The sequence below is a fragment of the Neltuma alba genome, unplaced genomic scaffold (genome assembly GCF_004799145.2).
Source record: "Neltuma alba isolate B1F8T4 unplaced genomic scaffold, ASM479914v2 tig00011927_pilon, whole genome shotgun sequence".
Taxonomy (NCBI): Eukaryota; Viridiplantae; Streptophyta; class Magnoliopsida; order Fabales; family Fabaceae; genus Neltuma; species Neltuma alba.
Window position 1 is genome coordinate 704891 of NW_021636517.1, and position 120621 is coordinate 825511.

Consider the following 120621-nt stretch of genomic DNA (forward strand, 5'->3'; position numbering starts at 1 on the left):
AACAGTTAAACTTAATCACAAACAATGATTTAGGACAAACATGCTATGAAATAAAACTTTCAGAACATATAAGAATAAAAAAAAATTTAGGTATTGAATACTCCTTCGTGTATACTTCTGATGTATTTAAGTACTTTATCTGTTCATTTATTATGAAAGAAAAAGTCTTATGCATCAATCTATTTTATTCTGTAAATCTTATAAAACCGTATTTTTTTTATAGGATCAAAGTTCCTGTTCTATTTTTTTTTTCCAATTCCAATAAAAGAATTGTTTTTATAATTAATTATTAATTAATTAAATCTCATTATTGAAATCTTGTAATTATTAATTAATTAAATCTTATTATTGAAATCTTGTAATACTCTATTAGTTTATAAATAAAAAATTAAATCCAAACAATAAAAAAAATTCAAATAGAAATGATGCATCAAGGTTTAGGAAGTTACTGATTTTAAATCTGTTAATTAACTTTCACATGTAAATAATAGTACTACATGAGATAAACTAGGATTTTAGTCAACCTATAATCTATTCTCTGGGAAAAAAAAATTAGTTATAATCTGCACTGTGTAAATATACATCCCCAACTATTAATAAGGATGCAAGTTAGAGTTATTTATCAGAACATCAAGCTTAAATTGATTAGGTATTACTCATGGAACGCAATGTTTCTTATTTTCATCGTTCTCACTTCTCATTTCCCAGAAGATGCATCTGCATCAACACAATAAATAAATAAGTCCCCAGCTGCGGCACCGTTGCTTTCCGAATTACCATAGTATTCTAGGTTTTGTACTATGAATTTATTTTATACCCATAAATTTGTGGCAAAATTGTTATGAGGTTTCAATAAATAAATAAAATCGTCAAAATATATGTTATAGTTAATTAATATTATGTTTTATTAGTGATTTAATCATCTAGAATTATATTAAGATATTATCCAGGACTATGTCCATAGTAATCACAAAGAGTTTACTGGCATAAAATGACAAATTTCACTGTGGTAAATATGTTGTTTCTTACTTGTCATTGAGTTTTTTTTTTTTTCCTTAAAGAATTCACAGTAATTATTGATAAGCATATGTAATACATGAGCACATGAATCATTGTGTTTTATCCAGTTTAGATAGGTGTACTTAATCCCTAAAAGAAATGGTCTCAATCACACTTCTCAAAAAGATTCATGGATGAACTAGTTGTTCTAATGACTTCGATTCCATGAACTATGAATTTTATCTTCTTTTGATAGTTCACAACTCACGGCTGTGGTTCTTTGACTTCTTTCAAGCTACAACTCAAAGTAATCGGAAAAGCACCAGAGGCATCTTAATGGAAATAAATTGATTATTTTTTTTCCCCTCTCTGTTTTGAATTATTCTTTTAAACTAGGGATAAGGTGCGCCCAGCACCCCGAAGTATTTTCCCAGGTGCGTCCAGTGTCCTAAACTAATTTTCGGTGCATCTAGTGTCGCAAACTAATTAAAACGGTGCGTCCATATCCCAGGCTAATAGAAATGTTATCTTTGACCGTTAGCCTGCTGACTCAGCAAAAATTTGACCGAGATATCCTACCTGGCAGACATGTGGCAGACATGTGTCATCTGATGTGTATTATTATTATGTCTGAAAAATTATTTATTTTCCCTTCCAGCAACGCTATCATCCGCCCGTTTTAACACTTCAGCTTGAAAAACAAAGAAAGAACACCATCCAGAGCAATCCTCGCAGCGAAGTTAGGGTTCAATCCTCACTCCCATTTGTCGCCGGTGGCTGAGCTAATCGATTGAGGTGAGCTAAGATTATACCTCGCTAGCTAGCGAACGAACCTGGAGCGTTCGATCGATTCTAAGTAAGAGAGGAAAAAAGGGAGCGTTGAAACATAAGACCCCATTCGTCGGTGGCGAGGAACCTGGAGGTTCCGATTAAGAACAAGAAAGGGAAAAAAGTTAGAGTTTAAACTTGTTACCCAACTGTCGCTGGCGAAGCTGGATGTCTCAACCAATTCAGAGTAGGAGAGGAAAAAGGTGAGCATTGAAACCTTCTACCCCCTATCGCTGGCGAACCTGGTTTTATATTCCTGTTCTATTCTCCTTTGTCGGTGGCCTCATCGTCCTTAAAGCATTCTCCAATGGGTGAATCAAATTGTGATTCAACGGTGGCGACAAGCAGGAGAAGGATTTCTTTGGTCAGGCAAGTTAAAGTGGAGACAGAGTATGAAGGGCCGAAAAGGTTTTGTCACTGTGGTGCATTGGCTCCTAGATGGACGGCTTGGAGCAAGAAGAACCCTGGTAGAAGATTTTATGGGTGCCGAAAATACAACCAGGTAAGTTAAGCTGAATCCGTTAGCCATTTTTTGAGAGAAATGTTGTTCTCATATTTGTTTAGTTCATATCGTTGAAGCTTGTTGGGGTCATATCATTGCTGCTATAGTGCTATTAATAATCATATTTGTTTAGTTCATATTGAGAATGTAGTGATTTATCCGAAATAAATTGATTCTGTGTATATTCAGCTAGATGACTTGTTGAACCTGTCAAGGAGGAGGATGCGGTTATTTCAGCTGGCATGATAATGAAATGGGTCAGAGATCAACTGAAGTGATCTCTGAGTTATTAAGTCAGATAGACTCATTGTATGATGAGAATTTGAGGCTAAAAAGAAGACTTGAGGGTGATGGGCTTGGTGCAGAGATGTGCCGGATATACCAAGAATTGAACAAGATGGAGAGAAGGCATGCCAAGTTTGTAGCTACAGCTGAAAGTGGGAGAAAGAAGATGAAAATATTAGAACTTTCTTTGTTGTTGTCTTGGTTTTGTTTTATTTATTTTTTCCTTTGAAGGTAGTTATGATGGGAATGTAAATTTGTGTTCTGTGATGGAACAAGCACTGAACCATGATATTGTCCTAAAGTGTTTAAATGGAACAAATGCTTCATTGTGTTTGGTTTATTATTGCTTTATATGGTAGCTGAATAAGGTCCTATGTTCGAATACTGAATGATGTGGGAAAGCTTGTCCTTGACAAGTCTTGTTCTTCTTGCTAAAGAGATAATTCAAGAGATGATACAAAACGAGATGTCATTATTTTGTGAACTGATGATTTTGAGTTCGATTTGATCACTTAAATACGAGGCTTTGAGTTTGATTTGTATGAGAATGTTAAAAACATCCTAAGAAGACGAGGCATTTCTAGTTGGGCTAGAGATTGACTTGAAGATGCAACCATGGTGAATACTTTACGTGGAGGCTCGGATTGGTTGGAACAAACTTCTCTGTCATCATTTTTAGTTTATTCTGTCTTCTTTTAATTCTTAGGAAAATCTTGTAATATAAGTCATTGCCCATTGCGCATACACACACGTTACATTGTGAGAATTGTTTTGCATATAATGGATGAAAAAAACAGAGTGAGAGATGAAATAAGATTTACGGGGACAATAGGGAATTATATACACCTTTCTCTTTGTCATGTAATGGTTGGAACTTGGAAGATTCCTGAAAAGAATACTAAAAATTATTTTTATTCTCATAGGCACAGACCACATTGTTCTAAGTAGAAACAATGTTCTTCTAAGTAGAAACAAAATTTGAAGAAGCATTCACAATCCACTTGGCTATGCCCTCTATTAACTAAATAACTATCATACTTCATACTTCATAGAACTATACTAAAAACCATATCATTAAATTAAGCAAAAGACTTATATATTAATACAAAATGAAGAGGTTGTGATAATGCCATAATCATTTACAAAGGTGAGGACGTTTGGCAACAAAATATGCAAGTATTGGAAACAAAATATTTTGATTTACATGTAGTATTAGCCTTCAAAACAAAATAGTACACAAAAGGTGTACATGATATCATTGTTTCTTTGCCTTCAACTCAGCTATCTTTTTCCTTCGCTGTGCTTCAAGTTGTGATGTAGTGAGGCTTGGTTGGCCCACCCATCTCAGACCCGGTGGTTTGAACGGAAGGTTAGTCGGACTTGAGACAGTGGCCCCATCACCAATGAATAAAATTCTCCTCTCTTCACCATTTAAACTTTGAAGATTGCACATTCTCATGTCCCTTTCATTCGGGATAAGAAACCGTATGACAGGATCAACATCATGCTCTATGTCGTCTCCAGCATTCCCTTCTTCAATGACAACTTCACCTTGCATTCCAGGCTGTTATACGAATAGCCAGAGAACAAAACAAAACAAGCAAGTTAGCAGAAATGTATATATGGTATTGAATGTCATTAACCCAAGGAGGAATGTAAAGACAAGTTACAAGGAAACAAACCATAGTCTTTAAGTCTAAGTAACTTACATTGTACACAACCCTTCCAGTTTCTACATCCAATGAAATTCCCATGCCACAGTCAACTCTCTTCTTGTTGGCACTCCTCCTTTGTGGAAGTTTTTGTCTTTGTGGTTGACAGTGTGCCTCTTGAGTCAATTGACTTTGTTGACTACTGTTTGTTGTATTCTTCTTGGGTCTTCCTCTTTTCTTTTGTGCCACATTTGTGCTTGTGGATGGAGGACGCTACATGAAACATATAAGAAAATTACATTAGTCACAAACATTATTTGTAAGATGAATTTTTCATAGAAATGTGAGAACACAATATGTTTAAGAAAATTACATCCTTGCATGTGGACTTGTTGTGGCCCTCTTGTCTACATATGCTGCATCTATTACATGGACCCGACCTACTCAACTTCTCAATTGTTGGGGCAGGCAACACAGTATGCTCTTGTCTAGCATTTTGTTGGGCAATCCCTATCTTTCTTCTCCGTGTTGCTTCCTCAATTCTTCTTCTTTTCACACTTGGTCTTCCAGGCAACTTGCACACTTGTGGGGGGTCCATAGGTTGGAAATTTCCTATGTCCCAAAATTTTTTTCCCCTAACGGGTTGAAACTTTGTCTCGTACGTAGCCAGGAATGTCATCTTGTGATAATACTGTGAGATGTGACTACTGGGTTCCCTTTTCTCATGATAGATTGCGCAAATCGCATGTTGACAGGGAATCCTAGTCAACTCCCACGCTCTACAAGTGCATAATCTCCTCCTCAAAAACACAGTATGTCTATCTGAGCCCTCAGTAATTTCATACCCATCATCCCCATTAAACACAACTTTGCAACCCGCAGCTAACTTTCTATTTGTCTCATATAAATCAACACACTTCAGGCTAAACTCATTCTTCCATAAGCTAGCAACTTTCTCACTATTAGCCCATTTTTGCATCATTTTCTCCCTTATCCCTTTCGAACATATGTATAACGGGAAGAAACCGATACTCATAAATCCAAGCATTCAAGCTTTCACTACAATTATTGTCCACAATCCACAACTTACACTTGGTAGAAAAATATGCTCTTACCCACTGTGTCGGATTATAAGACAGAACTGATTGTGCTGCTTCTTTGCTCAACGCTTCCATTTCTTTCAAGTTATCCACAAACTGCTCTTCGTATGTACTCCAAGACAAGAAAAGAATTTCTTCTGTAGTTCACGTCCCCTCCAACGTTTCGACCAATTTGCATAGATATGTCTGGCACATAGTCTATGCTCACACTTAGGCAATATCTCTTGTACTGCTACATGTAACCCTTGCACATCATTAAACAATAATTAAACATTGACGAAGGCAATAAAATGTAAAGTAGATTCCTAAAAATAGGACAAAGCAACACGGTGAGATTTAAAAAATTTATGGATACATATAGGACAAAAAGAGTTGGAATCGGACAAAGCAACACGGTGAGATTTAAAACCAAAAAAAAAAAATGTTGACTCACGTGTGTGTGTACTAGTGACAGTAGGAGTAGCTAGTGGTCCCTCACAAACAAACAAAAAGAACTGTGTTGCTTTATATTTCAATGGGTCTGTCGCTGATTTAACCAAGTTGTATATCCCACTAAACCACTAAGCTTATTATAATTGAGTTGGTTCATCAACAACAAGAACCATCACGTGCGTGTATATCCCACTAAAGAATAAAAGCTTATATGCTTGCCCAGGTTACTGCATGCATTTGACCGAGCTGCTTATTTGTTTACAACAAACCAAAAAATTATATTGCATTCACAACAAACAAATACAAGGCTGAAAAATTATATTGCAATAATAAAAAAAAAGCACTACCTTTTGCATATATGACATTAGTGTAAATTTCTCTCCATCCTCAAGATCAAGTGATCGCCTCAACCATTGTAAAAACCACCTCCAATTGCATTTATTTTCTTGTTGGGTCAATCCAAATGCTAGGGGATACAAACAGTCATTTGCATCAATGCTGGTTGCAGTGAGCAAGATCCCTTTGGCTTTACCTTTTAAAAAAGTGCCATCTAGCCCAATAAACGGCCTACAACCTGCCTTCCACCCAACCTTCATATTAAATGACAAAACACAAATATTATAACATGAGCAATTGAATTGAAAAATCAACAAATACAAGCTGCAAAATATTGTGACACCTTACCTTACAAGCATTGAAGCATACATACATCCTCCTAAACTCTCTTCTCCCGTTTTCCAGAGCTTCTTTGCTCACCTCAACACTAATATCTGAACCTGGGTTTGAAGTTCTCAACTCTTTACAATAAGCTTCTAAATTCTGAAATTCATCCTTATAGCTTCCTTCCATTTCATCCATTATCAATCTCTTTGCTCTCTTGCATTTATGGATGCTAACATGTACCTTGAACTCAATTTCAACATCCTTTTTCATCTCGCTAGCTTTATATTGTGGCATTTCTTGAATTTTCTTCTTGAAGTGATTAGCTAACCACTTTGCACTGGCTCTTTTGTTTTTAAAAAGCCTCAGGCATCTGTGCTCATAACATAGGGTCTTCACCTTCAATCCTGGCCTCGACTGCTCTTTTGAAGCGTACACAACAAAAGGACAGTCCTTTTGACATACAGCTTTGATTCTTGATGAGTCACTCTTTATCAATTTCATATTAACTCCTTCTGCTATTGCATATTGGTTAATAGCACTCTTAATTTCTTCAGCATTGCCAAATGTCATACCGACGCTGAAGAATGGTGCTTTCTGTGATTCAGATTGCCCAAATTCTTGTTCCATCGACACATCCTCCTCCCCTTCAGATTCAGTGTCTTCTTCCATGGACTCATCCTCCTCCCCTTCAGACTCATAGTCTTCTTCTTCGTACTCTTCCTCCTCCCCTTCATATTCATACTCAAATGAAGCATCTATTTCAGTATAAATTATAACCATATTTCAAAATCATAAATCTGTTTCTGCTAAACCAATTCATATAATAAACACTAATACTTCATGGGTTTAGGGTATTACTCAATGCACGGACGAATGGGTTCAAGTTACAAACAAGAGATTGAAACATTTATACGTGTGTCTGCAGAAAAATGACACTACAATAAACACATTACAGTTACAGGACTTACTCGTTTCACCATATCGGTTCTGCTTCGACTCTCGTCCACCCTCTGCGTCGAGCTCTGAATCGACCTCCAACTCATCTGAGTCGACCTCCGACTTGTTCGACCAGATGGCCACATCATCTCTGTCGAGTTCCACGTCATCCAACTCCTCTTCCACGTCGACAGCCTTCTCGCCCTCTATGTCAGCCGGACCCACCGCCAGATCATTCCCACCATGGTCCACATCGACTCCAACATTCTCATCTTCTCCCATTGTCCTCTACCTCACCTCAATCGATTAGCTCAGCCACCGGCGACAAATGGGAGTGAGGATTGAACCCTAACTTCGCTGCGAGGATTGCTCTGGATGGTGTTCTTTCTTTGTTTTTCAAGCTAAGTGTTAAAACGGGCGGATGATAGCGTTGCTGGAAGGGAAAATAAATAATTTTTCAGACATAATAATAATACACATCAGATGACACATGTCTGCCACATGTCTGCCAGGTAGGATATCTCGGTCAAATTTTTGCTGAGTCAGCAGGCTAACGGTCAAAGATAACATTTCTATTAGCCTGGGATATGGACGCACCGTTTTAATTAGTTTGCGACACTAGATGCACCGAAAATTAGTTTAGGACACTGGACGCACCTGGGAAAATACTTCGGGGTGCTGGGTGCACCTTATCCCTTTAAACTAATAACAAAATTCAATCAGTCAAAGGAAAATAACCACACACAAAAAGTTTGAGAATATCAAAAGAAAAAAGAAAGAAAGAAGGAACACCTAAAATGGGGTTTTTAAAATGAAGGCATTGTTTGGTTGGAAGGTTTTCGGAGGAAGGGAAGGGGAGGAGATGGGAAGGGAGGAAAGATTGTGTTTGGTTCAAAAAAAAAGAGGGGGGGAGAGGAAAATTTTTTGTCATTTAGTGCTCTCCTTCCCTCTTTTTGCTTCCTTCCAAAATTGAGATTTTCTGGAGGGAAGAGAAATATTATATTTCATCTTGACTAAATTACTCATGTTAGTTTTTTAATATTTCAAGTTTATCTTTTTCAGTAAAAACTTTTTTTTAACTCTTTGCTTTTTTTTTACTCTTTTTTCTTTTCAGCCCCTACTATTCTTCTACTGATTTTTTTACTCCTCAGAGGTTCTTTTTTTCCTGCATGTTTTCTTTTCCTGATTTCATCATTTCTCATGTTCTTGCTATTAATCTTCCATATCTTTTCATCTTGTCTAATCCTTCATCTCATTCATTTCAATTTTATTTTTTTACACAAAACTCTGTGTATTATCTAATTAAGTATGTAAGGTTGCACATATTATGTAATTAAAGATGGAATAGTTCACAACTTGTATCATAAATTTATTTATAATTTATATAATATGCTAAAGATTATAATTTTTTATTGACATTTATTTTGATATATGATTATTTATAATCTATTTGTTATGTCTCAAAGTATCTGGTTTTTTTATATTCACAAATTAGAAAACAATAATTATGATATAAATATCATAATAAAATAATAAAGAAATCTAAATAAAGAGGTAAGGATATATTTGTCGACTTATAATTAGCTTCCCTCCCTTCTCTTCTTAAACTAAACAAGAAAGCTCTCATCCGCTCTCTTTCCCTCCAACCAAACAAAACTCACACCCTCTCCCCTCACCTCCCCTCCCTCCCTTTCATTGAACCAAACAAAGCCTAATGTTCCGTTTGGATGGAAAGAAAAGTTGGGAGGAAAGAAAACAAAGAGAAGAGAAAACTGGAGAAAAAAATGTTCTTTTCCTTTCTGTTTGGGCGGACGAGAGAAAACAGAAAGAAAGGAAAATGAGCAAATATATAAATGACTAAAATATTCTTATTCTTATTTGAAAATATATCATGTTATAAATTAAATTAAATACCATAATAACCATGTGATTATATTGTAAAAACCAAATAATTTAGTAAAAAAATTCTTTTTAAAGGTGAAAATAAAAAATGGATAATTTTTTTAAATCAAACATAATAAAATGATATAAATAAATTACGTATTATTTAAGATTATTAATAAATAGTAAAAATTCAATACAACATAAAAGTTGAAAGAGATGAAGAAATTATATACATATATATATATATATATATATTAATTTATGCGAATTTCATGCATTGTATATTGAGTGTGAAAGAATAGAATTCATGTGAAGCTTTTGATTTTGCCACAATATAATGAGACAATTTTGTTGAATTATAAGGTAGTCATAAGTAAAATTAAAAAGAAAAACTTGTATCAGAGGTGAAATGTGATATTATTGAATTATATTTGAAGAGGGCATATGGAGAATATGAGTTTTCTTCTCGTTTTTTCTCCATATGTAAAGCGAAAAGTTGGAGAGAAAATAAAGTAGTTCATATATCCTATTTTTTCTCTTACTTTTCTCTCCTTTCACTTTTTTCCCTTCATCCAAATAGAGAAAAACTCATTTCTTCTCTTATTTTTCTCTTTTATTTTCTTTCCTCCCTCATTTTCTCCCCATTCAAACAGGGGTAAAGCATATTAACAAATACGTGATATTAATAGATGTTTTTTTTTTAGAATCAGGAGTGAAGACAAGTCCAAATAGAATGGGAGAGATACAAAGTATTGGTTAAAGTATACATTTAATTTTTTGATTTTGAAGAGAGTTTCAATTTCATCTTTTAATTGTAAAAAATATATTTTTAGTTTTTTAATCCTAATATTATTAACAAAAAAATGATACCATTGAGATATTGAATGTTAATAAATTATTTTCAAATATTAACATGTTAAATTTAATTTTTATAATAATCATGATTATTAAAAAAAATTATTATTTAAGAAGAATATGTCCCCAAAAAAAAATCATCTTTGAGCTTGATTTGATCTTCGAATTCATTGTTGCGGAGTCGGGTCTTTTTTCTGGCTTAAGCGCTGGTTCTCCATCCCTCCCCCCCCGGTTGCGCTGTCAGTGTTGATCAATGGCTACCATCAATCTTTCTCCTACACACAGTGTCTCTTACCTTCGTTTATTCTCTTCGCTTCCTCAGAATACCTCTGCTTTGTCACTCTATTCGCCGGTCAAAGCCAAACCTTCATTATCTCTTCGCTATATTTCTCTGAAACCCTATAATACAGATACAGATAAACCTCGGGCGCGGCTGGTAGCTTCAGCTGTCAAGAATCTCGGGGAGACGGATCCAATAGTCCTCCTGGCGGAAAATGAGGCCGCTGCCTCCGAGCTGCCGTCTGGGACCGGCGTATACGCCATTTACGATAAAAATGATGAGCTTCAGTTCATTGGCTTATCTCGTAATATTGCTGCAAGCGTTTCTGCTCACCGGAAATCAGTTCCAGAGCTCGTTGGCGCCGTGAAGGTAAGGGTAAATATTTGATATATTGATGAAAAGGATTAATTTGCTAGCATCAATTGGTTATTAAATATCTTATACATAGGTGTTGTATGATTAAAATTAGAATATATCTTTGTATCATGGCAAAGGAAATAAGTATCAGCTTATCGTAGTACGATAGTGGAGGTAAAATTAAGGGAAAGAAAGTGACGGGTTTTGGAATGAAGAGGCCAATAAAGGAGAAAAGAAGTTGAAACTTAACGAGTGCTTAGGCAAAACAAGAATAGGAATGCATAAATAGTTGCTCTGCTCTCGTTTCTTGCTTCATTACAATAAAAGGAATAAAATGATAGCAGCGTATAACACACTTGAACTCCTTGTTTCATTCGTATGTTTTTCCACCTTTCTTATGATACGCGGTTAGCTTCACCCCTTCAATGTCATTTCTTACCCTTTCCATTTATATGAAAGCCTAGGACTTTATGGTTTTTGCTTATATAGATTGGTGTACATTGCACAATGATAGTTTCATCACTGAATCTGGTGTCTACATCATGAATTATAGATGGGCTGTCTGAAGTTTACCAAGCACCATACTTGAATAGATGAATTTTTGTTGAAAAGTTTCAACCTTTTTTGGGCTTTCCCCTGCTTCCGAAAAAGTAAAAACATTGAAATACAGTAAAAGCACAGATGCTCACAATGAGCAATAGAGTTGAGATGATTGATGAAGGAGTTTTACCTTCCTTCTTTGCTTTATGAAGATGCTGCAATTAAGGTCTCATTCTCCTTTTAATGATGCCTTCCTTGCAATGAATTCATTGTAACATTGCCTGCTGTAGGTTGGGGTAGTAGATGAACCTGACAGAGAAACTCTAACTCAAGCATGGAAATCATGGATGGAGGAACACATAAAAGCCAATGGAAAAGTTCCACCTGGTAATGAATCAGGAAATGCCACATGGATGAGGCAGCCACCAAAGAAGAAGGCGGATCTTCGGCTGACCCCTGGTCGCAATGTCCAGTTAACTGTCCCCCTTGAGGAACTCATTGACAAGTTGGTAAAGGAAAACAAGGTGGTTGCATTTATCAAGGGCTCTAGAAGTGCACCATTATGTGGATTCTCCCAGAGGGTGATTGGCATTCTTGAAAGTGAAGGAGTGGATTATGAGAGTGTTGATGTCCTGGATGAAGAGCATAACTGTGGATTGCGAGAGACGCTTAAGAAGTATAGCAATTGGCCTACGTTCCCGCAGATCTTTTTGAATGGTGAATTGGTTGGAGGTTGTGATATACTGACCTCCATGTATGAGAAGGGTGAAGTGGCTAGTTCATTCAAAAAGTAATTATGCAAGTTTCTCAGCATTGAGGCACTCTTTTAAATTGGTGCAACCAGTTCCAGGATTAGGTAGGCATGGAGGACACTGAGGCCATGTATGGGGAGCTTAGAGGTAAATAAAGGCCTCTTGCTCAGTTGTACTAATATGTTATATACTAGTATGTTATCTTTCAGTAAAAGATTAATTATTCTTGCAGTCCTGGTTTCATGGTGAAAAATTGAAAATGTTAGCTCTCTCGCACCTCTCTGGACTAACTTTGGCTCCGATCCTACTCACAGCCTCTATGTAATACTTGTTGAGCCTAGCTGATGATCGTCGACTGCAAGTCTTGGTAGTAACGGTTAAGAGGAGGAAAAAAATGAATGTAAAACAATTAGCTAATAAATGTTTAGCAGCTCCATTTCCCCCACCACCTGAAGGAATTGATGTGTTGGTCCTTGAAGAAAGGCATGCCATCTCAATATGATCCCACGAAAATTAACCATTTCATTCTCATATTTCTTAGAGATGACTGATATCGTCTAGTACAAAACATGTTCTTGTAGCTACCTGACCGTTTTATGAATAAGCATAAATAGTATGGTTATTTCAAGTAATGTAGAATTATGTTGCGACATTTTTGGATGCGATAATGACTGTATCACCTATATCCAACAAGAAGAGCTATCCATCAACGGTCTTAGCGTGATAAAACAGAAAATAATAATAATAATAATAATAACAACAACCACTCCATATAATAGATCGGCATATAAAAATATACTCCTACGGTATCATATTGAGGACCGGATCTAGGATTGGAGTACTTAATTTTTAAATTCCATTCAATACATTAAGGGTGGAAAAGGAATGCGGCTATGTGTTTTTCTCTTAATTTTTGACGTGAGAATGTTAAGTGGTGTTTGGAAACCATGTGAAAAATATTTTTATGTAGAATAAAATTTTTCTTGCATATTTATTCTATATAGCATAAAATGAAAATACCTAAATAAACTAATTTAACACCGTTTTAAGCATTAACAAAATGAAAGTGTTAACAAACGAAGCTGCATTGCATGTATAAGTTCTATTTGAAATAATTTATAAGTAGCTTTTCAATCGTGATTTACAGAATACGAGATAAATATAGAGCCAGCGGGCTAAACACTCCAAAAAGAGGCAGGTTGGGTGGATAAAAATTGAGACCGTTTTAAAATGAATCTTTTGAGTCCGAAACTACCAAGACCAAACCCGCAATGGGCTAACCCGTAGGGTGGGTGAGCCAGCCCGTTTTACCTTTTTTCCTCCCTTTGAAATGCAACGTCTCTCCCCCCCTCTCTCTCTTTTTAATTTTCCGCTTCAAAAGGCAGCAATTCCCTCCTCATTCTTCAGTCATCTGTGATTCGCGCAAGCTCTCAGCCTCTGAGTCTATGCCCTCTCAACTCTCATCTTTTTTACTTTGTATTATAAATTTTATTTGTGGCAGAGTTAGCTGAGCAAAGAGATGGTGGTTTTACTTCTCAAACTCAACCAAATAATTTTACATTTTTATATCATGCTTCCAACTTTATCAATATTGAGTGATGGCTCATGATTGAGCATTTGACAATGATTTATGTAGTGATACATTATGTTTGTGACTTTGTGTTATTGTTGGTTTGGATTTATGTTTTAATTTGAGATGTTTGTTAAATCATTTAAGATGTACCACGTATGTTTAATATTTTGAGATATTTAAAACTTTGGATTTTATGTTTTATTTATGATAATTTTTATTTGTATGTGTTCATTTTAGGTATTTAGGAATTTGAGTAAATTTTATTAAAAAAAATAAAAAGAAAAAAAAAGCTTACAAAAATTGGCGGGTTACATCGGTCTGGCAAGTTAGGTTGGAAAAATTCCAGCCTGTTGAGGTCGGTCCTAAAAAGACCAACCCGTCAGGCCTCAGTTCGGTCACAGGCCAGCCCGTAACCTGCTAGCTGACTTGTATTACAAGCTCTAGATAAGTATATGAGAAGAGTTTTGTTTCGGTTTACATAAGATATGTTTATAAGTGATTTTGAATACTATCCCAAACAGACTCAATCAACTGAACTAGCACTTTTTTTTGGGTGTGTTTAATCTTGAATAAACTAAACTGCTTGTGTACATTAGTAAATGAAAGCGATTAGGGACCTATTTAGCATAGTGATAAAAAAAATACTTATAAGCACGTTTTATGTAAGTTGAGGCAAAATTTTTCTTATATACTTATTTTGTATTATGTAAATCACTATTAAAAAGTTACATGTAAGCTATTCTAAACAAGTTTTAAATTAACAACTACAAAACTCCGCAGGGTTCGATCAATTTATCTTTGATATTTTTCTTGGGCAAGCATTTATCTTGATCCGATTATTGTCTTTCTCCGTGATCACGTGTGAATTTAGTTGACGAAGATTTTGTCCGTTTTTGAGCTTGAGGAATAGTTTCATAATGTCAGATCAAAAAAGGAGAAAAAATTATGTAATGACAGTCAGTACTCTTTATTTATGACCATTTCGGCATTTCCCTCTAATTTTCTCTCGCATATCATCTGCACAAGAGTTGCTAAAGATTTAATCTTTTATTCATTTTCAGACACATCAGTTTTGATTCATGATCTTTCGTTTCCTTTTTATTTATTCGGGGTCGATGACCGGTTGTTGTTTATCTTCGTCTGACTTCCTTTCATTTCCTTGTCCCTCTACGTATCATTAAGGAGAAAATATACATCAAAGTCTTGAACTTCAATGTTGTCCTGTCAAATCATCTGAGATCCTTCTCGTTTCGAGTCCTTAAAGAATGGAGATTGAAGAAGAGTCTGCGAGTTCGAGTGAAAGATTCAAGCTTCATGACCAGTTGGAATTGCTTGAATTCCAGGACAAATTCGTGATTAAGTCTCCCGAGTCTCCCGATCAAGGATTCTGGATCAGCCGCCATGACGGGACCATCAATCTGATTGATGGTAATGTGTTTTTTCTGTTGCTCAACTTTGTTGTTTCAAGTAATGAATGATGCCCGAGAAAAAGCTGGAAATGCTCTTCTAAATTAGTTGATTTTATTTGTGAAGTGGGTTTCCACTTTCCACCCATACTTGTACCTATTTATCATGGACGGTGTTTTTACCTTTTCTTGTGATGAGTTATTCGTATCATTTGGCTTTGAGACATACTTCACTGGTGAGTCCTAAGAGTGTCATGCTTTTTAGCTCATGGTGGGTGTTGGTTGGTCCTTATTTGGGAACCAAAGTATGGTCACTTGGAATTTTGCTTCATTATACATTACATGTTGAGGTTTATTGCAGTCCCACCTATGTATGATTGGGAATAACAGAAACCCATTTAAATTCATAATTTTATCTTCTTCATTGCCTTCTAAACTTTTTTCTTTTCTTTTTAAATATAAATCTGCAGATGAGGCAAACCTTGAAGGTTCACGCAGGACTTCTACGATTTATGGTTTGGTGGGAACTATACGATTACTTGTAGGTAGATGCTTGCATGCTTTTTCTTGGGTTATTTGTATTCATCCTTTTTCTACATTCTACTTTGACCTAATTCATTGCCAAAACAGGACACTAGCTAGCATAGCTGGGCTAGCTAAAAACGTGATATGAACTAGATTTTTCTCTTTATTTCTCTTTTTATTCCTTTCCGCAAAGGTAACCACTTCTTCAAGAACCATGGCTACCTTCTCAGTACTCAGTGATGTACCTTCCTGGTACAGGAACTTATGTCCTTGTTATAACTTCTCGGAAAGAAGTAGGGAGCTTTCTTGGTTTTCCTTTATATCGCTTGATGTCTATGAGACTTCTGGCCTGCAATGAGGCTTTGAGGTTTTCAACTGCTCAAGAAGTAAGGCTTCATTTCATGTAGTCGGCAGGTATTCAGGCATCACTTAAATGGTATATATCAGTTGCAGTTTAATCCTTTTCTTTGTACTATCTTACTGCAGAAAAAAGATGAGGCTTATTTCAGGACTCTTTTGAAAATAGTAGAGTCAATGCCTGGACTGTATTATTCATATGATACAGATATTACATTAAAGTAAGAGTCGCAGCCTTCAGATAGTCTGATTGTTATTATTGTAGGGTAATTAGATTGATATTGATTCCATGGTTGATTTTCCTAATATGTAATTTATCATGTTCATCAGTTTGCAGCGAAGATGCAAGTTAGTGGAAGGTTGGATGAGTAAGCCAATTTGGAAGCAGGTTAGTTGGCACTTGGCGCAAAGCTTGCCTTATCCTCTGGAATCAGAATTTTTGGATGCATTAATTATCAAAGCTGAAATCTACTTCTTCATGTCTCCAGTGAAAGTGAAGCATTATAGCTGTGACTTTTTGATCGCATGCAACTGAACTTTGTTATGTTAGTTTAAGCACATGCAGTGATCAATTGTTTCTTTGAAAACCTATACTGATTGATAATGCTATCAAAGCTTTAGCTGTGCCTGCATCCAACTACAGTTCCATGGTAGTCTGTATTATATGTCCGTGTATTTTTGTCTTGTATCAATGAAAGGGGCGGGGGGACACTTCATGTTGCTAAAACTGGTGAAAATATGATGAAAAATTCCTTGGTTTGGAGATCTGTTTCTCTTCTAAGAGTCTTTTGATTATCACTTTCACTGAAAGCCTCTTGAAAACTTCTCTTTTCCATTTTATTTCCAGGCTGACCCTCGATTTGTCTGGAACAAACATCTCTTGGAGGACCTTATTGAGTATAAGGTTAGACAATTTGTTATTACTTCCTTTTTTTTTTACTGTAAAAATCTTTGGTATTCTGTAAGAGAAGGAACCGTTTCCTAAGATTTAATGGATTTCGTCTGATCAATTTGAGTATGATCTTGAGGTTTTAATATTTGTCTTCTTGATGGCAGCTTGACAGATTCGTTATTCCCATTGTACAAGGAAATATCCTGAAGTTTAAAGTTCTTGTATGTCCCACCCCACCCCCTTGTGCATGTGCATAGGCTGTCTATATGATGTCAGTGGGAAAAAATAACTTTCACTTTGAGAATTTGTTTCCCTTAACTGAGGTTTAAGCTTCCAAACAGCAGAGCTGAAGCTAAAGGCTTTACGTGCTACAATAATGTTATTTTCACGAAAGTGCACTCGGCGTCTAGGTACAATTCCCAGAGATGACTCCTTATGATAATTAGTATTAACATAATTAAAAACTGAGAATTTATTTCAATCTGGGAATTTGGTGACATAGGAACACGAATGTGGAGAAGAGGAGCTAACCTTGAAGGTGACACTGCCAATTTCATTGAAACTGAACAGTTGCTTGAGACTGGAGAATTTATGTCCTCATTGTTACAGGTATTATTTAGCAATGATGTATCAACATGCACTTATAAATTGATACCCTCTCACTTGGTGTGCTATTATCTATGAGGCATGCTCTGTTAAACTTGCTGCAGGGTCTCTGATAGAGTGAGGGAGAGGGCAAAAGATTGATGAAGTTTGGATAGTCAAAGGATAGCTCGAAACTAGTGTTACCTAAACGAATGAAAATAAAACTTCATGTTAAGTTAGGGGACAAACACAATATTTTGGCATTTTTTCTAAAATTTGATAGCATTATCTTATAGTTAGTATTCCAAGTGGAGGAATATACACCAGCCATTTTATTATATGCTTATTGTTATTTTAAGTTTTATTTTAAATTTGTTCAGGATGATTAAAATGACAATTATTTATGATGAATTTGGATGGATTAAAATTATTTCGAACGAGAAGTTTTGTGGTGGTATACGTCTGGTCTTGCCACGTTGTTAATATATTTGAACCTATTTGTCTCTCTTGCTCTTAGACACGGTAAATTTTATATATTTGTTTTAATGATAACTGAGCTTACCTGAAAGGCTAAAAAGAACTCATTAAAATAATGGTATTTCATCACAATTAGAGTGGTTAGGTGTCTCTGACAGGCCAAAATACTTAAGATTAACACTTGCTAGAACTCATTATTCTGAAGGCTCTATATCATCTGGTGATTATAATAGCTGGGAGGATGAAATCTGCTCTGTAGTTTTCTGAGTCTTAATCGTCTTTCAGGTTTGGGGGTTAGTACTTGGTGATCTGGTAATTAATGTGTTAGTATTAATCCCCTATTTTCCTTAAAACTCATATTGCTTGGCCGTTTTTCCTAACTTGCTTAGCCACTCTCTAGTGTCTCTTACTCATTTTTTGTAGGATTTGTTACCCAGAGGTATTTACTATCATGGACTCCAAGTTAATCATCTTTTCACTTCAATTTGCATGCATATATAGCTGTAGAGCACCTTTTATTCGGAAATAGAAAATTTTTTCCCCTTTTATCCCTGCACTTGATTAGTAATCCGTATTATTGTTTTGCAGGTTCGAGGTTCAATTCCTCTGCTCTGGGAGCAGATTGTTGATCTGAGCTACAAACCACACCTTAGGATAATTAGTCATGAACAAACGGTGCCCTTCTTTTTCAAAATTATGCTCGTACTTTTAATGATTTAAACATGAGGACAAAATTATGCAAGCCTGGAAGAAAATACATTTACTTATTTTTTGTTTCTCCTGTTTCAGCCAGCTGTTGTACAGCACCATTTCCGTGATCTATTTCAGAGATATGGAGATAATGTAGCAGTTGATCTAACTGATAAAGTATGGTTCTTTATCCTCCTTCTTTCTACTCTAAGCCATCAATCTGTTATAAGTATCTTGTCCTGAGCTCTTAATAAATCTAATGACTTTAAGATATTGTCAATGCATGAAGGTAGGATTGTCATGATTGACGATGGAGTGAAAATGTGCTTTGGTGGTTGTTTTTCACCCAGAACTTAGTAGTTCTTTTTCACTACTGTTTATCCATCCTCCAAAATTTTAAGTTCTTGTTACTTTGGGTTTGGGTGTATTTTTTTGAGCAAATTATTGTTTATGTTACTGATGTAGATTGGTGATGAAGGTCAATTAAGTGCAGCCTATGCTGCTGAAATGCAAAATCTGCAAAATGTGAGGTAGCAGTTGAGACTTATTTTATTAATTTTTTTTCTCTCTTGATCACTTGAATTTTCTTTTAACTGTAGTGATCAAAGTTGTACAACTGTATGCTTGATGTGATCTGTATCTTTATATTTTAATTTTCTTTTGTTTAACTTATTTTTGTGGTTAATGGATTATGACAGATATGTATCTTTTGATTTCCATCACCACTGTGGCAGTTCAAACTTTGATAATCTAGAAGTCCTCTATGATCAAATCTCAGAAGATTTTGAAAGGCAAAGGTAGTATGAAACTCATCAAGTACTACTGATTGCCATGATCTTGATATAATCCAGACTTAAAACATTGCTATTTGAGGTGAGCAGATATTTCTTGATAGATGGAAAAGGGAATGTCCTAGAGGAACAGAGAGGGATTATCAGAGCTAACTGCATTGATTGCCTTGATCGAACAAATGTTACCCAGGTTTGCAGATAAATGATCAGTTAATTGCTAGGTCTAATTCTGTTCTTATTATTTATCCACATGGAAAGTTTCTTAGGTATTATGTAGTGTTTGTGCATGCAACATTTAAAATTTAATTGTAAGAATTTTGCATTTCCCTCATACGTGCAAAATGATCCCCAGCCATTGAATTCCCTTCCCCATATTTTACCTAAAAATTTCTCTTCCTCCTGTCTGAAAGACATTTAGAATGAGGAATCCATGGCATTTGATAGACAATTACACTTTTCAACTATCTTAGCTATATTTGTAGTGTTATCTGGCCCAGAAGTCACTAAATCAACAGTTGCAAAGGATTGGAATTTTTACGCCCTCTGATTGCATTTCTATGTTTGGAGAAGAATTTGTAAAGTTCAGAACAAGTATGAAATTTCTGGACTATACCTTCAACTTTTTTTTTCCTCGGTGAATTGTTTCCCTTCTTATTTGAACTAAAAAATTTTCTGCGTAGTGTGGGCTGAGCAAGGTGATGAGATTAGCCTCGAGTATGCTGGGACTCATGCCCTCAAAGGGGACTTGGTTAGGTAAAATAAATTATACTGTATTGCAATCCCAAGTCCAAATGTTCTTTTTTTTTTTTTTTTTACACATTTTGAGATAATTGATGCAGGTACGGAAAACAAACAATAGGTGGAATAATCAAAGATGGCATGAGTGCACTTGCACGATATTACCAAAATAATTTTCATGATGGGATTCGGCAGGCAAGTTTATCAATATCTTCAATTATTTTCCTGAGTTAATTGAAGACCACTCAACCCCACTAAGTTTCTGGTCTTCCGCAGGATGCTCTGGATCTGATAAGTGGACGCTATACTGTCAGTAGAAACAATCCTTCTCCCTTCCAGCTGAATGGCTTTGAGTCCATCTCTGTAAGTAACACGTGGTCTGTAGCTTTGGGGCAAATTCTAAGGTGCATCATATACCTAGTACGATGCCTTGTTGGTAGGTTCATCAACTGTCATAAGCAAAATCCAGCGATCAATAGGCCTGCCATTAAGGCGAGGTACTCAAGCACTTAAAGCACAGTAGACTTCACCTTATGTGGCTGTTTTCTATTGTCCTTGTCCTGAAAATGACAAGTAATGAGAAACTACCTGTTATCGGGTGATTTATGCACTAATAGATCTTGTCATTTCCTTGAGACAACCTTGTATAGTAAAATGTCCTAATAGAATAATGTGAGAGGTGCCCACTTGGCCAAGGAACCAGTTCTATTTTGATGAAATTAAGAAAGTCGATCCGTTGTGCATCTAGCATAATTTTTGCCTTGGAGATATTGGGAGCAAGCATGGCATGCCTAAATTCAACCATGTGAGAAAAGAATTTCCAAATGGGCAAGACTTACAAGATCTATACGAACTTCATTAGCTGTTTATTACAAGGTTTTCTAATAAAAATATAGCATGTGAACCTCTTTCTTTCTTTTCAACTATCATGTTGACTGCTTGAAGAAAACTTCTCCACGCGTCATAAACTCAGAAAACCTGGTGGCTAACTCCTAAAACTAATCCTACGTGTATGATTAGTTGGTTATGGGTGTGGACAAAGATAACTATTACACCTCATCTTTTAAGATTACTTGTAGAGCGAATTATCATTGGTATTGACATGTTCTGTGGCCAACTAAAACACGCAGTATCTCCCAGTGGCATCAGCTTTATTACTAGGGGGTTTGACGATAACAACCTTCACAGTTCAACAAGGTATGCAGTTCTTTGTCAAATTCAATATTATTAGGTCAAATTCAAACATTATCAGAGCCAATTGGGCACATTACTCCCAACGTGATTGGCTTGGTCTAACTACTGTTGGTATCTAGCTAAATATTTTGAAACTTGTCTCTCTTTTACCTCACTACCTTGGCTTTGGCACTACTATTAGGGCACGGGATGATGTTAGACACTGAGAAAATCCCGCGAATCTTCTTTGGAAGTATATAATTAAGCTTAATACTATCTCTTGACTAAAATTATATGGCATTAGGTTTATGAAATTTTTTCCACTCATATACTCTTCCTTCATCTTAATTTTATTTATTGTGAGATTTTCCCTTACTATTTTTCTCACACTTGATCCCAATAATTTTAGCACTCCCATGGGTAAGAAGGGCCAGAAAACAGTTGAATGATGACTAAACTACAAACTATGCAAAGCTTAGATGGCACGCTCTGAACTACAAGGAATTAATTGTAATGAACCATTTTGTTGCCAAAGGCCTTGCAGTCTAATGGCATGAATGCTTTTCTATAAGTGAGAGGTCCTAGCTTATAGGTTTGATCACACTTATAACCTTAGACTGTTAGTGTTAGTGTCTGCTCTTTTGATCCAAAAAAAACAAACCCTTGTGTTTATTGTATTATTATGCTTTATAATTTTACCATATAAACTACTACTTACGGTCTTAAATATAAAAGCTAGTTGACTAATTTGAGTAGATTAAGAAAAAAAGTTAAATTAGTTAATAAATAGATATTGTCTTTTCTAAAGTATCCTTACTAATCAAGTTTATTGGTTAGAACTACCATTATTAGAAGGACTATCTTGGAAAAAAAATAGATAAATATGAGAGACAAAATGGATCGGGGTCTTATATTTATGACTAAAAGAAAAGTCAAAGGAGGTGTTATATTAAAGACCAAAGGTAGTAAATGTGTTGATATTTCTTATTTGTTTTGTAGCTGGCCGAAATATGCAGCATTATTGGTCTTCTATACTGTGTGCTGGAGTTACAGCAGGAGTTATGGCCGTTATCAAAGCCAATGGCAGACAGTTCTGTTCAAGGCCCCGTTTGTGTGGTCTCCTGTGATAATATTTATTTGTTTAAGGAATCACCAGCCATTTGTATTAACTCTGCTCTGGATCATCCTAGAGCTTGTATATAGAATTCATGTGTTTACAAATGCTGAAAGTTAATTAAAATTTGTTAGGTAGGCTGTTGTCTAAATTAAATCAATCTTATAAAAATTTGTCACAGGTGAGTCATATTAATATCATACTCATATAATCATTTATGACTAAACTGATTGGAGTTATGGATTTCATGTTGGCTGAGATCAACAAGACTTTTTATCTGATACTTTCTATTTTTGAGAACGAACAGAAAATTAAACCACATAGTTTAATATATGTAAGACTCATTGTATACTCATTATTATTCAATGGTAATTTTTTATTTGAGGTATAAAGTACATTTCATAATTACAGACATATTAATATTTTGTTTTATTCTATTATACGTACTAAACAAATCTTAAAATTATTTAATGACCAAAATTAATCAAGAACATTTTATAGGGTGATGTCATAAGAGACGATTTTTTTTTAAACTAAAAGAATCATGCATACATTATATTTTTATTTAAAATTTTATGTAAAATTTGGTTCCATGGTTAAGAAATGAGTCCAAGTGGTTGCTGGAGTTTTAATTTCAACTCTTGCATGTGTAGTAAATTTAATAGAGAGGAGCCTATTCTATGTTCACAACCTAAGGAAGATTAGCCTCTATTGTTAGAATAAAATATTTCTAATTTTACTTAAAATAAGATAATACTCCTTTTGTCTATTTATAAGGTATTTCAATATATTTCACATAGGCTAAGAAAAACTTAAATTGTATTAACTCTCTGTTAAAATATAATAACTTTCCAGTTTATCCTTATTTAATATATAGACTTTTTTAAAAAAATAACCGTTTACATTATAATAAATAAAGGATAAAACAGTACATTCATGAAAACTTTAATGAAATGACTTATAAATAGGATAAAAAAAATTCTCTCTTTACCCTATAAATAGAACCAGAGGAGTACTTATTATGTCAATTTTTTTTGATCATGCATATGTGTGATTAAAGAACTTGAGATAATGGCTTATGGTCTTTTTCTTTCCTTTTTTTTTGGGAAGTTCTGTTATATCAAAAAATAAAAAATCGACATGATAAATATAAAAAAATAAATATTTAAGCTTATATATTTATTGTGCATTTTTCTGATCAAAATGAGCATTGGATTTTCGACCCATTAATTATCTTTGTAACTAACTCTTATTATTAATAATTTTAATATAATATTGAGTTTAAAATCCACTTATTTTGACATAATTAAAAATAAGAGAAATCGCAAAAAAATCCTAAAATTTGAAAAATGTAAATAAAGACCTGTGACAACTTCACTATGGGTTTTAATAACTTTATGATATATTATTATTGTCAAAAGCTATAAAAAAGTTATCAAGGATCTCTATCTGTATTTTTCAAATTCTAGGATCTTTAATTGCAATTTTCTCTTAAAAATAAGTATAATAAATATATAATTTTAGCTACACAAGCTTTTTGTTTTTTTTAAAAAACTTAACAGGGGCAGTTGCGTTATTTTTTAAGCTTGCATGAAGTAGGTAAGGAGTCTAACACCAAGTACAGGCACCACGTTGTGAAGAGCCAATCTATTATATGTATTGATATGGACAAAATGACTAGGCATTGGATTGAAATAGTCATCTCATCTCATTCTTTCTTCACAAAACATTCAAACAAAATAAAAGAAAACCAACTAACTTATTGTGCTTTGTATGTATTCAACCAAGAATTGGTACAATTTTAGCTTAGATTCTCTTCAAATCCACTACTAGACAGAATTAGATCAAACCTCGTCAAAGTTGACTCACTAAATAAATTAAAATATTATTCCAATTTCTTTTAGGACAATATTGAGGTTAAGTTAGTTATATTTATTATATTAAGTTTTCCAATTACATATTATGTGTCTTGTTTTTTAAATATTATCATTAAAATATAAATTCATATAAAAAAAAGGACACATGATTATATGTAATCAAAAAATTTGATATAATAAACATAAAAAACTTGACACAAGTATAGTACTTTTTTTAAAATTTCACTAAATCATATTGAATATTTTTTTTAAAAAAAGTATACCTAATAAACCTTGATGTATTTTCCACCCATAAAATTATTTTACACATATCTGAGAGGGAGGATTTTGTAACAGAGTATTTAGCAAAATTTAATGATAGCCAACAATTATAGTATGAGAGGATTTTTCATATAACTAAAAAAATGAAAAAGCTGCCATGTGTTAATATAATATCACCATAATGTTTAGGCACCTTTAGGTGAAAATCTGAGAGGAGTGGTTTGCCAATTAATATAGGCTCTTGGTGATTAGTAATTTTAAGATTTTTTAACATGAAAAGTTAAGTATGTTAAATTTTTTAACAAATTACTACTCTAATTTTTAATAAAAGAATTAGTTGACTAATTTAAATAGATTAATAATATTTATTAATTTAATTATATATAATAAATATGTATTGTTTTTTTAAAAAATATTCTTGTCAAAATTTTCTGTAATTTTAACCAAGACAGTACTTTATTTCTTGGTACCAGCAAGCGGGATTGCCAACGAATCCAAACTGAACTCTAGATACAAACAATCGTGGCCAGCCGGAAACATAATATTGAAGATTCTCAACTCTCAAATAGCAATTCCATTGACTTTACTTTCTTCCAAAGAGAAAAAGATAAAAGAAGATTACATTCCGATGAAGCAAACAAGCATTGGAATGATCACTTCCTCTTTGTAAATTCTGAAATCATCAAAAGAATTTCAAACTTCTGAAGCTCAGCCATCGTCATGTTTGCTAAGCGTCTCTTGCAGAAGGCCGTGCACCATTCTCATGTATAGACTCTAATTGCTTCCGACCATTTTGCTCACCACCCCCCCCCCCCAAAAAAAAAAAGAGTCTAACTTTATTTCTTCCAAATCAGCTAGGGCTGGAGTTTGATGTGAACCATATTTTTGGTCATCCTTTGATTGGATATATGCCTTGCTGGGCTTACTTTCCTATTTTGATTGTTTTAAGCTGAAGATTGTGATTGACTATGTGCACATTTTGATTTCTGATTGTTCAGCATGACTTGCAAAACGGGAGTCTGAAGTCTAGTGACTTGGATCCTGCAATTGTTATTCATTATGGAATTCCTTCCACAGCTTCGGTTCTGGCTTTTGACCCCGTTCAGCGACTTCTGGGTATCGGGACACTGTAAGTATATTGGCTGTTAAATTTTGGGTGAACCTGTTAAGATGCAAGGTAAATTTCCTGACTTTTAAAATTGAAAGTCGAATCTCCGTTATTAGTAATTGCATGGAAAATGAAGTTATTCATGGACATTGTAGTGTTAGAAGGTTGAGAAATGATCGTTAATCTGGGGCTTTTGTGTTTGCACATGGTGAAATGCCCATCGTGAGTGTTGAGTCTCCTAAGACTTCTGAATATGTTTCTTTTTTTTCTTTTTTTTTGAAGTTTTTATATAGGTGTTGTTGTTGATAAACTACAACGACGTTGTACGATATTTGTGGTCAACCTCACTTAGTGGGATAAGAATTGTTGTAGTTGTTATATTTGTAGTGTTCGAGCTGGGGTCCTTTTTTTCTTTTTTCTTCGCCCTGGTTGATACCTGATGTACAAGTATCTATCATCATTCTTATGGTTTTAGTCAAGAAATGGTCATGTGACATTCGGTTTCTGGCCCAAAAGAAAAAGAAATGGTCATTTCGTGATTATAAGGCAACATCTGTTTCTTGATAGTATATTTATAAAAAGTTTGACTGAGCATAATATTTGTGCATTAGTGAATGGGTGAAGTCCTTTGCTAATTTTCTATAATGTAAGACATAATTGTAAGTTATTGTGCTCATGTATGCAATTGCAAAGTAACAGTTTGAGGTCTTGGTGCAACGTTAATGTTGGACCTTTATTTTGCTTTGCTTAATGACAGGGATGGAAGACTTAAGGTAATTGGAGGTGACAACATTGAAGGACTTCTTGTATCTCTTAAGCAAGTGCCTTATAAACACTTGGAGGTAGGTGCCTGGAATTGATACACTGTTGGCTCGAGATTGCTTATATGATTTCCTTTTGGAAAAGTCGGGCTTTAATGTGCTATAACAATAATGCTATCATACATCAGTGGAATTCATTGCTTCTTTTTAAAATCCCAAGACCAAGAGCACTGTCTTCTCTTTTCATTGCTTTTTCCTTCCAACAAAATTTGAAAGATCTGACTCCAATTAATTGTTCTTAAAGAAGACGTAACATATTGCACTCTTCATTCGCTCTTCTTATCTCCTAGATCTCCATTTTGTTTCCTCAGTGTACTGCAAATTAGAGAAGTTCAATAACCCTGCATGAATTGTTGGGTATCATGCTCCTGGTTTTTCTCTACTAAGGTTCATCTATAGGTTCTGTTAGCCTTGAAAAGAAATATCTTACTACCCCAAAAAAAGTGGGGGAAGGTAATATGTTATAGAATGAAGTGTGGGTATTATGCTCTGCCCCAAAAAAAATGTGGGTATTATGATCTACCCCCCCCCCCAAAAAAAAGTGTGGGTATTATGAAGGGAAATTTTGAATTAATGTATAGTGCTTTATTCTTTCACTGTTACCTATCTGATCTTTTGATGATTTCTCCTACATTACCAGCTGATTGATGCTTGGATTTTATTTGGCACCTGCAGTTTCTACAAAACTTGGGCTTTCTAGTCAGTGTATCCAATGATAATGATATCCAGGTCAAGTTTCTTTGCCCAGAATTTAATTTCTCTACATATTAGTACAACCTTATTGAAAAGGCTCTATTCAGCAATAAAAGATATTCGAAATTGTAACATCTGTTGCCTCTTCTATTCTCTTTCTATCCCACTAGATATTACTTTTGCATTTTTTCTGGAGCCAATTACACTCAGATATATCTTTTGATATAACTGAGTCGAGTGGATGATTGCTTTTTAATTTATTGATGATGAATTTTGAAATAATTTGTATGCATGAGTAGTGTTATGAGAGAATTTAGTATATTTGCTTGTCCTTGATGATTGATGCGATGGTCAGCTGATTGATTTTGATTTCCTTTCTCATAATTAATACTATTGTTCAGAGTGTTTGCTAAATTCCATACATAGATAACAGCTTGTCCTTAACCAGTCAAGCTAAACAACTCCTAAACGGTGCTGATTTATTTTGTTAAGAGACCACTGCTGATTTATTCTAGAAGGAGGACGTGTCAGAAAATAAAATAAAATTTTCTTTTAGGATTTTATTGAATTTGTTTGAATTGGAGTTGTTGCTGAGTCAAATTTAGAGAGAAAAATAAGGAACATCAAGGCTATTAGATGCATTCAGTTTCAGATTTTCTGGGGATTTTTCCAGACCTTGTTTAATTATTTCATTGTTTTTCTGACTCTATAAATTGGGTGGCAGCCTCTGAAGCTAGTCATTGAGAAATAAAAGTTCAGCTTTCCCCATTTTGGATATTCTCCTACAGTTTTTGGCTATTAAGAACTCTTAATAGATTTATCTTTCTTTTATTTAGCTAAGTGTGTACTCCCCATATTTTCTGAACCAATGATTCTGCAAAATCACTGATGAAGTATATCTGATTAGTTTCCTTCAATTGCGGCAGGTTTGGAGTCTTGAGAGCAGGAGTCTTGTTTGTTCTTTACAATGGGAGTCCAATATTACTGCTTTCTCTGTTATCAGTGGCTCACATTTTATGTATGTTGTTGGTATAATAAAATAAACATGGCATAATTTCCCTCTTTACATGGTCCTTGATTTATGTCATCAGTAATGCATTCCCATGTCCAGTTATGTTGGTGATGAGCATGGTTTGGTCTCTCTGGTAAAGTTTGAAGCTGAGGAAGGAGAAATCTCAAGGTCACCATATCATGTGTCTGCAAAATCTCTTAGGGGTAATCTATTGCTGCCCTTCGTTTTGATCACTGATAACCAATGCATTTGCAAATTGTTTCTGCAAAGCTGTTCAAACTATGTGGCAGTGCTTCTTTTCAAATTGTTTGTTGTGAACTCTGAAATAATATTTTTGTTTTCTTCATCCAAATTATTTTAAGTTTATGGAAAAAGAATGAGGTGTGTGGGAGTAGCATAATTAGTAAACATAAGTTGGGCGTTCCTATTTTATCAGCCTCCCTCCTGAAAGGGGGAAAATTCGAGTTTAGGACTCGAAGCATCTCTCTTTTTGGTTATCAACCAGTTTTTTCTCAAACCAACGTGCTTTCATGTGATTGTACGTTTCCCTGTTGTCGCCTCTTAAATTCATTGTGGCCTCACTCCACTTCAGCAACTCGTATTGCTCATTGTATTGCTCTCCTCTTTGATGCAATTTTTGGTCTTCTGTTCATCTTTCAAACTTATCAGTGGATTCGGGTTGGAATTAAACTAGGGAATTGATGATATTAGTAAAGGCAGATTGAATGGAATTGTTTTAGGCATCTAGGAACTGTGAAATCTGATCCTGAATTTGAATTATATTTTGTATGATGATGGAAAGAACTGGTAAACAGGTAGACATTTTAAATACTTCATTCTTGTTTTTATAATGCTTATGGATACTTACTTTTGCTTTCGCCTGAGCATGAACTGGACCTTTTCCAATACTTACAATGTGGACCTTGAATGGACCTGAACCTAGACCAAATAGTTTTACAAGAACCGACTAATCAGTGTCACCATCCTATTCATATTGTTGTGGAAATTCTAGTTGTCTTTTTGAGAGCTGAAAATCAAATAGGTCTTAAATACTCTTGTATACTAAAAAATATATTATGGTTTTTCTTGGACTTTATTCCAGGTGTAGGTCTTGAAATTTGACGCTGTTGACTGTCAATGTAATGCTTCCATATAATTGAACAAAATGTGTTAGGTGGAAAAATAAATTAGTTTGATGTGACTAAGCTTTATCAAAGAGTCCCTTGCAAATGTTTACATGATATTTCAACTAACACAAGCATCACAGAGCACCGCATGATGCCTAGAACTCATATTCTCAGTTAAAAAGTGATGAATGCAATCAGTGGGCCGTTAATAAGTCCCACTCTGTAAAATCATTTGAAGTACATGCATAGAATGCTATAATGTTTCCCTAAATGCCTCGGAGGACTCTTATACATCTTTGCTGGTTGTCAGAAGAGTAATTAGTGCTGTTTACGAAACTGCATTCTTCGATGATATGCTCAGAAAAAATTGTGCTTTCTAACTTCTGATATTTCATACAGTAATCACCATAACAATGTTGTTTCCAAATTTCTTATTTTGGATGATCTTTTTCTCCATTATTCACCATCTAAGTAAAATTATTTTTCTTCCCTTTGGAAGTTTCTCATTGCCGCTGTTTTCCTTTTTGTCAGAAACTAATGGGTCTTCATATCCCAACGACCAGCCTATTGTTGGAGTTCTTTCCCAACCTTCTTCTAATGGTAACAGGCAAGATACAAGTAATATTTACCAGCTACTGTGCATAACTCTTTTGCTTCTAAGGCATAATAAAAGTTGACATTTTTGTCCTGTTGGCTAAGTGGCAATTCATTTGTATTTACCCAACCAATGCGATTAAAATTTATTTTGAAAAATTAGCTACTCAATTGTGACTTACTAGCCTGGTTTCTTGGCCAGACTTGTGGTTCACTAGTTTAACATTTTCATATTTGTAATTTTTTTTTTTTTTATTATTCGCATTTTGAATTCTTTATTAGGTTTTCAAAATAACCAGAAGAGCATTTAGATGAAATTGTAGAGCCTCCACCCAAAGAAAGCATATTATTATCAGGCCCATATTGTCTTCTCGTAAAACAGCCTTGGTACAGAGGAAAGGAGCGAGAGAAGAAAAGAGAGAGAGAATTCAAGTACTGTCTTATTTACTTCTGCAAGTGTACACGAGTGGGTATTAATAAACAACCCTCCTCACATCTGTTAACTGACAGCTAAGCGTGAGCCTACGCGGCACGTGATTACTAACTGATTCTGTTCACGTGATTACTAACTAATTTCTGTTAGCTAATTTCCCTCCCACATATCAATATGCCCCCCCATTAAAAAACATCCTTGTCCGCAAGGATAGTGCGAGAAGGTGGTACTGTTGTCGGAAAAGAAGGAAATTGAGACTGAATAAAGGAAAGGTCCTCCCAGGTTGCGTCCTCGGGTCGGGAGTGACGCCATTGAATCAGAACTTGTGTAATGGGGAGGTTTCCTCGCTTAACGATCCGCCTGTTCAAAATCGCAGTGGGTTCGACACGAAACTGACCATCATCATCGACTAATGGCAGAGTCGAGGAAACAGGGGCACCAGCGCGAGGTGAGCGTTTGAGCAGTGAGACATGGAAAACAGGGTGTATCCGAGAGCCCTCTGGTAACTTCAACTCATAAGCAACCTGCCCTACACGTTTCAGCACCTCGAAGGGACCAAAGTATCATGCGGCGAGCTTGTGCAAGGAAGAATTATTGATTAGATTTTTCCGAAAAGGGTGAAGCTTGAGTAAGACCATGTCCCCGACTTCGAAGGTGCGTTCGGTCCTGTGCTTATTAGCCTGGTGAACCATACGATGCTGGGCCTTCATCAAATTCGCTTTGAGCAGTTGAATCGTAAGTTCACGGGATAAGCAAACCCGGTCAACCATGTCGTTGTTGGAGTCCCCAGGCAAATAAGGCAAATGAAGTGGAGGTTCAACACCGTAAACAGCTTGAAATGGGGTCATACCAATGGCCGAGTGATAGTTGGTGTTATACCAGAGCTCTGCTAGAGACAACCAACGGGCCCACTGCTTGGGAAAATCCCCTGTCATACACCGAAGGTAGCATTCAAGGCATCTGTTCAGGACTTCGGTTTGTCCATCGGATTGTGGATGGTAAGCAGAAGAGTACTGCAATTTGACGCCATAGAGCCTAAACAGCTCCTGCCAAAACTTGCCACAAAAAATAGGGTCCCGATCACTCACGATGGATTTCGGGAATCCGTGAAGCTTGACGACATTGTCCATGAAGAGTTGAGCAACATCAACGGCAAGTAAATGGGTGCTTCAAGGCGATAAAATGGGCAGCCTTGCTCAAACGATCTACCACAACAAGAATGGTAGTTTTGCCGTATGACTTAGGTAACCCACCTATAAAGTCCATCGATAGCTCTGTCCAGATATGCTCCGGAATAGGCAACGGTTGAAGAAGACCCGGAGTAGCAACGGTTTCATACTTAAAACGCTGGCAGGTGTCACAATTTCGTACGAACTCGCGGACGTCCTTCTCTCTAAGCCACGCCAATAGAAAACAGAGGCAAGCCGTCGATACGTAGGGGTAACTCCTGAGTGACCTCCCACAGAATCACCATGAAAATAAGACAGGAGCTCGTCCCTGAGACGGCGATCGGCTCCTACCACGAGACGGCCCTTATGTTTGAGCACGTTGTTGGACCACGAATAGTAGCGATGTAGAGTAGGGTCACGCTCCAATTCGAGAATAATGGTTTGGAGGGCAGAGTCCGTGGTCCACGATTGGTAAACTCTACCATAGAGATCCGTGAGGGGGGCAGTAATGGCCGACACAGATGCCTCATATTGTCGGGAAAGAGCATCGGCTGCAACGTTTTCCTTACCCTTTCGATATTCGATTTCATATGAAAGCCCCCACAGCTTATTAAGCCATTTGAGTTGATCAGGGGAAACTGTTTTCTGCTCCAAGAGGTGCTTCAAGGGAAGATGATCGGTACGTATGGTAAATGTACGGCCAACTAGGTAGGATCTCCACTGCTTGACGGCGAAGATAATAGCCATTAGTTCACGTTCGTATGCCGACAGTGTGCGCTTCCTACTGCTGAGGGTCTTGCTCATAAAGGCTAGGGGATGTCCATTTTGAACTAAGACGGCGCCCATACCAAAACCGGATGCGTCAGCCTCCACGATAAATTTGTCATTGAAATTAGGCAATGCCAAAACCGGGGCCGAGGTAAGAGCTTGTTTAAGTACTGAGAAGGCATGGTCAGCCTCGGAAGTCCATTCAAGTCTGGTGTCCTTGTGTAATAACGCTGTCAGGGGCTGGCAAATGGTGCCAAAATGCCGTACAAACCGTCGATAATACCCTGCCAACCCGAGGAATGCTCGTAAGGCCTTTAGCGTTGTCGGAACCGGCCAAGAGGAAATGGCGTCAATTTTCTTGGGGTCAGCTTCAACCCCCCTTGCTGAAATAATATGGCCCAGATAATGCACTTGATTAGTTCCAAAGACACACTTACTGGCGTTTGCATACAGTTGATGGTGACGCAAAACAGAGAGAGTTTGAGTCAGATGTTGCATATGGTCATCCCATGATTTGCTGTATACCAATATATCGTCGAAAAAAACGAGGATGAACCTACGTAGATAGTCCTTAAAGACCGAATTCATTAGGCCTTGGAACGTTGCCGGGGCGTTACTGAGGCCGAAGGGCATAACTAAGAACTCGTATAAACCTTCGTGGGTACGGAAGGCTGTCTTATGAACATCGTTTGGGTGCATTCGAATTTGATGGTATCCTGCGCGTAAATCCAGCTTTGAAAAATAAGAGGCCCCTTGCAGTTCATTCAACAAATCTTCAATGAGAGGGATTGGAAATTTGTCCTTGACAGTCTCTTCATTCAAGCGCCGGTAATCAACGCAAAAACGCCACGTGCCGTCCTTTTTGTGAACCAGTACTACCGGAGCAGCAAACGGGCTATGGCTCTGGCGAATAACTCCAGTGCGCAACATTTGCTGTACTTGTCGCTCAATCTCATCCTTTTGTACAGGGCCGTATCGATAAGGACGACAACTAATAGGACGCGACTGTTTGAGATGTATCTGGTGGTCAAAGGGGCGTGATGGTGGTAAGGCTTGGGGTTCAGCGAACACATCTGCAAAGGAGTCTAGCAACTGTGATAAACACTGCTGCTGATCAGCAGGAAGAGGCCCGGCGTTCAAACTGAAGGCACAAGGTTCAGACAGGGAAACCCAGAGAAGAAATACATGTTGGGCCTTGCGAATATCATTATCGGCAATAGTTACCTCAGACAACCCACTTGAGATGACCCAATTCCGTGTAATTCGTGATATTGACCCTGAAGAGAGAAGGCCATAAACTGTTGGTCCATGTCCAGTATTATGCGGCCCAGCTTACGAAGCCACTGTGCTCCAAGAATTACATCGAATGCCCCTATATCCATCACCAAGAAGTCATCAGAGAATGTTGATCCCGCCATAATCCATTGAAGGTTTTTGCAGTATCGGTCAATAACCATGGTCCCGCCGCCAGCAACTCCCACCCTGAGGCCGTCACCATGCTGAACGGGTAATCGTAGTCGCTTCGCCAGTGATGAATGCACCACATTGTGAGTGCTTCCCGTATCAATCAAGATCAACAGTCTCTGCTTCTTAATGCCTCCCCTAATTTTAACGTCGAGTAACCCGTCACCCCTTCCAGTGCATTAATCGTGGCCTGAGGTGTGGGTGAAAGGTCGAGCGAATCCAGCGTCTCTACTGCATCAACAAAATCATCATCATCAGTATTCTGAACAATAAGCATCATTACCCGAGACTCCTTGCATTTATGAGAACTGCTGTATTTATCGTTGCACCAGTAGCAGAGTCCCTTTCGACGTTTGTCTTCCATCTCTTTTTTTGAGAGGGACAGAGTAGGACGCTTGTTGTTTTGCACTGATGAAGAGCCCACTATACTCTGGGCAGTAGATCCTGCGGCCTTCGAACCGTGAGACGCAGAGTTTCGGCCTGAGAAGCAGTGGATGAATAAGTCGATGAAGGCGAAGAACGATAATACGGTTGAGGTACATTCTCATAGAGAGCTCGTAAGGAACGCTCCTGTATGCGCGCCATCTTCATCATTCTTGCTAGGCTCGTTGGCTTAAAGGCATCTACGGACGATTGAATGTCCGGTCATAACCCACCGAGGAAGCAATCCATCGCGACTTCTTCGGGAATATCAGTTTCAGTCAATAAATCATCGAAGGTTTCAATGTATTCGTCAACAGTGGACGATAGCTGTTGCAGTTGCTTGATTTGCACCATCGGATTGATGTGCTTGATCTCAGAAAAACGAGCTTGCATCTCTTTAAAATATTGATCCCATGAGATCTCCTCCTCGCTGCGCTTCCTCATGAAATTAAGGTGCCATTTCAATGCCTTGCCCTCAAGGTTGATACTCAAGAGGCGAATTCGCTGTTCCACTGGTGTTTCATCGACAGAGAAAAATTGGTGGCAGCGGTAGGCCCAACCTCGAAAATCTTCACCATCGAAACGAGGAAATTCGACTCGCGTATGCCTCATAGGTGCCGAGTAAGAGTGTGTCGTGTTGTTGAATGTGCCGAACTGAACATTACGGTTCCGCTGGAAGTTACTGGTTGATCCACCAGCCTGTTCGCTCTGACCGTGATGTAATAAGCTAGAGATTGCATTGGTTAACTCTTGGAGGTTCGCATCAATTCGACCCACCACTTGTTTCAGTTCGCCGATATCAGATGAATGGGCTCCCAACAGGGCCGTTGTGACCTCCAAACGTTGCTCTAGTTCCCCAATCCGTTCGGACGATCGTGTCTCCGGCGGTGCCATGGCTGGAGAGAGAGAGGCTCTGATACCAGAATTGGTACAGAGGAAAGGAGCGAGAGAAGAAAAGAGAGAGAGAATTCAAGTACTGTCTTATTTACTTCTGCAAGTGTACACGAGTGGGTATTAATAAACAACCCTCCTCACATCTGTTAACTGACAGCTAAGCGTGAGCCTACGCGGCACGTGATTACTAACTGATTCTGTTCACGTGATTACTAACTAATTTCTGTTAGCTAATTTCCCTCCCACATATCAAGCCTTATATTATTGGATTAGCGGCATGTATTTTTCTGTCATATTGGTAGCCAAGTATTGGGGCTTCTGGTAAAGAGAGGATGAAAATATATCAATTTTGTGAAGAGTGTTTCTGGAATTATGCCAGACGCTAGGACAATATCTGACTTTTTTTCGTTGTTTTTCAAGAGTCAAGACTGGAAGAATATATGGTCGTTGCACGGAAATTATGTAACATAAAGGGATGGCACTTGAGATATTCCCTCCGGTTCAAAATATTAGCTTCAAATAATTAAATCATGCAAATTCAAAAAGTTTGTTAAAATTAGTTAAAAATAATAGATATGTAAAAAAAATGCAACTTATTTTCCTAAAACACCCTTACTTATGGAGATGATGAGTGGAAAAAAGATATGAGACAGACATGTAATTAATTAGGGGTAAAAATGGAAAAAATACATTAGCTGATCAAACAAATCCAAACTAAAGCTTATAAAAAAAACCAGACCCCTTCAAAGATTTGAAACTTATATTTTGAGCCGAAGGGAGTACCACTCTAAACTTTTTCTTTTCCCAATTTAAATATCAGATGGCGACTTAAGATGTTATTCATAAAACTAGAGTTTTCCTTGTTTAATGTGCATGATAAATAATAACTTGATGCAAATTTTTTGACGGAAGAATTTATTGATTTGAACAAACCTTTGGGCAAGAAATTCAAAATTCACTCCAGTAGTCAAAAACATTAGAGAAGAGACAGAAACAACAATGCAAACAAGAGAACAAAGAGAGGCATCGAACACAATGTGAGCCACACTGTTTATGTGGCTTGTGAATAATAAATTATCAAGAGAAATTGCACTGTTCAGAACTTATGAACACTGCAATAATTGCACTGTTCAGAAGTCATGAATAATGCAATATGTTGGATTTTTATATTTTAAGTTGATGATATGACTTTGGCTCTAGTGATGACTCTGCTGAAACTTCTACCTTGTCATTTTTTCACATCTACTATTTTAATAACATGCTAGATGTACTCATCTGATTTGCGAAAGTTGAGAGGCATGAAATGTATTTGTCGTTTTCAATTCAATGAATTATGGCTTCTGATTTTTTTTTAATTTTTTATTTTTCGCAGATTGTTAATTGCATTTCAGGATGGGCTGCTTATTCTTTGGGATATTTCAGAGGCTCGAATCCTGTTTCTTGGTGGTGGCAAGGATCTCCAACTGAAGGATGAAAGTAGTAATTCTTCTACTGATATGGACGCCAAACTTCCAGCTAATACTGCAGAACAAGAAATGGGAGATAAAGAGATAAGTGCTCTCTGCTGGGCGTCTACCAGGGGGTCCATTCTTGCAGTGGGATACATAGATGGAGATATCCTTTTCTGGAACTTGTCATCTGCAGCCTCTCCAAAAGCCCAGCAGACTGTATCGTCAAAAAATGTCGTTAAGTTACAACTTTCATCTGCAGAAAGACGACTCCCAGTCATTGTCTTAAAATGGTCTAACAGCCATAAGTCTCACAGTGATTGCGCTGGACAGCTTTTTGTCTATGGTGGTGATGAAATTGGATCTGAAGAAGTTTTGACCGTGAGTTGTTTGTTTCTGACCATTTAGAACACTGTTTCAGATTAACTTGTATTGCTTCTATTGATTTTTATATTTTGGGAATTTAGTGTGTGGTTGCTTTGGTATTTGGATATCATATTATTAGTGGGATTGATATCTTCCTACTTTGAAATTGGATTTGACTACATGTCTTAGTTGAATTAAGGTTGTTTGAGTCTCCGATAGATGCATATTATCTTAGGAACCTGACTTTTTATAATTGAATATGGACGAGATTATCAAGTGCTTTTGAGATTGTTCGTTGGTGCATTGACTCTGTTATGGGATTGTTAGTCCCTTGTCATGGCCATTGACTGGGGGACGCTCCTATGGAAGTGTCTTTTCACATTGTTTGTAGCAGTTCCTAAACTCTGAAGCAACTCCTCACTGCAGGTTTTAACTCTTGAATGGTCATCTGGGATGGAGACTGTAAAATGTATTGGCCGTGCAGATCTTACACTTAATGGCTCCTTTGCAGACATGATTTTACTGCCAAATCCTGGAGGAATGGGGCTTAACAGTAAAGATGATCTTTTCGTTCTGACAAACCCTGGGCAACTGCATTTTTATGATAATGATAGTCTCTCTGCTTTAATATCACAGCAGAAGATGGCATCATCTGTATCTGCTCTGGAATTTCCAGTTGTAATACCTACAGTTGATCCTTCTATGACTGTTGCAAAGCTAATAAGGTTGCCCACTGGGTTAAATTCTTCAAAACTTCTGTTAGAGGTATTTTGGTTCTATATGCTAGTATTTCATTATTGTCAAGCCTGGAAGCTGAACTCTGTCCTTTTCTGTCCTTTTCTTTTTATTCTACTATTATGGTTTGTCTTAGGTAGCTGCAAGTATGAAAACTGGCTCAACGCCTGATTCAGCTACTCGTTCTAAATGGCCCATCACTGGGGGTGTTCCCAGCCAGTTGTCTAGGGCTAAAAATACTGGGGTTGAGAGAGTTTATTTAGCAGGCTATTCTGATGGATCAGTCTGGATGTGTGATGCCACGCATCCAATCTTATCATATATATGTTACGTAGAGGGAGAGGTAAGAACTGCACAATATTTATCTTGGAAAAAGAGAAGTTACCTATATTATCCTTTTGTTGCTACTCAAATCAAATAGGGTCTATATCTGATTGTACTCACAAGTCTCCTCTCTATAGGTGCCTGGTATAAAAGTGGCTGGCTCAAGTGCACCAGTGACAAAGTTGGACTTCTGCTCTGTTTCCTTACGATTGGCTGTTGGCAATGAATGTGGTCTTGTCAGAAATCTTTCTTTCCTGAATACTCTACTTGGAGATATGTGATATTGCTGTATGCTTAATTCCTTTGCTTTTATAATTTGTGTAGGTCCGAGTTTACTGCCTCAAAGGCCTTTCTGATGGGACAAAGTTCCATTTTGTCACAGAAACAAAATGTGAAGGTGATTTATAGATTTCTGTCACCATCAAACTGCTCTCTTCCTTTGGCTTTTTACAGAAATGTAAATGAGCTAGGCCATAGATATTGGCCTTTTCTTAACTTGAAATTGGCTTTTTTTTAATGCCCAGACGTATGTGGGTGGGTGGGGGTGAAGGCAAAAAAATGATTAGTAACATTATTGAAGAGCTAGATGGATGATGGAAGCTCTGTTAGCTTGAGAACATATGCAGACCATATATTTGAGCTCCGTGCACTCCTACAGACAGTGTTGTTTTTCCTTGCTTTTCTTAAAAATTATTGTTTTGAAATCCGTCAGGATTCCAAGTAAATTGTTATTAGTGAGTTGCGGTTATTCAGGTTTTGCAGAACATTAGTTTTTGAATCGCCGTCAGCTTCTAGATTTATATTGTTGAATTTTATTCACAGTCCACGACTTACCCCAAGGGAAAGGGCCTCAAGCTATGGCTGCTTTTAGTCTTCTCAGTTCCCCAGTACAGGCGTTATCATTTGCAAACTCTGGAACCAAGCTTGCCGTTGGATATTTTGGTGGTCATGTGGGTATCATCGGACAACTTGTTGATCATATATCCTTTTTTGTTGCTTAGTTTGTAGTAGTTAGAACTGTCCGATTTCTCAGTAAATCCTGGATCATTTGCCTTGCCAGGTTGCCGTCTGTGATATGACTTCACTGGCGGTTTTGTTCTTAATTGATGGTGTTCCTTCCTCTAGCTCTCCAATTATTTCAATAGCTTGGAAAGATCATTCATTTATTCATACTGCCGTGAATAGTCCAAAGCAACCAAATACAGCTACAGGCAATTCTCTAGAAGAAATAATATATGTCATGTCCCAGAATGGAAAGGTTAATGTAATTGACAGTGTTACTGGTAAAATGATCTGTAATCGGCCATTACACGTAAAGGAATCAACAGCAATTTCAATGTATGTTATAGGCAAGTACAAGTTTCATCAACAACACTTTTATATTATCTCTTTTGTTGCTGTTAGCATTGTATCAATGGAAAGCCTGAAAGATTTTTGTGCTCCAGATGATAGCCATTCAAGCCCTGACGTGCCAGATGACAAGCAGCTGGAGGAGCCCTTGAAGGATACTGCTAATACCAATGAGCCTGCGCCAGACAGTAATCTAACCAGGGTAAATCCAGCTGAGGTTGAAGTTTCTTTAACGGAAACCACATGCTCAGATTCTTTGATGGATCCATTACTTCTGCTCTGCTGTGAGAATTCGTTGCGTTTATTCTCTGAGAAATCTTTGATCCAGGTCCTTCACCCATTTTCCATACCCATCTATTACTAAGTTGCAATTCTTTAGGAAAGCTACTTTGATATTTAATTATCTGTAATATATTCCTACAGGGAAATAAGAAACCTACTCGTAAAGTGAAACTTTCTAAGCCTTGCTGTTGGGCTACAACTTTAAAGAAAGATGACAAAATTTGTGGGCTGCTATTGTTGCTTCAGACCGGAGCATTTGAAATCAGGTGGAATCACGATATTTATTTATTTTTCTTTAAGATAGCTTTTAGGAGGATTATTAAATTGATTATGCTTATTGTCTCTTGGACAGGTCGTTTCCAAACTTGGAATTGGTAGAGGAAAGCTCCTTATTGTCCATTTTAAGATGGAATTATAAAGTTAATATGGACAGAACTATGTGTTCTGATGATATTGGAAATATTGCACTGGTATAGTTGAGTTTAGAACTTGCAGATTGTCTAGGATCCTTTTTTTCCAGCGCAAATTAATGATTTAGTGATCCTTAAAAATTGATTCCCTCGCAGTGAGTTTCTCCAGAAGTAAAGCCTCTCAATTTATTTCTGTGAAGTTTTTTAGCCCTTACTCAAACAACAAGCAAGGATCACCTGTAGAAGTTAACAGTGTAGCATAAACAAGCACGCATATAGTCATTAATTGGTGATATGAACTTTCCCAGATGTATTACATCCCAAAACAAATTTGGCTGCTTTTACAAAAGCCATCTAACCCTCTTGATGCCTTTTTGGTTTATAGAAGTAGCCGAAAAAGATGTCAATTAGGGATATAGGAACCCTGGGCCAAGTTTATATAATCAATTAATTGCCGTGTCAGGTCCCATCAGTGGCAAGCTTGGTGTGTGGCTGTGGCTTTGCTTAATAGAGAGGTCACCTTGATTGGGAGAAAAGGACTAAAACATTAATTTGCTTTTTCCCCCTTCAACCACTTCAGATAAGATAGGGCATTTCAGATTTTTGTCAAATAGATATTTACTTGGGCATCTCATGTTGACAACTTGCAGGCAAACGGTTCTGAGTTGACCTTCATCTCATTATTAGATGGTGAAAATGAATTCAGGTATCTTGGTTATTCTGTGATGAAGAGACAAAAGTGTAGACTTCTGATTCAAAGTAGAATGAGCAATACTCTTGTTTTATAGGAGTCTGGAGAATCTGCCTTGTCTTCATGATAAAGTTCTTGCAGCTGCAGCAGATGCTGCCTTCAGATTCTCTTCAAATCAGAAGAAAAAGCAGGTTTCAGTTGTTCGGCCCTTTTCCCCATTTTCTGGAAATATTTGCCATTATCATAATTCCTAAGCTACTTCTCTGTGTGTGTGTGTTTTTTTTTTTTTTGGGGTAAATTTCCTGAGGTGCTGTTGTTACAATATTAAGGAAGCTTATTTATGTTGGCACAGGGCATCGCACCAGGGATTCTAGGTGGTATTGTCAAAGGATTTAAAGGAGGAAAAAACACCCAAACAGATTCTACTGCACTTTCAACCCTCAATTTTGCACGTTTGGAGAGCTTATTTTTGAAGCTGCCATCTTCGGATTCACCGAATACTGTCTCAGATAACGAAGTGGAGCTTAATATAGGTCTCCTGCCAAATCGCCTCTGCACAATGTTCATTCGTCTTTTTAAAATACTTCAACACCTTAGTTGTGGCCAAAAAAGAACGAAATTTCACATGATGTTCTGTTTTGGCAGATGACATTGAGATAGATGAGCCCCTGACTGAGGGCTCCACTTCATCAATTGATGTTAGAAGCAAACAGAAAGGTATATCAATTGTGTCTTGCTTTTATGAATTGTACCAAGATCATTGACTGTTTTGTCTTTTTGCCTGCAGATAATTTGACAGATAGGGATAAGTTATTACAAGGAGGGACTAATGATGATGTAAAGCCGAGAATGAGAACACCAGAAGAAATTAGAGCTACTTATAGAAAAGCCGGGGTAATGAATAACGATGACAAGCTATCTAACCTCTCTCCTCTGTCATGATAAATCATTTTCAGCAAATTAAATTTTGATATATTTCATTTTTTAATAGAAGAAAATATATGTTTCATTTGTTGACTAATTTCAGGATGCTTCTTCTGCTGCTTCCCAAGCAAGAAACAAGCTTATGGAGAGGCAGGAAAAATTGGAGGTACAGATTTATCTGCATTTTGAGCTTCGTGGCTTGCTGATGAGCACATTTTGCTTTCACTTAAACATGTCATGGTATCGACTTGACAGCAAAACCCAGAAACTTATCTTTGATCTATCATGTCACCTTAGCATCATTTTTCAAACGAGTTATATTTCAGTGCGCTTTCTTTTTCAATACAAACGTTTAAAACAAGAATGAAGAGAATATGATTAGTTCTAGGCAAGAGTTGTGTACAATCTTGGAATTTTCAGGGAAGGCACCCTTTGGATTTCTGACATTTATGATCTCAAAGTAGTATTATCGTTGCTTCAGAAATGGAAGAAATTATGAACTAAGCTTTTGCTGGTGTATCTAATTCAGAGAATGAGCCAACGAACTGCAGAACTAGAAAGTGGAGCTGAGAACTTTGCATCATTGGCAAATGAGCTTGTGAAGACAATGGAAAGGCGAAAATGGTGGCAAATTTGAACTTTGATCGTCTCCCCAAAGCATTGCATATATATATATATATGTATATGTATATATATTGTTCTGTACATTATTATATATGTACGCATATCATAACATTTCAGTTTTTTACTAGCAATAGCCAAAGATGAAGTAAAGCAGCATGTAATTTCCCTGTATGACGTGACAAATGAGCGGGTGGTTATTGTTTTTAGAGATTTGACATGTTGAAGGGAGAAGTGTTATTGCAAGATATACTACTTTGAGATTTGAAATTGTTTTTATGGCAAGTGTTATTTCGATTTTTGACAATGCAAGATGCTTTTGGCAAGTACGTGTTGGTTTCAATCTTCTAACTGTTACATAATCATTGTCTTTCGGCCCAAAATATGGGGTCACAAAACTAGTAAAAATTAGTTCCTCGTTAAAATGGTCTTAAAAATAAATAATATTTTTATTTTTACTCCTGATTAATATTACCTCTTGATCTTAATATAAGACCTTGTTTGACTTTTATTTTAGTCCTAAATATGAGATCTCAATTCATTTTGTCTTTTATATTTATGCATTCTTTTCTAAGGTAGTCTTTTTAATAATAATATTTCTAGCCAATACACTTAATTAGCAAAGATATTTTAAGAAAAACAATACATATTTATTATAAATAACTAACTTAATTTTTTTCTTTAATCTACTTAAATTAGTCAACTAGTTCTTATATTCAGGATCAAAGTTAGTATTACCAATAAAAAAATTATCCTCTTTGGTGGTGATATTTTTTTTTTTAGATTAAAGAAACAGCAAGGAATATTCAATGGTCTATATTTCTTATTCAGAATGTTCCTATGAGATATATTTACGAAGAAAACTCTAAATATTTACCATGATACCTCTAAAATATACAAGAAATGTTTCTAACGAATTATCTAGATTCAACTGGTGTTACCTTCAAAGTTTTGAAGATGTCTCAAGTCTTTAAGAATTCTCTTTAATATTCCTAGGGCTTCTATAAAATATTTAACCTTCAATGATCTTTAGGTCCTTGATTGCCATTTTTTACGTCCAATCATCAAAAGTTGACTTTTTTTAAATAGTTATTTTTGTAAAAGTTAATTGAAGATTTAATTTGGCCCTAAACATGAAACATTAATTTACTTTGTCTCTAATATTTAACTTTTTTTTTTTATTAAGTATCCCTACAGTGATTGTGCATGTTAAAAAGTTACGATTAAGAGATAATGCAAATATGCATATTAATAAGGACATTTTAGGAATCATAATATCTATTTATTATAAATAACTAACTTAATTAATTTTTTTATATTTATAAATTAGTTATATAGCTCTTGTATTAAGGACCGGATGTAGTATTATCATGTTTAAATACATGGGAATCATAGATTATCCTTTATATAACATGTGACCGATTTTAATCAACAAGTGCCCGTTTAAGGTAAAAATATAATGCGAGACAATTCACATCTATAAATTTATATATTATTAATCCTTTTAAGAGAAAAACTTTCAATAAGAAAATATTATCAATTTACAAATCTTAAGATTTCTATACTCAATTATATTTATTTTGTACATGTTGAAAACAACAATCATATCAGGCCAAAAAATAACAATCACATGTTTAAAAAAAAAAAAAAGGAATGCATTGCCCCGTTGGTTCAAGGTCCTCCCATTATACTCTCCTAAATATAATTAAAAAAAAATATAGACATGTGAAGTGGAAAAAGAAACTTCAATTTCAATTAAAGAAGAGAGTATAAAGCAATCGAACTGCCATTGATTAAAAAAAATAATTTTTAATTGGTGGATAATGTTTCTAATAGTTATAGTAAATTAGTAAGTCGATAGGTTATAACTGATAAGAAAATGTGAAAAATGAGGAATATCAAAATAAATACCCAGACACGTGGGACACGTTTCCGACCACACATAATTTACCTAACCAGGGGCCCTCATATGTACGGCATATCCTTATGTTTTTTAATTATTAATTTATTGCATCAATTTAATCCTTTGATGTCCATTTTATTTATTGATTCAATCTTCCATATTACTAGTTCCACTTCTTAATATAAGAGCAAATTTAATTTTTAATCTGATCCTAAATATAAGACTCATGATCTAATTTTTCTCTCATATTCATCCTTTTTTTTATAACCGTTGTAGTAATTGTACATGTTAAAAATTCTATTAAATGATAGTTCTAACTAATACACATAATTTATAATGATATTTTAAAAAATACAACACCTATTTATTACAAATAATTAACTTAATAAACTTTCTCAGTTTACTCAAATTACCAAGGTTACCATAATGATGTGCATGAAACGCACATGCAACTCGTCCAAACCATTTAATAGTTTAACTATATTAGAAATTTATTGCAATATTCATTTCTAAAATCAATAAATTTACTAATAAATACTCCCCTATCTTATATATAAGCTTCACTTTTAGAAAATAGTCTGGTCCAAAATATAAGCTTTATTTTTGAGTTTATCTGAGCAATTGTTACCTTTTTTTTTCTTATTTTGTTCTTAATTGACTATATTTAATATTTCATCTCTCTCATTATTTTTACTCCATATATTTTTTTATTATTATTTTTCATTTATTGCCTCTCTCATTTACTCTATTAATAAAAAAGGGTAAGTTTTAAAAAAAATACATTTCTAACATAATTATTATTTTAAACTAATTTTAAATACTAATTTGTTAAATGTGATTTGGTTATTTAAAGCTTATAGATAAGACATTAAAAGAAAACTCATTTATGTGTCGCCAACGGGGGTGTAACTACTAAAAATTTTCATAAAAATTTTCATAAGAAGTGAATATGAAGTTCCAATGTGCAAAAAATGACAAAATAACAACAAGAATTATTCTACTCACTTATTATTGAGATTTCTTGTTGATTATATTCTTTTCTCAAGATCTAGTAAAAATTTTCTCATAAAAGCATGACATGTATTGGTTTTTGCCAAATTTTTTTAACATGTTGAAGATGATTCTACTATGTAAGAATTGAGATGGGGATGGAGGGCTATCAGGCTTGGATGCATTATTCTTGCAAAAGAATTGATTCATCTACTTGCAATTTCAAACAAGTTGTCTTACTTTACGAGGAGGTTTCTTTATTTTGTTTTTAATTTAGTAATTTATTTAATTTAAAAAGAATCTCATAAAAAGAAGTTTGAAATTACAAAATCTCAAATAAAATTTTTTTATAAAAATATATTATAATTTACATGTCTAGTATTATCAAAATATATTAAAATATTGTTACTAAATCTGACTTGAGATTTAGTAATTTTAAATTTTTTTTGTAATATTCTCCCTTTATTTTATTTATTTTATTTTATGGTGTATGAGGGTATCGATGAATTTTTGTGTATTGTATTTGAAATGTCAAAATGAATGAGCTGGCAACAGTACGGAATGTGTAGATTGAGAAGGACCTCCCTCTAGGCTTTTTTTGGGGCCTGAACGTCTCTTCAGCTGGCAACTTACAATAACATCGCATTTGTGTCTCTTTCTATCTTTTCAGTTTTTGTTTGCCGTTTGAAATTTTGCAAACTGAGAAAAGCCGCAGGCTCCACCTTTTCTCAAATTTTTCATAATCCACTTTAAAAAGTGTTTAGTCATATAATCCGGAAAAATTAAGTCATATAATCTCTTCTAGCTTGATCTTCACTGTACTATCTAATAAATTTAATTTAGAATCAGATATTTCAAAATCTAAAAGTAGAAATTTCTTATATCAAAATTTAAAAAAATTATTTCAAAATCACTTTAAATCTCTAATAACTTATATATAGAGAGAAAAAAATTAAAATAATCACATAGTTGGGTCTGGGAGACATAATTTATAGTTTATATCATAACACTTAAGCCTTTCATTAAAAAAAAAAGTGTAAAATTAGTCTCGAGTCTAAAATAACTTAAAAATACTGAGTTATCAACAAAAAAAAAAAACAAGAACTCTCTTTTATAGTGAAGCCAGAAGCCATAATTTATAGTTTATATTGTAACACTTAAGTTTTCAGCTAAAAGAACACTAAGATTAGTTTCGGGCTCAAAATAACTTAATTATTTTTAAAAAAATAAAAGCAGACCAGAATAGTGAAGTACTTCCTGTAATGCTCAAAATGATTATTGAACAACTCGAACTATCTCAATCAAACTAGGATGTTTGAATAAGATCAAAACTATGGTTTCAGAAATGTTTTTACGGTATATAAAATAAATATATGGATAAGTTTATCTCGATTTACGAAAAAATACTTTTGAAAAGTGTTTATTGAATTACCCAAAACTAAAACATTTTTTTTGAAATAAAATTGGATGAGTCATGATATTGTACTTATAAATAATGTATCTTGCTCTATGTTGGTGTAAGAGCACTCTATAGCAAAAGAAACATATGAAAAGCGCATTAAATTCCTTAACACTCGCAGGATGGGAAGTCAAGTAACAGTCTTGGTATAAAATAATTGTCACCTTAGCTTTCCAAGATACAGCACAATAATTTTTTTTAAAACAATTTTATTATTCAATATTTTATTAGTAGAATGATGATTTGGCGTGTTACGTATGCTTCTTTCTTTATTATTCTCTTCCAATTATACCAATGGTTTGTTTCTTTTCAAATGTAGTCCAAAGTTGACTAGTAGAGATTCATCGTTTTCAAATGAATTTCAATTTCACCCAAATTCAAATTAACCCAAGATAGTAAATATTAAATTATTCTTTCTAATATATTAAATGATTCTTACTCAAAAATATCACCATCTTTTCATTAAAATAATTAATTCCAAGAGTTGAGTCATCAGAATCCAGAAAAATTGAGAACTCTTCTAATTAAGAAAACGAACAAACAATATTTATCATTACCAGAAAAACTGAAGAATTGCACCAAACCAGTTTTGTTTGTTATTTTTAGGCTAAATTTTAAAGATAGATAATTAATTCATAAACATTAAAAAAATTAATTAATTTAATTATTTGTAAGGAAAATTTTGAGTAGATTTTTCTAAAAAATTTTAATTAATCATTTGTATTAAAATTACTCATTTGATGAAAAACCATGTAAATTTCTGGCTAAAAAAAACCACGTAAATATGTGTGATCAATAAAAAAAAAGTTTTGAATATATATTTGAGGGTAAAGCGGAGTGGAATGAGGCCTCTACTCACATTATTTTTAGATTAGAGGGAGTAATAATTATTTATTTTTATTTCATATATTAAACGAACTATGTTGTGTAAATTTAAATTCTTCTTAAATCACGAGGTAAAAATGATAATTGAGACAGAAACATTTGTTTTAATTCATTTATTAAATGACCCTAGAACTAGAAGGATATACTTCATGAAAAATCATGATTGTGGAAACTTTTTTAATATCTGGAAAACTATTTGCCAACTTTTTAAATAAGATCAAAGTACCGTTGCAGAAACTTCCTAAATTTAATTCAATAAGACTTGTAAATTCATCATCAAATTGGGTACCGAAGGAAAGTAATGATAATAAATTATATTTAAATTTAAAGAATAAAAATATTAATTAAGAGCACAATAATCAACTCCCAGAGCATCCAATAAATTAAGAAGTTTTCATTTTTCAATTTATTCCATCCATCCATGATTAATTTATATTAAGTGTCAGTTAAATAAAGAATTAAGAGAAACACATTGAAACGTTACTCCTCACCATTGATTTCTAATTGTTACAGTGTGACTCTCAATATCATTTTCTTAGAAAAAGACAGGTTTTGAAAGAGAGAAAAAAAGCATTTATTATTTACCTTTAATTAATTCAACAAATTTAAATGATCGCAATGAAGAAAATAAAATTTAGATCACACTGTGCTCGTAAAAAAAAAAAAAAGATCATTTCCCACTTTGTGGTGGCCAAGGAAAATCTACAACCACACTGCCTTTTCTATCCCATTTAATTCATGCTATAATTAAAATTTCAAATATGTCAGTCACTATTACAAGCAAACAAGTTCTCAGCTGCCATTTTTTCTCTATGTTTTAATAAATGTTACTGTAAATAAAAAGTTTGAACAATTTCAACCATCTCATTTTTCTTCAAAATTACGTGTTAAGAACCAACCACAATTCGGTGGCATATTGCTTGCTTGGTAGATATTACTATTAGTGGCTTTTACAAAATAGAAATTTGGATTGGAAAACTAATAAACTTCCATAGAAGGTTTATCCCCTATTTGTGAATATGTACATCTTTTGATTAAGTACATCCATCGGGAATAAATGGCTTTACTTACTTAAAAAAATTAATTGCGTAATAAAATAAAATATGTAACTTTTAAATATTTTATTAAATATGCACTTAATATGTATGGATGAAATTGGCTTCATTTTTTTTTAATTTTTTACTCTATACATGTCTGTTTCAAAAAAAAAATTTATGTTTTGGACCAAATGAAAATCATTTTGTTGTTGTACGATGAAATATAAATTAACTTGATTCAAAGCTCAGATTAGCTTGATTGCATATGTGTTATCACACCAAGATTAAAATCATAATCTCATACTGCAAAACTGACTTTTATTCCAATTACATTTTGCAAATTGAAATTAGAGTAAAAACTAATTAACATAATATCATTTATGTTTGAATACGTTTATGTGAATAAAGACTCAATTTAAGAAGCAAAATTTTATTTGGATGATATAATCAAATATGAAAAATTATCAAAAAGCTGCTAATTGATATGGTAAGCTGTCTCATCCTCGTAAGGAGGAGAATGCAGGTTCGAATATTGGGAAATGTATTTGTTAAGAAGGTTTTAACCTTAATACTCTTGGCCCAATAAAAATTAATTTCAAGTCTAAAGTGATTTGATGATACTTTGAGTTATATAAAATATATATAATTGATATCCTTTCTATTTTGCATAAGATAATTTGTCGTCTACATGTATAAAATACTCACATGTAGTTAACCAATTTTTATGCTATAGGGCTGCTAAAAGCTAGGGGTAAACATAGATTGGATCTGGCTAGTAGTTCATGTTCCCATCTCCTAATATACTTTTCCGATCATTAATATAAAACCTATTTAATTAATTTAATTAGATTAAGAAAGTGAGGTAACTTAGTTAATTATAAGAAATATAAAAAATATGACATATTTTTCTCAAAACATCATAATCATTTTTCTTAATATCTTTCCTCTTTCTTCTACTTGATTATAGTTGAGAGAGTATCCATAAGGCTAATTTAAAAAAAAATTGATAAATGTGAGAAATAGATCTCATATTTATGACCAAAATCAACTCAACAATTATGTCCTATATTAAGGATCGGAGGAGTATTTAACAAGGCTTAATATTGTTTTTAACACCTAAAATTTGGGTCCATTTTAGTTTTGATCCTTTAAATTTCAAACATGTGATTTTAGTTCATAAAATGTAATCTGTCTCAAAGCATTAATTTCTAAACATGCAACAGTGTCAAGAGATGTTGAAGTGTCATGAATGACATTAAAAGTAGTGGTGATATGAACTCATCAAATAACATCTAATTGTATATTGTATGGATGAAAAAAGGATTAAGATATAATTTTGACTCTGATATTATTTTTCATATATAATTTTGCCCTTAATCTTCAGTGGTGCAATTTTGCCCCTAATCTTATTTTTAGGATAATTTTGCCCCCAAGGTCAAAATTGCATCCAAAAAAGGATTTAGAGTAAAAAATGAACCATTAAGAAGATCAAAAGCAAAATTACACCTGAAAAATAAGATTAGGATTAAAATTACATCTTAACCCTTAAAAAAAAACAGGTCGTCAAAATGCAACATAGATAACAATTATATAGATGGGTTGAGTTCTTAAAATACAGTATAGCAAGCAGCTCCTACAAACAAACAACGAGGAAGAAAAACCAAAGTGATAAAAAACCGCATTTTGAAAATCTGTTCTTTTTTTCTCCTTCCGTTATTCACATAAAATCTAACTAGGTGCTATTTGTTGAGTTCAAATCACCATCCTAACACTGTTCATCATACTTTAGCATATTCAAACATCATTATACCTCTAGAAACTAACGTTTAAAATGGATTAAATTTTAAGGACTAAAATCATGAGCTTAAAATTGAGGACCAAAACTAAAATAGACTCAAATTTCAAGACAAAAAAAAATTATATTAACCCATTAAACAATGTAATATTATAATTATACTAGAGGATATTATATTTATAACTAATGGTAGTATGTAGGAATCTAAATTTTTAAAAACTAACAGGAATATTTTAGTTAATAATAAGTTATCTCAATCACAGCAGCACTTGTCACATTTAGAATTTAGATGAATTGTCATTTTTAAGCTTAACGTGCATATGTGTATATGTGGGTGTGTGTTTTAATGGTATAAAATAAAAAATCAGAAAATTTTAATAAAAATATTAATTTTTCAACTGAAAGGTTTCAGCTCTCCATTTTGCTCAGGGGCATTAAGTCACCCAAGTAATCAAAATAAATAATTAAATATGCAGTCATGTGTGTCACATTTACGTTCGCGTTCGTCAAAGGTTTGCCGACCCATTAATTTTATATTAGCATCTATACGTCGCCTCGTCGCCCAACCAACCGGGGGCATTCCGACCTCATATGCTTCCTCTTTTTTTTTTTTTTTCATTCTTAATTTATTTCTTATATCGTTTTAATCATTTATTTCTCATTTTATTTATATTTTTAATTTAGTACTATACTTTTTTTTATTAAATCTTTTAAATTTTCTTTGTTTGTTCAATTAGCCTTATATTTTTACTCTGTTGTTGCTATTAGTCTTGGGAAAGCTATCAAATTAAAAATTAAGTGTAGATACATGCTAAATCATTTTCCCTTATTTTTAAATTAAATCTTTCATATATCATAAAAAAATTATAATAGTAAACCAAATAAAAAAATATTATAATAATGTGTACCGTATAACCTGCTATGTGAGCATATGACATACATGCAACTTAGGAAAACCACGTGTCGATTTAAGATAATTATGGTTCAAGAATTTATTTATTTTACATTATTAAAAAAAATCTAGTTGTTAAAGGATCAAAGTGTCCAATTGGGGCTAATCCAACGTTCAATTGTTCCGATCACGTCAGTATTTTGAAATAAATTTTATTTATGAACACAAATAATAATTATTTCCATTTAAAAGGATTCCAAAGAAAATTAATATTGTGATAAAAAAATTATTTTTATTTCCATTGAATAATAGTTACAAATTAGATGTTATAACCTTAGAGATATAAAACCAAACTAAACCACAGGCTGCCTTGTTCAATCCAGGATCTCCTCTATATCAGCTCTCGAGTTAATTACTAATCCATCCTGTCTGATCCATGCATACTTCTAGTGTTCGATATGTTATTTGTTAATATTTTAGAAATAAAACAAAAATAAACTTAGAAGTTAAAATGCCTAACTGAATAGGTTTTTATTATAAGTTTCAAATAATCTAAAGTTAAAATTAGTTAAAAATAATAAATAGGTCAAAAATATACTTTTATTTTCAAATATATCCTGATAATAAATAAGAAAAAAATATAAAAAATACGTGAAAAAATGTGATAAGAGAAATTATGATAAAAAAGAGAGAATAAATAATTAAAGATAAAATATGAAAAGTACATTAAATATTAAGACAAATACTAAATTAAAACCTATAAAATAAACTATATATCAACAAAAATTTGTAGCTTATAAGTATAAGCAAAAGAAAGTATTACCTCCGATCTTTAATATAAGACTTTGTTTGACTTTTATTTTGATATTAAATATAAGACTTCAATCCATTTTGTCTCTTATATTTATATATATTTTTTCCAAGGTAATCCTTCTAACAATAATAGTTCTAGCCAATACATTTGATTAGTAAGAATATTTTAAGAAAAACAACACCTATTTATTATAAATAACTAGCTTAACTTTTTTTTAATCTCTCAAATTAATTAACTAATCTTATAATTATAATTAGGTTAGAGTACTTAGAAAAGAGTCCTCTTGCATGATAGGTCAAAAACCAGGCAAGGCGCAGAACCGACTGCCATAATGGAGCAAGTTCGATCGCACGCCCCTGGTTCAATCTCACACACGCAACATGACCCAATTGCGCCGGCCTCAGAAATCAGAAGCCACAATCTTCCATAATCCTCTCTCTTTACTTCTATATATATTAGGATATTATAATGGGCTTCGTTGCTTCACCTTAACCACAAGAGGGAAGAGACCCCCGTTCTCTAAACCCTGATAACCACTTGCAAGCAGTGTCAGAGAAGAGGCTGCCTTTATTGTGCAGAGAGAAACAGAGATTCCCAGAAAAATTTTTGAGGGATAAACGTTATCCCCAATCGCTCCATTGAATTCCAGTTACTTTTATTTGCTGTATTTTGTGTGCTAGATATTTCGTTTCCCATCGCTTTTTCCATTTGTTTACTGTCGCTTTCTCTTTTTCATTTTCTTCCTCTCGTGACATCCATTCTTTTCCTCCTACCTATCTTCTTCTCCTCCCTAGAGTCCAGGAACCCAACCTCCTGGTCCACCAAGCTTCATCTGGGTCTCCCATGGCAGGTTGGGTTCTATCAGAATGCGGCTTAAAGCCTCTTCCTCTAAAATGTCCTAGACCCAGAATCGGAACTTCTCCGTACAATCCTCCATCGAGGTTTCGAATTCTTAACGCAAACCAATCCAAGGGTAAAATAGATCTGAAGTTTTCTCCTTCCGGTTTTCCTGGCCCGAGAAGTTGGGAGCCGAGGGTAAGCGCTTCTATAAGTGTTCTCCCTGTGGAAGAAGAAGAGGAAGAAGTGATAGTCACTGAGGTTAATGAGTTCGATCCCGGTGCTCCACCACCTTTCAAGTTATCTGATATCAGAGAAGCCATTCCAAAGCATTGCTGGGTGAAGAATCCATGGAGGTCAATGAGCTATGTCGTGAGGGACGTTGTTGTCGTTTTTGGATTGGCGGCGGCGGCTGCTTATTTGAACAACTGGATCGTTTGGCCTTTGTATTGGGCTGCTCAGGGAACTATGTTCTGGGCTCTGTTTGTTCTTGGCCATGATTGGTAACAGTCTTGTGCTTTTTCTATCATTCATCTGTTCATTCTGACCTCATTTAGATTCTGAAATTGATTGATGGTTGATCAATTATGTCATTACTGTTCTTATTCGCTTGGATGTTTTAGTGGTCATGGAAGCTTTTCAAATAATCATAAGCTGAACAGTGTGGTTGGGCATCTTTTGCATTCTTCCATTCTAGTGCCTTATCACGGATGGTATGCTCTTGAAGGAACAGCCTTTAATGTCGTCTTTTTTACATATTACCTTCTGACTTTGGAACTGATATTCTGCTGATAATATATACACAGGAGAATCAGTCACAGGACTCATCATCAAAACCATGGCCATGTAGAAAATGATGAATCTTGGCACCCGGTGAGCCAATAATTCTTCTTCTAGTTCTCATTTGGACTTGTTATCATTAGTTACAGTATCTAATCTAAAGCTCAAATGTCAATTTTGCAGTTGCCTGAGAAGATTTACAGTAACTTGGACTTTATCACTCGGATCTTGAGATTTACAGCGCCATTTCCAATGCTTGCATACCCTTTCTACCTTGTGAGTTTCTCTGCCTGAAAGCTTTTGGTTCTGGTTTGTCCCTTTGACGTGCAGTCTTGAAGCAACTTTTTCGTAAAGAAGAATGAAATTGGAACTCTTGCTGCCATTATATCTAGAGTACCAAACGAATTGACCTGGGTTTTCATCTTTGAATTCAGTGGAGTAGGAGTCCTGGGAAGAGTGGTTCTCACTTTCACCCAAACAGCGACTTGTTCGTCCCAAGTGAAAGAAAAGATGTCATTACTTCAACAGCTTGTTGGACAGCAATGGCTGCTTTGCTAGTATCATTGGGCTTTGTGATGGGTCCAATTCAATTGCTTAAGCTTTATGGCATTCCATATTGGGTAATTCATTTCTATCCCTTCATTGCTAACCATGAATCATTTTTCCTTTATGGCCTTCTTCTATCTATCTTCTTGAGTATGAACAATGTCCTGATTTGATTATGCTTGGATTTTGAAGATCTTTGTCATGTGGTTGGATTTTGTAACTTACTTGCATCACCATGGCCATGAAGACAAATTACCCTGGTATCGAGGAAAGGTACCAAACATAAACTTTTCTATCCCTTTTCTCTCTTCTTCCTGGTTTTGTCATTTTTCTGGGAAAATGCTGTTCTATTTGTTCTCTCCATCTTATTTAGTTCAGCCAAAAGGAAGTTCTTTACAATTTTTGATTTGTTAAAACAGGAATGGAGTTACATGAGAGGGGGACTCACAACACTGGACCGTGACTATGGATGGATTAACAACATCCACCATGACATTGGAACTCATGTCATTCATCATCTCTTTCCTCAAATCCCTCATTATCACTTAATTGAAGCAGTGAGTACCAACCCCTCTTCACATGAACTTGTGTTTGCTCTAGTGTTCCATAGTCATGAACTCATCAAGTTGTAAAAGTATATTCACTTGGTCACAATTTTTTTTTTTTTAACTTGTAGACTGAGGCAGCGAAGCCTGTGCTTGGAAAATACTACAGAGAGCCAAAGAAATCAAGTCCTTTACCGTTCCACCTTTTAGGAGAGTTGATAAGGAGTTTGAAGAAGGACCATTATGTTAGTGACCATGGGGATGTGGTGTATTACCAGACAGATCCTAAACTCAGTGGCTCTTCTTCTAAATCAAATTAAAACCACAAAAGACCTATCTGATTGATTCAACAGAGGCCATACATCTTTCTGTCATGAGTTTAACTCTGAGGATTGTTTTGGGCTGTGCTTGAGCCTGTGCTCTCATGGAGTTTCTGCAGAACCTGTTTTGGAGTTCAGAGTGAGTTTCTCATTAGGTGGCTCACCATTTTGATTGTAAATGCTGATATTGAAGAAAGTGAACTCTTTTAGAAAGTGCAAGAGTTCATACATTGATTATTTACCCAAAAATAATATGGTGTAATTTATCAAATTTCTTGCATGAAATTGTCAATATTCTTTCAGATGGGACTAAATTAAATGGTCATTTCCCCACTGGTCAATTTAATTATATATATATGTATATATTTTGTTTTCTCACAGTGGATCTTAATTTCTGCAGTATATCCCCGGATGGTTGTGTAAAATTTGGCATGAGTTGATAACATTATCTTTGGCGCAGCATTTTTTTTTCTAAAATAGATTAGATAATCTCGTTATTTTATTTTAGCAGACGGGGGAATAAAATCTTCATTAAATTAATTAATGCACTTTTTCAAACTTCAGTAGCACAATTGAAGAATAAAATCTTGATCTAATTAAAATGATGGTATTCAGATTGACTTACGTGTAGATTATATTTTTAACTGAGCACTTAGGGAAACAATCCGTATCAACATATTCCCTAACATGGGATTTGAAATGACCTTCAAATAATTTTTTTTCAAAATCATTATATTTCTGGCCAATCATCATCGTAATCCGCCGGTGGCCCGCAAACACAGAGGGATAGTGCAAAACATTTTATTGTGAGGAATTGATGTGACCTTATTAGGTGGGTAACTTTCATTGGTACGTGACCTGATATTGATATTTGAGATTATTTAGATTTCCCGCCTTTTTGGCTGGGCCCCGCTTTGGGAAAATTTGCCATCAAATTCTTGGATTATCTTCAATTACTCAATATGATTCGTGTAATAATTCATTTTCCACGTTTCTATGTCCATGAAAATCATGCAGTCACCTCCACCTCTGTGTCCAGAGATAGATAGTGATGAAGGGATTTAATTGTAATTTTGTGCTTTGAATAATACTCTTTCCGTTCCTTATTATAAGAGACAAATAACTAAATTACATTGATAAAAAAAACAGTTAAAATTAGTTGAGGACAATTAATGTGTAAAAAGTATAATGTTTTTTTCCAACAATATCCCCATTAATAAGGAGAGAGAGTATGAGAGAGAACAATTAAATTATTGAAAGAAAAAGAAGTGAGAGGGAGAGAGAGTATGAGTTAGAGACAAAATAAATAGAGATAAAATAAGAAATCAATACAAAAAAACAGAAACAACTTTTAAGTGTCTCTTATATATGGGAACATACCATAAGCATCAAATGTCTCTTATAATAAGAAACGACGGGAGTAATATCCAGATTTTCTTAAAAAAAAAAAAATCATGAAGCGTGTCAATTTTTTCCAAAACGGAAAGGGGCCTTCTTGGGCAGGTCTCATCTCCCATGCCTAAGGTAAACGATATAATTTTTTAATACAACCTCAAAAAATATTTTTTAAAAAAAAAAACTCTCAGTATGCTTTCTACCAAGTATGGTTTTATTTTCATTGTTGTATTACCCTGTGCTCTTACGGAAATATGTTGTATTCTAATATATTTTTTTTGTAATAAAATACTTTTCCGGTCCTAAATATAATATCTATTTTATAATTTTATAAAATAAATGTTATATTTATGATCAAATTGAATAACTATTAAAGACAAATCTTCAAACAAATTTAACAACCAGTGCTTCCAACAATTTCAATGCATGTGAACAGGCATAAGCGGCGTGTAAAATGTATATCCAGTCCAAAATATAGGGTAAAATTTATTAATTTATCTTTATTATATATTTATTGAGATATAAAGTTGTCAAATTTAACAAATTATTCTATCTCATCCTTAATATAAAAATTATTTAATTAATTTGTATAAATTGGAAAAAAAAACTAAATGAATTATTTAATTCTAAACATCACATGATCTTTTTAAATTATTTTATAACTTAGATAAATTAATTTAGAAAAAAATAATAAATTAAGACTTTATACTAGAGTCAAGGCTAGTCTATTTATGATGAAGACGTGAACAAATCAAGTGGGTGTCCTTGGGGTGGAGGGAGGCTAGTGGCCAAATAGCAATGTGCAGCGTTGAAAGAGAAGGCATGCGCGTGACCCATGTGGTTGTAAGTGTGAATAGTGTCGGGACACAATTGTACTTTTCCAACTTGAATCCACAGCCACAATCCACAAAAAGTTGTACAAGCCCAAACTAGGTTTGGTGTTTCCGCTTTTAAGCCACTCATTTCACGCCACGTCATCCTCTCTTTATCCTTGGGGGGGGGGGGGAACAAAACTAGGCTTGAGACTTGAGGGGAAGGGAAAATTATTAGCCACACTGTAAATTTTGATAATTTAAGTTTGTCTGTATTTTAGTTTTGATCTTTTTTTTAAATTATAAGTTTTGGTCCATTAATTTTTTTTAGTTTAAAATATTAGTCTCTGTAATCCAATAAAAAGTTGAAATATTTTGCCCATTAAAAAACCGAAACTCATGATTTGAAATTAGATGGGACTAATACCAAAATAAGGACAATTTGAGAAGAAGAAAAAATTATTAGCGACGCACATTGGATTAATACAAATTTTAATCATTTAAATTTGCTTTTATTTTTATTTTGATTCTTTATGTTTGTCCCCATTTTAATATTAGTCCCTTAAGTTTCAAACCATATATTTTGGTTCTCTGAGTTTCCTTTTATCTTGAAAGACCAAAACTAATAATTTGAAATTTGAAGGGTTAAAACCAAAATAAAAGAAAATTTAAAAGACTAAAGATTATATTAACCTATACACATTAAATAAATTTGGGTATCATGTAAGAAATTGCTTTACATTTAATAATTTTTTGTTTTGTCAACAAATTGGCCCACTATCAGCATATTTGGATGAGGTCCTAAGTTTATGCCAGTTGTCAATATAAATGTATAGATTGTATAAATAAAAAATAAACAAATTTTTTTTTTGTTTCCTTCAATCACAATTTGCAAAATAGGTAATTATAGTTATCAATTTCAACTTTCTTTACCGCCCTTGAATATGGAACAAATTTTGGCATTGGGCCTCATTGGACCTTATCCAAAAATTTTCCCTGCTAGTTGCGACACATTTTGGGCCTATCCTAGCCCAACGGACCCTACCTGCTACCACTACCTTCAAGGAACTCAAGTTGACCAAGTTTCTTGATCCAAGCAGAATATTTTCACTTTGGGCCCACTTAAAACTTATCTGTTCCGTTTTAGTCCCTGATTTTCCGGCTTTGAAGTTTAGAGGGTGTTTAGATGACATGAGAAGTGTTTCTAAAAAGTACTTTTTTACAAATCGAGATAAACTCTTCTATATATTTACTTTGTATACCGTAAAATTACTTCTGAAATCATGATTTGGTTTTCAGCTAAACACTCTCTTAAACACTTAACAGGACTTCAGTTCCTGCTAGCTCTCATGGAGCTTTACACTTTTTCGCACTGCATAATCATCTCAACCCAAGTTTTTGGAGAATCCATTTCTCTCAGCACTCCTTCAAGAAATGGAATTACTCCTCTGGTCCTTATTATAAGACCCTATTTGACTTTTTATTTGGTCCTAATTATAAGACCCCAATCCATTTTGTCTCTTATATTTATGCATTTTTTTCCAAGATAATCTTTCTAATAATGATAGTTTTAGCCAATATACTTAATTAGCAAGGATATTTTAGGAATGACAACACTTATTTATTATAAATAACCAACTTAACTTACTTCCTTAATCTCCTCAAATAAGTCAATTGGGTCTTATAATTAGGACCGGAGGAGTATATGCCTTGGCAAAGTCAACTTTCAAAACCTGCCCAACTCTCTGATCAAATCCGCTCTGATTCGGACCAGTATAACAATCCATAAAAACTTGAATACGATTACAACGCATCTTGGAAATGATTTTGTAGCTCACATGACATAAACTAATTGGCCGGAAGTCCATGAAAGATTGAGCACCTGGACATTTTGGAATCAGTATAATGGCATATTCATTTAGTTATTCCTTCACCAAGAAACCATTCTGTTGAAAATGAATCACCATATTACACACTTCGTTTTGAACCAGCTCCCAAGTATCCTGAGAAGACATCGAAAACCTATCTGAAGAAAGTTGGAATTAGTAGTTCCTTTTTAGTACTATCTCCTGTTCTTAATATAAGACTTTTTTTTTTTGTAAATATAAGACTCTAATCCACTTTGTCTCTCATATTTATTTATTTTTAAGATAGTCCTTCCAATAATAGTAGTTTTAGCTAATCAACTTAATTAGTAAGGATATTTTAAGAAAAATAACCTATTATTATAAATAACTAACTTAGTTTATTTAGGTTCAGATGTAGTAAATCTTTAGCCTTAGAGAAATTTTGCGGATATTACGCCATGTGGGTTCGAAAATGTGGTTGGAGATTAAAATGGTTGAAGCTGGTGACACAAGCATCGAAAGCCTTCAGAAGTGATAACTGCTGGATCAAGCAATCAGCCCAAGACAAGACTTGATCTGGACAAATATTAGTTTCAACTCTAATACCCTATTATGAATTTTATGGTCTTTTTTTTTTTTTTGTCATGACTCAGGCACTCATCAGTCATCAATCATCATACGCTCTATAAAGGATATAAACCCTAACCCCATAACTCCGCGCTCAATAAGACCTTAAGGTTATGTTTGGTAAGAAACATTGAAAATTAGGACTAGGGATTGAGATTCAGATTGAAAAAATCTATTAAAAAAGTATTTAGCATAAAAAATTACTTGTTATATGGGATTAGCCAAATCCATGTATGTGGGATTAGGAAATACCATTGAGGGAAGTGATATTCCCCAATCCCACCTTAATAGGTTTGGCTAATCTCACATAATAACTAATTACTCATGCTAAATATTATTTTAATGATTTTTTTCAATTGCAATCCCAATCCCTATTCTTTATTTTCAATACTTCCTACTAAACGGGACCTAAACGATATGCTTAGTGCCTGTTTGGATTCACTTAAATTGAGTTTAAAGTCAGCTTAAATTTTAAAATAAGCTGGGTTGCAATGTGGACCTGTTTGGATTCACTTTTTTCCAATTGAGCTTATGTGCCAAAAGCCTGATTCTACGCCCAATTGTCATAAGCTAGAGGAAGGAGCTTATGCTTAACCCAGAAGAGCTTGTGGCGGAAAAAAAAAAAAGAGAGATGGTCTGTTATCTTGTCAGAGTTATTCTGCTTCCATTATTCTCTCACTCCTTTCATTATTCTCTTATTGTTCACTCTCTTTTTTTCGACCAGAGCTCATTAAACCCATGACCCGTCTCTGCCGTTGGACTAGCTCTGTCGCCTCCTTGCCAGAAGCTCCGTCACGTCTGCCTTGCGAGCTTAAGAGCAAACTCCTCTTCACGATTCAGGGCGTCGATCATGGTTTGGGGGTCGATTGTATTTTTTTCTCCCAGTTCCGTGATGAAGTTTTTTGACCAGCAGTTCAATGATGAAGTTAAACTGTTAAAAGTCAAGATCTTTTAGAAAAGTTTTTCTCCATATTATGCGATGAATTTTTGTTTGGGGAGAAAATCAATAAAACACATGTTGTCATGTAAGTCACTCAGATGCCACATGGATGATTTTTTGTCAAAAGCCTGCCTAGTCAACAAAATACAATAATTTTTTTATAATTTCTCTAATATTTGAAAATTTAATTTACTCATTCAAATTCATTTTTTCATATTAAATTAATTTAAATTTATTGTATTATATAAACTTATTTTTTTATTATGTTCCAGTTTATATTTACAAATTTTTTTATGATTTCTCTAAAGTTTTAAAATTTAATTCATTCATTAAATTTGACTTCTTCATATTAAATTATTTTAATTTCATTGTATTATGTGAAATCATTTTTTTAATCATGTTTCATTATTTACTAAAACTCATATTTATTTTGGTCATTTTACAACCAAACCTACTTTTACTCAACCATAATCCAAACAATCTTTTACCAATCTCACTTTTGCAAACTAACTTTTCTGAACTCTAATCCAAACACAATTCAGTTTATCCAATTTAACTTTTACCAACTTCACTTTCCCATAAGCTACTTTTTCAATAAGCTACTTTTCCAATCGTTCATCCAAACGGACCCTTAATGTCACAGGGATCATGACTTTTGGGTTTTAATTATCCCTTATATTAGTAAGAAAAGTTAATCTGTTTAATATTATTCTTCATATTAATAGTAAAATTAGGTTTAGCAGACACTAAAGTAGGTTTTCAAATTTATGTCTGTAGATAGACAAAAAATGCCAGCACGATGAAGTCTACGTCTACGAAAAACATATTTAATTCACATATACGGAACAAATTAACTTAATTATTTATAAAAAAAAATATGTGCTGAATGCTTCTATTTCAAATTATTGAAATTAGAAACTTTTTCGTGTAGAATTAAATATACATATTTGTGAGTAATTCGTAAGGATAGTTTGAAGAAAAATAATAAATATTTGGCCTTTGGTCATAAATATAAACTTTAGTTTACAATACAATTTACATTATGAACTTGATTTTGTATTTAGAACAAGTGGTATGAATATTGTTGTCAAACTCACGAGTTAACTCTCCAAATTTAACATTTTTATGTTTTTAAGTTGTTCAAACATGTTAACTCATTATTAAACTCATGCTAGTTGTAAACTCAATTGAACTTATGAGTTCACTTATTGAGTTTATGTTTTCTTCTTATCACATCGTATCAACTCGTCCTTAAATTCAATTAAATTTTTAATTTAATTATGTTTAATGTCTTTATATATAAATTTCATAAAAATTTATTTATTGAATATGATAAATTAAAATATTGATAGATTTAATTTCAATTATTTACATTTAAAAATATATTTAAATAAAATTATTTTTATTTTATATTTAATTATTTAATTATATATTTTTAATATTAATTTATTAATAGAAGTAATATCATTCGAATTCATTTTCCCTTCCAGTTTGCTTTAATTAATGTGACAACTTTGGGTTTAGGTATGAGTGTCTAAGCAGGTTAGAAGGAAGACCTAGCGTACCTAAATTTGATCCCTACTGCCTATAATGGCTGACCGCATGTTCACAAATCACATTCTCCCTTCCTCTCCCTTTGTTTATTTACTCACACCCCACACGCGCACTTTTTATAAAATATAAATAAATGAATTTAACCTGAACAATTTACATCTAGATTCCGGTCAAAAAAAAAAAAAAGAACAATTTACATCTAGATATAATATACACATAATAGTGAAATTATCATTATTTTTTGGCCAAAGACAAGTGAAATTATTTGAAACATTGCGTAAATGTATGGTTGTATAAATCTAATATTTACTTTGTAATTTCTATTTATACAGTACTTTTTTCCTTTTGCCAACGATATAGAGCAGTATCATTTACATGCAGCAGAAACTAAATTTTTTCCGGTGCTATAATCAAAAAGTAAATTATTTCTAATTAAGTTTACTTTATGCATAAATTTGGAATTTTTTGTTTAAAATTCGATTGAAGAAAATGGAGGAGAGGAGAGGGAAGCAAAGTTTTAATAATTTTCGGTTTTAAAAAAAATTAAAGAAGTAGAATAAAAGTTTTTAATTAATTTTTCTTACTCTTTTATCTTACATCTTTTTTTATTAAAATTTTATAACCCCACTTTGTGAATTTTTTAAATCAAACTTATTAAAAAATTTTATCTCCTTTTTTCCCTATAATTTTGTTGCACCAATCACAAGGTAAGAGATAAAAAATCATGTCACTTGGGTACAATTAAAAAAAAAAAGCACAGGGACTTGGGTTCATTTCAATTGTGCCGGTGCGAATTAAAAAGGAGAGCATTGAAAGGAGGAGAGGGCAAAATAGGAAGGGGAATGGGCCAAAATGCAAAAAAGTCAAGAAAGTCGGTAGAAGTGAGAGGACTCTCATGGGGACACAGTAGTCAATTTAATATTGAAAGCTAAAGTCAGCAACTTCGGCCTCCCTCTGCCCCAAAATCGCAAGACGTGGGTTCACACCCGCCCTCTTCCTCTGACTTTCGCTCCGTACCCTCACTTGCTCTTTTTTTTAGGAGATGTTTGGATAGAAACCAAATTATAGTTTCAGAAATATTTTTACGGGTTACGAAGTAAATATATGGAAGAGTTTGATTTGTTTTGTAAAAAAATGCTTCTAAAACTATAGTTTGAAGGTTGTCAAACACTCCTTTAATGGCTAATTCCACGTTAGGATTTTCATTATCAATATTTGTTATATATAAGAAAAATGTGATTATTCCTCGTCAAAACTCTGCCATCCGTATTTAACACTACTACGCTTTCAAAACTTCAACTCGAGACCTATATTAAGAGATACAACCCCTTATCAGTTAAACTAAGCGTTCGGTAGTTTTAAAATATTCCTTTAATTATATGCATAAAAAATTACTCTTTTTATGTGAAAAAAAATTTAACATGTGTAATAAATAAAAAAATTTAAAAATTAAAAAAAAACAAATTAAAATCTTATATTTAAAATAAAATAAACTTTCTCGCAAGTGCTATTGTAATTTGGTGCAATTAGTATGGTGATTAGTGTAAATTAGGAGTAGCCAGATTGGATGTTGAAAAGTAGGAGAACCGACCAAAGGAGTCAGAGGGAAGCGTACTGTGATTGAGCAAAAGATTCAAGAAATCCGTACACTCTGTGCTGTGCTGGCCAATTCCAATTCCTCATGTTCATGGTGTGAACCCAACAACCATCATCCTGTTCCCACCTTTGTTTTTTCATTTTCTTTTTTCAAAGTATTTAATAAAAATTAAACCATAATTTTAAAAATAATTTTATGATATAGGAAGTAAACATGTGAGAAGAATGTTGTATAGACTTATATAAAAACACTTTTAAAAAGTACTTTCTGGGCTTACCAAACATCCCTCAATCTCTTTTGTTTATTACCTCACCATATTTTTGCTCATGAAAACAATAATATGCTTTATTCTTGTTTTATACTCTTCGGGTTCTTAATATAAGATCTATTTAAATAATTTGATTAGATTAAGAAAGTTAGATAAATTAGTTAATTATAAGAAATATGGTATGTTTTTTCTAAAACACTATAATCATCTTTCTTAATATCTTTTCTCCATCTTTTATTTGATTGTAATTGATGAAGTATTTATATAAGTAATTTAGGAAAAATTAATAAATATAAAAAATAGGCCTTATATTTGGGATCAAAATTAACTCAATAATTAAGTCATATATTGAGGATCGGAATAATATTGCACTGTAGAGTATAGAACATCAACTGGAAATTTTTTTTATTCAAAAGATTGGTGCTTTACTAGATTCCGATTTGAATTTTAGCTTTTCGCACCATACTCCCTCCGTTCCTTATTATAAGAGACATTTGATGCTTATGGCATGTTTCTATATATAAGAGACACTTACAAATTGTCTCTACTTTTTTGTGTTGATTTACTATCTTACCCATATTTATTATCTCCAACTCACACTCTCTCTCCCTCCCACTTTTCTTTCTTTTAATAATTTAATTATTCTCTCTCACGCTCTCTCTCCTTATTAATGAGGGCATTTTTAGAAAAAAAATTATACTTTTTACACATTAATTGTTCTTAACTAATTTTAACTATTTTTTTGATCAACGTATTTCGGTTATTTGTCTCTTATAATAAGAAACGGAGGGAGTATTATTTACATGCCATAAATTATATAATTTACTCCAAATTCTAATTATTATCAATTTCAATTCCATATATTGAATTTTAAATTTGTAGTAAATGATATTGTTCCCAATATTGAGGACCAACCTGATTTTTTGTTTTAAAAAAAGTGATTATATGAAATCCAGTCATTTTTTGGGCTCCACTTATTAAATAGCAGTATTAAATTTTCTTTATCATGTCTAATACATGATGCTTTGAAATTTGGGGGGGAAGGGCAAGATATTATTAAATTCAAATAAAATGCACTGTTTGACCAAGAAAAGACTCAAATGCACCATTAAGATTTTATTGATTTGTATAAAGATGTTATAGCTGTACCTCGTTTTCTTATCTTTCTTTTTTTGGTTTACATCTTGTCCATTTCATTTATGCCTAAAATCCAAAATATGAGGCTTTTGCTCTGATCCAACCCTTTCGCATAAAAATGCTAGCAAGTTAATAAAGTCTCTCGTATAAATACAGCAATTAAGACTTCATTATAATGAGTTATGCAGCTATTTCCCCCAATCATCCCCCAAAAAAAAAAAAAAAGTGACTCTGCGTGGTGCTTATATAGATTTAAGGGAAAATTAATATTTTACTTTTTCAATTTTTGATTCATTTATGACTCAGTTTTTCAATTATAACTTGATGCTTCAACTTGTTAACTCATCTGAAACTCACTCAAGAAGAATCATATATCAAAAGGATTAAATTATTAAATGAAAAAAAATTTAAAAGCTGAGTTTCAAATGAATTTTCCAAATGATTAAAGGTTGAAGGACTGAATTACGTCAAATCATAACTGAGAGGCTGAGTTATAAGAAAATTAAAAATTAAAGGATCAAAAAATTTATTTTTCCTAGATTTAATATCCCATTTATTCTAGCCCCGGGGAACTCAGCATCATTGGTGCTTGGAAAACTCTATGACCCTTTGTAAAAAAAGGCTAATCCAAACACCCGCTAATTTTCCATGATGGCCTAATTTTTGTTGAGAAAAGTGTCCTTAGATGTAATTTACACAGGAGGCAGAGATCCTTCTCTTAATAAGCAGTTAAGTTCTAAGTCTTCACTTTCATTCTCAACTCATTTACTCCTCCGGGCTTCACCAAGTACCAGTTCCGTTCTTCTTGGTTCCTCCGGATTTACTCAAGGCTGCGTTTGGAAGATTGGAAATATGGCTGAACAAGAAGCAGCAGCGAAATCAGGATGCTTCTCTCGCTTCTTTCGCCTCCTTCTCTGTGCTCACTCCACCAATGCTCCTCCTATCCACCCCTCCGATCACCTCCCTCCTCCCCAAACACTGCCTTCCCTCCCAGACAAGTCTAGTCCCGTTCCTCCTACCCCTGGTCTAGTCGCCAGGCTCATGGGCTTAGACTCGCTCCCAAACAACCCCCGGGTCTCCATCCGGGTCGCGCCCGACTCGGTTCCCCGAAGCAAGTCCGTTAACTTCATCGATTACTTGCTCCGGTTTGATCCCGCCCACCAAGAGCAAGAAGGCAGCCATCGTCGCGTCAGAACGTCGTCGTTTCGTGAGGTTCCTGTGTTGTCGTCGTCTCCCGCGACGTCGCTGTCGTTGCAGCCGGAGAAGGACGACGACGTTGTCGTTTTCTTGTGGGACGATGTTGACATGGCTGCTCGCGAATCGAGGCCCGGTGGAGTTGTTCGGCACAGGTCGAAGAAACAGGAGGTGGGTTTGCAAGAATCGAAGAAACAGAGGAAGGAGAAGAATAATGAAGGGACGAAGAAGAAGAAGAAGAAAATTTCGAAGCTGAAGAATGAGCCTAGAAGAAGAGTCTCTGTTTCGACAAGTGCAAGCAGAGATTATGGGTCTGGTAGCTTGAGTCCAAGAATGAGGAAGGAAGAGTTTGTTGATGAACCCAGATTCAGAAAGAAGGTCAGAAGCAGGAAGTCGCCGAAGAAGATGCAGAATGAGAGATGCTTTGAAGATCTCAGCCCTGTTTCAGTTTTAGACGTTGGCGACGACGAAGAATTTCCATTGCAGAGCAAAACCAACTTTACAGGTTTGATCTCTGAATTTCCAACAAGGGAAAAAAAATAGAGAATTGCGTAGAATAATTATTATTTATATAAATTAAAAGTTCATAATGTGGCCCTTGATAAGTAAAATCAGTTTCAGCCATCACTTTCCGCGTTAATTATAAAAATGAGTTATGCCTAAGTTTAACAAAATTCGTTTTATAAAAAGTATTTTGCACGTTATGAAGGGAAAGTTGTGTAATTAAATATTACATAATGTAAGAAAAATTGCTGGAAAGTCCCTCCCTATTTTGGATTTTTTTTTTTTTTTGCTTAAAATGATTTGAATTGAGTGGGTGTAACTTATTTTACAGATATAATTTTTTTTCAACTATATGCAACATATTATGTGCTGATTTGCACAGAATTAAAGGTGCATTACATACAACTTATAAAAATGAATTATACCCACTAAAAATGGGTTACACTTAAGTCTTTCAACTAATTGAGTTCAAGTATCTTTTGACAGTAAAAATTTAAAGAGAAAATTTTTAGCAGTCTTTTCATAGTGTAATTTAATAGTAGAGTGAACTAGTTAAAACCAACAACATGACGTGAACCATGTGGTTTTATGGCTAATCTGGAGGGCTTATCTCAAACTTTTTGCAGATGAAACAAAGGGAATCGCCTCAAAGTCAAAGAGAGAATCTTCAGCTGAGAGATGTTTGTCTGGAGGCAAAAGCAACCATAAAAGTGAAACAGAGGAATGCTCAGAATTAATGGCCAAAATTCTCAAATTAACAGAAAACGATGTGCAAATGTTTGATTGTGTCGGGCGGAAGAAGGGCGTGTTTGGGAGTGATTGTTTTGAGGAAATCCCTTTGCTTCTCGAGGATAAAATCTTCGACCTCTTGCTGCGTGAGGTCGTCCACGAACTTTTAACACACTGATTACGACAATTTTTGTCTTCATGACCTTATGCATGTATATTATAACTAGGTAGTTTTACTATATTTCCCCTTCCATATGTACATGTTGTAGGCCAACCCATGAGATGTTTCTATATGGAAATTAATTAGGTCTAACAAACAACTGAGATTTGAATTCTTATTAGAGAAGGTGGTCGCATCTAATGTCAAATCGTGCCTTAAATAAAATGACCTTGGATAAAAGAAAGACTACAGATAAGGGGAAAAGGGTGGAAATGAGTTATGTATGCTGTTGACAACAGATTTATAAGCTTTCTTTCAAGATCCTTTCTAGCCTTAATGAGTCTTTGTCACTGAATTTATTAAAATTTTCTTACAAACAATGATAAATAAGGAGGAGAAGTTACAGTAGTTTTGTTCAATTAAAAAAAAAACAAACAGCTAAAACTCTTGAATGAATTTGATCGACAAACTTCAACTCTGTGTAGGTTTCTTGTATATATATAGGGTCAAAGTTTAGCTTCGAGTTCCCACGTGGTTTTTTTTTTTTGGGCCAATTAAAATAGTAGCTCAAACTCTTGAATGATTTCGATGAACTAGTGCAATCAAGTTTGTGTTGGCTTCGTACAGGTAGGTATAGGGTCCAGGTTTCAGTTTCAAGTTCCAACATGATTTCTCAGCTCACAGAGATCAAACGAGAAATACCAAGTTATGAGTCACTCCTTTGATCCTATTTCTATTTATAGAATAGAAAGAAAAGATAATTTTTAGTCTTATTTATAGGATACTGAGAGAAATTTTTTGAATAAATGTATAATTTTACTCTTAATTTATTATTGTGTTGACTTTGTTCATGTGAGATATAATGTATATTAAATAAGGATAAAATTGGAAAGTCATTAAATCTTAAATGAGAGTTAATAAAATTTAAAGTTTTTATTGGTCCATGTGAAATATGATGAAAGTGCTTTATAAATAGGACCAGAGGAGTATAAATTAGGAAATCTCATAAATATTGTGAAATTTATAAGTATAACGGGTTCTCCCTCCTAATAGATTAGATTTTTCTTTTAAGTTTGTACGCATCACATTAGCATTTTTATTAAGAGCATGCTATCCATAGAGAGGGTTACCTACAGAGAACTTTGACTGGTAGGAGGCCGTTGTATGCTAATCACGTACTAGAGGTTGTCAAAAACAGGAAATGAAAGCAGATAAATGATGAGAGGAAGCAAGTGGGAAAAGAATTCCCAGAAAAAGGCTTCATGAATTAAATCCGCAGGAGGAAGATGATGTTCACACTCTCAAAAAACACAACCCACTAGTTCCATTCAATAAATAGCCAGGGCCCTTCCTATCATCACTAGGCACTCTGATCTTATAGCATTCCTGTATGGTTTTGTGGGTTGGCCTAAATGTGTTCACACTAATGTCAAATTATAAACTCAAATACACTTATCCCTGTGTTGAATTCTATTATAGGCCAATCATATCAATAAAAATACATAAAATTTTGATTTTTAAATATTCGAATATAATTATATATATAAATATTTTAAGAATTATTTCATAATTTTAATAGACTTTGTGGGCGTATCAGATCCATCAAAACCCAAACATTTGCAGCTTTAGATTTGAAGGTTGATAGGGCAGGGCTATTCTATTCACAACCTAGGCTGGACCATTGGTGTTTTCGACTTGGTCAAAGATTAGAGATCCAGTGCTTGATTAAGCCTAGCCGAAACAGCATTTTTAGGGTTACGTTTGGCCCAATTTTGACCAATCAGCAGGGAGCAAATCCCACACAAAAATCAAATTATCAATTATTGCTATTATCAATCATCCACAGTGTTGCTTTGCCTGTTATCCTGTTCCGCTTCAACTTCTCTCCTGTTCTTTTCATTCCGGCCCCCAGCCCCCAGGTCAAAGAGTATATCGGGTCGGATCATGGTGGATGGGAAAACGGGTCTATGAACTGTTTGAAGCATTTTTTTTGTCTTCATCAAAATACTATAAACAATGAACAAAAATTACCAAAATGTTACTTCTCTGATTCTTAATATAAGACATAATTATTAAGTTAATTTTGGTATTAAATATAAGACATATTTCTTATATTTATCAGTTTTTTTTTTAAAATTACCCACATTAGTAAGTGAGGAAGGAGGATATCAAGAAAGATAATTATGGTGTTTTAGAAAAAACATGTCATATTTCTTATAATTAACTAACTTACCTAATTTTTTTAATATAATGAAATTAGTTAAATAAATTTTATATTAAAGATTAGAAGAGTATATGGTGAGAAATATTTATCAAAGTATTATACTAGAAATTGTTTACGATTTCATTTTTCCTGCCTGCCACCGTGCCTATGACCATCCATGCTTGACATATTTTAATGGAAAAATGAAATCTTTCATAAAAGAAATGATGGGTTGAGGTGTTTAAATATCTCAAAAATATTCACAAAAGAACATCCAGTATTTGAAAAAAAATTTTAGCCCTTATACATCTTGAAAATTTGTTTTTGTAACAAATATATATATTCTTATCATTTTTCACTGTTAAGTTTCATTATTAAATTATGTGGTTTGACCTATATCTTTAACGGTCAAACTTAATATGATTGACAGTTAAAAACAGAAATACTAAAAAATAAAACTTTTTGAATATATTAGAGCCAAAAAAACTTTCAAGTATTAGGTATTTTTTCATGAATACTTTTAAGATATTTAAAGATCTTAACTCAATAATAAATTTAATGTTTTCTCTTATCTCTGTCTATACCACGACATCACCCTATTTGTATATTAAAGTAACTCAGTTTTTATCAACCAATTCCTAAGACACTTATCATTTGACATTTGAGAATCACCACATAATAGTATCTCTAATTTTAAATAGGGAAAACCATATCATAGGCACCTCTACTTTCTCTCAATTTTTAATTTGGTACCTATGTATTTTTTCCTTTTAATTAAACATTTAATTTTATTTTTTTTAGCAACATTAGCTCTTATAACTTTGTTCTATTGGCATTTTTAGTCTCTACATAAGGATTAATGATGTTAATTAAGTAAAATTAAAGATTTAGTTAAGAACAAAAAACACATAGGTACCGAATTAAAAATTAAAAAAAAATACAGATACCTCCAATATAGTTTTTCCTTTTAAATATAATATCTACTTTTATAATACAAATTGCGCTTCTTGTATTATAAAATAAATCTTATACCTAGAACCATATATACTATATTACAACAACGTGAGAAGACATAAAGCTCCTCTAGGTGTATGATGTTGGTTTTGACTAGATAAATCAATCTTCACTGGCATGGTATCTAATCCAATAACATCACACTAGCTATATTAAAATTCTCACATATAGTTATTTAAATCCTTGAATGTTATGGTTATAATTAATATTGTCGTGTCATTATTGTAATTTAATTAAAAAGTATAGTAAGAGTTATGACAGTTGTAGGTCGTTGGATCAACTTTGTCCCTATCGCGTACTATACAAACCATCCCTTTTAACTTAATTTCCTCTTTAATAAAAGGGAAACATAATGGTCCACATAATTGTCTTCATTCAACACTATTCTTTATTAACATCATTTTAGCCCAATCATGTATTCTTTTTATGAGACCAACAAAATTAAAAAAATCATCAACTATTTTTTTTTATTTGAACTCATATAATATCAAATCATATGCTACCTCCGGTCCTAATTATAAGAGCTAGTTGACTAATTTGAGGAGATTAAGAAAATATGTTGAGTTAGTTATTTGCAATAAATAGGTATCGTTTTTCCTAAAATATCTTTGCTAATCAAGTGTATTGGCTAGAATTACTATTCTTAGAAGGACTAATTGTGAAAAAAATTTATAAATATGAGAGACAAAGTGAATTGGGATCTTATATTTAGGATCAAAATAAAAGTCAAACAAGATTTTATATTAAGGACAGGAGGTAGTACTTAATAATACAATAAATCAATAATGATGGTCAATAATGCCTTCTCTCAACTTGCTCACTACTGGCCACTTTTTTGTTTTTTTGAAAAAAAATAAGTAAAGAAAAATGGAAAATGAACTTACTTCCCAGATATGTTTTGGACGATATATAGTCGCCCTATGTGATAATTAAATTAGTGTTCATATGCTCACCGACAAAGTATTTTGTCGTTTAAAGAAAAAATTATTACGGAATCATGCCAATAAATAATTTGTAGAATCTTAGTATCTTACTATTATTGTTGACAATTTCAAGTCCTCAGTATTAAAAATATATAATTCACAGCCATAACTCATAAATTTAATATTATATTCCTAAAGGATGCTATATATGAATTTAGAGTTCATTGTGAACAAAAGTAATAAAATAATGTTTTGCACTTGTTCATGAAATGACTCCTCATGTAGTGGATTCACATAACCAGACTTAGGTTTTCATTCATCCATGTCAGATCTGAATCCAAGCTTCAGATTATTTATCAATGACTGATTCTTCCTTAATTTACCCTTTTTTTTTTAATTTATCAATGACAGATTCAAGTGAATGATTAATTTACTCTCTTTTTTTGGTGTGTATTGGAAAAAAATTGGTTATGTTTTTCGGCCAACTTTTCAATGTAATTTTTTCCTTCGAAATGTTCAAATAATTACAAGTTCATTAATTGAGTTTTTCTTTCCATAATGTATTTTTACAGAAGCTAGATTACATGGGATATCTAATATTTTTGAATTAAAATAGGGTTTGATTTACTGATTTATCGGTCCCACTGGTCTGTTAATTCTTTCTTTTTAAGGTTGAATCCAATCTTTGAAACAGAGAAAAGAAATTTATATGTATATTTATTTGATTTTCTGTTGGTTGTGTAATAAAAATAAAAGTGGAAGTGGAAGCACTTTCGGTAAAGCGATGATTGAAGCAAATGGTCCATCAACCTCAAAACGTTGCTTCTGAATGGAATAGACATTATGATGATGATGAGCATTATCTTCTTAAGTGTTAGGTAATTAGTATTAATTAACTTAATTAATTCTGCTCTTTTCCATCATTTTCTCTGTGTGTGTGTATCTGCACCTACTACCAGAAGCAACTCTTTGTCCATACCATTCCCTCCATGATCAAATCAAAGAGTTGCATGATAAAATTCATAATTGTGATTTGATAGTGCCAGGTTATGAAATATTAATTAATAATGAGAAAAAAAATTTCAAACGTCTGACTTTTCTCAAGAAATTGCCCAGGTGTGGGTAGAACCGTTTATATTTGTACTCCTCACATTGTAAATGCAAGACATATTTTATAGTATAAATTATACTATAAAATGAGTCTTATGTTTAAGATCGAAAGAGTATTTTTCATCATATTTTATAAAAACTTAATATCTCCCCAAGAGAAAAAACTAAATGTGTCAATAACACCAATATTTTATTAATAAAAAATATATTTCAACAATTGATTTATAATACAAGCATATATATATGATTTGATATTCAGGTTAATTTATTATATATTTGTTACTTGATTACATTTTAATCTATTATATATTCAAAGGTTAAGATGCAAATTTGTCCTGAAAGCTTTTACTCAATAGCGTCAGGTATCTGGAAATCTTTTGGGAGCATATTTGTTCTAAAGGCTTAAAATCGTAACAATATTATCCCGTGCTACTAAAAATGTTAACAATCAATGTCACTAGCTTAACAATCAACGTTAGCTTTTTTATGGCATGAGACAATATTGTTATTATTTTAAACTTTTAGAGCAAATTTGTTTTCAAAAAAACTTTCAAATACACAGAGTTCTATGGTCAAAATTTTCAGAACAAATTTGCACCTTAACCCTATATTAAATTAAATATACTACTTTTTTTGATTCTTAATATAAGATTTAGTTTGTAGCACATTTCATTAGTTACATTACATGAAAATGAATAATAATGTCACTTACTTATAGATACACATTGGCCAAGAAATTAATTAAAATCATTTGGCATGTGGTATATTTTAAACACTTACTATATACTACCTTCAGTTCTTAATATAAAAGCTTGTTTAACTTTTATTTTGATCTTAAATATAAGACCTCTAATTTACTTTGTCTCTTATATTTATTCATTTTTCCCTAAGATAGTCCTTATAATAGTGATAGTTCTAGCCAATACACTTAATTAGCAAGGATATTTGAGAAAGACATCACTGTTTATTACAAATAACTAACTTAATAGCTTCTTTAATCGACTTAAATTAGTCAACTAACTCTTATATTAAAAATGAGGTAGTATTTTTGTAATTCATTGAGAATATATTTCATATTCCGAATTTGGATTCTTGTGAGAAAAGATCACGGGGAAACTATCACGTGAAACGAAAAAAAAAGAAATATATAGTGTATATGAATGTGACCCACACACCTCATGTAGCGTGTGCATATTATCAGGTAGAAACACTTCATATAGTATTTACAATATAATCAAATATATATGTTTCACAACAAAACTACTATATTTATCTATTTTTATTTTCGCAAAAACGTAACCTTCCATGTGAAAGATCCCTTCAATAATGATGCAGGTCCGCTTATTTCATATTTCTTCCATATATATCTCATCTCTTTCAATCATTGATTCCGCCATAAAATTATAACCCCATGTGGTTCCATCCATACAAATCAAATTTAATTGAATAAAACTAAACCAAAGTGCATTAATTAATATGGGACAACGCATTTCTGCTATTATTTTAATATAAATGATACAAAAGAATGAGTTATTTAATGATAAATAAAATCAATGCTGCGTAACATTTTTTTTTAAAAATTGCTTCTGTCCTTCAAAGGAGGACTATCTAATTAATTACAATTATTAATAATAACTCCAAACAAAAAAAATGGGGGGGGTTAAAGCTTATCCCTGTTTTTATTTTTCTGCTGGAAAATTAAATTAAAGCTTATCCCTAAGTTTGCTTGTGCTAATAAAATTGCTGGATTGAGCAAGACAGCATAATAATGAAGGGACATCAAAGAAAAAATTGATTAGCTAATGAAGGAAGCTTAGATAGATATTTCAAGAATAAAGGAGGGTTCTAGAATATAATTAACTATATAATTAATCTATAACTACAACTAATTAATCCTGCAAAATATAAATATAATTAATTAACTAACTACATTTGTGGTCTTGTGAGCTTGTTAAGAAGAGCTGTGATTAAAGCGTCTCTTCTTTCAGCCCTAGCTTCTTCTCTAATCCTTCTCTCTTCTTCCTTCTCTCTCCATCTCTGCTCCATCACCATCCTCTCATTCTCCAGAGCTTCCATGGCCTGCCTCCATTCCATCTCCTTCATCTTCCTCTCTTTATCTCTCGCTTCAAAGGCTTCCATCCACTGTGACTCTATCTGTATCTGTTGTCTCATGAACTCTTCCAGAATCTCCTTCAGCTTGTTACTACTGCTGTAATTCTCGCTGTAACTTTTGCTCCTTTTCATCTTCTTCTTCCTCGAGCTTCTCTCTCCCAGCTGACCTGTGCTCATCTCTTCGTTCTCGTCCTCGTCTTCCGACGACGCGTTCGCCGTCTTCTTCTTCCCTCCTCCGCCTTCCGCCTCCACCAACAGCATTCTCTGCATCCTCGCCGTGAAAATCGCCTGAAGCTCGTTGTAAAATGGGAATTGCTGCCTCACAATTTCTGGCTCCGCTGTTTCACATCCCTTCCGTTTCATAAAAGCCAGTACAAAACGCATAAGAGAAAAGTAGCAAATCTGGCAACATTACTAACACTAAAACAAACCAGTTCTGGTAATAGTTTCCTTCCAAGTTTTAACCGTGATTTTCGAATATTTCAGTGACCTTTTATGTTATTAGTGGTTTGGATATATATGGTTCTAACAAACTATAATGGGCTCATATAAAATATCTTATAAGTAATTTTTTAATCGTGATTATGGAATTCATAATAAGTATACAAGAAGAATTTGTTTCGATTTACGTAAAATATGCTTATAAGAGCTTTTGAACTCTATCCCAACCCAAACTGGTCTAATATATAGCTAATAATAACGTGAATCTGAAAGATCAAATCTAGCAACATCTATCTAGCTAATGATGTAGTTTTCTGTTATTATGAAATGTTTGTAAAATATGGAGAAAAATGTATTCTATATACACAATGTTTTTTTCACTTCGTACCATTAAACCATAAGACAACTTTTCAATAAGGTTAAAGTTGTGACTAGATCAACTAAGATATACTCATTTGGTCCTATTTATAAAGCACTTCCAATATGTTTTACACAGACAAAAAAAAACTTAAATTTCATTAACTTTTATTTAAAATTTAATGACTTTGTAACTTTATCCTATTTAATATATATTATACCTTGTATAAATAAAGTCAACATAATAATAAATGAGGGGTAAAATTGTACATCCATATAAAAAATTTCTCTTAGTACCCTATGAATAGGACAAAAAATACATTTCTCTCTGTGCCATAGACAGGACCAGAGAAGTATGTCTTAATGCAGATATAGTGGGTCATGTCCTACTTGAGAATGATCAAAAGAATTATATGTGTCTGTGTGTGATTTTGATCTCAAGACATCAATGAATCCTTCATGGCAACTCGTTAATGCCATGGTTACTACATATAAAAATCACACACACAATGATTAGTTGCAAAACTTGAGATATTAGCTAGCTAGCATTAAGAATACGAATTATATGATCTAGGTTATAAACGATTACACTTCAATAATCTTGTAAGTAGGGACAATTAACTGCGAAGTACATATGCAGAATTTAGTTGAAATTTAAAATGTTACATCGTATATAATTAGTACATATTATTCAATGTTACCAAAGCACCAAACAAGTTAGTTAGGAGAAAACCCATGAAAGGTAAAAGCTACATACGAGCTAGAACTTTTCACAAACACATATCCTTCAAGAACCAAGCATGTTTATATAAATACCGGACAACGTCATGCCGACATCACACAAACATATCGGACACAGTACGATCCTGTTCTGTAAAGCGCCATCATGTGAATCGCAGCTTTGTAAAAGAAAGAGAAAACAGAGATTTCATTGGGATTTGATTAATAGAGGGACAGATAGGGATCAAGTAGGGACAAGGACGAGGAGGAGGAGGTGGCTGGTACCTTGTACCTGGTGACGAGGTTTTTCCACTTGCACTTGCACTGTTCTGGGCTTCGAAGGTAACCCTTGTCGCTCATGGTGTTAGAGATGAGTTGCCATAGCTGCTTGTTCCTCTTGGTCTCCATGAAATTCTGATCCAGCTCTGCTCGAATCGCCAGAAACTCCTTCGTCTCTTGGACGCTCCACTGAGGCAACCTGTCGACGACGACGCCACTACCCACATCGACGTTCATGGTAATACCAAGAGGCTGAGGAGGAAGATGATGATGATGTTGTTGCTGCTGATGCTGGGGATGAAGATGATGATGATGAAGATGAATCTGATCCATTCAGTAATATTGATCGAATCGAGAAAAGTGTAGCGAGTGATTGTTGATTTGGGTATTACGAGAGGAGCAGGGAGAGAATGTTTGAATTTGTGAGGGTTTTTGTTTGTTCTGGGGAGGTTGGAGAAGAGAGAGAAAGAGAGGGAGAGATATATATGATGAAGAATAAGGAAGCGATTGATGAGAGAGAGAGAGAAGTGTGAACCGGCAGGTGTGGATCGTGTAAAGAAGAAAACAACAGGAGGATGACATAGTTCTTTTTTTCTTTTCTTTTTTTGCTTAGGGGTCAAATTCAAGAGAGATTTCTCTATTACAATTATTATTATAATTCCATTTCATTCCACCTTATTTAATTTCAAAAAGGGGAAAAAATTCAACCTTTTTTCCTTTTTATGACCATTAATTTCAAAAGCCTTCACATCATTCAGTTTTGGTTCATTGTATTGTGAATTCTTAAAACAATTAACCTTCCTCATTCAATTAGGTCAAAAAATATACTTATATAAATATATTTATATATAGTAATATAAAGATTCTCTGCTATCATAATATGACACTAAACATTTTTCTTGAGACCCTTTTAAGTGTGAAATTGTTAAGTGAATGTGTGAGTGATGATGACAAAAAAAAAATCCTATGAATATTATGACTTATTTTATTTCTCACGCTATATGCTTATAACCATGCACTGCACTGAAGTATGTTGAATAATTATATATGGGACCTATTAAAAAAATAAAATACATTTACTAATAAAATAAAAATCTCAAGAAAATAGTAAAAAGATATAATGATGACCCGTATCAATTTAAAATAAATGGCTAAAAGTTGAATTTAGAATTAGAATATTCGCACTAGCTATAAATAAGTAAATTGAGGGCCATGTTTCACATAGAATTGAACGTGAATTTTAGAGTTCATGACATATTATAAGACTATCTATATAAATTGGAGTTAATTTTAATCAATAAGTTTCATTTGTATAATATATATAAATATATAAGAGCTTGATAAATGATTTGTCGACATTAAAAAATTATTCAAATTTGTCATTTATAATAAATTGATATTATTTTTCTTAAAATATTCTTATTAATTATGTTTATTGACACTGCCTATCAATAAAAACTCAATAGTCAAATTATTGGGAAAAAACACATAAATATCTAACAAAGTGAATTAATATTTGAAATGTATGATTAAATTAAATTTCTAATTATTTTTTATATTATGATCGGAAGTAATATAATGGATGAATTGTGAAGTAGAGAAAAGAAATAATAATAATAATGATGGTGGTAATAATAGTAATAGTAGTAATAATAATAATAATAATAATAATAATAATAATAGTGTGGGGGGAAATGTAGAGTGGAACGGCAATCCCATCCACCTGTCTACGCGGAAACTTTATTGGGGGGGACGGGGGGGTGGGCTCTCTGCTTTTTCGGAGGCATTCCCATTGCGTCTACGTGTCGTCACGCTGATGACAACATATTTTTGGATCATTCATAATCTCATTGCTATATTTATACTCCTTTTCCCTAAACATATCATTATTAATTCTTTTATTTAGTAAAATATTTTGTGATTATTTTAATAGGGGAATTTGAATGACGCGGCAGCAACATATCTAATAATTTCCCCCCTCCTTTTGCTATGGTCTTCACACCCTATTAATCTCTGGGCCCACTCTACATATTGCTTCCCCTCCAAGCTCTTCTTCCCCAATTTTATCTTCAATCTCGTTTCATCTTAGTTTATGGGATATGCGTATACTCCTCTAATCTTTAATATAAGATCTATTAAACTAAATTGATTAGATTAAAAAAGTTAGGTAAGTTAGTTAATTATAAGAAAAATGACACATTTTCTCTAAAATACCATAATCATCTTTTTTAATGCCCCATCTCCTTCTTCTACTTGATTATGATTGAGGGAGTATCATGAGGGTAATTTAGAGAAAATTGATAAATATGAGAAATATGTCTTATATTTAGGACCAAAACCAACTCAAGAATTGGGTCTTATATTAAAGACCAGAGGAGTATTATCTGACGCCCTTGATTTAAGATTTTATTTAATTTTTATTTTAATTCTAAATATAAGATCTCAATTCATATTGTCTCTAATATTTATTTATTTTTTTAAAAATAGTCATTCTACTGATGATAGTTCGAATCAATAAACTTAATTAGCGGAGATATTCTAAAAAAAACTAATTTATTACAAATAATTAATTTAACTTATTTTCTTAATCTACTCAAATTAGTTAATTAGGTTTATATTTAAGATTGGAGGTAGTATATATATTGTTTATAATAATACATAAATAAGATTTTGTTAAAAAAATTACAAAAAATTATAAATAATACATGTTATTCATTTTTTTTTTACTATGCATAAAGTACAGTAGTGGTAAGAAAAAAATGCACGAGTTTATTTATGATTAATGAATAATAATGAAGTAATTATAGTTTTTTTTAACATATATTGGTGATGATAATAAAAGGGATCAAAATTAGTTTATTTAGGACGAATTTCGAAATGATGTTAATATAAATTATACCTCAAAGCGGCTAGACAACAATGAAAGTTTTGAAATAATTATTACGACGTTTTTAGTGAAAATAATTGATTATATTTAATATAAGAAGTAAGAACATGAATCAATTATTGTTTTTATGGACATATTCAATGATTATATTTGAAATTTTGAAATTGACATGTTTTTATGAAAATGGGGGAACATGGCGGTTTTCGATCAAAATCAAATACCGTGAAAGTACGTAGCTTTACCTTAAAAACCATAAAAATCTATTTTTGTAATGCTAATAATGTCAGATGTTCTTGAAACCTCAACCAAGGGGATTCACTGGTCAAATTCTATAATATTTATTTCAAAAAAAATTAAATCTTAAATCACCGTCACCCCTTTTGAACTTGAGCATATCTGAATTGTTTGTCACAACTCACAAAGAGAAACTTCTCAACAACTTTTTCACTAGAAAAGGAGGAAAAGAAACACTCGAATATGATTTTTTTTCTCGATTTTCTCTTTAATTTACTTCTTTTTTTAGACCTTATTAGTTTCTTATGATCTATTATGGAAGCGTTTGGATAGAAACCAAATCATGATTTCAGAAGTGTTTTTACGAATTACGAAGTAAATATGTGGAGAAAGTTACCTCGTTTTGCGGAAAAGTGCTTCTGAAACCGTGGTTTTGAGAATGCCAAACACTCTCTGTACTCTCGTCCCATAGATTACTGCAACTTTTATTTTGTAACTTTTTTTTATGCTGTCAGTATATATTGGTTTTTCTTTTTATAAAAAATGTGGAAGCTCACATTTTGTTATCCAAGATGATTTCATTATTTTGGGCACGCAAAGACAATGTAATTAAAAATAAAAAATAATACTACATCTCATTCTAATTATAAAACCATGTGAGGTAGTATTGTTTTCCTTCCAGCAACACAGATTTTGCCGCGTGAGGCGACAGAGAAATGGTACGTAAATGGAGGCTGGAACCCAATACTTATTAGCTGCCAAACTTTTGTTTGTATTTGAAATATTTGAAATTTAAATATAATAAAACAATTGAAATAATTCAGAACATCTGAATATTTGTCGTTTGATATATTCCTATATTTTTATTTATAATACCCAAATCAAATTAAATTTTTTTTAAATTTTATTAATTCTTTTTTAAAATTTAAAATTTTTTTAGCTTTGCTTCGTATACTTTTCAATAAAATAAAATTCTAATAGTAAAGTTAAAAATTTATTAGGATAGCATATGAATGCTAGATTACATAAAATCTTCTCAAGCGATCTTATAAACAGAATCCAGTGAGCGGTGAGTACTAATTATTTTGGGATATTAGCAGGCGTGGGCCCACAGACGCGGTATTCTGCCATATCCTGTCCTATGTGTGGCGGAAACCAACCATATCCCTCCACGTGGCGACAGCGGGTCTACAAGAATGAAGCGCAGCCCCAGTGTCGGCGGTGGCGCTTTGAGCCAAGGAATCAACGGAGGGGTTGGGAAAAATGGTTTTAATAAAGTCAGTAATTTTAATAAAAAAATAATATAAAATGATAATGAAAATTTCCTAAAAGGGCATCCCCTCGATCCAATCAGGGCGGAGCATGTATCATGAAAGGTAGGACTGCACAACGAACAGATCGGATCGGATCAGATCAGAACCCAATCCAAAGTTTGATTTGATTTTTGATCGGGCTGAGTTTGGCAGTCTGTAATCTAATCCAGTCCAGTGATGACCTGAAGTTGGATTGGACTGGACTTAGTTTACCAGACTAGTGGATTGATCCAGGAAGTATAGGTTTCTAATTTTTTTTTTCCTTTTCTTTTCTTTATGGGAAGTAAGATTTCAACATGTTAAATACAATTTAAGATAATAAAAAATACCTATAATCATATATTAGTAAAACTCATCCTAAAATATTAAGACTTCATCATAAATACATAAAAATCTCTAAAAACATCAAAAAAAAAAATAAAGGTAACATCTAAATTATAAATTATTGAAAAATAAAAAATTCATCTAGATTAGACCAGACCAATCCAGATGATCTGATCACTTGGTCCGAAACGCAATCTCACCCAATCAACCAGTCTGGTCCAATTTAGTCTACTGTCATAATATAGTTTTATTTAGACTAAATTGGATAGGATCATACCACGTCGAGTTGGATTGAACTAGACCAGATCACCGAGTTTTTGCACATTTCCAGTGACAGGAGACCAGGGCTCTGGTGCTCAAAGATGGAAGCGTGGGCGGTTGTGGTGTGCACGGACAGCACTGAAACATAACTTTCAACATGAAGCTGGACTGGGCATTCCAAAACCAGTGAAGAAATTTTCCTTTGCCTTTGACCGTCCCTTGGAATTTTACCAAATTAAAAATGTATTGATTATTTTAATGGTTTTAGTATTCAACTTCTTTTTATTGATTGAACTTATTACTTGTGTTTTTTAACTACTAATTGTCATGGAATTTATATGCGCTGTGTTGTGAACTTGTGGGGCACAAAAATGCTGTTGCAAATAACCCAAAAGCGTATAAATATAATGAAACAATTCAAAGGTTACATTTTAAAAATTTTCAATCTGATAAAAAAAATGTATGATCGAGTTATATTAGTATTATATATGTTACTTTCGAATCACTATGTAACATGTGAGCGTACTTGTTTATCGTTTAATATTTTCAAAAAATAGAAAACGACAATTCAAAGGGCATAAAATAAAAGACAGCCATTGGCATTTCATTACGAGGCTGCTAATTATTTATTAGGTCGCTGCCCAATAATGAGCATGCGTCACATACTACCTCCGGTATTAATTATAAGAGGTAGTTGACTAATTTAAGGAGATTAAAAAAATAAGTTAAGTTAGTTATTTGTTACAAGTAGATGTTATTTTTCCTAAAATATCCTTATTAATCAAGTGTATTGGCTAGAACTACTATTACTAGAAGGATTACCTTGAAAAAAAAAGGCATAAATAAGAGAGACAAAGTAGATTGTGGTCTTATATTTAGAATCAAAATAAAAGTCAAATGAGATCTTATATTAAGAATCGAAGGTACTACCTGCTGTTCTAATTATAAGATCCAGTTGACTAATTTGAAGAGATCAAGGAAAGAAGTTAAGTTAGTTATTTGTAAAAAATAGGTACTGACTTTTCTAAAATATCTTTACTAATAAACTATATTGGTTAGGACTACAATTATTAGAAGGACTATCTTGAAAAACAATACATAAATATGAGAGATAAAGTAGATGGGGCCTTATATTTAGGACAAAAATAAAAGTCAAACAGGGTCTTATATTAAGAACTGGAGGTAGTAGTATATTTGATGTATTTTTAATTGTTGATAATTGCAAATAATAAAACTAAATCCTCCTTGTCTTAATAATTTCGTTCACATTATTAAAAAGATTGATTTTCAAACTTGGAATGAATTGTTTGAAGTAGATTAAGTTGGGTATCTTATGCGCGAAATTAAATAATAAAACTGAAGAATCCATGCGTTTCACACTTTAGAAATAAATTAATGCTTTTTGTGTGTGAAATTTAGAGGGACAGTAAAGTCAAATGGACCAATTGAGGTTATACATACATGTGTAATATAATTAAATGGAAACATTTGCTGAACGTGTTATCTTAAACATCCCTTTTCAGACTTCAGATATTGTCGGTGTTATTTATTCATTTTATGATAAATTTATCTAAAACATAACAGTGACTTTTTAATTTTCCTGCACTAATTTGTTAAATACGTACACATTTACACATACGTAATTATATATTTATGCTGAAAGTAAAGGCAAACATAAAAGATATTTTTGTAAATGAAATATCCACATTCTTTTTCCTTTTTATTAAAAGACAATTTTATTAGAAAGATAAAAATAATCCATAAAACGCCAGCTCACCATATTTGAAAAATTTAAGCTAATCGCAAGTTAACCAAATTACATTAATAAAATCTGCAATCAAAATTATTAATGGTTATATTTATCTCTCGTATTTTTTTAAAAATTTTGATTCTGACTCTGTCTTTAACAAGCAATACGACTCTAATTAAGGGATTTTTTTTTTCTAAGAAAAAGCAATCACAATATATTCAGGAAAATTTTTACCAAATGATTTTGTGCGTCTAAAATAAATTATTTACTTCCTACTTTTATTAAAATCACCTGAAAACATTTAAAAATTAAAAAAAGTCCCCCACAGAACATTGATGGAGTATTTTTGTCTGACTTAAAAATGTGATTATATATATGGAAGGGGCTTTATTTTTTGACTCCATTAACGCACTAAGAATTTTTTTAGATGTTAATGGTGGTAGCTTGTTTGAAGCTATGCACTACTACTCCAATAAGTTAACTTCCCTCTTTTTAGTTCAATAATTAAAAATGTTTTAAAAAAATAATTATTAAGTGTGGAGATATAATTGGGTCTTCATTTGTCTCTGAAAAAGTTGAACTTAATTAGCTTTGACATAGGAATCTTGAAAAGGATCAGAGATTAATGTTTGAAGTCATTTTCTGAGGGAATTATGAAGTCAAAGGCCATCATTGTGTAATATGACTTAATTAACTGTTGAATTTTACATTTATTCTTCTTATGTCCTCAAATTTCATTAATTTAAAAACTAGCCCCAAGCTTTAATTATTTTCCTCCACGATGTAATTAAAAAATAAGTTTCGCTTACTTAAATATTACATAACTAATAAACTGTGACACAACCCAATGAATGACAAGTTGACAACATCATATTTAGATCACACATTGAAGTGGGGTGAATAAACGACACGACGTTTTAATCATACATCTTTACATTTTGCTAATAATTAATTAATTACTCCTCCGGTCCTTATTATAAGACCCCATTTGACTTTTTATTTGGTCCTAATTATAAGACCCTAATCCATTTTGTCTATTATATTTATGTATTTTTTTCAAGATAATCCTTCTAATAATGATAGTTTTAGTCAATATACTTAATTAGCAAGGATATTTTAGGAATGACAACACTTATTTATTATAAATAACGAACTTAACTTACTTCCTTAATCTCCTCAAATAAGTCAATTGGGTCTTATAATTAGGACCGGAGGAGTATTAGAGTTCAAGGACTTCAACGCTAACGAAATAACGAAAAAGAAAAAAAAAAATCAATGCTATTGAATAATTTTTTCGATGAAATTTCTCAAAAAAAAAAAAATGAAGTGAGCCCCCCCCCCTTTGAGTTTTGTTTAATGCCTGATACTTTTCATCCAGTTCACGGAAGAATTATGCTACCAGATTTATTTTTAGAAAATTTTAAATAATATTTTAATAAAACAATAAATATAACACATTTACTATAAATTTGAAGATCAACTCTGCAATGAAAATAAAAATAAATGAAAAATGCAATAAGGACACGCTGTGCTTCCATGATCTGTGACTGTTTTGTGCCAAGATTTATCAGCACATCTTTTGGGCTATACAAATGGCCCAAAAGAAATTTCTCACTACCCCTCATTTAATGGGCTTCTTCTGAGCCCAAGTGTGCACGTATTCAATAAAAGAATAACACATTTCGTGATGGATTTAACAATTCCTCACTATAACGCTTGACAGTATTTTGAGAGATTAGCCTTTCATCATTTGAATAGAAGGATACTCAAAACACCAAAAAAAAAAAGTTTGGGGTATTATCTAATTCAAAAATTGGATAAGAAAAACGGGGCTTGAGCTTCTTTATTTATTTTTTTTGAAAAAATTATTGACAAAAACCTTTAATGAAGAAGTTTTATCATGTGGGATCTTCAGAAGAATGTTCCAGTCATTCAAAGCTTTATTAATTATATAATGTTTGGGTTTTGTTTCATGTAATCTATTAATCAATATCTATATTCCTATTCATTTTCCGATCACGTGTGCGTAATCAGCTCAGTTAGGAACAGACTTTAATGCAACATTACTCATCAAATTATCACGATTCAATAATCCAAGTCAATTACCTTTCAACCATGTTGCTACTATACGTTCATTCCCTTTTTATGAACCATGGATCTTAGCCCCTTTTTTTTTTTGGCATTTATTACGTACTTCTATCCTTGTATTCAAATTTGGTGCGTTTCTTATATTATTACCTCCGGTACTAAATAATAAATATAATATTGTTTATAGTGCAATTTGCACTACAAATTATATTTTATATTTAAAACATTTTCCTTATGCATCTTCTCTCTAACAATTAACAATAAAAAGGGAATATGAAGAATTCTAAAGCCCTTTTTTGTTTTTTTGTTTTGGACTGAAGAATTCTAAAGCTTAGTCAGTCATAAACTGTGAAGGCCTTTATTTCCTCATTTTACGTGGCTAATTCGGTATAAAATAAGAGCCTATATTTTTTTTTTTTCGTTTTTGCCTTTTGTCTCTATTTATCATATTTAATCAGCAATTCATGGTATATGCACTTCTTCAAATCTTATTTATATTGCAGAACTAGCATTGACTTGTCCGTCCTTTGCACGGATAGAATTTACTTTATTAAAAAATCTTTATCACTTCATAATGTCAACGTAACAATAATAGAATTTGTAAACAAATAATAGTATTGCGATGATTTACTTAAATGTAATCAATAGTTTCTTTTCTTTATAGCAATTCTAACAGATCAATTCAATACAAGTTATATGGATGTGAAAACTACTTTTAGAATAAACCATTTAGTATTACATATCAATATAAAATAGAATGACATGAAGTATTTGATTGAAAGCTTGGCAAATTCAAGTTGAATATCAATGCTAGTTTCTTTTTTCAGCGCGGTTTTATCCACAGGTGAAAAAAAATTCATCTTATTTTTTGCTGGAAGATGATGTAGCCCAGGCCCAGGCCCAATAAGTAGTGTTTTCACTTATTAGAGAATAGGATTAATTTATACACTATATTTCTTGATTATGTTAGGATTTATCTGTTTTTATCCTAAATTTATCTTAGATATAGATTCATCTTAGATTTACCCTAGATAGTCTTATTGGCTTTATATAATGTACCCTTATTCAGTCAATAAAGGACACAGAACTATTTTTTTCGCCCTTATTTGCTTATGGTATTAGAGTGCACGATCATGGGAGAAGGAGTTTGAGTCACAAACACCTGCAACCATGGTTTTAAAAACCAGACCGAATCGATTGGTTCAGGCCGGAAGCCGGTAAACCGGCCACTTGTCTGGTTAGTCGATAGTCTGACTCGATATGACCCATCGTGAACAGGAAGTAACCCAGATAACCTGCTAGGTTAGGGGGGTTACCAACTTGTTTTTTTTCTTGCCTCCAGATGCTGAGATAGCTATCGTTTTGCTTTGACAAAAATAACACACTTAATCTAGCCTCAGACTTCAAGTGTTTTCACGAAGGAAAAGAAGACGAAGATGTTGATAGGAGAAGAATAAGAACAAAAGAGAAAAACAAAATAAAAGAAGGATGAAGGTGAAATAAAAAATGAAAGAAGAGAGAAAAATAAAAGCCATGAAAACCTACCTAATATCGTCGTGCAGATTGTAGAGAGAAAGAGTGCTTGAGAATGAACAATGCAAAGAGACAGAGGAATAAGAGTGAACGGTAGAGAGAGAAGTAGCCACGAATGAACTGAAAAATGAAAAGATATCAGATTCAAAATGTATATTTGTTTCGACACCATTTAATTTCAATCAATGTCTTGCTACACTTACCAATGCATTTGAGAGGTTCAGAAGAACATGCAGCCAAAAGGCTTAGTTTATACACTAGCTTCGACCTTTTTTCGATACCTAAACCTACCAACTTTTTGTTATAAAAATTATTAAAAGGATTAGAATTTTGATTAGGTCACAATATTTTTTCACATGTTTATTTTAAAATTTTTTTTAAACTCTTCATATATTATTTTAATTTTATTATTTGACATTTATGTTTATACTTATATTATTATTATCTACACTGAGTAATATATATTTAAAATATATCATTTTAATCATGACTAGCTTGACCCTAAGTTGATTATAGTTTGAACCATTAACCCTTGAATCACACCTTTAACCACTTTAGTAACCAGTTCGGTTTTTAATACCTTGCCTGTGACAAAGTGCGAACTATCAAGTTGCACAAGCCCACAACTCGCATGTGCAATTTGATGAAAGGGTAATGACCCTAATGGAATTGAATGAATTTCCACCCCTGTTCGGGACATTAAGACGTCTTGGAGGAAATAACTCCTTGGCTTCTTCGGCTCTTATGGCCAAAACAACATCTTAGACTTAGTCATCGTCCTCGTCTATGTCATCAAGATTTATGTCCTCATCTATGGGTTAGAACAGGGGACAGCAATCGAGACTCAACAGATGATGATTGTCCACAAGTTGAAGGGAAGCAACTATCTGCAGTGGTCTCAATGTGTACTTATGTACTTACAAGGCAGGAGAAAGGAAAAATATGTCAATGGGGAAGCTCCACAATCGAGCACCAATGACCCAAGCTATGACACATGGTTCGCTGAGAACAATCTCGTAATGACGTGGCTATGCAACTTTATGACAATAGAGATTAGTGAGGGCTACTTACTTGCTAAGACAGCAAAAGAAATATGGGATGCTGCAAAACAGACATATTCTGCGATGGAAAACACAACTGCCTTATTCCACATCAAGAGACTACTCAGAGAACTAAAACAAGGAAGTATGACTGTTACACAATACTATATTGCCCTCACATGTTAATGGCAACAATTGGACTTGTTTGATGTTCAAGAATGGAGTTGTAGTAGGGATGCTCAACGATATAGACAACTGGTAGAAAAGGAAAGGACCTATGAGTTCTTACTTGGCCTTGTGGAGGTATTTGAGGACATGAGGGGAAGAATAATGGGAATGAAGCTGCTACCTTCATTGTTTGAATCTTTCAACATGGTTAGGTGTGAAGAAAGTAGAAAGCAACTCACACAGAACCTGGCGGCTCCATTTGAAAGTTTTGTACTAATGGTACAAGAAAATCACACACCTGAGCAAAGAGAAAAGAAGAACTCTAAAGGGTGGTGTGATCATTGCAACAAGAATGGTCACACTAAAGACACATGCTAGAAACTATATGGTAGGCTAGCGAACCTAAAACAAAAGTGAAGACCTAAAAGTAAGGGCTACACCATGGTAAGAGATGAAAAGGAGGAGAACGGAGAAAGCCTTAGTCGAGAAGAATTGCAAGTTTAAAGTGCATCCTTGAGAAGAATAATAACTTGTTCTCTACTCCCAAAATCAATATGGTAAAATCAGGTAATTCTATTATAACCTCAAATGCCATGATAACCCATTGGATCATCGACTCAGGAGCTATCGATCACATGATGAGTAACAAAAAGCTGTTTAAATTTATAAAGTATTGTCACGATGAAACTCTTAAAGTGAAAGTTGCCAATGGAATCTTCTCCAAAGTTTGTGGTGTAGGAACATTGAACTTTCTACTAGCCTTGAATTACAGAATATTTTATTTGTTCTTGAACTCACATGTAATTTGCTATTAGTAAGCAAAATAACTTAGAGCCATGGATATAGAGTGATTTTTGATGATGTTGGCTATGTTTTTTAGGATTTGACAGCGAAGAGGGCAATTGGCATTGCTAAGGAATGGGATGAACTCTATTATCTAGAAGGGATGAAGAGTGAGAGCAAGGCTTTACTTAGTTCAGATTCTTTAAATAAAGATGTATTGTTGTGGCACTCTAGGTTAGGCCATCCTAGTTTTGACCATATGAAACATTTGTTTCCAGATTTATTGAATAAAAATTATATTCCTTTTCTTTACGAAACTTGCCAACTTACAAAACAAACAAAAACCTCTTATCCAAAACAATCCTATAAACCAATTGCACCCTTCACTCTCATACATTTGATATTTGGGGACTCGCAAGAATTAAATGGACTTCTAATGCTAGGTGGTTTGATACCTTCATTGATGATCACTCACGAGTGACTTGGGTATATCTGATGAAAGAAAAGTCAGAAATATTGAAAACCTTCAAAAGCTTTCACACATTTATAAAAACTCAATTTTAGGTGACAATCAGGGTGTTACGGAGTGATAATGCAAGAGAGTACCTTAGTACACCATTTAAGGAGTTCCTTGACTTGCAAGGAATCCACCATCAAACTTCGTGTATTTATACACTTCAACAAAATGGAATAGTTAAGAGAAAGAATAGACATCTTTTAGAAGTCACTCGATCCATCATGATTGCTAGGAATGTCCCAAATTTATTCTGGAAAGAAGTCATTCTTACCTCCACCTATCTCATCAATAGAATGCCCAAAAAAGTCCCAAATTACGAAACACCAGTCCAAAAACTACTAGAAACCTATCCTAGTTCCCTTTTAGTATCAGAGATTCCCTTGAAAGTATTTGGATGCGTAGTATATATACACAAAAATGACGGTGACAAGCTGAATCCACGAGCACTAAAATGTATCTTTCTTGGGTATTCACCTACTCAAAAAGGGTACAAGTGTTATTGTCCAACTACAAAAAAAAGTCTACGTCACTAAAGATGCTATGTTCTCTGAAGAAGATGTTTATTATCCTAAATTACCCATTTAGGGAGAGAATTATGATACAGATGAATGGCTAACCTTGGATCCCATAACCCAACCAAAACCAAAACAACCCAATCAATGTCCCTATAATACCTGAACCAACTTTACCAGTTTTAGACAGTCAGCCTTCTGAGCCTCCTGACCTTGAATTTTCAACAACAGAACCACAAATAGCAAATAAACAGCACCCAGCCCCCAACCTGAACCTAACAACTTACAAAATAGTGCCTAGGTTGATACAGAAATGAACCATTAGCAGAATAGTGAATCTAATGAGGAAGAAGAGCAAGAGAATGGAGTCCCTCACATTCCAAGGCATAACCAAGACTCTAATTCAATGTCAAACTTTGAGGAACTTGGCTGGCCCATTACTCTTAGAAAAGGGGTAAGATTTTGTACTTAGCATCCAATTAGTAAATTTGTTTCATATGACAAATTATCTCATAGAATGCAAACATTTGCCATGAGTTTATCTAATGAGATGATACCAAAAACATTTCAAGAAGCCATTAGTGATCCTAATTGGAAAAAGGCTATTACTGAAGAATTAGAGGTATTAGAAAGAAACAAAACATGGCGAATTATGGATCTGCCTTCAGGGAAGAAGATAGTAGGTTGTAGATGGGTGTTTACCATCAAGTACAATCCAGATGGGAGCATTAACAAGTACAAGGCAAGGTTTATGGCCTAAGGGTACACACAAACTTATGGAATTGATTATCAAGAAACTTTTGCATGAGTAACCAAACTCAACACCATTAAGGTACTTTTGTCAGTAGTAGCAAATCTAGACTAGCCACTTTACCAGCTAGATATAAAAAAATGCCTTCCTAAATGAAGATCTTGAAGAAGAAGTATATATGGATATACTTGTTGGCTTGTGAAACTCTACAGGCACAGCAAAGGCTTGTAAATTACAAAAATCATTGCACGGGTTAAAACAATCCCTTAGAGCTTGGTTTGGGAGATTTTTCAGGACAATAAAGAGAATGGGCTACTCACAAGGACAATCAGATCATACACTATTTATAAGACATAATGGTGGTCGAATAACCATCTTAATAGTGTATGCAGATGATATTGTTATTACTAGAAACGATGAATGTGTCGTGAGGGAACTGAAGAAGTCCTTAGTAGATGAATACGAGATGAAGGACTTGGGACAACTGAGATACTTCCTAGGGATGGAGATTGTGAAAACAAAAAAGGGAATCAATGTCTCTAAGAGGAAGTATACACTTGACTTGCTACGGGAGACTGAGATGCTTGGAGCAAGACTAGTTGAAACTCCCATGGAGGCTGATTGTAACTTAGAGTACGAAGAGGATGGTATACTAGTTAACACTAGAAGGTACCAAAGGCTAGTAGGCAAACTCATCTACTTAGCCCATACATGCCTAGATATAAGCTTCGCCGTAGGGGTGGTGAGTCAATTCATGAATAAATCTCAAGAATAGCATATGGAAGCAATATACCGGATTCTAAAGTATTTAAAGATGAACCCTAGAAAAGGGTTGTTCTTTGTAAAAAGGAAGTCTAGAGGTATAGAAATTTATACCGATGTGGATCATGGGAGATTAGCTCTCGATCGAAGATCTACCATTGGTTACATTACATTCGTATGGGGAAACTTAGTTACTTGGAGAAGCAAGAAGTAGCCTGTGGTTTCTAGAAGCAGTGTTGAGGCAGAACTAAGGGCCTTAGCCCTTGGAGTCTGTGATAGAATCTAGATAATTAGAGTACTTAAGGAATTGCGGCTTATACACACTACACCTATAAAATTATGGTGTGGCAGTAAATCAGCTATAGAGATGGCCATAAATCCTGTACACTATGACGGAACCAAGCATGTTGAGATTGACCGACACCTTATTAGAGAAAAAAAATCAAAGGTAGTGTTATTAATCTGTCCTACATGAAAACCAAGAATCAAGTAGCAGATCTGTTTATTAAACCACTGCCAAGAGACTCATTTGAAGGGCTAAGGAGCAAGCTGGAAATGATCAATATCCATTCACCAGCTTGAGGGGGGTGTGTTTGAAGATGATATAGCCTCTGCCTAGGCCCAAGCCCAATAAATAGTGTTTTTACTTATTAGAGAATAGGATTAATTTATACATTATGTATTTCCTGATTATGTTGGATTTACCTATTTTTATCCTATATTTATCTTAGATTTACCCTAGGTAGCCTTCTTGGCTTGATATAATGTACTCTTATTCAGTTAATGAAGGACATAGAACTATTTTTCTGCCCTTATTTGCTCATTTTTAAACACAACTAAAACTTTGTTGATTGCTAAAACTATAAAACCATATCATTCACCTTAGTTTTATGGCAAAAAGACTTAGCAAAAGGTAAACCATAGGTCATCCTCCAACCCAAAAAACAAAAACAAGGTAAAGAGACGAAAATGAAATTGCTGCCATTTCTATCCTTTGGTATAGTTGGGAGAAAACAAAATGCTTCAACATCATTAAAACCATGGGATTTGGATTTTGAGTTTGAATAAAGAAAAGATTAAAATCAATAAGTACACTCTTCGGTCACAGAAGTTGGTTTGCGCTCTTCTACTTTTAAGACAGGATTTTAGCATGGAGCTCAACATGTTAAGCGCAAATATTAAATTAAGCCACTACTGTTCATATGAATGAATAGTAATAATAAAGTATACATGTTTAAGTTATATAGATAACATAATAGAAACAAGTCAGAGAGCTAGTGATTTTGTAATTTAGCAACATAGAGACCCTTACAATTAAGAAATCTTGAATTTGGTCTCGCCTATAATCTCATATAATTAATACATATTTTTCTAATTAAAAAAAATTATAAAACCATATATCGTAGAAATAACATGACATGCTTTTCTAGCAATTTATGCACCTCTTCATGTATGAAATTTAAGTATTCTAATTTTTAGTTCTTAGTATAAGAGCTAGGTTGACTAATTGAGTATATCAAAATAATTAATTAAGTTAATTATTTATAATCAATAGGCATTATTTTTTCTAAAATACCCTTGATAATTATATATATTAGCTATAACTATTATTTGACGAAATATTTCACATATACAATTGCTACATGATTATTTTAAAAAATAGATAAATATGAGAGATAAAGTGATCATGTTCTTATATTTAGGGGGTGTTTAGATGAAAACAAAATCATGGTTTTAAAAGTGATCTTACGATATACGAAGTAAATATGTAGAAGAGTTTATCTCGATTTGCGGAAAAATAATTTTGAGAAGCACTTTTACAGCTTCTCAAACACTTGACTTACAATCAAATTGAATGTTAAACTAGCTCTTATATTGAGGACATGAGATAGTATTAAATTTTATATTATATATTAATTGATATATTAATACACAAAAAACATATGTATATTATTTCAGCTTTTTTGACAAAATATATATTATGTCAGTTGAATAATATTGATTCACACACATGTAAATACATATGTGCATGTATGCACTACTTCTCAAAAGAATTTTTTTCTTCTGCCAACTCTACTAAAAACAATTTGTTCATGTGCTATAATAAACCACAAACATTTGTCTTACTTTTTTGGATAAATAGAACATGTGTCTTACTGCAATGCCTAATAAATAAACATATTTATGGATATAAATCTATAAGGAGTGGTTTGTTAACATTAATACTTTTGCATAAAAAACATTTAAATATTGTAGCATTTATGGCAACAAATAAAATAATAAACTAAATGAATAAAAAAGTATTTTGAAAAAGACGGCTTCTTCTCTGAGTTCGCCCGCCCTTCCTCGTCCGTCCCGTTCCGACCGAGCAGCACAGCCGACAGCCCTCACAGACCGTAAAGAAAGAAGACGATTTAATATATATATATATATATATATAAATGTGTGTGTATCAGAATTACTCATTAAAAATAATTCAGATAATTCAACAAAAACTGAAAAGTGAAATAATAATAATTACCCAAAAGACGAGCTCTTTGCTAAAAGAGCATCCCAGCCGTTACCGTACGCCCTCACTGATTTCACTGTCACCCCTCTTCTTCTCCCTTTCTATCTCTCTCTCTCTAGCTTCGATATCACAGTGCTCACTAGGTACTTTTTCCCTCTCTTACTTAGGGTTAGGGTTTCTGCATTATCATGTGAAATCCTGGATGCTGTAATTTCTTACTGTCTGGGGAGATCAGTGTAACGAGATCGAGCTCTTGGTGGCAGTGGTCGTGTCTGGATGGGGAATTGTTGCAGATCTCCGGCTGCTGTTGCCAGGGAGGATGTCAAATCCAACTTCTCCGGCCACGATCACGGCAAGAGGGACTCCAACGCCGCCAAGAAGAATCGGGTTACGGTTCTTACGGACGTGCCCAAGGAGAACATAGAGGAGAAGTACTTGGTGGATCGGGAACTCGGTCGGGGTGAGTTTGGTGTGACTTATCTGTGTATTGAGCGGGAAACTAGGGAGCTACTGGCTTGCAAGAGCATTTCCAAGCGGAAACTGAGGACTGCGGTGGACATTGAGGATGTTAGGCGTGAGGTTGCCATTATGAAGCACTTGCCCAAGAGTTCCAGCATTGTGAGCTTGAAGGAAGCGTGTGAGGACGACAATGCCGTGCATTTGGTCATGGAATTGTGCGAGGGTGGTGAGCTGTTTGATCGCATTGTGGCACGTGGCCATTATACCGAACGAGCCGCCGCCGCCGTCACAAGGACGATTGTGGAAGTTGTGCAACTTTGTCACAAACATGGGGTTATTCATAGGGACTTGAAGCCGGAGAATTTTTTGTTCGCCAATAAAAAAGAGAATTCACCTTTGAAGGCTATCGATTTCGGCTTGTCTATATTCTTCAAGCCAGGTAATAATTTTAATACAGGAATGTGGTTGCTTATCGTACCTTATGGAAACTTCTATCTCAGGCGTGGGAAGCTAGGATTAATGAATTGTGATAATTTTCATATATCGTGATGCCACCAGTTGTTATTATGGTTCAATTTTGAATTTTGCTAAATAAAACACGCTTGTTTTTTCGTTGTCTTGGACGAGGGGTTGGAAGGTTAGTGGAGAGGATTAGTTGATATTACGACAGTTCCTTGAAGTGCGCCCTGCCATTGTTACGTTATTGATATTTTTGTGTAAAGTTTGTTCTTTTAGACAACTCTGTTTGTGGACTAGTACTCTTTGGGATGCTTATGATCCCTAGCTAGGTTGTAGATGCAGTGAATTTCTTTATCATTTATTAAACCCCCATATGGATGCAGAAAAGTAGACTTGCAATATGCCCCTCATTCGAAGGAAAAAAGTATATTTAAGTGGATGATACTTGTCAAAAGTAGACTGTTGAACACTTGAACCGAAATAGATAATATACTCTTCATGAGTTTTCTGCCTGTGGTCATGAGCTTCCATGTGTAACATATCATTGGCTGCTGAAGTAAGCGGAATGAGTTGCAGGGGAATCACGTTATTTCTGTCCGTCGAAGTCATGACCCACTAATGTAAGAATAATTGCTAAACGTTAATGTAGTTGGTAGTTACAGAATGATTGATCATTGATAATGTTATATACAGTAAGTAGTTGCAGAGTGTAGGGTTGCAAGTAGGAAATAATCTAGAAAAACCTAGATAGTATCCATGTGTTGTGCATGACTTCTGAAAGCTTGACTAAAATCTTTTGAACTCTTCTAATTCAAGCCCTTAGTGGACAGACTCAATGGCCATTCTTATGCCTACCAAATATTTTTGCCCTGTCTCAGAGATGAAGCTTGGATCTGGGCAGGCTAATTTGATATACTCTTTAATTCTTAATCAGCTGGCGAGAATCAAATTCTCCATTCTTCAAAGCACTGCCTAGACTTGTGAGCACCTTCATTTTATATTTCCAAAAATAGAAGAACTGTGCTAATTGAGTCATTACGTAGGTCCATTGTAAAACCAAAATTAGAAATTTAGAGTCAACCTTAGATCTGGATTAGTGCCGATGGTGAAAGAACAGCAAACCCTTGGCTTGTTGTTTACATTCTGTAGGCATGTATGATAATTGGTGCTGGGGAACTAGGTTACTGTATATAATTTAAAATAGCAATGTGAACTGTCAAGAGTTCTGAAACTTGGTCACAAAGGATTTCATACCATGTCGACAAAAAACTTGTACTAGAATTCAAGCTTGTGGGAGAAGGGCTATAAAAATATATGATATCATATCTCTGACAAGAGCTATATAGCAATAGTGTTTTTTTTTTTTTTCATGGGGATAACTCAGAAGTACTCAATATGAAAGCAAATGCTATTTTAGTTTCATTTTCTGCTTCGAATGTTCATTTATATAACTATATTTGTGGTTGGAAGTTTTAAGATGCTACAATCACGATTCTATTTTCTTGACGAAGTATGGGTTTTTGTTCTGGTCTTTCTTCTTGATTGTCTTCTTACTCCAAACACATAGCATTAGATTGCATGCTCATATTTTCAGTTGCCCTTGCTTGAAGAATCCACACATGATTCGTATGATGTTATTTGCATGGGTGTTGCTCAAATTTTCAGGTGAGAGATTCTCAGAAATTGTTGGAAGTCCATATTATATGGCTCCAGAGGTGCTCAAGCGGAGCTATGGGCCAGAAATTGATATCTGGAGTGCAGGAGTAATTCTATATATCTTGCTCTGCGGTGTTCCCCCATTTTGGGCAGGTAACTGCATTCCCTCTAGCAGTGCCATCTGCATTGTCATGCATGAATCACCATGTCTGGAATAGTGACATTCATGCATGCTTCTGCTCATTGTATCAACGCTCATGCCCTTATATATCAAAGTTCTAATATGGAATGAGAAAGGTTAAGTTAAATCTTGTATACCAGGGTTTTAGGTGAGAAGGTTTTTATGCTTTTGTTTGGTCCGTATGTGTCTGTGTGTGTATCAGTATCTTATATTCGGTTCAGGTGCAGTTGTTTCCTACTTCTGAACTTTGGTCCCGTATCGCAACTCACAGGAAAACATGTTATTTTACCATGAGGTTAATTATAATGCAGAATCTGAGCAAGGGGTTGCACAGGCGATTCTTCGAGGTCTCATAGATTTCAAACGGGAACCTTGGCCCAGTATTTCAGAGAGTGCCAAAAGTCTTGTTAAGCAAATGTTAGAACCAGATCCCAAGCTTCGACTAACTGCCAAGCAGGTGCTTGGTATGTTTCATTTATTTTGTGCTGAATTTCTTTATCGGAGGGATGCCATTTTTTAATTTTCCCTGTCTTGCATGCTACGTCGTACTTAATAGGTGCTAACTTCTACACCCTTATAATTTTTGCTATATGTTGGGTTCTTCAATTGAATTTACCCCTCACCTTGTTTGTTGTGCAATGTTTACATTCTGTAATGCCCATCAATCAAAATAAGTTATTGGAACTGATATCCACATTATAATTAAAGATGAGATGCATTTGCTATGCAAGTCATCCAATTTGAAGTTGCGCCCTTGCCTGATTGCTTTCTAATTTAGATGATGTTTAGATTAGTTAATCCAACGTGAAGTTCTTTCTCATTCATACATGTTACTCATTATATGCTATTTTTCTGTGTTTGCAGAGCATCCTTGGCTTCAAAATGCTAAGAAGGCTCCTAACGTTCCCCTTGGTGATGTAGTCAAGTCTAGGCTTAAGCAGTTTTCAATGACGAACAGATTCAAAAGAAAAGCCCTGAGGGTTGGTTGCATCTGTTAATATTGAATCTGTGATTTTACTGTAGATTCCCTGCGAGATAGAGCTAAATGTGTACACTTGGAAATAGGTCATTGCTGATTTCTTATCTACTGAAGAAGTTGAAGACATCAAAGAAATTTTCAAGAAGATGGACAGCGACAATGATGGTATCGTTTCTGTTGAAGAACTAAAAGCTGGATTTCAAAATTTTGGATCTCAACTTGCTGAGTCTGAAGTTCAGAGTCTGATTGAAGCTGTATGGTTAACTTCCTCTTCTTATTATACTTTCTTGCTTGAATTACGATATCAAAAGTTACTATATTATTTGATAGTGCACCCTTCATCAAGTAAAAATAGGTTCAAATGCTTTTCAATACAGTATTTTCCATAGCTGGATTTTTTGATTTAACATCTTAATTTGGCATACGGTATTCTAGTTATTAAATCGAACCTTTTTATATTGCCAACAGGTAAATACTAATGGGAAGGGAACACTTGACTATGGAGAATTTGTTGCCGTTGCCCTGCATTTAAAACGGATAGCTAATGATGAGCATCTTCGCAAAGCCTTCTCCTATTTTGACAAAGATGGTAATGGCTATATTGAACCAGATGAGCTGCGGCATGCATTGACAGAAGATGGTGCAAGTGATTGTACAGACGTAGCAAATGATATTTTCCTGGAAGTAGACACAGACAAGGTACATAGTTCATAAAGTTCCCTCTTTCCCCCTTTATTTGATATGAAGATGTATCTTACCCTTTGATATGATTACACAATCGCAGGATGGCCGTATCAGCTATGATGAATTTGTGGCTATGATGAAAACTGGAACAGATTGGAGGAAAGCCTCTAGGCATTATTCACGAGGGAGATTCAACAGCTTGAGCTTGAAGTTGATGAAAGATGGTTCTGTAAACTTAGGCACTGAATAGTGGTCTAGTGTGGGTGTGGCCCCTCTTTCTGAATCTACAATTACAAAGTAGTGTAATATTCCTCGTACATTCTGGACTTGATCTCTTTGTGATTATTATTTGGTTCCCTCGTTTGATGTTTGCCTATTGACGAGGTGCCGTGCGAATCAGGGAAGGAGCTGCATGCACCTACATACAGGCCTTTGTTGCTTCCATGAAGCAAGCTGCCTTGGAGCCATTGGTGTGTGACATGTATGATTCCTTTCTTTTAACCTCTCTCACCCTCTGTTCTGGTTAACAATGTTGAATCAAACTACGTAGTGCTGCCAGAGCATTTTTACCAAAGTAATGCGAATGCCTTGTTTTTTTATTCTGGACGCTTGAAAATTGGTTCATTCCTTCCCGAGATCTGCTAGCCGCAATTTTCTTTGGTGCTTGTTACAAGTCTTTTAAATGCATGGGATGGGCACTTATTCACAGCACAGGAAGAGTCTGGTTTTAAAAAAAAAATAAATTTCCTGTACTTTCTTGTACGTGACGTTACATATGATTAGGTGCGTTTGGGTTGGGCCATTAATGCTTCAACCACCAGGCCCTGGACTGGGCTCCTTGAAACTAATGGGCTCAAGCAAGTGTACAAGTACTGGTAGCTGGAATGTCTGCTTAATGATCCATGACTATATATGGCGTGTTGCTGGCCCGTGAACATTGATTGTTCACTGTGATTTGTGGGCCATCTTGGAAAATGATGGTAATACTCAATTTGCATGGGTTTTTTTTGTTTTTTTGCATTAAGGTTATCAAAATATATCTCAACAATTAAAACATCAACCAGATAAGATGGGTGATGGGATAACCTATATAACATTAATGATTAAACAAGATGTTTTATATTTTTTTGGTCGCATCAAAATGACATAAATAAAAAAGTAAATGAATAAAAAAAGTAAATGGAATGGGTTTTCGTGGTTTGGCATTTGATTTCCAACTTTTACGCATGGAGTAAACTTGGTTGGCAGGGTCTGTTCAAGGGAGATTAATTTTTAGTGTCAGTGAAAGATGCTCCTAATTTCCTACCCACAAAAAAAAAAAAAGGGAAAGAGAGAAAAGATTGAGAGGCAAGGAATTAAAGAAGTGTAGAGCACTTATTTGTAGGGTGGAGCTGTCAATGTTTGCTTTTGGTGGTATCCACATCTTGAGGGGATATTATTATTGTCCCTTTTGACTAATTTGATGCTAATCCTAATGGGCACTAAGCTCATAGACACATCTCACACTTGTAACTGTACACCTGATAATCATGAACCCAACATTTCAATTTTGTGGTTTATCAGCTTCAATCAAGGCTTCTTTGTCCTCAGCATCAAAAGCCCACTTTTCCATTACATTGAATCTGACTCCAATTCTCCCTCTCACTTCCCCCCCACACATCACATGGCTCCGCATTTTTAGAGGCTTATCAACTTCCCTATTACTATAATATAATACATCACTTCCTCTATCTCGTGTCTGTTGATTGACTAACGAGGAACACCCCCCCCCCCAAAAAAAAAAAAAACCCAGTGGTGCTTGTGTTGAGGAGGGAATTCAAAGTGTCAAAAGAAAATAAAATTGCATTCACTCTCCTCATCTGTCAACTGACAAACAGAGGATCTGAATTAACGAGCTAATTACAACAACAACAACCTAATCCAATTAGATGAGGCTGGTTGTATGGATTGTGTGATGTCATTATGTTCTATCAACAACTAAATTTTTGGATAAGTTATTAATCAATGAGTCTGGTTTAGTAACTTCTTTCTGATCTTGCTATCCTTTTTGGTCATATTCTACTCCTTTCCAAGGATTCCATACTGCTTGACCCGCCCTTCTCACTAATACATCCTATGGCTTTTGTTGAATGTGTCTGAACCGTTTTAAACAATTTTCTATTATTTTCTCATCAATGGATGTCACTTTCACTCTCTCATATATGTTTCTTGCGAATTCTATCTTTTTATTTTTCATTACAACTACACATTCATCTCAACATTTTCATCTCAATTGTTATTGTCGTGTATGAAACAAAAGTGATTATAGATATAAAATCTGAACTAAATTTTCTCATGTAGCATACATATTTTATTACTCTATCTCATGGATAACAAAGATTATTAGATGTTTAGATGTACGCATGATGTATTAAGAGTAATACACTAAATTTATCATAACTGAGATAGAAATTAGAAAGTCTCCCATGAGAGATTGGATAGTCAGGGATGAACGTTTTCGAGGAACAAATTCTTGTGCCAATTGACTTGCCCGTTAGGCTCCTAACTTACATTTTTCAGTTCCAAGCATGCTATAATGCTCTTGAATGTATTCTTTTGATTCTATTTATAAGGTAAAGAGAAAAGGTTTTTCTTGATCTTATTTATAAGTCATCTCATTAAATTTTTAGTATAAATATGCTATTTTGTTCTTCATTTACTATAGTATAGATGTTTTTTTTGAAGGTATATATATTAAATATAAATAAAGTTGGAAAATTGTTATGTTTTTAAAAAATTTAATAAAATTTAAGATTTTTTTAGTCTGTGAAAAATATGTCGAAAGTGCCCTGTAAATAGGACTAAAGAAATACTAATTAATTTATTCTTAACTAATATGTTCGGTGGTTAGATTTTAGGGTAGTTCAAATGATAATGATAAGAGTATTTTAAATTTTCTATGCACACACGTGCATGGATTTATATGGCGAATCCAACTAAAAAAATCTTTTAAAAAATTATTGATGTCATGTTAACGTGGCTATCACATTCGATGGCAAATACTAATATATATATATATATATATATATAATGAATGAAATATAATATATATTATGCAAAAGTAAGTTTGATACGATTTAGAATCTTGATGGACGTGGGAATGATTTTCCCCCCCATATTATAGGCACATTGCTCACATGTTAATCCGACGTCTTTCGAGAATTCTTGATATGTATTGGAAAAAGAAAATTGATGATTTGATTTGTCTTTTGTTTGTGTCGAGAATCTTGATGTGACTGGCAAGCAAAGGAATTTGGGTCACAAGCAAATTAAATGAATAAAATAAAGGCAAAGAATATGTCAAATGTGATTAAATTCAATGAAGGCCTTGTGCTTGGTTCCATCATGTCCTCCACCACCTTCTGCTTTCTTCATTGGTTCTCTGCCTCTCATAGGGAATCTTGCACAGATCGCTTCTCTTTTGACCATTTTAAAATTTAGGGTTTTCTGGTTATTCATTTGATGAGTCTGTGAATATAACTACAAAAAAGAAATTATCTCTTGAAGCTTGATGGTCATTTTGAGAATTAGATAATTTCTTGCATGGCATATCATCTTAGTTCAAGTTTACTGAAGGAATGCACGAAGTGACCTGTGAAATTAGTGCGCATTATTGAAAACCAATTTAAGTATTTATTGATTACATGTATTACCTCCGATTCTAATTATAAGAGTTAGTTAACTAATTTGAGGAGATTAAAAAAATAAGTTAAGTTAGTTATTTGCCATAAATAGGGGTTGTCTTTCCTCAAATATCTTTACTAATCAAATATATTAGCTATAATTACTATTATTAGAAGGACTATCTAGCTTGGAAAAAAATTGTACAAATATAAAATACAAAGTGGATTGAGGTTTTATATTTAAGACCAAAATAAAACAAAGTTTTATATTAAGAACCGGAGGTGGTACCTAATAACAGGCTTAAAATAAAGTTCATCATCATGTTGTAAGATCAAAATTGCTATATCATAGTGAGTACTGAGCTTTAACAGGACGATAATAATATAAAATTAGGATAGTAGTGATGAGGATGTTTAGATAAAGATCATACGATTACTGAATAAAAAATGAGAAAAAATTATTTGAGTTACTTTGAACTTGTGCACAGAAAATCGTTGAAGGAAGACTGAAAAGAGAGGTTAATATGAAATTATTAAATGAGATCTTTTGGTTAATGATTTTATTCAAAATTTAATTGTTGATAAAGTTTAATAACACTATACAATTTATATAACCAATCCCACCTGTTGAGATAGGACTTATTATTGCTATTGATTCTCATTTATCAGGATTAATTTAGATAATTAAATAAAATACTTAGTGCATGTTTGAATTCACTATAAAAACCACCAAAACTAAATGGAAGCAAACACATACGTTATATTATTTTCTCTCAAGTCCAATTGAAATTGCATAGAATTTCTTAATTTCCTTTTCACTTTTAGGAAAAAAATTTGTTACATTTTAAAAACATAAAAGAGACTTGTGTAATTTTAACATTTTGTTTGGTTATTTTCCTTATATTTCAGACAAACTGTGTGTAAATTTTGAAATTAGAGGGCATCTGTGTAATCCTAGATAGTAAAATTAATAGAGAGTTTGTATGGATTTTAAAAATAAAAGGAAAATATAAACAACTGAACTACAATTTGGATGGGTATGTTTGTATGAAGTTGTAAATGTTATTGTTATAAAACTAATTAAATGAGTTAGTCAAATTGCATAAAATTAAAAAGAAAACACAATAAAACTAAAAATATCATCTTTCCTGTGGTAGTCTTACGCATGCTACAATCTAGACGGTTGATTGGGACATGAATTACCTAACAATTACCTTTTTAGTGGAAACAAAATCATTCATCCTTTGGATGTACTTATTCTGATAGATTATCGATTAAACAACAACAGCGAAATTTAGAGCAGTCATATAGACAGTACCAATTGAACATCAAGGTCCAAGAAAACAACAAAAATAGATTAAAACCTAACACATGCATATGAGATGAGATGACATTAGTTTTACTTTAATATTCATACTTAATCACACTAACATTTTTTTTGGCTAAAAGAGATTATATTTATGTTTTTATATATGTAGATAATAATTTGAAAAAATGGGAGATTAATTTGTTTGATGTTATGGGATATAAACAAAATTACGTCTTCAAGAACTTGTTTTATAGTATAAACTCAATTCTTGGTTTAATGTTTTTCTTACTTATTAATCATAGGTTAATATCATTGTTGTCCGTTATAATTTAATCTAATTTTAATTTTGATTATTTTAGCTTTAAATAGTTGGTTTTGTCTCTATAGTTTCACAAAAATTTGATTTAAGTTTAAGTACAGGGACCAAAACTAACTCTCGCAAATAGTATAGAGGTTATTTATTAACCTCAGACAAAAAATTATAAAATTATAAGGACTAAAACAGACTATTTGAAACTAAAATTTGTTAATAATATTAACTCTAATTATTTATATGAGAAAGAATTTGGAATCTCTAACCATATATTTTAATCATGAAGAACTGACTTTTTTTATGTATAGCATAATTTCACCTCAATAATGATTCTTGAAATGAATGGCCCATGATAGTCTTTAACTTTACACAATTTCACAATCCTTTCAAATGCTCATTATGCATAATTTCTTGATGAGGATGTTAATTAATCATAATGAGTATTTATGGACACCTTAAAAAGCAATTTACAGTGGGATTGTCATCTCAAAATTGACTAACTTTTTGGATGAGTATGTTTTAAACTTTGGAAAATGATAGCTAGAGAAAATTTTTTTATAATAAAGTAGTGAGTTGCAAATAGCGATTCAAAACAATCATAAATTTGAGATTCTTAACTGTAAATCACTTGAAATGACCTGTGAGACTTAATAACATGTTTGATGGTTAATAAAAATTAACATATTTATAATTGTTGAATTGCTATTTATGGCTAATTTTGCAGTAAAATAACATTTATAACCAAGTTACAAATAACGCTTGGTTGACAACAAAGATTCCACTTGTATTTCACTATCACTTGTACGTTGCCGTCTTTTCCAGATGAGTGAGATGTTCCCATAATTAAATATTATTTTATAGCCACACAGAGTTTACTGAAATTATATTGGTGAGTCCACAAACTTTTGAACCAAAAATAAAGGTTCATCACTTGAGGCTCTTTTTATATACACAGACATGTTGGCATGTTAATTCTGTGTGAACCACGTTGTTTCTGGGAAAAGATGTTTGTAACCTGTGGTCCCTTTTCCCACTTCCATTTTATATCTCTTTTCATCAAACAATTACTATCAAATTCTAAGTAATCATCACTAAAAAATATTGTAAGTTAAACCCTAGATATACGAGGAAAAAAGTGTGTTAAAACTACACACATTTTCCCCGCGTTAGGAATTTAAATTGAGTCATATTGTTAATGACTTATAAATAATGTGGCTAGTTAACTAATAATAATAAGTAAGTGAAAAAGAACACTCCTTATGATTAAAGGGTGGATGAAGGTTTTGATTTTCACATAACTTAGTTCACTTTGGATTCAAATGAAAATTGGCAAAGTTCGTTAGCAGTTCAGAGTTCATTAGTTAGACAACAAGTTTGATTGAAACAATTATAGTTAATGTTATTGATTTTAGTGGATTTTCATTTTTGCTAGTTTTGAAAGCATTTCAGGGTGAAGTGGGGTGTGATTTGCTGATATGACGGCAAGTCAATTTGATTATGAGAAGTTGATATATTGCAAGTAATTGCATTGTTCATAAATCATAAGTAATGCTATTATCTTAGAGTTTATGTAATGCAATGGTTTAATATCTAGTTCTGTACATTCCCTTCATTCCTTAATATAATAATGATTTAACTAATTTGAATAAATTAAGAAAGATAAATATATTAGTTAGTTGATTATAACCAGCGTGACGTGACTTCTCTAAACTATCTATTATAACATTAGATTGTATATTTATTTATAAGTTAAGTACATTATTTGAAAAAATGATAAGTGTGACAAATGATTGGATTAAGACTTTGTATTTATAATCAAACCTAATTGATAACTAACTATTATAGTAAGGACAAAGAGAAAACCATTAGAACATGTTGTTATTTTTAATACTAGAATTTGTCATTATAAGCTGATAAGTTCTTATAAGACTTTTTAGTAAATGCATTTCTTCTATAGGACCTTATTGTAATTCTACTTCATTAAAAACGAAAGTCAAGTATGAAGAGTGCACATAGAACATAAACACATGTGTCATGTGGAGGAATTAAGAGGAGACAAGAAGGACAAAGAAAAATGAAAGAGTGGGTAAAGTGATGATGATGTTGCGTGTGTGAGTGCAGCTAAGAGCACTAAGACGAAGAGGATGCCACAAATGGAAAAAAAGGTTTTGTGTGATGACTCACTTTGTGCTTCTTTTTTGGGACCCTTGCCACGTGACATGCACGTGAACTGGCAGTGGTTTTGTGTGATGACTCACTTTGTGCTTCTTTTCCCTCATTTTCTCTCCTTCCCACGTCTTCTCGATCTCAATTCTTCTCCTTTTTTGCATGATCTGATATATAGATATGGCAGTGGTAATTGATCTTATTGTAAAATATAAAAATCCACTCTACTTATCCTAAGCTATGTGACCAAAAAATCCCACAAGTGAGTATATGGAACCACAAATTTCAATGTAAAAAATAATGACAGGTCTATGCTTTTTATTTGATATTGTGACTTTCTTGGTCAATACATTTATTCCTTGAAACCTCGTATTTCCAGGAGTCTATACTTGAATAAATTAATAATGGTCTTATTCTCACTTGTTAGCTTTTACCTTTAATTATAGGCAGTAGAAAGTCATTCTAATTATTTAAGGTTCTGAATAATACAAGTCATTCTTCAGATTTCATGCGATGTGTTTGATTTTTGTCTCATTACCTTAAGTATCAAGAAATAAAATGCTTTAATTTCTAAAATAATGGCAATGTGTATGCTCTCAAAATATAGAGAGGATAATCACCTGAGATGGGGTGAATTGAATATTTTGGAAAGAAAAATACTTACATTAAGTTTCTTATATTCATTATGCATGTTAAGTTCAATAATCACACATGGTCATGTGTCTTATTTTTTTTATATAGGTTTATAAACAAATATTAATACTTTACAAATAAGACACATGGCCATGAATGATTAAAGAACTTGACATAATAAATATAAAAAACTTGATGTAAGGATTATTTTTTTGAAAACCTTTTTAAAACTCTAAATCAACTTTAAAGGTGAATAAAGCAATGGTATAAGTAATAAATCCGTGCAAGGAGGAGACTCATGCAAAATTAATGCAAGCAAGGGGAAAGACAGAAGTTTATCCTGATTTACTCAAATTTAAGATTAGTCCTACTATTTTCTACTTATCTCTTGTAATAAAATAATGAAGTTCAGAAACGTAGATATTAGCTTTGATGCAAGAAAATTGGAAGAATTTTGTGTGAGAGAATAATAGAAATAAATTCTTCACCTTCTAATTGTTTCTAAACATGAATAACCTTCTGCTATATTTGTATATTTATAGAGGTTCTAGGATTTAAAAATGAAATCTGACCAATGCTACGCGAAACTAGCCATTAATTATCATATTTATTGCAGTTGTAGGATAGTTGCTAGTTCACAGTTGGATTCCATGCAATTTCTGTCATAAGTTTTGATGGTCAAATGAAAACAAATTTTATTCGAATGAAACTTTTACATTTGAGAATGATTAAGTTAGAATGATGAGTACGATCTTGGTCGAGTTGAAAGTTTTTAGATTTATTCAAATAATCAAGTTGTTCATCAAACAAACCCCATAGTAAAAATAAAGTAGAATAAAATGCCCAATTAATTCAAATGAAAATTGAGTAACCTAAGCTTTTAAAGTAAAGTTATTCAAAATAAGATGTAATATTCTAATAATTAAAACTATCCATCGTGCATTCTAAGCTTGCTGACTGCTGAAAACTATTTGACCAAGAGTACAATTTCTGGGAACGAAAATTAATCAGATGTTGTACTTAAAGTTAAAATAAAAATTAGTTTAAAGCTCTAATTAAGAAGCCACTTAAAGTTTAAGCAAAATTTAAGAAGGGATGATTCAGGTCCCAAAGATGGAATTTAAATAAGTTTTAGAATAAGAAATAACAATAAGTTCATATTGGTTATACTTGTTATTATGACTTTTTAATAATTACATTTTTTTAGAACTTTTTGGTAATTCTCTCAATTACGAAATCCTGATCCACGAAGATCTTCAACGCTTGGCCTCCATTTTATGTTCCCTCTTTTCTTTTTTCATTTTCTCTTTGATTAATTTAATCATCTTACAAAATATCATCATCCAGACTTAATCAGTAATATAAGTCAGACAAAAGATATACGGTGAATGAAACTAACTAACCAAAAATATCCCAAGCCACTCATTAAAAGAGGTTTGCAAGTCCTTCAGGATTTTTTAAAAATAAATATTAAAGAATACTACTCTATATAATTATAAATTTTGTAGGGCTCATAAACTGCAAATAAATACCACTCTATTATTATTTATCACTTGTAAGGAGAGATTTTAATTCATTTTATTCGTTACATGTACCTTTTTTAATATTTCATTTCCAATTCTACTACTATTGATTATAGTAAAGATGAAGAGAGGGGGGAATAAATGAGAGAAAATATACTAGTATTTAATATTTTCTTTAATAAGGGAAAAATTAAAATATTTCATCTATTTAATGCTTTCTTTAGTGTGTAAAAAACTCTTACAAGTGACAAATAATAAGGATTAGAGTAGTAATACAGAGTTGTTGAGAATATATATATACTCCTCTGGTTCTAAATATAAAACAATTTTTGTAATGTAATTTACACTATAAAAAGTATCTTATATTTAGAACCGAAAAAATATATTATAGATGCCATACACTAATTAAGTAATAATGAGGGAGGAGTGTCCCCATCAAGATTGCCAAACCGTGAGTTTAAACAAACTCGTGAGAATGATATAAACTCGGATCGTAAACTCGAATCATAAACTCATAAGAGTTTACTTTTATTAATAAATTAGTATTAAAAGTATATAATCAAATAATTAACATATAAAACATGAGAACAATTTCATTTAAATATATTTTAGATTTAAATAATTGAAATTATATCTATCAATGTTCATAATTTATCACATTCAACCAAGAAATTTCTATAACATTCATATATAAAGTCACTAAATATAATCAACTCCAAAAATTTAACATGAATTTAAGAGCGAGTTAACACAATTTTATAAGCTTAGAACATAAAAACAGTAAACTTAGTAAATGAACTCGTAAGTTTAATTGAGTTTACAGTTATCACGAACTTAAGAGTTAATCGACATGATTTTATTAACTGAAAACATAAAAATGTTAAATTTGAAAAGTCAACTCACGAGTTTCGTAACAGTGGTCCCCGATGTATAAGCATATTACGATATGTGGATGTCGATTCGTATGGGCCAACAATACATCAAATGTTTCCCACGTGACAACAAATCTCTTCCTTATTTCATTTGTTGTCGGCAGCCCAAGATCTGTTACGCCACTGCAGTTATTATTTTCAATCTCACAGCCTCAAGTACCAAATTTATTATTTTTAACTTTATACAAAATCATGTTAACTATGCTAATTCAAAATAGATTGAACTTGTGAGTTAATTTATTGAGTTTACGTTACGTTTTTAGTTTTTATATTTTTAATTTACAGAATTATATTGACTCACTTGAACTCGTATCAACTGCAAATTCAGTTAAAGTTACAAGTGAATCGGTCAAATTTCGTAAACTTGCTGATTTTTTTTTTCCGGCATACGTAGGAGAATCCAATTTAAGGAAAAACAAAGCAAAAAACCAAAACCTATATTATTACATAAACAAGAAATACAAAGAATAGGTTGTCTCATTTTGAAGTTGCAAAGTCGTGCCACCTCTTTAATAGTATTCCACTCTAGTTTGTTGGCACAATTTTTGCCCACTGGTTGAGAGTTAAGACTCAAGAAGAAAAAATGTAAAAGAATCAAACAGGTAGAAGTTTTGATCTGAAATATAGTGAAACTAAACTAAATTTGTCATTATTTTTTGTATTTTAATTATTTAACTATACATTTTTAATAGTTATATATTGATTGAAGTAAACCCTCATAAGTTTATGATTTTATGATTGGAGTTCATCTCTTTATCAGAAGTTTGTTTAAACACATAAGTTTAACAATCTTAACGATAATAAATTTTTAACTTTATCTCCATTAAACATATATACTTTAAAATTAAAAAACATACTCCTCCGGTCTTTAATATAAGACATATTTAACTAATTTGATTAGATTAAGGAAGTTAGGTAAGTTAGTTAATTATAATAAATATAAAATATTTTTTCTAAAACACCATAATCATCTTTCTTAATGTCCTCACGCTCTCTTCTACTTAATTATAGTTGAGAGAGTATCCGTAGGAATAATTTAGAAAAAATTGATAAATATGAGAAATAGGTTTTATATTTAAGACTAAAATCAACTCAATAATTAGGTCTTATATTAAGAATCGGAAGAGTACATTAGTTTCTTAAAATTTTTTATAAAAAATAAATAACCATTTTTCATGTTGGAATCTCATTTAAACATGACCCACAATGTTACTGTTAAGGTAAGCAGCTGTTGTGAGAAGGATTTGAACTTATGGTTAAGACTAAAGCAAGAGTCATTTTCTAGATCATTGTCCATCATGTCTATCCACATTAATACTAGATTTTTTTTAAGGATTTCACATGTTGGTTAATTGATCAAAAGATTTTTATATAGCACGCACGTTTATATAAAAAGATGGAGTCGAATTCTCTCTCTATACTTTTTCTTAATAATTTTTCTTGGTACACGTTTTAGAACGTGGATTCACTCTGAAACTCGAGGATTTTGACCCAAAAAAAATCTGAAACGTGAGGAAGAATTATATGATGTTCGATCCGAAGATATTTACTTAGCATGAAAATGATACTCAATATATACTTTTATTTTTAAATTTAAAAGACCAGATGCTAATAATGTATAATTAACAAACTGAAGTGAGATGTATACACCCAGGTTTCGTATTATCACTCTCATCTCCTTCCTTCCCCCTTTCCCATTTGTTTGTTCCCTCTTCTCCGACTTGGAACAAACTTGAGTACTGGAACAATGGTTTGCTGTGAAATTGCTCTGCGTTTCCTCGTTATTACTCCCTCTGGTCTTATATACTGCTTTTGGTTCTAATTATAAGAGCTAGTTGACTAATTTGAAGAGATTAAGGAAATAAGTTAAGTTAGTTATTTGTAATAAATAAGTGTTGTCTTTCCTAAAATATCCTTGCTGATCAGGTGTATTAGCTAGAACTACTATTATTAGAAAGACTACCTTAAAAAAAAATGCATAAATATGAGAGATAAAATTGATTGAGGTCTTATATTTAGGACCAAAATAAAAATCAAACAAGGTTTTATATTAAAGACCATAGGTAGTATAAGTTTTGGCTTTGGAGATGAATATAGTTCAAAATATAAATCTTATTTTTTAGTTTGTCTAAGCATTTATTACTATTTTTTCTTCCTATTTTGCCCTTAATTTACTGAATTTAGTACTCTTTCTTTCATTACTATTACTCCAATACGTTTTCTTTGATCATTTTTTCATTTATTGTCTCTTATTTACTCTCTTAATAAATAAGAGCAAATTTTTAAAAAAACATATTATTTATTTATTTATTTATTTATTATTTTTAACTAATTTTAACTGTTAATTTATTAAACATAATTCGGTTATTTAAAGATTATATATAGGACGAGAAGGAGTATTTACTTGCATTCATTTTAGCTTCTTTTTTTTTTTTTTCTTTCTGATGCATAGTCATGGATTGCTTAGAAATTGCTCTCCTAAGGGTAGACAATAATGTTATCCCCATCAACTGAGTTTTCAGTTTTTACCTATCCAATTTCCGATACACAGTAGCCATTATTAATGTTTCTTGTGATGGGAGATACATTTATTTTAAAGCATACAGTAATAAATATGTTTCTTGTGATAAACAGAGGGAGCCTACTGAATAGTTTATATCGTATTTAATACACGAAACAAAGAACAAATGGAAGTAAATAATAAATGATTGAATTACCAACAAAAGAGAACACACACACAGACAAATGGTGGAGCGCAGATATTTTGTCTCGTGAGGCTTCCCATGGCCCGAAACGTGGCATCCCAATATTGGGGGCTATGACAACGAGAGATGAAGAGCGTGGGGGTTTTTTTTAAAAAAATGATTTATAAATAATACCAGAGTAAAGTTTATATTTAATCTTTTAATTTTATGTAGGGTTTTAATTTAGTCCATCAACTTTAAAAAATATAATTTTAGTCCTTCAATCCTAAAATAATTAGTTTTAAATAATAATTTTTTGTAATAATTATGATTATCTTGAAAATAAAACTTAATATGTTAACATTTAGTAATATTTTATCAACATTAAAGAGCCCAATATCATTATTTTTTGTTAACGGTTGTAGGGTTAGAAGACTGAAAGTTTACTTTTTAAGGTTAAGGGACCAAAATGAAATATTACGTAAAGATAAAGGACTAAAATTACACTTTAGCCATAATACTATTTTAAATATAAGAGGTAAATAACTAAAAGTTTATTAATATTAAAAAATTAACTAAATAAATTATTTAATCAAATGAATATTTTCTTAAAAAATATTTTTGCTAATAACATGCATCGAAACTATTTTTCTTGAAAACTCTTTTAACATATATAGTCACTGTAGATACTACTTAAAGGTAAAATGAATAAATATTAAAAAAAGAATAGATTAAAATTTTGTACTTCGGACCAAGTTTTTTTGGCAACAAGTATTTAAGACCAAGTTAAATCTATAACTAGTTCTTAATAATATTAAGAATTAAGGAGATATAATTTTGTCATGACTTTTATATAAATCCATTAATACATATATGTTATTTAGACCATCAATATCATACAAGACGGTAAAAATATTTTTTTTTTTGCAAAATAATAATTGACCGTTCATAATAATGGTTTATAATAGTTATATATCATAATTGGGCATAAATTTTATGTTTATGGATTCGCTTTCAATCACAGGTTTAGAGGTTGCTACGCACACAGATAGCATAAGAGGAGGTGGCTACTATCACACTTATTACTCATCTAGTTTTAAATATAAGATCTTTTTTATAGTGTGTAAAAAAACTCTTACATTTAAGACCGAAACAGTATCTTATTATGAATTTATTTCTTCCTTTTATATTGAATGAGATTTTAAACTCGAGCTTAAGAATGAGAAAAAATTTTGAAAAAAATTGATTATTAAATTTTAAAATTTTAAATCAGTATTAGTTACTATATTTGTAAAAAAAAAAGACTATATTTGAAAAGCAATGATAACATATTTTTATAGTAATTCCTGATTTAAAATTTTAGAATTCAATAGTTATTTTTTTTGAATTTTTTTCTAAGAACAACGCATTTATATATGTGAGTATATTTTATTGTATAAATTTTTTTTTAAATAAAAAACTCTCCATTCCTCGTATCCATTTCTTACATAGATACACACATATGTGCAGACAAAACATGTAATATCCTATTAAAAAAATTAAAAAAAAAATTAAAAAAAAAATAGAGTCAACTTTCCACCAAAAGTTGGTGGAAAGTTGAAATGTTACGGTGGAAATTTGGGAGGAGAGTGGAAAATAGGGTTAGACGTGTGGAAAAATGGGATTAGGAAGACTTAGGGGGAGAGAAGGAAGACTTTGGGGAGGAAAAGTAATTGCACGAAAGAAAAATGGTAAAGGGTAGTTAGAAGTTGCAGCATAAAGGGAGAGGGATGCAGAAGTTGGGAGGAGAACGCGTGAGAGAGAGAGGGAGGAGAGAGAGAAGAGAGTGAGAGAGAAATAGAAAGAGCGTAGCAGCAGTCCTCGTGAAGGAGAAGGCTAAGCTTTGAAGATATTTTAGGTACATGAAATTATCTCTTTTCATCAAACTTTCTTCATAAATATTTCATATATATTTTATGCTTCCTAATAGTAGTATTATCATAGTGATTAGAGAAAATTTTGAGACTTGTATATGATCTAACTATTGAGTTTTGACAAAAGATGACTATAGAAATTTAGAAGTAAATGAGTTGTTAATTTTAATCGGTTTAGATTTCTCTATTTGCTAGTTTTAGTATTTAAATTAATTTATTTAGTGGAAAATCTGTTATGTATGAGATATACCATATTTTTACCGATTAAATTTAAGTTAAATAATTTATTTGGGTTGTTTGATATATTATTGAGATTTTAATCGGTGTTTAGTTTTATTTATTGGGTGACTGAAGTTTTAAAATAATTATTGTAGCTAAAAAGTTTATTATTTATGGAATATATATATATGGTAGTTATACCATTAAAGTTTTGATTATATTATTTAGTTATAAATATTTGAAGTATTATTGAAATTTTTGATAGTTTGATTTTGAGGTTTAAACTTAAAAAGAGTGTTTTTAGAATTTAGAACATAATAATTTTATATTTAGAAATTGTTGAAAATCCTTTTTATTAAGGTAAATAATTTGGAGGTGGTAAATAAATAATTTGGGTTGTTAGAAATTTTAAGTTGTTTTTAAAATACTTAATAATTTTTGAGTTATGAGAGTTGCAGGAATTTAGAGTAAAAAAAAAATTTAAATAATATAGAGAAGTTTAATTAATTAATTATTAGTTTATATTAATATGTGGTTATATTAATTGTGTAGATTAATTATTGGTTGAGCAAAGGATTGACCTTGTGGTAATCCTTAGTATTGCTTTGGCGAGAGGTAACCACTTTCCACTTGTTATATGTGCTAATATGTTGTTTGTGAGTATTTTGCTGTTTTTAGAATAATATTTGATATTTGGAACTTGAATAGATATGTTATATCTTTTGAGCTATGAAAATTGTCTTGTGGGATTTTTGGAATTGTGATTGAGAAGTTTGGAAAAGATATATGATTTATATCTTATGGATTATACTGGGAAAAGATTGAGACATTTTGTTATATTGTGAATGGTTGGTTGTTATTTGGATTTTGGATTGAGCGCTATCCTACCACGTGGTAAGGCCGCCATTGGTGCACATTGGTTGGCTTCTTCCTTCGTCCCTAGAGTAAGGGATAGACCTTTGTGGCTTTTTATTCGTCCCCCAAAGTGTGGGATAGGCCTGTAATAAGGGATGGATCTTTGTGACTATTTAATCGTCCCCCAAAGTGTGGGATAGGCCTATAGGTCGGTTTGATCCCCTATAGTGAGGGATAGACTTATGTGGCTTGTGTGTTAGCCCCGTAATGAGGATTTGGATGATTGAGATTATTTGAATATACATATTTGTATTTTCATTGATATATATATTGAGATTTAATAATTATCCCACTTGACACCTCACGAGCACATGTTAGTATGTATGATGAGTTGGAAAGTTGGTTACTGAGGCGTTTGTCTCACCCCGTGGTTTAACATTTTCAGGCGATAGTTCAGGTGGTGGCCCATCAGGGAAGGCTCCGGAGGCATAGTGTGCTGTTATAGCTTGTATAGCCTCCCTGCTTTTGTTCTATGTGCTGACTTGTTATATATTGCCACATAGGGCTCATCTACTATCATGATGTAAAATAATACTTTTAATTACTACTATCTGGTATGATAGGGCGTGAGGAGGCCCGAGACATTTAGACTCTACGTGTAACGCTCCTTTGAAAGTGTTGACTTTTGACTAATGAGCTCTATAGTTTATATTAAACTGATTTATCAGTTCGTATGTTGAAAATATAAGTTTGGTTTGGGCTAATGGTTGAATGATATTTCTGGACTTTGGAAGTCCAAGGCCCAAGGTAACATCGATGTTACTCTTATTATAAGTTTATTTCTTTTAACCATGATAGCGATTTTAAAATTTTAAGTTTTCTTCTTTTCTATCATGGTTAATCATTCAAATAAATTGTTGGATTTAATCTAAAATGGTTTTGAAAGAGCGGTTGTCACAATTTGGTATCAGAGCTAAAGATTCTGCGAAGCGGGTTGCATTACATTGCATTTAGTGGCAATATATAATAATCTCACATAACCTTCCCTGTTACTTTGTGTCTGTGTTTGTCCTTACTTTTTGTTTCTTTTGGTGGGTTCCATCCTTAGGTGGGGAGGATGGTACGGACACGATCCCGACAAACCGATCAAGGTGGGGATGAATCCACAAACCCGCCTAATCAACCACCGAATCCTCTGCAGTTTAACCAGGAGACTTTACTGCAACAGTTAAGGGAAGTGGTAGTTACGGTGGTAGATGAGAGAGTAGGAAGATGGAGGAAGATTTGAGAGTCAAGAAAGCTGTGGAAGAGTTTGAAGGGAATGGGCTTCCTGGACCGTCTGTGGGAAATTCTGTCACCCACAGGGGTTCTATTGAAGGAACCAGAGAAGAGAGTAGTTCACAAAGGCGACCAGGAAAAAGAAGAAGCAGTGAACCTTAAAAGTGTATGGAAGGATATAGAGCGGCATCACCCAAAGACGTTTGATGGGGGTATGGATCCTGACAAAGCTGAGGCTTGGATTGATGATATGGAGACAATATTTAAAGCTTGTGGCTGTAATACCTACCAAAAGGTACAAGCAGCGGTAGTTTTATTGAGGGACCGAGCTAAGAGGTGGTGGAGGAGCGTAAGCGGCATAGATGACTCGGGGATTACTTGGAACGAATTCAAACAGATGTTCTTTGATCACTACTTTCCCCCAGCCATGAGACAAGAAAAAGAAACAGCTTTTTATGCTCTTCGACAGGAGAACATGCATGAGGATGAGTTTATTGCCAAGTATATTGACCTCTCCAAGCATGTTACCTATCTGCAGCAGAATGATAACCAGAGTGGATGGCCCGACAATTGATAGAACGGGCGAGGCCAGAGTTGAAACAGCAAATGGCTTATATGAGTTTAAGAGTTTCGAGGATGCCTGCACGAAACTCAGGATGACAGCTCGCAGAACCCGAGAAGTAGAGGAGAGCCGACGTCGGGATAATCAGGGCAGATTCTCTGGTTTTATGAGGCCAACGGGAGGAGTCAATAAGAAGGGTAGCTATAGTTATGGGAGCTCAGGGAGCTTCAAGCAGAGGCAAGAACCAGAATCAGAAGGATTCAGCCCGTAGAGGCTATATGCAGAGGAGACAGGCTCAGGGGAGCCGTATGGGAGGAAATCAGAGCTTTACCGTGAGCCTACCAGATCCACACCAAGTGTTAGTGGTCCTTGCTGAGATGTGGGAAGAATCATCCAGGACAATGTTTGGAATGCTACAGATGCCATAAGTTTGGACATATAGCTCGCAATTGTCCAGAAACGCAGCAGCAAACTCCTAGTTTCAGATCCACAGTGCCCGGGAGAGTTTTTGCTTTGACTAGAGAGGAAGCTGGTATGTCTCCTAATCTGATTAGAGGTACTGTCTCTCTTCAAGGACATGATATACCTGTGTTGTTTGATTCTGGTGCAACTCATTCTTTTATTGCTGCGGAATGTGCTCAAAAGTTTAAATTTCCAATGCATGATTTGTCTTACATGTTGAAAGTGTCAACTCCAGCGGGAGCCACTGTGTTAACCACACAGGCGTGTTTAAGTCTTGTGCTTAAATTTGAGAATCGTGAGTCTGTGATTGATTTGATTTGTCTACCCCTCAAGGGTATTGACGTGATTATTGGTATGGATTGGCTATCAGCAAATAATGCCATTTTGGATTGCAAAAGGAAGATAGTAACTCTTCCTTTGTGCACTACGATAGTTGAGGCTATTAATGGTCGTTTGTGGTTGTCTGCTACTCAAGCAACTAAGTGTATTCAGAAGGGTTGTCAGGCGTATGCTGTTTTCTTTTCCATTAGTACGGATAAAGAAGTTGGTATAGACCAAATCGAGGTAGTAAAGGAGTTTCCTGAGGTATTTCCTGAGGAAGTGTCCGGTTTACCTCCTGAAAGGGAAGTTGAATTCTCCATTGAGCTAGTACCAGGGACAGCTCCAATTTCCAAAGCACCGTACAGAATGTCACCTTCTGAATTGGCAGAGCTGAAAAAGCAAATCGAAGAGTTACTTGAAAAAGGATTTATTAGACCAAGTGTTTCACCGTGGGGATCACCAGTACTGTTTGTGAGAAAGAAGGATGGGAGCCTGAGATTGTGTATAGATTACAGGCAGTTGAACAAAGTGACTATCAAGAACAAATATCCTTTGCCTAGGATTGATGATTTGCTAGATCAATTAATGGGGTCAGCAGTGTTTTCTAAGATTGACTTAAGGTCGGGATATCATCAATTAAGAGTTAGAGCAGAGGACATCCCAAAGACGGCCTTTCGTACCAGATACGGACATTACGAGTTTCTAGTAATGCCTTTTGGTTTGACGAATGCTCCAGCGGTGTTTATGGACTATATGAATCGGATCTTTAGGCCGTACTTGGACAAGTTTATTGTGGTGTTTATAGATGATATCCTGATATACTCTAAGAATGAGGAAGAACACCGAGAGCATCTTTACATTGCATTGCGAATATTGAGGGATCATCAGTTATATGCTAAGTTAAGCAAGTGCGAGTTCTGGCTTAGAAGTGAAGTTCTTAGGCCATGTAGTATCTTAGGCCATGTAGTATCCGCAGAGGGAGTAGCTGTTGATCCTAGCAAGGTCGATGCTGTGTTGAAATGGGAAACACCAAAATCTGTGACGGAGGTACGAAGTTTTGTGGGCTTAGCTGGGTATTACCGAAGATTCATCAAGGGATTTTCTCAGATTGCCATGCCTCTAACTAAGTTGACCAAGAAAGACCAATTTATCTGGATTGAGGCGGCTTTTCAAGAACTGAAGGCTAAGTTGACCACGGCTCCAGTGTTGACTATTCCAGATCCTAGTAAACCGTACACCCTTTACACTGATGCTTCACTTAAGGGTTTAGGGTGTGTCCTGATGCAGGAAGGAAAGGTGGTTGCCTATGCATCTAGGCAATTAAGGCCACATGAGGAAAATTATCCTACACATGACCTGGAATTAGCGGCGGTGGTTTTTGCATTGAAGATCTGGAGGCACTACTTATATGGATCACAGTTTGAAGTCTTCAGCGATCACAAGAGCTTGAAGTATTTAATAGATCAGAAGGAACTGAATAATAGACAACGCCGGTGGATGGAATTCATCAAGGACTATGACTTTGAGCTTAAGTATCATCCGGGTAAAGCCAATGTGGTTGCAGACGCTTTGAGTAGGAAAACGGTGCATGTGTTTCACATGAGTTGGAGGAACACTACTGCTTAGAGAGATTGAGAGATCTCCAAGTGGTGCATGAGGCTCCAGCCACTCTACAATCAATTTTGGGTGATTATGAGTTCTTTCGAGATTGAAGGTTGCACAGATGGAGGATGACCGGTTACTAAGCATCCGAGAGGAAGTGGAGACCCATGGTGTGCCTGATTATGAAATTGGTGAAGAAGGAATCCTAAGGTACAAGAAGAGGATTTGTGTCCCTAATAATGAGGAAATCAAAAGGACTATTCTAGAAGAGGCGCATCGAAGTAATTACACAATACACCCAGGGATAACCAAGATGTACCAAGACCTGAAAAAGAACTACTGGTGGCCAAAAATGAAGAGGGATGTCACAAATTTTGTGCTGAAGTGTCTGACATGTCAAAAGGTCAAGATAGAACATCAGAGACCTCCAGGACTATTAAAGAATCTTGATATTCCCCAATGGAAATGGGATAGTATTTCCATGGATTTCATTACTGGTATGCCAAGAACCCCGGCTGGCTATGATGCGATATGGGTAATTGTAGATAGATTGACTAAGTCAGCGCACTTCCTGCCTATCAAGAGTACTTACTCTTTAGAACGATTGACAAAGCTGTATATAGATGAGATTGTTCGACTTCATGGAGTGCCAGAGTCTATCATTTCAGATAGGGACCCGAGGTTTACATCGAACTTCTGGCAGTCATTACATGAAGCCATGGGCACTAAGCTCAAGTTTAGTACTGCTTATCATCCTCAGACTGATGGACAGACTGAGAGGACGATTCAGACTCTCGAGGACATGTTGAGGGCTGCGCTATAGAGCTAAAGGGTAGTTGGGACACTCACTTGTCATTAGCTGAGTTTGCCTATAACAACAGCTATCACACTAGTATTCAGATGGCACCATATGAAGCTTTGTACGGGAGGAAATGTAGATCTCCACTTTGTTGGACTGAATTAAGTGAAAGAACAATTATTGGCCCAGATTTAGTGGACATCACAACCAGAAAGATTGAGCTGATCAAGCAGAAGTTGTTGATGGCCCAAAGTCGACAGAAGAGTTATGCGATCGTCGGAGGAGACCTTTAGAATTTGAAGTGGGTGATCATGTATTTCTGAAGGTTTCACCGGTCACTGGTGTTGGTAGATCCATCAAAGCCAAGAAGCTTACACCCCGATTTATGGGTCCTTATGAGATTTTAGGAGCGGATTGGACCTGTTGCATATCGAATTGCGCTGCCGCCACATCTTTCCAGTTTACACGACGTGTTCCACGTGTCACAGTTGAAAAAGTATCATCCCGATCCGTCTCATGTTATTGAGCCTGAAGAGGTGGAATTGCGAGATAATTTGACCTATCCAACAGAACCAGAGCGGATTTTGGACGTTAAGGACAAACAATTAAGGAACAAAACTATCCGTCTTGT

At 33.5% G+C, this 120621-nt stretch overlaps 7 protein-coding genes across 14 annotated transcripts; 6 read left to right on the forward strand and 1 right to left on the reverse strand.

The window, feature by feature from the left end:
- Positions 1 to 10312: 10312 nt before the first annotated feature.
- LOC114719589 (bifunctional monothiol glutaredoxin-S16, chloroplastic) lies at positions 10313 to 12174 on the forward strand. Of its 2 annotated transcripts, none has more exons than XM_028905104.1 (2): positions 10313 to 10791; positions 11604 to 12174. In XM_028905104.1, exons 1-2 carry the CDS (start codon positions 10390 to 10392, stop codon positions 12105 to 12107), a joined length of 906 nt encoding a protein of 301 aa, XP_028760937.1. In that variant the 5' UTR covers positions 10313 to 10389; the 3' UTR covers positions 12108 to 12174. The 2 variants fall into 2 exon arrangements, with proteins under 2 accessions (XP_028760937.1, XP_028760938.1); XM_028905105.1 differs by having other exon boundaries at positions 10323 to 10785.
- A 2464-nt stretch (positions 12175 to 14638) lies between these two features.
- LOC114719586 (phosphoinositide phosphatase SAC8) lies at positions 14639 to 22586 on the forward strand. Of its 4 annotated transcripts, none has more exons than XM_028905098.1 (20): positions 14640 to 15066; positions 15515 to 15589; positions 15828 to 15955; positions 16056 to 16147; positions 16257 to 16314; positions 16774 to 16830; positions 16983 to 17016; positions 17148 to 17228; positions 17321 to 17427; positions 18469 to 18555; positions 18670 to 18747; positions 19036 to 19100; positions 19269 to 19367; positions 19452 to 19551; positions 19844 to 19952; positions 20042 to 20114; positions 20201 to 20294; positions 20376 to 20596; positions 21230 to 21296; positions 22272 to 22374. In XM_028905098.1, the coding sequence occupies exons 1-19, from the start codon at positions 14904 to 14906 to the stop codon at positions 21258 to 21260; spliced, it is 1752 nt and encodes a 583-aa protein (XP_028760931.1). In that variant the 5' UTR covers positions 14640 to 14903; the 3' UTR covers positions 21261 to 21296; positions 22272 to 22374. The 4 variants fall into 4 exon arrangements, 3 of the variants coding, with proteins under 3 accessions (XP_028760932.1, XP_028760931.1, XP_028760930.1); XR_003737918.1 differs by lacking the exon at positions 22272 to 22374 and adding an exon at positions 20867 to 20975 and having other exon boundaries at positions 14641 to 15066; positions 20376 to 20462; XM_028905097.1 differs by having other exon boundaries at positions 14645 to 15066; positions 20376 to 20462; positions 22272 to 22586.
- A 2459-nt stretch (positions 22587 to 25045) lies between these two features.
- On the forward strand, positions 25046 to 42507 carry LOC114719585 (uncharacterized). Of its 3 annotated transcripts, none has more exons than XM_028905094.1 (24): positions 25046 to 25289; positions 25523 to 25653; positions 26390 to 26474; positions 27129 to 27182; positions 28073 to 28164; positions 28258 to 28361; positions 29817 to 29892; positions 36403 to 36859; positions 37271 to 37609; positions 37716 to 37922; positions 38041 to 38139; positions 38228 to 38300; positions 38726 to 38853; positions 38964 to 39252; positions 39349 to 39581; positions 39677 to 39801; positions 39888 to 40005; positions 40596 to 40651; positions 40734 to 40827; positions 40989 to 41190; positions 41282 to 41353; positions 41424 to 41530; positions 41664 to 41726; positions 42090 to 42507. In XM_028905094.1, exons 1-24 carry the CDS (start codon positions 25245 to 25247, stop codon positions 42195 to 42197), a joined length of 3357 nt encoding a protein of 1118 aa, XP_028760927.1. In that variant the 5' UTR covers positions 25046 to 25244; the 3' UTR covers positions 42198 to 42507. The 3 variants fall into 3 exon arrangements, with proteins under 3 accessions (XP_028760927.1, XP_028760928.1, XP_028760929.1); XM_028905095.1 differs by having other exon boundaries at positions 25047 to 25289; positions 40989 to 41169; XM_028905096.1 differs by lacking the exons at positions 25046 to 25289; positions 25523 to 25653; positions 26390 to 26474; positions 27129 to 27182 and having other exon boundaries at positions 28080 to 28164; positions 36453 to 36859.
- Positions 42508 to 52441: 9934 nt separating this feature from the next.
- LOC114719633 (omega-3 fatty acid desaturase, chloroplastic) lies at positions 52442 to 55325 on the forward strand. Its single transcript, XM_028905143.1, has 8 exons — positions 52442 to 53296; positions 53417 to 53506; positions 53600 to 53666; positions 53757 to 53849; positions 54008 to 54193; positions 54312 to 54392; positions 54539 to 54676; positions 54796 to 55325. Exons 1-8 carry the CDS (start codon positions 52800 to 52802, stop codon positions 54982 to 54984), a joined length of 1341 nt encoding a protein of 446 aa, XP_028760976.1. The 5' UTR covers positions 52442 to 52799; the 3' UTR covers positions 54985 to 55325.
- A 10688-nt stretch (positions 55326 to 66013) lies between these two features.
- LOC114719627 (uncharacterized) lies at positions 66014 to 67849 on the forward strand. The gene is made up of 2 exons (XM_028905139.1): positions 66014 to 66860; positions 67486 to 67849. Exons 1-2 carry the CDS (start codon positions 66014 to 66016, stop codon positions 67764 to 67766), a joined length of 1128 nt encoding a protein of 375 aa, XP_028760972.1. The 3' UTR covers positions 67767 to 67849.
- Positions 67850 to 74773: 6924 nt separating this feature from the next.
- On the reverse strand, positions 74774 to 77333 carry LOC114719643 (trihelix transcription factor GT-3b-like). Its single transcript, XM_028905160.1, has 2 exons — positions 76914 to 77333; positions 74774 to 75461 (listed from the first exon to the last, which is right to left on the reverse strand). Exons 1-2 carry the CDS (start codon positions 77238 to 77240, stop codon positions 74925 to 74927), a joined length of 864 nt encoding a protein of 287 aa, XP_028760993.1. The 5' UTR covers positions 77241 to 77333; the 3' UTR covers positions 74774 to 74924.
- A 17249-nt stretch (positions 77334 to 94582) lies between these two features.
- On the forward strand, positions 94583 to 99356 carry LOC114719639 (calcium-dependent protein kinase 13). Of its 2 annotated transcripts, XM_028905151.1 has the most exons (8): positions 94583 to 95237; positions 96923 to 97066; positions 97406 to 97558; positions 97959 to 98074; positions 98160 to 98327; positions 98542 to 98772; positions 98858 to 99054; positions 99158 to 99356. In XM_028905151.1, exons 1-7 carry the CDS (start codon positions 94616 to 94618, stop codon positions 99005 to 99007), a joined length of 1584 nt encoding a protein of 527 aa, XP_028760984.1. In that variant the 5' UTR covers positions 94583 to 94615; the 3' UTR covers positions 99008 to 99054; positions 99158 to 99356. The 2 variants fall into 2 exon arrangements, with proteins under 2 accessions (XP_028760984.1, XP_028760983.1); XM_028905150.1 differs by having other exon boundaries at positions 98858 to 99356.
- The last annotated feature ends 21265 nt before the right edge of the window (positions 99357 to 120621 follow it).

Bases quoted from the DNA above. Each gene is read 5' to 3' on its own strand.
- LOC114719589 (XM_028905104.1), top strand. From the start codon at position 10,390: ATGGCTACCATCAATCTTTCTCCTACACACAGTGTCTCTTACCTTCGT. The intron at 10,792-11,603 runs GTAAATATTTGA...TGCCTGCTGTAG, and splicing joins TTGGCGCCGTGAAGGTAAGG to GTTGGGGTAGTAGATGAACC.
- LOC114719586 (XM_028905097.1), top strand. From the start codon at position 14,904: ATGGAGATTGAAGAAGAGTCTGCGAGTTCGAGTGAAAGATTCAAGCTT. The intron at 16,148-16,256 runs GTAAGAGTCGCA...CATGTTCATCAG, and splicing joins GATACAGATATTACATTAAA to TTTGCAGCGAAGATGCAAGT. The intron at 18,748-19,035 runs GTATGGTTCTTT...TTACTGATGTAG, and splicing joins CAGTTGATCTAACTGATAAA to ATTGGTGATGAAGGTCAATT.
- LOC114719585 (XM_028905094.1), top strand. From the start codon at position 25,245: ATGTTTGCTAAGCGTCTCTTGCAGAAGGCCGTGCACCATTCTCAT. The intron at 37,923-38,040 runs GTAAGAACTGCA...TCCTCTCTATAG, and splicing joins TATGTTACGTAGAGGGAGAG to GTGCCTGGTATAAAAGTGGC. The intron at 41,191-41,281 runs GCACAATGTTCA...CTGTTTTGGCAG, and splicing joins TCTCCTGCCAAATCGCCTCT to ATGACATTGAGATAGATGAG.
- LOC114719633 (XM_028905143.1), top strand. From the start codon at position 52,800: ATGGCAGGTTGGGTTCTATCAGAATGCGGCTTAAAGCCTCTTCCTCTA. The intron at 54,194-54,311 runs GTAATTCATTTC...TGGATTTTGAAG, and splicing joins TTTATGGCATTCCATATTGG to ATCTTTGTCATGTGGTTGGA. The intron at 54,393-54,538 runs GTACCAAACATA...TTGTTAAAACAG, and splicing joins TACCCTGGTATCGAGGAAAG to GAATGGAGTTACATGAGAGG.
- LOC114719627 (XM_028905139.1), top strand. From the start codon at position 66,014: ATGGCTGAACAAGAAGCAGCAGCGAAATCAGGATGCTTCTCTCGCTTC. The intron at 66,861-67,485 runs GTTTGATCTCTG...AACTTTTTGCAG, and splicing joins GAGCAAAACCAACTTTACAG to ATGAAACAAAGGGAATCGCC.
- LOC114719643 (XM_028905160.1), bottom strand. From the start codon at position 77,240: ATGGATCAGATTCATCTTCATCATCATCATCTTCATCCCCAGCATCAG. The intron at 75,462-76,913 runs GTACCAGCCACC...ATGAAACGGAAG, and splicing joins ACCTCGTCACCAGGTACAAG to GGATGTGAAACAGCGGAGCC.
- LOC114719639 (XM_028905150.1), top strand. From the start codon at position 94,616: ATGGGGAATTGTTGCAGATCTCCGGCTGCTGTTGCCAGGGAGGATGTC. The intron at 97,067-97,405 runs GTAACTGCATTC...ATTATAATGCAG, and splicing joins TGTTCCCCCATTTTGGGCAG to AATCTGAGCAAGGGGTTGCA. The intron at 98,328-98,541 runs GTATGGTTAACT...TATTGCCAACAG, and splicing joins TTCAGAGTCTGATTGAAGCT to GTAAATACTAATGGGAAGGG.